The sequence below is a fragment of the Pristiophorus japonicus genome, chromosome 26, assembly GCF_044704955.1.
Source record: "Pristiophorus japonicus isolate sPriJap1 chromosome 26, sPriJap1.hap1, whole genome shotgun sequence".
Classification (NCBI taxonomy): domain Eukaryota; kingdom Metazoa; phylum Chordata; class Chondrichthyes; family Pristiophoridae; genus Pristiophorus; species Pristiophorus japonicus.
The window spans coordinates 3,704,650-3,846,892 of record NC_092002.1 but is presented as its reverse complement, the minus strand read 5'-3'; the positions used below and the strand labels follow the sequence as shown (position 1 = coordinate 3,846,892).

The 142,243-nt window shown below is 53.4% G+C and overlaps 3 protein-coding genes across 3 annotated transcripts; 2 read left to right on the top strand and 1 right to left on the bottom strand.

The window, feature by feature from the left end:
* Window positions 1-16,183: 16,183 nt before the first annotated feature.
* Window positions 16,184-56,184, bottom strand: spint2 (serine peptidase inhibitor, Kunitz type, 2). The gene is made up of 10 exons (XM_070867668.1): window positions 55,410-56,184; window positions 31,153-31,323; window positions 29,046-29,099; window positions 27,236-27,361; window positions 26,971-27,027; window positions 24,977-25,147; window positions 22,478-22,528; window positions 20,631-20,801; window positions 19,309-19,380; window positions 16,184-16,989 (listed from the first exon to the last, which is right to left on the bottom strand). Exons 1-10 carry the CDS (start codon window positions 55,810-55,812, stop codon window positions 16,826-16,828), a joined length of 1,440 nt encoding a protein of 479 aa, XP_070723769.1. The 5' UTR covers window positions 55,813-56,184; the 3' UTR covers window positions 16,184-16,825.
* An 18,915-nt stretch (window positions 56,185-75,099) lies between these two features.
* LOC139239059 (protein phosphatase 1 regulatory subunit 14A-like) lies at window positions 75,100-104,685 on the top strand. The gene is made up of 4 exons (XM_070867565.1): window positions 75,100-75,332; window positions 96,672-96,752; window positions 96,839-96,871; window positions 104,354-104,685. Exons 1-4 carry the CDS (start codon window positions 75,171-75,173, stop codon window positions 104,441-104,443), a joined length of 366 nt encoding a protein of 121 aa, XP_070723666.1. The 5' UTR covers window positions 75,100-75,170; the 3' UTR covers window positions 104,444-104,685.
* A 19,491-nt stretch (window positions 104,686-124,176) lies between these two features.
* LOC139239022 (protein phosphatase 1A-like) lies at window positions 124,177-134,645 on the top strand. Its single transcript, XM_070867523.1, has 5 exons — window positions 124,177-125,106; window positions 129,194-129,311; window positions 130,834-130,945; window positions 132,782-132,836; window positions 134,616-134,645. Exons 1-5 carry the CDS (start codon window positions 124,177-124,179, stop codon window positions 134,643-134,645), a joined length of 1,245 nt encoding a protein of 414 aa, XP_070723624.1.
* Window positions 134,646-142,243: the final 7,598 nt, after the last annotated feature.

Sequence of the window (142,243 nt, the reverse complement as noted above, 5' to 3'; positions counted from 1 at the left end):
ATCAAGAGAATCTGCTCCTCGTCCTGTTGAAGCACGTTGTACGGACAGTGCAGTCCCAGGAGTCGCTCAGTTGGACTGTTTCACCCCAGCTCCATGGATTCAAAGCCCGCCCGACTCCTTGTCCAAACCCAACAGTGCAGCAGCCTCCTACAACCAGAGCGTTGACACTTGTATTTGCCCCGAATGTTTACGTCAGACACGGTCAGCCCGCAGAACATTGTCACCGCTGGGGGGGGGTCAGAGACGTGGGGACCCCGTGTCACACCCAGCGCCTCCCACTGGCCAATTAGCAAAGTGCCCCGACTTACGGAGTCGCTGCAAACACTCAGACTGCGTTTTACCATCGATATTTTCCACAGCTTACCCCCCCACACACACACAGACTAAAGAAAGTCCTGTATTTCTGTAGCACCTTTCACATCACATGACCCCGCCCCCCACAGCCAGGGAAACAGCCCTTCGCCCCCCCTACCAAGCTCCAATATTTCCGTGACTAAGCAGCGAAAAGTGTTCAAGAAATGGTATCAGGGCACGAGATGGGGTTTGGAACATAGGAACAGGCCATTCGGCCCCTCGAGCCTGTTACACAGGAACAGGAGGCCATTCAGCCCCTCGAGCCTGTTACACAGGAACAGGAGGCCATTCAGCCCCTCGAGCCTGTTACACAGGAACAGGAGGAGGCCCATTCAGCCCCTCGAGCCTGTTACACAGGAACAGGAGGAGGCCCATTCAGCCCCTCGAGTCTGTTACACAGGAACAGGAGGAGACCATTCAGCCCCTCGAGCCTGTTACACAGGTACAGGAGGAGGCCCATTCAGCCCCTCGAGCCTGTTACACAGGAACAGGAGGAGGCCCATTCAGCCCATCGAGCCTCTTACACAGGAACAGGAGGAGGCCATTCAGCCCCTCGAGCCTGTTACACAGGAACAGGAGGAGGCCCATTCAGCCCCTCGAGCCTGTGACACAGGAACAGGAGGAGGCCATTCAGCCCCTTGAGCCTGTTACACAGGAACAGGAGGAGGCCATTCAGCCCCTCGAGCCTGTTACACAGGAACAGGAGGAGGCCCATTCAGCCCCTCGAGCCTGTTACACAGGAACAGGAGGAGGCCCATTCAGCCCCTCGAGCCTGTTACACAGGAACAGGAGGAGGCCCATTCAGCCCCTCGAGCCTGTTACACAGGAACAGGAGGAGGCCATTCAGCCCCTCGAGCCTGTTACACAGGAACAGGAGGAGGCCCATTCAGCCCCTCGAGCCTGTTACACAGGAACAGGAGGAGGCCATTCTTTCCCTCGAGCCTGTTACACAGGAACAGCAGGAGGCCCATTCAGCCCCTCGAGCCTGTTACACAGGAACAGGAGGAGGCCCATTCAGCCCCTCGAGCCTGTTACACAGGAACAGGAGGAGGCCCATTCAGCCCCTCGAGCCTGTTACACAGGAACAGGAGGAGGCCATTCAGCCCCTCGAGCCTGTTACACAGGAACAGGAGGAGGCCCATTCAGCCCCTCAAGCCTGTTACACAGGAACAGGAGGAGGCCCATTCAGCCCCTCGAGCCTGTTACACAGGAACAGGAGGAGGCCCATTCAGCCCCTCGAGCCTGTTACACAGGAACAGGAGGAGGCCATTCAGCCCCTCGAGCCTGTTACACAGGAACAGGAGGCCATTCAGCCCCTCGAGCCTGTTACACAGGAACAGGAGGCCATTCAGCCCCTTGAGCCTGTTACACAGGAACAGGAGGAGGCCATTCAGCCCCTCGAGCCTGTTACACAGGAACAGGAGGAGGCCATTCAGCCCCTCGAGCCTGTTACACAGGAACAGGAGGCCATTCAGCCCCCTCGAGTCTTATACACAGGAACAGGAGGAGGCCCATTCAGCCCCTCGAGCCTATTACACAGGAACAGGAGGAGGCCCATTCAGCCCCTCGAGCCTGTTACACAGGAACAGGAGGAGGCCCATTCAGCCCCTCGAGCCTGTTACACAGGAACAGGAGGAGGCCATTCAGCCCCTCGAGCCTGTTACACAGGAACAGGAGGAGGCCCATTCAGCCCCTCAAGCCTGTTACACAGGAACAGGAGGAGGCCATTCAGCCCCTCGAGCCTGTTACACAGGAACAGGAGGAGGCCCATTCAGCCCCTCGAGCCTGTTACACAGGAACAGGAGGAGGCCATTCAGCCGCTCGAGCCTGTTACAAAGGAACAGGAGGCCCATTCAGCCCCCTCGAGTCTTTTACACAGGAACAGGAGGAGGTCCATTCAGCCCCTCGAGCCTGTTACACAGGAACAGGAGGAGGCCCATTCAGCCCCTTGAGCCTGTTACACAGGAACAGGAGGCCCATTCAGCCCCTCGAGCCTGTTACACAGGAACAGGAGGAGGCCCATTCAGCCCCTCGAGCCTGTTACACAGGAACAGGAGGCCATTCAGCCCCTCGAGCCTGTTACACAGGAACAGGAGGCCATTCAGCCCCTTGAGCCTGTTACACAGGAACAGGAGGAGGCCATTCAGCCCCTCGAGCCTGTTACACAGGAACAGGAGGAGGCCATTCAGCCCCTCGAGCCTGTTACACAGGAACAGGAGGCCATTCAGCCCCCTCGAGTCTTATACACAGGAACAGGAGGAGGCCCATTCAGCCCCTCGAGCCTATTACACAGGAACAGGAGGAGGCCCATTCAGCCCCTCGAGCCTGTTACATTAGGAACAGGAGGAGGCCATTCAGCCCCTCGAGCCAGTTACATTCGGAACAGGAGAAGGCCATTCAGCCCCTTGAGCCTGTTACACAGGAACAGGAGGAGGCCCATTCAGCCCCTCGAGCCTGTCACACAGGAACAGGAGGAGGCCCATTCAGCCCCTCGAGCCTGTTACACAGGAACAGGAGGAGGCCCATTCAGCCCCTCGAACCTGTTGCACAGGAACAGGAGGAGGCCCATTCAGCCCCTCGAGCCTGTTACACAGGAACAGGAGGAGGCCCATTCAGCCCCTCGAGCCTGTTACACAGGAACAGGAGGAGGCCCATTCAGCCCCTCGAGCCTGTTACACAGGAACAGGAGGCCATTCAGCCCCCTCGAGCCTGTTACACAGGAACAGGAGGAGGCCCATTCAGCCCCTCGAGCCTGTTACACAGGAACAGCAGGAGGCCCATTCAGCCCCTCGAGCCTGTTACACAGGAACAGGAGGAGGCCCATTCAGCCCCTCGAGCCTATTACACAGGAACAGGAGGAGGCCCATTCAGCCCCTCGAGCCTGTTACACAGGAACAGGAGGAGGCCATTCAGTCCCTCGAGCCTGTTACACAAGAACAGGAGGAGGCCCATTCAGCCCCTCGAGCCTGTTACACAGGAACAGGAGGAGGCCCATTCAGCCCCTCGAGCCTGTTACACAGGAACAGGAGGAGGCCATTCAGCCGCTCGAGCCTGTTACACAGGAACAGGAGGCCCATTCAGCCCCTCGAGCCTGTTACACAGGAACAGGAGGAGGCCATTCAGCCCCTCGAGCCAGTTACATTCGGAACAGGAGAAGGCCATTCAGCCCCTCGAGCCTGTTACACAGGAACAGGAGGAGGCCCATTCAGCCCCTCGAACCTGTTGCACAGGAACAGGAGGAGGCCCATTCAGCCCCTCGAGCCTGTTACACAGGAACAGGAGGAGGCCCATTCAGCCCCTCGAGCCTGTTACACAGGAACAGGAGGAGGCCCATTCAGCCCCTCGAGCCTGTTACACAGGAACAGCAGGAGGCCATTCAGCCCCCTCGAGCCTGTTACACAGGAACAGGAGGAGGCCATTCAGCCCCTCGAGCCTGTTACACAGGAACAGGAGGAGGCCCATTCAGCCCCTCGAGCCTGTTACACAGGAACAGCAGGAGGCCCATTCAGCCCCTCGAGCCTGTTACACAAGAACAGGAGGAGGCCCATTCAGCCCCTCGAGCCTGTTACACAGGAACAGGAGGAGACCCATTCAGCCCCTCGAGCCTGTTACACAGGAACAGGAGGAGGCCATTCAGCCCCTCGAGCCGGTTACACAAGAACAGGAGGAGGCCCATTCAGCCCCTCGAGCCTGTTACACAGGAACAGGAGGAGGCCATTCAGCCGCTCGAGCCTGTTACACAGGAACAGGAGGCCCATTCAGCCCCTCGAGCCTATTACACAGGAACAGGAGGAGGCCCATTCAGCCCCTCGAGCCTGTTACATTAGGAACAGGAGGAGGCCATTCAGCCCCTCGAGCCGGTTACACAAGAACAGGAGGAGGCCCATTCAGCCCCTCGAGCCTGTTACACAGGAACAGGAGGAGGCCATTCAGCCGCTCGAGCCTGTTACACAGGAACAGGAGGCCCATTCAGCCCCTCGAGCCTATTACACAGGAACAGGAGGAGGCCATTCAGCCCCTCGAGCCTGTTACACAGGAACAGGAGGAGGCCCATTCAGCCCCTCGAACCTGTTACACAGGAACAGGAGGAGGCCCATTCAGCCCCTCGAGCCTGTTACACAGGAACAGGAGGCCATTCAGCCCCCTCGAGCCTGTTACACAGGAACAGGAGGAGGCCCATTCAGCCCCTCGAGCCTGTTACACAGGAACAGCAGGAGGCCATTCAGCCCCCTCGAGCCTGTTACACAGGAACAGGAGGAGGCCCATTCAGCCCCTCGAGCCTGTTACACAGGAACAGCAGGAGGCCCATTCAGCCCCTCGAGCCTGTTACACAGGAACAGGAGGAGGCCCATTCAGCCCCTCGAGTCTGTTACACAGGAACAGGAGGAGACCATTCAGCCCCTCGAGCCTGTTACACAGGTACAGGAGGAGGCCCATTCAGCCCCTCGAGCCTGTTACACAGGAACAGGAGGAGGCCCATTCAGCCCCTCGAGCCTGTTACACAGGAATAGGAGGAGGCCCATTCAGCCCATCGAGCCTCTTACACAGGAACAGGAGGAGGCCATTCAGCCCCTCGAGCCTGTTACACAGGAACAGGAGGAGGCCCATTCAGCCCCTCGAGCCTGTGACACAGGAACAGGAGGAGGCCATTCAGCCCCTTGAGCCTGTTACACAGGAACAGGAGGAGGCCATTCAGCCGCTCGAGCCTGTTACAAAGGAACAGGAGGCCCATTCAGCCCCCTCGAGTCTTTTACACAGGAACAGGAGGAGGTCCATTCAGCCCCTCGAGCCTGTTACACAGGAACAGGAGGAGGCCCATTCAGCCCCTTGAGACTGTTACACAGGAACAGGAGGCCCATTCAGCCCCTCGAGCCTGTTACACAGGAACAGGAGGAGGCCCATTCAGCCCCTCGAGCCTGTTACACAGGAACAGCAGGAGGCCCATTCAGCCCCTCGAGCCTGTTACACAGGAACAGGAGGAGGCCCATTCAGCCCCTCGAGCCTGTTACACAGGAACAGGAGGAGGCCCATTCAGCCCCTCGAGTCTGTTACACAGGAACAGGAGGAGGCCCATTCAGCCCCTCGAGCCTGTTACACAGGAACAGCAGGAGGCCCATTCAGCCCCTCGAGCCCGTTACACAGGAACAGGAGGAGGCCCATTCAGCCCCTCGAGTCTGTTACACAGGAACAGGAGGAGACCATTCAGCCCCTCGAGCCTGTTACACAGGTACAGGAGGAGGCCCATTCAGCCCCTCGAGCCTGTTACACAGGAACAGGAGGAGGCCCATTCAGCCCCTCGAGCCTGTTACACAGGAATAGGAGGAGGCCCATTCAGCCCATCGAGCCTCTTACACAGGAACAGGAGGAGGCCATTCAGCCCCTCGAGCCTGTTACACAGGAACAGGAGGAGGCCCATTCAGCCCCTCGAGCCTGTGACACAGGAACAGGAGGAGGCCATTCAGCCCCTTGAGCCTGTTACACAGGAACAGGAGGAGGCCATTCAGCCGCTCGAGCCTGTTACAAAGGAACAGGAGGCCCATTCAGCCCCCTCGAGTCTTTTACACAGGAACAGGAGGAGGTCCATTCAGCCCCTCGAGCCTGTTACACAGGAACAGGAGGAGGCCCATTCAGCCCCTTGAGACTGTTACACAGGAACAGGAGGCCCATTCAGCCCCTCGAGCCTGTTACACAGGAACAGGAGGAGGCCCATTCAGCCCCTCGAGCCTGTTACACAGGAACAGGAGGCCATTCAGCCCCTCGAGCCTGTTACACAGGAACAGGAGGCCATTCAGCCCCTTGAGCCTGTTACACAGGAACAGGAGGAGGCCATTCAGCCCCTCGAGCCTGTTACACAGGAACAGGAGGAGGCCATTCAGCCCCTCGAGCCTGTTACACAGGAACAGGAGGCCATTCAGCCCCCTCGAGTCTTATACACAGGAACAGGAGGAGGCCCATTCAGCCCCTCGAGCCTATTACACAGGAACAGGAGGAGGCCCATTCAGCCCCTCGAGCCTGTTACATTAGGAACAGGAGGAGGCCCATTCAGCCCCTCGAGCCTGTTACATTAGGAACAGGAGGAGGCCATTCAGCCCCTCGAGCCAGTTACATTCGGAACAGGAGAAGGCCATTCAGCCCCTCGAGCCTGTTACACAGGAACAGGAGGAGGCCCATTCAGCCCCTCGAGCCTGTTACACAGGAACAGGAGGAGGCCCATTCAGCCCCTCGAGCCTGTTACACAGGAACAGGAGGAGGCCCATTCAGCCCCTCGAACCTGTTGCACAGGAACAGGAGGAGGCCCATTCAGCCCCTCGAGCCTGTTACACAGGAACAGGAGGAGGCCCATTCAGCCCCTCGAGCCTGTTACACAGGAACAGGAGGAGGCCATTCAGCCGCTCGAGCCTGTTACACAGGAACAGGAGGCCCATTCAGCCCCTCGAGCCTGTTACACAGGAACAGGAGGAGGCCATTCAGCCCCTCGAGCCAGTTACATTCGGAACAGGAGAAGGCCATTCAGCCCCTCGAGCCTGTTACACAGGAACAGGAGGAGGCCCATTCAGCCCCTCGAACCTGTTGCACAGGAACAGGAGGAGGCCCATTCAGCCCCTCGAGCCTGTTACACAGGAACAGGAGGAGGCCCATTCAGCCCCTCGAGCCTGTTACACAGGAACAGGAAGAGGCCCATTCAGCCCCTCGAGCCTGTTACACAGGAACAGGAGGCCATTCAGCCCCCTCGAGCCTGTTACACAGGAACAGGAGGAGGCCTTTCAGCCCCTCGAGCCTGTTACACAGGAACAGGAGGAGGCCCATTCAGCCCCTCGAGCCTGTTACACAGGAACAGCAGGAGGCCCATTCAGCCCCTCGAGCCTGTTACACAAGAACAGGAGGAGGCCCATTCAGCCCCTCGAGCCTGTTACACAGGAACAGGAGGAGGCCCATTCAGCCCCTCGAGCCTGTTACACAGGAACAGGAGGAGGCCATTCAGCCCCTCGAGCCTGTTACACAAGAACAGGAGGAGGCCCATTCAGCCCCTCGAGCCTGTTACACAGGAACAGGAGGAGGCCATTCAGCCGCTCGAGCCTGTTACATTAGGAACAGGAGGAGGCCATTCAGCCCCTCGAGCCAGTTACATTCGGAACAGGAGAAGGCCATTCAGCCCCTCGAGCCTGTTACACAGCAACAGGAGGAGGCCCATTCAGCCCCTCGAGCCTGTAACACAGGAACAGGAGGAGGCCCATTCAGCCCCTCGAGCCTGTTACACAGGAACAGGAGGAGGCCCATTCAGCCCCTCGAGCCTGTTACACAGGAACAGGAGGAGGCCATTCAGCCCCTCGAGCCTGTTACACAAGAACAGGAGGAGGCCCATTCAGCCCCTCGAGCCTGTTACACAGGAACAGGAGGAGGCCCATTCAGCCCCTCGAGCCTGTTACACAGGAACAGGAGGAGGCCATTCAGCCGCTCGAGCCTGTTACACAGGAACAGGAGGAGGCCCATTCAGCCCCTCGAGCCTGTTACACAGGAACAGGAGGCCATTCAGCCCCTCGAGCCTGTTACACAGGAACAGGAGGCCATTCAGCCCCTTGAGCCTGTTACACAGGAACAGGAGGAGGCCATTCAGCCCCTCGAGCCTGTTACACAGGAACAGGAGGAGGCCATTCAGCCCCTCGAGCCTGTTACACAGGAACAGGAGGCCATTCAGCCCCCTCGAGTCTTATACACAGGAACAGGAGGAGGCCCATTCAGCCCCTCGAGCCTATTACACAGGAACAGGAGGAGGCCCATTCAGCCCCTCGAGCCTGTTACATTAGGAACAGGAGGAGGCCCATTCAGCCCCTCGAGCCTGTTACATTAGGAACAGGAGGAGGCCATTCAGCCCCTCGAGCCAGTTACATTCGGAACAGGAGAAGGCCATTCAGCCCCTCGAGCCTGTTACACAGGAACAGGAGGAGGCCCATTCAGCCCCTCGAGCCTGTTACACAGGAACAGGAGGAGGCCCATTCAGCCCCTCGAGCCTGTTACACAGGAACAGGAGGAGGCCCATTCAGCCCCTCGAACCTGTTGCACAGGAACAGGAGGAGGCCCATTCAGCCCCTCGAGCCTGTTACACAGGAACAGGAGGAGGCCCATTCAGCCCCTCGAGCCTGTTACACAGGAACAGGAGGAGGCCATTCAGCCGCTCGAGCCTGTTACACAGGAACAGGAGGCCCATTCAGCCCCTCGAGCCTGTTACACAGGAACAGGAGGAGGCCATTCAGCCCCTCGAGCCAGTTACATTCGGAACAGGAGAAGGCCATTCAGCCCCTCGAGCCTGTTACACAGGAACAGGAGGAGGCCCATTCAGCCCCTCGAACCTGTTGCACAGGAACAGGAGGAGGCCCATTCAGCCCCTCGAGCCTGTTACACAGGAACAGGAGGAGGCCCATTCAGCCCCTCGAGCCTGTTACACAGGAACAGGAAGAGGCCCATTCAGCCCCTCGAGCCTGTTACACAGGAACAGGAGGCCATTCAGCCCCCTCGAGCCTGTTACACATGAACAGGAGGAGGCCATTCAGCCCCTCGAGCCTGTTACACAGGAACAGGAGGAGGCCCATTCAGCCCCTCGAGCCTGTTACACAGGAACAGCAGGAGGCCCATTCAGCCCCTCGAGCCTGTTACACAAGAACAGGAGGAGGCCCATTCAGCCCCTCGAGCCTGTTACACAGGAACAGGAGGAGGCCCATTCAGCCCCTCGAGCCTGTAACACAGGAACAGGAGGAGGCCCATTCAGCCCCTCGAGCCTGTTACACAGGAACAGGAGGAGGCCCATTCAGCCCCTCGAGCCTGTTACACAGGAACAGGAGGAGGCCATTCAGCCCCTCGAGCCTGTTACACAAGAACAGGAGGAGGCCCATTCAGCCCCTCGAGCCTGTTACACAGGAACAGGAGGAGGCCCATTCAGCCCCTCGAGCCTGTTACACAGGAACAGGAGGAGGCCATTCAGCCGCTCGAGCCTGTTACACAGGAACAGGAGGCCCATTCAGCCCCCTCGAGTCTTTTACACAGGAACAGGAGGAGGTCCATTCAGCCCCTCGAGCCTGTTACACAGGAACAGGAGGAGGCCCATTCAGCCCCTTGAGCCTGTTACACAGGAACAGGAGGCCCATTCAGCCCCTCGAGCCTGTTACACAGGAACAGGAGGAGGCCCATTCAGCCCCTGGAGCCTGTTACACAGGAACAGGAGGCCATTCAGCCCCTCGAGCCTGTTACACAGGAACAGGAGGCCATTCAGCCCCTCGAGTCTTTTACACAGGAACAGGAGGAGGCCATTCAGCCCCTCGAGCCTATTACACAGGAACAGGAGAAGGCCCATTCAGCCCCTCGAGCCTGTTACATTAGGAACAGGAGGAGGCCCATTCAGCCCCTCGAGCCTGTTACATTAGGAACAGGAGGAGGCCATTCAGCCCCTCGAGCCAGTTACATTCGGAACAGGAGAAGGCCATTCAGCCCCTCGAGCCTGTTACACAGGAACAGGAGGAGGCCCATTCAGCCCCTCGAGCCTGTTACACAGGAACAGGAGGAGGCCCATTCAGCCCCTCGAGCCTGTTACACAGGAACAGGAGGAGGCCCATTCAGCCCCTCGAGCCTGTTACACAGGAACAGGAGGAGGCCCATTCAGCCCCTCGAGCCTGTTACACAGGAACAGGAGGAGGCCCATTCAGCCCCTTGAGCCTGTTACACAGGAACAGGAGGCCATTCTGGCCCCTCGAGCCTGTTACACAGGAACAGGAGGAGGCCCATTCAGCCCCTCGAGCCTGTTATACAGGAACAGGAGGAGGCCCATTCAGCCCCTCGAGCCTATTACACAGGAACAGGAGGGGGCCCATTCAGCCCCTCGAGCCTGTTACACAGGAACAGGAGGAGGCCATTCAGCCCCTCGAGCCTGTTACACAGGAACAGGAGGACATTCAGCCCCTTCAAGTCTTTTACATAGGAACAGGAGGAGGCCATTCAGCCGCTCGAGCCTGTTACACAGGAACAGGAGGCCCATTCAGCCCCCTCGAGTCTGTTACACAGGAACAGGAGGAGGCCCATTCAGCCCCTCGAGCCTGTTACACAGGAACAGGAGGAGGCCCATTCAGCCCCTCGAGCCTGTTCCACAGGAACAGGAGGAGGCCCATTCAGCCCCTCGAGCCTGTTACACAGGAACAGGAGGAGGCCCATTCAGCCCCTCGAGCCTGTTACACAGGAACAGGAGGAGGCCATTCAGCCCCTCGAGCCTGTTACACAGGAACAGGAGGAGGTCCATTCAGCCCCTCGAGCCTGTTACACAGGAACAGGAGGAGGCCCATTCAGCCCCTCGAGCCTGTTACACAGGAACAGGAGGAGGCCCATTCAGCCCCTCGAGCCTGTTACACAGGAACAGGAGGAGGTCCATTCAGCCCCTCGAGCCTGTTACACAGGAACAGGAGGAGGCCCATTCAGCCCCTCGAGGCTGTTCCGCCATTCAATGAGATCATGGCTGACCTGTATCTTAACTCCATCGGCCTTGGTTCCGTATCCCTTATTCCCCTTATCCAACAAAAATCTGTCAATCTCAGTTGGCCCCCGACCTCAACAACGTTTTGGGGGAAAGAGAGTTCCAGACTCCCACTGCCCTTTGTGTGAACCGGCCTGGCTCTCATGTCCCCACCAGCCCCCGGGGAAATAGATTGTGGATGAAATCCTTTAATCAGCTCCTGAACAGCTGACCAACGCGTCTTGCATTTCCGCCGGACCGACTGACCGGTCACCCGCGGATTCCTGGAGCTGGGCTGCCCCCCAGTGGCCCAACCCGGCCCTGCAGCTCTGAGAGAGAAAGAAAGACTTGCATTTATATAGCGCCTTTCACGGCAAAGCGCTTTACAGCCACTGAAGTACCGTTTGGAGTGTAGTCACTGTTGTAATGTGGGATTGCCCTCGGTGCGGTGACCTCGCTTATGGTGACGTCCAATCCAATCGCCTTGCTGCACAGGCCGAGCTTGGAGCGATACGCGTCACGCTGCTCCTCTGTAGGCCCCGACCTGCTGATGGTCCTCGCAAAATTATACTTAGCACAATTGCAAATGTCCAATTAACTAAAAATGTAAGTTATTTGTAGAAATAAACTCCAGGCAGGCAGTGCATCGCAGTCCCAGCAATCTTATAATATTTGTGTTTGGCAGCAAGTTAGTGAGGAAAAGTGGGGGAGGGGGGCAAATCTTATTGGGAAAAAAGAGATGTTTCCCAGTCAAGCCTCAGGTCTGACTCACTGCTGTGAACTTCCTTTTTTTATCCAGTCATGGGACAGAGCGAGTGTGCTCTGCCTCAGTACTGCCCCTCCGACTGTGCGGGGCTCCCTCAGCACTGCCCCTCCGACAGTGCGGGGCTCCCTCAGCACTGACCCTCCGACAGTGCGGGGCTCCCTCAGCACTGCCCCTCCGACAGTGCGGCGCTCCCTCAGCACTGCCCATCCGACAGTGCGGCGCTCCCTCAGCACTGCCCCTCCGACAGTGCGGCGCTCCCTCAGCACAGCCCCTCCGACAGTGCGGCACTCCCTCAGTACTGCCCCTCCGACAGTGCGGCGCTCCCTCAACACTGCCCCTCCGACAGTGCGACGCTCCCTCAACACTGCCCCTCCGACAGTGCAGGGTTCCCTCAGCACTGCCCCTCCGACAGTGCGGGGCTCCCTCAGTACTGCCCCTCCGACAGTGCGGCGCTCCCTCAGTACTGCCCCTCCGACAGTGCGGGGCTCCCTCAGCACTGCCCCTCCGACAGTGCGGGGCTCCCTCAGTACTGCCCCTCCGACAGTGCGGCGCTCCCTCAGTACTGCCCCTCCGACAGTGCGGCGCTCCCTCAGCACTACGGGGAATTGGAGAAATATTGCAAAGTGCCGCAGTACAGTGGGACCTGGGGGTACTTGTGCATGAAATACAAAAGGATAGTATGCAGGTACAGCAAGTGATCAGGAAGGCCAATGGTATCTTGGTCTTTATTGCAAAGGGGATGGAGTATAAAGGTAGGGAAGTCTTGCTCCAGTTATACAGGTTATTGGTGAGGCCACACCTGGAGTACTGCGTGCAGTTTTGGTTTCCATATTTACGAAAGGATATACTTGCTTTGGAGGCAGTTCAGAGAAGGTTCACTCGGTTGATTCCGGGGATGAGGGGGTTGACTTATGAGGAAAGGTTGAGGAGGTTGGGCCTCTGCTCATTGGAATTCAGAAGAATGAGAGGTGATCTTATCGAAACGTATCAGATTATGAGGGGGCTTGACAAGGTGGATGCAGAGAGGATGTTTCCACTGATGGGGGAGACTAGAACTAGGGGGCATGATCTTAGAATAAGGGGCCGCCCATTTAAAACTGAGACGAGGAGAAATTTCTTCTCTCAGAGGGTTGTAAATCTGTGGAATTCTCTGCCTCAGAGAGCTGTGGAAGCTGGGACATTGAATAAATTTAAGACAGAAATAGACAGTTTCTTAAACGATAAGGGGATAAGGGGTTATGGGGAGCGGGCGGGGAAGTGGAGCCGAGTCCATGATCGGATCAGCCATGATCGTATTAAATGGTGGAGCAGGCTCGAGGGGCTATATGGCCGACTCAAATTTCTTATGTTCTTATGTACTGCCCCTCCGACAGTGCAGCACTCCCTCGGTACTGCCCCTCCAACAGTGTGGCGCTCCCTCAGTACTGCCCCTCCGACAGTGCGGCGCTCCCTCAGTACTGCCCCTCCGACAGTGCGGCACTCCCTCAGTACTGCCCCTCCGACAGTGCGGCACTCCGTCAGTACTGCCCCTCCGACAGTGCGGCACTCCCTCAGTACTGCCCCTCCGACAGTGCGGCACTCCCTCAGCACTGCCCCTCCGACAGTACGGCGCTCCCTCAGCACTGCCCCTCCCTCAGTACTGCCCCTCCGACAGTGCGGCACTCCCTCAGTACTGCTTCTCCGACAGTGCGGCGCTCCCTCAGCACTGCCCCTCCGACAGTACGGCGCTCCCTCAGCACTGCCCCTCCGACAGTGCGGCGCTCCCTCAGTACTGCTCGAGTCTCTCGATTGGGACTTGTACCCACAACCTTCTGACGCAGAGGCGAGAGTGTTAGACACACATATGGGGGAGAAGGGAATAGAGGGTTATGCTGCTAGATTTAGATGAGGAAAGACGGGAGGGGGCTCGAGTGGAGCATAAACACCGGCATGGACAGGTTGGCCTGTTTTTGGGCCGTATATCCCATGTGTAATTTAAAACAAAACAAATCAAAAGTTCTAAACATATTTTATTATAAGTAAGTTGCACATTACAGAAAACAAAATCAAGTTTGAGATTCCCGATCACCTGAGTATTAACCCTACATGTTTAGAGTTTATTTAAGAATCACACACACCCCGCAGTGTAAGAATAGGTTGTCCAGTGACCCCCTCCAGTTCCTGTCCCGTACCCCCCCCTCCCGCGCCCCCCCCCATTTCCAGTTCTCGATCACCGTAACAGTTTAATCTCTGAAATGAGTCTTGGAGCAGCATTTCAAAGTCCCATTTCTTGAGCAATTGATTTGTGAGATTACCGACACCACGGAGAAGATACTCTCCAGATATAAAGTCTGGACACTCTTAGAAGATAGATAATAAAAAAAATCTGAGGTGCAATTCGCAACTGGTGGATCACTCACTGAAAGATTCAGACTCAGAGTCCACGAGGGCCATTTACAGCAAGCCAACCCCAGGGGCCTTGGGAACAGACCCAAACTATGTTGGGCAGGGGGAGGAGAGAGGGAGAGAGAGAGAGAGAGACAGACAGAGACAGAGAGGGAGACACCGAGGGAGAGACAGACGGGGAGTGCAGATCCCTGACCACAACCTTGTGTGATCCAGATTCAAGTCTGCAGCAAGAGCCAGATAGCTCTTTGATTCTTCATTATGTTGGATGGGGACAGTGACATTTAAACAAAAATTTCCTAAATTTTGCACCTGCATCCTGACACACACACAGACACACACACACACACACACACAGACACACACGGACATCCCCCTCCCCTTTTATAGGGGGCACTTGTAAATTATATGATTTTAATGCCCCCCAAAAAAAAAAATCACACACATGGACACAGACTCACACACACTATCACACCCAACACTCCTCTCTCTCTCTCTCTCTCTCTGGTCCGGGCTGGACACAGGATCACGGCTGGTCTACGAGCGGATGCCGATTGGCTGTTGGAAGCAGTATTGGATTACTGGCCAGTGGATCCCATGTGATGAAGAAGCAGAGAATGTACATCAGCAGGAGGGAGGGAGGGTGGGGGGCCCAGTGAGGAGGGAGGGAGGGAGGGAGGTATGGGGGAGGGGGCCCAGTGAGCAGGGAGGGAGGGTGGGGGGCCCAGTGAGGAGGGAGGGAGGGAGGGATGTATGGGGGAGGGGGCCCAGTGAGCAGGGAGGGAGGGTGGGGGGCCCAGTGAGGAGGGAGGGAGGGAGGGAGGGAGGTATGGGGGAGGGGGCCCAGTGAGCAGGGAGGGAGGGAGGGAGGTATGGGGGAGGGGGCCCAGTGAGCAGGGAGGGAGGGTGGGGGGCCCAGTGAGGAGGGAGGGAGGGAGGGAGGTATGGGGGAGGGGGCCCAGTGAGCAGGGAGGGAGGGAGGGAGGTATGGGGGAGGGGGCCCAGTGAGGAGGGAGGGAGGGTGGGGGGCCCAGTGAGGATTGGCGATGAGCCGAGCAGGAATCAGCGAATCAGTCAGTGACCCCACGTCGGGAGCACTGGGCGCTGCAGGCGGCTAATGGATAGATTCCGGCTTTGTTGCTGGCAAACCTCACCTTCACATATTCGACAGATTTTCGGAATGAAGTCAAGTTGTATTTTGACAAATATTGGGGTACCGCACCATGAGGCTGTGATCAGTGCGGGGACTGGGTCGGAGCGTGGAGTGGGGTGGAGGGGTTGGGCTGAAACCTTCCAGATACCGACAGGGCGAGTCCGGAGTGGACATCGCTCCCTGACCGGGTGGGGGGGGCGACATTCCCTGACCTGGCTCCCTCCCCCCTCCCCGTCAGATGGCCGAGAGTTTGAGGCACCTTCAGTTAGCCCCGCCCCCACCAGCGAGTTCAGAAAACAGGAGCAGCAACACACTCTCCCCGATCCCAGCCTCTCCCCCCCGATCTGGGTTTATTATTCAATCCGCTGCCTCCTCCCTCTTCACAGGGAAACCAAATACAATAACCAGGTCATGGATTTGAAGAGCGCCCCCCCCCCCCCCCAATTCGGGCAATTTATGCCCCACCCACATCATTGGAGCATTGGAGAAAGTTTCAACATGTCCCAGTGAGAGAACCATAAAAACTAAAAGGCTGGAAAGTCGGAGGGGGGTGGGGAGGGAGGGGAGTGGGGTCACACCCAGCAAATAAACCCTCAAACCATTGGGGCACAGCAGCCCAGGCTCTGACTGCTCGGAGATTTGGCCGGAATAATTGGGAGTTGATCCTGGGAACTATTAACAAGACCAGCCCGGGAGAATTCCTGCAATTCACAGACCACCCCACCCCACCCGACCCCCACAGATTAAAAGGAGCAATGGGCGACTGGCCACGTTCTCCATCTCCCCACTCCCACCTCCGGCACCTTGCAAACTCTCCGCCCCGCACAGCACCACAAACCCAAGCAGCGAGAGAGATTCCAGCCGGTTGTGTTGAATTGGAGGAAGGGTACACGCCCCCCCCCCGCCCCCAATCCCAGCAAAACTATGTACAGGAACGTTAGACAGAAGAGGAGTTCCCTCCAACAATGTGGTGCATCAGACCAAAGATTGCCCCCTGAGCAAAGATAATGTGTTCCCCCCATTCCCCCCCCCCCAACCAATCTAAGGATGAGTGCATCACAGTCCAAGGATAAGGGGTAAGCCATTTAGGTCCAAGATGAGGAGAAACTTCTTCACTCAGAGACTTGTGAACCTGTGGAATTCTCCACCACAGAGAGTTGTTGAGGCCAGTTCGTTAGATATATTCAAAAGGGAGTTAGATGAGGCCCTTACGGCTAAAGGGATCAAGGGGTATGGAGAGAAAGCAGGAAAGGGGTACTGAGGAGAATGATCAGCCATGATCTTATTGAATGGCGGTGCAGGCTCGAAGGGCCGAATGGCCTACTCCTGCACCTATTTTCTATATTTCTCCTTTCCCAGTCACAGAGTCGATCCCAAAGTTTTTCCCCCAAGCCCGCCAAATGCCTATTGAGAGGCAGGGGGGCGCGGCACGTTAAAATAGACCCTTCATCAAACAAAAAGATTTAAAATTAAAACAAAGTTAGAATGGAAACAAGATAAGAGTTGGCGGACAAAGGTCACGACCTCAGCAAAACCTTGCAGACTAAACAGAGAACCGTTCCCTCCCGCGCGCAGCAAAACTGAACACAGCACGCGAGAATAAAGTGGTAAAATTTGTGGGGGTTTTTTTTTTTGGAAGCGCACTCGAAAAATCACGGCCTGGAGCGAGCCGGAGTTACAGGTTCTCCACGGTATTGATGAGTGTCTCCTTGTCCTCCCGGGACTGGGTACGGTGATAGGAGACCACGTGGTCGGTCTTGGCCAGCTTGATGATGAAGTAAATGACGCCGGCCAACAAGATCAGGACGCAGATCGCCAGCAGAACCACCATGGAGATCGCTGTGGGGGAGAGAGAGAAAGAGGGTCACATCGAGACCATGGCCAGCCGCCCCCCATGCCAAAACCCGCCCGCCCGGCCATTCCACTAATTTAAAAAAAGGGACATTTTACGCAGAGGGTTGTGGGGGTCTGGAACTCGCTGCCTGGAAGAGTGGTGGATGCAGAAACCCTCACCACTTTTAAGAGATGTTTGGATGGGCACTTAAAGTACAGTAACCTGCAGGGTTACGGACTGAGAGCTGGTCATTGGGATTAGACTGGATGACCTTTTGTTGGACGGAGCAGATATAATGGTAAGTACTGCAGGGAATAGAATACGGCCAGGGTGATCTGGACTAGTGTCGATTGCCTGGATGGGTCGGAGAGGAATTTTCCCAGATTTTTTCTCCCTAAATTGGCCTGGGTTTTATCTGTTTTTTGCCTCTCCCAGGAGATCCCATGGCTCCGGTTGGGGTGGAGTGTAGAATGTTTCAGTGTAAGGGGTGTCGCAGTTGTGTGGGGCGGACTGGTTGGGCTGGGTGCTCTTTGCCTTTCCGCCATTGTTCACAGGTTTATATGTAACCTTCAGGGCTGCTGTCCGAGGGCCGTGCGGCTCTTTGTCGGCCGGTGAGGACACGATGGGCCGGAATGGCGGCCTCCTGCCCTGTAAATTTCAATGTTTTAGCTTCTCACCAACCACTCACTGTCAGATTGGGGATTAGGCGGGGGTGGGGGGGGCAGTGGGAAATTGCACAGCGCCCCGTTTGGGGGCGGTACCAGCCGCGAGGGGGGGGAGGGGGGCGCAGCGCCAGGCGACGGACGGTGCAGCACTGCCGTGTAGGCGGGGCCCCTCCCCTTTCATTAAAGGGGAGGGGGAGGTGGGGAGGGGAACACGCGACCATTGCCACACAAGCGGAGCACCAGCAGCAGGGTCGGGGCACCGAACCCGCCATCGGGCAGGCCGGCGGACACAACCGGTAACTCGGGCAACATTTTATTTACAATTCCACCGCCCCCGCGGGCCCTGAAGCGGTCGTTGGCATCGCCCCCATTCCCCCCCCCCGGTAGCCTCGTGGGGCGCTCAAGATTTTCGCTCCGGGTCGTTGCAGATGGTGACACGGCGCGGGGCGCGATGGGTTACCGTCGCCGCCGAACGCCCGCGGAATTTTGAGCGAGTCGTTAACGCGCCTTGCCCAGGCGGAAAATCGTTTGGCCTCCCCCTCCTCCCCTGGGGAGCAAAAATGCCCCGAATCTCTCGCCCTTGGAGTACCCCCCCCCTCCCTGCAAAATGCTGACCGTTATTCCTGCAGGAGACCACCCCTCCCAATTTACCCCCCCCTCCCTGAGATGGCACGCCGTGCCATAGGGAAAAGTAGACTGATGGGAATTCCTTTGAGAAACAATGGAATATTACCAAACTGCTCCCTACCTTGTACATAAAAATACACAAAGGATTGCTCCCTCACTCTCTGCAGCCCCTCCCTCTCTTATGTAAACTGTGACGACCATTTCCCTAATCCCCCAGAAATAGAGAGTCTAGAACCAGGGGTCACACAATCTCAGGATAAGGGGTCGGCCATTTAGGACTGAGATGAGGAGGAATTTCTTCACTCAGAGGGTGGTGAATCTTTGGAATTCTCTGCCCCAGAGGGCTGTGGAGACTCAGTCGTTGAGTATATTCAAGGCTGAGATTGATAGATTTTTTGAAATCAAGGGATATGGGGATCGGGCGGGAAAGTGGAGTTGAGGTCGATGATCAGCCGTGATCTTATTGAATGGCGGAGCAGGCTCGAGGGGCCGAATGGCCGACTCCTGCTCCCAATTCTTAGATGGGAACCCATTCTCTCTGGACTGTAGTCCAGTTTATAATTAATCACAATCACAGTCGTGTCACTGTCAGGAGACGGTGTGAAATGGCCACGAGATCCACCTTCAATCTGGATGACGGAAAATGTCACGCAGATATCGTGTTCCCATAAGTTGATGAGAACATGAAAAACCAGCGCTATTTACCCCATGGGGCCCAGTTTGGCATAATGCTGTTACTTATAATAAAAACATGTCATGAACTGGTCTCCACACTTTGGTGGACAATGAGGTAACTTCCCTCGACAGCAGTCCATTCATTACATTTATCTCCGACTAAATGCTCCATCTGGTAATAGACTAATAACCGCCAACGCAATATATTCTTATCCAATCACTCTCTCTCACGCAGCCTGGCTATCTCCCATGTTGTATATGATGAAGAGATCAGCCTCCATTTTAATCCCAAGCTACTTGAAAGGATTGCAGAGAGTTACGGGCACAAGATCCCATTGTGGAGGCGAGGCAGCTTACCCGAAGCATGGTGGCGGAGTTCGGGATGGTGCTGCTCATCATAGGTCCCATTATCGTCTTCCTTCTCATTACCTACAAAAGATAAAGGAGAAAGAAAGACTTGCATTTCTATAGCGCCTTTCACGACCACCGGACGTCCCAAAGCGCTTCACGGCCAACGAAGTACTTTTTTTTGGAAGTGTGGTCACTGTTGTATTGTGGGAAATGCGGCAGTCAATTTGCGCACAGCAAGCTCCCACAAACAGCAATGTGATAATGACCCAGATTGAGAGATAAATATTGGCCCCGGGACACCGAGGATAACTCCCCTGCTCTTCAGAATAGTGCTGTCGGAGGGGCAGTACTGAGGGAGCGCCGCACTGTCGGAGGGGCAGTACTGAGGGAGTGCCGCACTGTCGGAGGGCAGTGCCGAGGGAGTGCCGCACTGTCGGAGGGGCAGTACTGAGGGAGCGCCGCACTGTCGGAGGGCAGTGCCGAGGGAGTGCCGCACTGTCGGAGGGGCAGTACTGAGGGAGCGCTGCACTGTCGGAGGGGCAGTACTGAGGGAGCGCCGCACTGTCGGAGGGGCAGTACTGAGGGAGTGCCGCACTGTCGGAGGGGCAGTACTGAGGGAGCGCCGCACTGTCGGAGGGGCAGTACTGTGGGAGCGCCGCACTGTCGGAGGGGCAGTACTGAGGGAGCGCCGCACTGTCGGAGGGGCAGTACTGAGGGAGCGCTGCACTGTCGGAGGGGCAGTACTGAGGGAGCGCCGCACTGTCGGAGGGGCAGTACTGAGTGAGTGCCGCACTGTCGGAGGGCAGTGCCGAGGGAGCGCCGCACTGTCGGAGGGGTCATCAAACTGAGGCCCTGTCTGCTCTCAGGTGAACGCAAAAGATTATTCCTTAACCAACGCCACTAAACTAAAGAGAGATTATCTGGGTCAATTATCACGTTGCTGTGTGTGGGAGCTTGCTGTGCGCAAAGTGACTGCTGCGTTTCCCACAATACAACAGTGACTGTACTCCAAAAGTACTTCATTGGCTGTAAAGCGTCCCGAGGTGGTGAAATGCAAGTCCTTTCTTTATTAGGCCAGACCAGGTCAGGACGGCAGATCTCCTTCCTCGAAGGACAGCAATGAGCCGCTGGGGGCTTTTCAGACAGTCAGCAGCTTCCACAGTCAATACTTGCATCTCACAAATGAGCCGCTTCATTGATCGAAACAGGCCGTGGTGGGAATGGAGCTCGCTGGTTGGCCGGTCCGTTACCCGGACCACCAGGGCTCCCGGAGCCCACCCGCCCGGGAGGGAGGTGTTCCAATCGCCGCGGCCGACTCGCCCACTGACCTTTCCTTCCCGAGCATCTGGACAAACACTCGTCCTCGCTGTCGTAGTTGTTCTTGTTGCCGCTACAGCCTCCGTAGGTGAACACTTTGCAGAGCCGAGTGTCGGCATCGTAATGCCATCGCCGGAACGAGGCACGGCATTTACCAGTCAACGCGGGGGCGAAGCAGTAAGCTGTGAGCAACAACAACTGGTGTTTATATAGCGCCGTTAACGTAGTGAAATGTCCCAAGGCGCTTCACAGGAGCGTTATGTGATAAAACATTTGACACTGAGCCGCATTAGTAGAAATTAGGGCAGGTGACCAAAAGCGTGGTCAAAGAGATAGATTTTAAGGAACGTCTTGAAGGACAGGAGAGAGGTAGAGAGGTGGAGAGGTTTAGGGAGGGAGTTCCAGAGCTTGGGGCCCAGGCAACAGAAGGCACGGCCACCGATGGTGGAGCGATTATAATCAGGGATACTCAGGAGGGCAGAATTAGAGGAGCGCAGACATCTAGGAGGGTTCTGGGGCTGGAGGGGATTACAGAGATAGGGAGGGGCGAGGGCCATGGAGGGATTTGAAAACAAAGATGAGAATTTTGAAATCGAGGCGTTGCTTAACCGGGAACCAATGTAGGTCAGCAAGCACAGGGGGTGATGGGTGAGCGGGACTCGGTGCGAGTTAGGACATGGGGCAGCGAGCACAGGGGGTGATGGGTGAGCGGGACTTGGTGCGAGTTGGGACACGGGGCAGTGAGCACAGTGGGTGATGGGTGAGCGGGACTCGGTGCAAGTTAGGACATGAGTCAGTGAGCACAGGGGGTGATGGGTGAGCAGGACTCGGTGCGAGTTAGGACACGGGTCAGCGAGCACAGGGGGCGATGGGTGAGCGGGACTGGGTGTGAGTTAGGACACAGGGCAGTGAGCACAGGGGGTGATGGGTGAGCGGGACTCGGTGCAAGTTAGGACACGGGGGCAGCCGAGTTTTGGATCACCTCTAGTTTACATCGGGTAGAATGTGGGAGGCCAGGCAGGAGTGCGTTGGAATAGTCAAGTCTGGAGTTAAAGGCATGGACGAGGGTTTCAACAGTGGATGAGCTGAGGCAGGGGGCGGAAATGGGCAATGTAACAGAAATGGAAATAGACGGTCTGAGTTATACTGCGGCTATGTGGCCGGAAGCTCATTTCAGGGTCAAATATAACGCCGAGGTCTGAATAGCGGTTGTTACATAGCAATGTAGGGACAGGAGGAGGCCATTCAGCCCCTCGAGCCTGATCCCCGCCCTGTCCCATCCTCTATCCAATGAGATCAGTGCTGATCTGTGTCCTAACTCCATCCACCTGCTTTGGCTCCATATCCCTCATTGCAGTCACACATGCAGAAAAATCTCCTTAATGGGAACTGCATCGCAGCCCAGTCTCATGGACTGCGCGGAGGAGCAGAGTTTGGGGGAAGGGGGAGAGGAACCTGATCCCAGACCAAAATACATCCCTCTCGGTCAGAAGTCCACCGAGCGGCAAGAGGTCGGACACCGCAAGCCGGAGGCTCTGGGCGAGACAGCGTGCAAGGTCAGACATTTTCTTGGGGTGGGTCCCACGTCCCAGTTTCAGGAAAGAAAAAACGCATCAAGTATCCAAAAGGGAGATCAGCAGCATTGCTGCAGGCTGAGTACATCAGAAACATCGTGAGACGTCTCCAGAGACAAGAGGCGATAGGCAGGCCATCTGGTGACCTTGCAGCGCGCCCCCACCCCCCCCCTCCACACCAATCGCCCACCCCTCCCCCACGAAGTGTCCGCTGATCTCTGGGACCAGGGCCCCCAATGGAAAACCCGCATTGTAAATGTTGGTCACTACAGAGAGCGGCCTACCTTCATCATCGGCATTGTCCGGCTGGACCTTTCGTGGCTCTGGGGTGACCGCTGCAAAAAGATTAAACAGCCGCGTTAGACCAGTGAGCTGCACTCAGCTACAAATTGCATTTATATAGCACCTTTAACGTAGCGAGACGTCCCAAGGTGCTTCGCAGACGATTATCAGGCAACATTTGACACCGAGCCGCATAAGGAGATATTAGGACAGATGGTCAAAGAGACAGGTTTTCAGGAGCGCCCGACAGAAGAGAGATAGAGAGGTTTAGGGAGTTCCAGAGCTTGGGGCCCAGGCAACAGAAGGCACGGCCACCGATGGTGGAGCGATTATAATCAGGGATGCTCAGGAGGGCAGAATTAGAGGAGCGCAGACATCTCGGGGGGTTGTGAGGCTGGAGGAGGTTAGAGATAGGGAGGGGCGAGGGCCATGGAGGGATTTGAAAATAAGGATGAGAATTTTAAAATCGAGGTGTTGCCGGACCAGGAGCCAATGTAGGTCAGTGAGCACAGTGGGTGATGGGTGAGCAGGACTCGGTGCGAGTTAGGACACGGGCAGTGAGCACAGGGGGTGATGGGTGAGCGGGACTGAGTGCGAGTTAGGACACGGGTCAGCGAGCACAGGAGGTGATGGGTGAGCGGGACTCGGTGTGAGTTAGGACACAGGGGCAGTGAGCACAGGGGGTGATGGGTGAGCGGGACTCGGTGCAAGTTAGGACACGGGGTCAGTGAGCACAGGGGGTGATGGGTGAGTGGGACTCGGTGCGAGTTAGGACACGGGGTCAGTGAGCACAGGAGGTGATGGGTGAGTGGGACTCGGTGCGAGTTAGGACACGGGGGCAGTGAGCACAGGGGGTGATGGGTGAGTGGGACTCGGTGCGAGTTAGGACACGGGGTCAGTGAGCACAGGGGGTGATGGGTGAGTGGGACTCGGTGCGAGTTAGGACACGGGGCAGTGAGCACAGTGGGTGATGGGTGAGTGGGACTCGGTGTGAGTTAGGACACAGGGGCAGTGAGCACAGGGGGTGATGGGTGAGTGGGACTCGATGTGAGTTAGGACACGGGGTCAGCGAGCACAGGGGGTGATGGGTGAGCGGGACTGGGTGCGAGTTAGGACACGGGGTAGCGAGCACAGGGGGTGATGGGTGAGCGGGACTGGGTGCGAGTTAGGACACGGGGCAGTGAGCACAGAGGGTGATGGGTGAGTGGGACTCGGTGCGAGTTAGGACACGGGGCAGTGAGCACAGGGGGTGATGGGTGAGTGGGACTCGGTGCGAGTTAGGACACGGGGTCAGTGAGCACAGGGGGTGATGGGTGAGTGGGACTCGGTGCGAGTTAGGACACGGGGTCAGTGAGCACAGGGGGTGATGGGTGAGCGGGACTCGGTGCGAGTTAGGACACGGGGTCAGTGAGCACAGGGGGTGATGGGTGAGTGGGACTCGGTGCGAGTTAGGACACGGGGTCAGTGAGCACAGGGGGTGATGGGTGAGTGGGACTTGGTGCGAGTTAGGACACGGGGTCAGTGAGCACAGGGGGTGATGGGTGAGCGGGACTCGGTGCGAGTTAGGACACGGGGTCAGTGAGCACAGGGGGTGATGGGTGAGTGGGACTCGGTGCGAGTTAGGACACGGGGCAGTGAGCACAGGAGGTGATGGGTGAGCGGGACTTGGTGCGAGTTAGGACACGGGGCAGTGAGCACAGGGGGTGATGGGTGAGTGGGACTCGGTGCGAGTTAGGACACGGGGCAGTGAGCACAGGGGGTGATGGGTGAGTGGGACTGGGTGTGAGTTAGGACACGGGGCAGTGAGCACAGGGGGTGATGGGTGAGTGGGACTCGGTGCGAGTTAGGACACGGGGCAGTGAGCACAGGGGGTGATGGGTGAGTGGGATTTGGTGTGAGTTAGGACACGGGGCAGTGAGCACAGGGGGTGATGGGTGAGCGGGATTTGGTGCGAGTTAGGACACGGGGCAGTGAGCACAGGGGGTGATGGGTGAGTGGGACTCGGTGCGAGTTAGGACACGGGGTCAGCGAGCACAGAGGGTGATGGGTGAGCGGGACTGGGTGTGAGTTAGGACACGGGGCAGTGAGCACAGGGGGTGATGGGTGAGTGGGACTCGGTGCGAGTTAGGACACGGGTCAGCGAGCACAGGGGGTGATGGGTGAGCGGGACTGGGTGCGAGTTAGGACACGGGTCAGTGAGCACAGGGGGTGATAGGTGAGCGGGACTCGGTGCGAGTTACGAAGTGGGGCAGCCGGGTTTTGGATCAGCTCGAGTTTACGGAGCGTAGAATGTGGGAGGACGGAAAGGGGAGGTTTGGAATAGTCGGAGTCTGGACACTGGGGGGGGGGTTGGGGGGTTCTGCAGCCGATGAGCTGAGGGGGCGGGGGGTGTGGGGGGCGGAGACTGGCGACGGGACAGAGGTGGAAGTAAGCGGTATTGGTGACGGACGCATGTAAAAACGCGACCTCGCCCTCGCCCCCCGCCTGCAGGTCGGACTCACCCTTCTGCCCAGCACAGGCAGCTATACATTCGCCTTCGCTCTCGTAGTTGTTCTTGTTGCCCCGGCAACCTCCGTAAATGAACATGTTGCAGATTTGGGTCTTGGGGTCGAAGTACCAGCGGGGGAAGGCAGCCCGGCAGTTGCCCACCTTCTTGGGGGCGTTACAGCGCTCTGCGAGACACACGCAGCACGGCGTTAAAACAACCCGAACCTCACACCAACCTCCGTCTAGTCTCCTCCCAGTGGGAGCTGCACATCGGAGCAACACAGCCCACGGAACCGCCCGCCATTACTGACCCTCACTCAGCGGCTGGAACCGACAGCAAGCGTCAGCGAGTTTATGCTCGAACCGTATAAAACACTGGTTAGGCCACAGCTGGAGTACTGCGTGCAGCTCTGGTCACATTACAGGAAGGACGTGTTTGCACTGTCAGACGGGCAGTACTGAGGGAGCGCCGCACTGTCGGAGGGGCAGTGCTGAGGGAGTGCCGCACTGTCGGAGGGGCGGTACTGAGGGAGCGCCGCACTGTCGGAGGGGCAGTACTGAGGGAGCGCCGCACTGTCGGAGGGGCAGTGCTGAGGAAGTGCCGCACTGTCGGAGGGGCAGTGCTGAGGGAGTGCCGCACTGTCGGAGGGGCAGAGCTGAGGGAGCGCCGCACTGTCGGAGGGGCAGTGCTGAGGGAGCGCCGCACTGTCAGAGGGTCAGTACTGAGGGAGTGCCGCACTGTCAGAGGGGCAGTACTGAGGGAGTGCCGCACTGTCGGAGGGGCAGTACTGAGTGAGTGCCGCACTGTCGGAGGGGCAGTACTGAGGGAGTGCCGCACTGTCGGAGGGGCAGTACTGAGGGAGTGCCGCACTGTCGGAGGGGCAGTACTGAGGGAGTGCCGCACTGTCGGAGGGGCAGTACTGAGGGAGTGCCGCACTGTCGGAAGGTCAGTACTGAGGGAGTGCCGCACTGTCGGAGGGGCAGTACTGAGTGAGTGCCGCACTGTCGGAGGGGCAGTACTGAGTGAGTGCCGCACTGTCGGAGGGGCCCTCTGTCGGATGAGACGTTAAACCGAGGCCCTGTTTGCTCTCTCAGGTGGATGTAAAAGATCCCGGGGCACTATTTTGAAGAAGAGCAGGGGAGTTCTCCCCGGTGTCCTGGGGCCAATATTTATCCCTCAATCAACAAAACAAAAACAGATTATCTGGTCATTATCACATTGCTGTGTGTGGGAGCTTGCTGTGCGCAAATTGGCTGCCGCATTTCCCACATTACAACAGTGACTACACCCCAAAAGTACTTCATTGGCTGTAAAGCGCTTTGGGACACCCTGAGGTCGTGAAAGGCGCTATAGAAATGCAAGTCTCGAGTCTTTGTTTAACTTCAGGACTCCATTAGCTCAGCTCAGGACAGCTGGAGCCTCCGGGATGGGACAGTGCAATGCAGTCGAGCCTGCATCCCCACACACGGCCTTCCCAGAAGGTGGAGTCTGCTGCACAGATTAAGGATTTACCCAAAGTCTTAGTCAGGATTAATCTCTTCCTGAGGATTCTGCCATGGTTCGATCGCACTAATCGCCCGACACCCCGAAATAAGCAAATCAGCTCGTGTGGTAATTCCCCAACTTCACACACCCCCATGAGAGAGGGAGGGGGCAGGGAACGACGGAGGGGGGGGGGGGGGAAGGGGCAGGGAGCGAGGGAGGGAGGAGCAGGGAGGGAGGAGCAGGGAGCGAGGGAGCGAGGGAGGGGACAGGGAGCGAGGGAGGGGACAGGGAGCGAGGGAGGGAGGGAGGGGGCAGGGAGGGGAGGAGGGGCTGGAGAACCCCCTTCCTCGTAAACTGCACAAACAGTTTCCCCCACAGTATCTCTCCCTCTGGTCCATGCTTCCCGTTTAAAACCCAAGAAACAATTGGTGCGGCAGGATGCAATGCTGCCCGCCGGCCCCCCGACCCCTGACCCCCGCCCCGTGTACACTGCGACCCTGCCCCCCGACCCCCGCCCCTTACCGTTATCCGTGGCGGTGGGCGGCTCGTATTCAGTCAGCCGGGCGTAACTGGCACAGACTAGAAACAGAGAAACAATAAAGTCAGACCACTTTCTTTGGAGCAAAGCTTCACTTTGCCCGCAGGTATTACTGAAAACTGCATTCGCTGGACTCTGGGGCGGGGGTTGTGGGCACAAGTTATCGATGACCCACCCCCCCTGCCCCCAGGATCCCATCGCCCCGGGCGTGCGGAAGGCAGGCCGACACGATCTTGTTCCGTCACTCACCGGCACTGCAGTACTGCACGTCGGACTTATCGCGGCACTGGGCCGTCCCGTCACACATCAGGTCCAGGGGCACACAGCAGCCGTCGTCACACGTGAACTCCTCCGCAGAGCATTGACCCGAACAGCCTGCAACAAACGGAATGGGTCGGAAACGTTACACGGGGTGCTGCTGTAACCGTCAGTCAAACAAGTCACATCAGGCCAACAATAACCTGTACTTATATAGCGCCTTTAACGTAGTAAAATGTCCCAAGGCGCTTCACAGGAGGGATTATCAAACAAATTGTCACACCGAACCACACAAGGAGAAATTAGCACTGCTGACCAAAAGCTTCATCAAAGAGGTTGGTTTTAAGGAGCGCCTTGAAGGAGGAAAGAGAGGTGGAGAGGCGGCGAGGTTTAGGGAGGGAGTTCCAGAGCTTGGGGCCCAGGCAACAGGAGGCACGGCCACCGATGGTGGAGCGATTATAATCAGGGATGGTCAGGAGGGCAGAATTAGAGGAGCGCAGAGATCTCGGGGGGTTATGAGGTTGGAGGAGATTACAGAGATAGGGAGGGGGCGAGGGCCATGGAGAGATTTGTAAACAAGGATGAGAATTTTGAAATTGAGGCGTGACTGGGAGGGGAACGTGGAGGTGGTGGTGTTCCCATGGACCTGCTGCCCTTGTCCTTCTAGGGGGCAGAGGTCGCGGGTTTGGGAGGTGCTGCCGAAGAAGCCTTGGCGAGTTGCCGCGGTGCATCTTGTAGATGGTGCACACTGCAGCCAGGGGGCGCCGGTGGTGGAGGGAGTGAGTGTTGAAGATGGTGGGTAGCGTGTCGATCAAGTGGCTGCTTTGTCCTGGATGGTGTCGAGCTTCTCGAGTGTTGTTGGAGCTGCAACTCATCCAGGCAAGTGGGGAGTGTTCCATCACACTCCTGACTTGTGCCTTGTAGATGGTGGGAAGGCTTTGGGGAGTCAGGAGGTGAGACACTCGACACAGAATACCCAGCCTCTGACCCGCTCTTGTGGCCACAGTATTTATGTGGCTGGTCCGGTTAAGTTTCTGCTCAATGGTGACCCCCAGGATGTTGATGTTGGGGGATTCGGCGATGGGAATACCGTTGAATGTCAAGGGACGGTGGCTGGACTCTCGCTTGTTGGAGATAGTCATTGCCTGGCACTTGTGTGGTGTGAATGTTACTTGCCACTTATCAGCCCGAGCCTGAATGTTGTCCAGGTCTTGCTGTATGTGGGGCACGGACTGCTCCATTATCTGAGGGGTTGTGAATGGAACTGAACACTGTGCAGTCATCAGCGAACATCCCCACTTCTGACCTTCTGATGGAGGGAAGGTCATTGATGGAGCAACTGAAGATGGTTAGGCCTAGGACAATCATAAGAAGATAAGAAATAGGAGCAGGAGTAGGCCATACGGCCCCTCGAGCCTGCTCCGCCATTTAATAGCATGGCTGATCCAATCATGGACTCAGCTCCACTTCCCCGCCCGCTCCCCATAACCCCTTATCCCCTTATCGTTTAAGAAACTGTCTATTTCTGTCTTAAATTTATTCAATGTCCCAGCTTCCACAGCTCTCTGAGGCAGCGAATTCCACAGATTCACAACCCTCAGAGAAGAAATTTCTCCTCATCTCAGTTTTCAATGGGCGGCCCCTTCATGATTCTTTTTAAAAAAAAAATAAATAAATAATTTGGAAATCAGAATTGAAATTGTGGATCTGCTGCGGAGAGATTTGGATTCGCTTTCTCTGTCCGCAGCTGGTGAACTCCGTGACATTAGTTGCAAACATGGTCTCGAGTCCGTCACCTTACCTTTCACACCCATTACGCTCCTGCCCGATACTGGGACCGAGTTGTTGGAGGGTGCTTAAAAAAAAAAAAAGAATTTATCTGTATTAGGCTGTAGATATTGAGAGAATGTGCACATGTATTTTACATAACATCTTGTACAGATCATGCACGAATCTACAAACTGTGCTTGCTGAAGTTCGCTCACGCTTCAACAATTGCCGCGATAAGATTTCCTTCTGTCAGTGCTCACAAGTCTACGCGGCGGTCTGGAGCAGGTTTTTGAGTCTGACTCCCAACTATTAACAATACCCTGGTGTCGCCGTATTGACACAAACACACAGATTATAGGGCATCTCAAACCTGAAAAAGGACCGTGCATTTCTGTAGCGCCTGTCACCACCTCAGCACGGCCCAACGAGGTACTCTTTGAAGTGTAGTCAGTGTTGCACTCAGAGATTGGTTGCAGCACGGACGAAGGCCATTCGATCAGTCCCATGCCGAATGTAGCAAACACAGCAGATAATTAACAGATCCTACAAGCAGCAACGTGATAACGATCAGATAATTAGGGTCAGTGATCTTGGCTGAGGGATAAAGATTGGCCCCAGGACACCGGGGAGAACTCCGTAGCTACAGCAGCTCAGAACTGCACTGGGAGTGTCAGCCTAGATTGGAGTCCCTGGAGTGGGACTCGAACCCACAGCCTTCCGACTCGGGAACGAGAGTGCTGCCCACTGAGCCACGGCTGACACGATGCATCATACTGCCATCTGACAATCTGCTGACTGGGTTCCAGTCCCACTCCAGAGACTTCAGCACATAATCTCGGCTGACTCTCCCAATGCAGTGCTGAGGGAGTGCCACACTGTCGGAGGGGCAGTACTGAGGGAGTGCCACACTGTCGGAGGGGCGGAGCCAAGGGAGCAGTACTGAGGGAGAGCCACACTGTCGGAGGGGCAGTACTGAGGGAGAGCCACACTGTCGGAGGGGCAGTACTGAGGGAGAGCCACACTGTCAGAGGGGCGGTACTGAGGGAGAGCCGCACTGTCGGAGGGGCGGTACTGAGGGAGCGCCGCACTGTCGGAGGGGCAGTACTGAGGGAGAGCCATACTGTGCTGTTGGAGGGGCAGTACTGAGGGAGTGCCGCACTGTCGGAGGTGCCGTCTTTCAGATGAGACGTTAAACCGAGGCCTCGTCTGCTCTCTCAGGTGGATGTAAAAGATCCCACGGCATTAATCGAAGAAGAGCAGGGGAGTTCTCCCCAGTGTCCTGGGGTCAATATCTATCCCTCGATCAACATCACTAAAACAGATGATTTGGTCATTATCACATTGCCATTTACGGGAGCTTGCTGTGCGCAAATTGGCTGCCGCGTTTCCCACATTACAACAGTGGCCACACTTCAAAAGTACTTCATTGGCTGTAAAGCGCTTTGGGACATCCGGTGGTCGTGAAAGGCGCTATATAAATGCAAGTCTTGCTGATTACTATTCATCGAGGATCAATTCCTTCCGATCAGGTGGATTACCGGCTCAACCAATCAGCAACAGGATCCCAAACAAGGATTTAGCTAATCCAGCAGTGGCGCAGGATAGAATCATCGCAACTTACAGCGCAGAAGGCCATTCGGCCCATCGTGCTGGTGCTGGCTCTTCGAAAGAGCATTCCTCAAGCCCCACTCCTCCTGTTTTTCATCCCTAACCCCATCAATAGCTCCTCAACAACCTGTCCTGCTCCCTTTTCAAATCATTGATGGAGCTAGCTTCCACCACCTTTTCAGGCCGAGCGTTCCAGATCCAGACAACTCCGAGTGAGAAATGTTCTCCCCATCGCCCCTCGGTCTTTTGCCGACGGTTTTAAATCTTCGAGCTCCGGTTACTGACCCACTTGCCAGCAGGAATAGATTGACTCTTATCTACTTTAACAAACCCCATCATCCTGAAAACCTCGGTCATCGTTGGGTTGAACCAGAGATCTTCTTGTCCCTCATCTGTCGAGATAAACTCCCAGAGCCGAGAGGAACACCTCTTGGCCAATTAGACCAACGACCCACCAAAGCCCGACCCGACAGATCGGATTTCCCGCGTTCTCCCCCCCGCCCCCTCAACCCCACCCCGCCAGCACGAACCTGTAACTCCGTTGCAGTTCTTCCAACACTCGGCTTCACTCTGAAAGTTGTTCCCGTTAGCGAAGCAACCTCCATAAATGAACTCTTTGCAAGTCTTGCTGCTCACAGCATAGTACCACCTGGGGATGGATGCCCGACAGGGTCCCGTCTTCTCCGGACCCAAGCAGTTCACTGAAAATTCAAGGTTGGAACAAGTTATTGCCGGCCATGGTCAGCATCAGTCAACAAGGGCCACCTTTACTGAACATATCAAGACAGACTTGCATTTCTATAGCACCTTTCACAGCCACCGGACATCTCAAAGCTCTTTACAGCCAATGAAGGACTTTTTGGAGTGCGGTAACTGTTGTAATGAGGGAAACACTGCAGACAATTTGCGCACAGAAACAGCAATGTGATAACGACCAGATAAGTGTTGGTTCAGGGATAAATATGGTCGAGGGAAAACTCCCCTGCACTGTCAGAGTGGACATCAAACCAAGGCCCCATCTGCTCTCTCAGGTGGATGGAAAAGATCCCACGGCCACTATTTCGAAGAAGAGCAGAGGGAGTTCTCCCCGGTGTCCTGGGGCCAATATTTATCCTTCAACCAACAAGATTATCTGGGTCATTATCACATTGCTGTTTGTGGGAGCTTGCTGTGCGCAAATTGGCTGCTGCGTTTTCCACATTACAACAGTGACTGCACCCTAAAGCAGTATTTCATTGGCTGTAAAGCGCGTTGGGAGGCCCCGAGGTTGAGTTCTATCTTTAATGGAGATCAGCGTCAGGAGGCCAGGCTTGGTCCGCTCTCCCAAGACCCATACAGCAGTACCAAACTTTTATTCCTGCTCTGGCCAAAACTTTAACTAACCCATCAGTGCTAACCATTTTGTGAAATGTTTTAGACACTTGTATCAGGCCGCCTCCCAATCGATGCTTCAGCGAGAGCAAAACAGAGTCTTAGGATCAGGAGTCGGCCATTCGGCCCCTCAAGTCTGCTCCGCCATTCAATGAGATCATAGCTGATCTTCGACCTCAACTCCACTTTCCCGCCCGATCCCTCGATTCCCTTAGTGTCCAAAAATCTATCGATCTCAGCCTTGAATATACTCAACGACTGAGCCTCCCCAGCCCTCTGGGGCAGAGAATTCCAAAGATTCATCACCTAGATCGAGCAAAATAGCTTCTCTCTATCCACCCCAAACACCTTAAAATGATTTGAACCACCTTGATTAGATCTTCTGGAACAGCCCAATCATCATGCTGAACGCCCTCTCTCCCATCTCAGGCTGGGGCACCAGCAATCCGCCAATGCCTTGGCCCACTGCGTGACAGGTTGGTGGCCGATCGGTGCTGGTTTTATAAACACAGACTCGATGGGAAGCCAAGGGCGATCGCAGCCACCTTACATAATGCCAAGAAGCTTGCGGAACAGGTTCGTCCATCAGCCCCTCGCCCCCAGCGAGGGCGGAGTCAACAGGCCGAACCAGCCTTGGCAACCCGCCTCGAAGAACAAAGAAAACAACCTCGCAGTGACACTCCGCAATACATCATAGATTCACCAGCCAGCTCCCGGCTAGCCTGGCAGGTCGGTGGGAGGGAGGGGAGAGACAGGAGACAGAGATTTGCATTTCTACAGGGCATTTCACGACTTCAGGATGGCCCAAAGCACTTTACAGCCAATGAAGTACTTGGAATGTGGTCATTGCTGTAATGTGGGAATCGCACAGCAAGCTTCCACAAACAGCAATGTGATAATGACGAGAGAGCGAGAGCGCGACAGAGACAGAGAGAAGTGTTGGTTCATGGTTAAATATTGGCCCCAGGACACTGGGGAGAACTCCCCTGCTCTTCTTCGAAATAGGGCAGGGGCATCTTTTACATCCACTGGAGAGAGCGTCTCATCGGAAAGACGGCACCTCCAACAGTGCAGTGGTGTACTTCAGTGGGACTGTGACTCACACAAGCTATTTACTCGCAACAATTTGCATTTCTATAGCCCCTCAGAGAGCACGGCGCTCCCTCAGTACCGCCCCTCCGACAGTGCGGCGCTCCCTCAGTACCGCCCCTCCGACAGTGCGGCGCTCCCTCAGTACTGCCCCTCTGACAGTGCGGCGCTTCCTCAGTATTGCCCCTCCGACAGTGCGGCGCTCCCTCAGTACTGCCCCTCCGACAGTGCGGCACTCCCTCAGTACCGCCCCTCCGACAGTGCGGCACTCTCTCAGTACTGTCCCTCCGGACAGTGCGGTGCTCCCTCAGTACTGCCCCTCCGACAGTGCGGCGCTCCCTCAGTACTGCCCCTCCGACAGTGCGGCACTCCCTCAGTACTGCCCCTCCGACAGTGCGGCACTCTCTCAGTACTGCCCCTCCGACAGTGCGGCGCTCCCTCAGTACTGCCGCTCCGACAGTGCGGCGCTCCCTCAGTACTGCCCCTCCGACAGTGCGGCGCTCCCTCAGCACTGCACTGGGAATGTCGGCCTGGATTTTTGTGCTCAAGTCTCGAGTGGGACTCGAACCCACGACCTCCTGACTCAGTGGCGAGAGCGCGCTGCCCACTGAGCTGACACACTGAATATCCTGAGGTTACAACAATTTCACAAGCCTGGAAAGTGCTGACAAGTCTGCTCCTGGCATCAGATGCACGGAGTCAGCAGAGTGCGTTGAGCGGGAGGGAGGAGGTAAACTCGTTTCAACAGCAGATCACGGGACCCACAGAGGAACAAGTGACACAGAAGACAGGTCGTTATTTATTCCCGGGGAGTGGGCCTGGGCCCCAGGAGCAGTGAGGTGGTGGTCTGTGTGACTGCAGTCCGTGTGGCGACGTTACATCTGGGACTGCAGTCACACAGACGTGAGCCAGACTGCGAGGGCAGGTCTCTTCCCTGAAAAAGGACATTAAAAACCCAACTGGGTCACTGATGACAATCTGCCAACTGCATGGTCACTTGTTTTTGTTTAAAACCCAAGCAAATACAGGGATGTGGGATTAATGTTACGTGGAGAGGCGGGAGAGGCTGGGGTGATCTCCTTGGAGCAGAGAAGGTCGAGAGGAGATCTGATCGAGGTGTTCAAAATCACGAGGGCTTTTGATAGTTTCTCCTTATTTACTCTGTTTCCAGCGGCTGAAGGGTCGGGAACCAGAGGGCCGAGAGTTAAGGCGATCGGCAAAAGAATCAAAGGAAACTCGAGGAAAAACGTTTCTTTATAAACACGAGTGCCGAGGATCTGGAACCCGCTGCCCGAGAGGGTGGGGGAGGCAGACTCAATAGTGGTCTTCAAAAACAAAATTGGATAATTACTTGGAGAAAAAAAAAATGGCAGGGCTCTGGGGAAGGAGCGGGGGGGAGTGGGACTAATGGGATCGCTCTTCGATAGAGCTGCGCAGACTCGATGGGCCGAATGGCTGCTTTGTGTTCTGCACTATTCTAGCAGACGGTAGGATTTGAATTTACATTCTCCGATAATTAATCCTGACTTCTGGATTATTAATGGAATAGTGTAGCCAGGCCGTGCCTCCAGTTAGGAGTGACCTTGACTGTATGAGGTGAGATCGGTAGTCAACAGCACCAGAGTGGTAAAAATGGCCATAAATCAGAAAGCAATCGATGATGAACCTTGTACTTCAGTGGGACTGTGACTCACATAAGCTATTACTCACAACAATTTGCATTTATATAGCGCCGTTAACATTGTGAAATGCCCCAAGGCGCTTCACAGGAGCGACTATCAAAGAAAATTTGACACCGAGCCACACAAGGCAGGTGAGCAAAAGCTTTGTCAAAGAGGTAGGTTTTAAGGAGCGTCTTTAAAAAAAAAAAGGAGGGGGAGAGGTTTAGGGAGGGAGTTCCAGAGCTTGGGGCCCAGGCAGCTGAAGGCACGGCCATCGATGGTGGAGCGATTATAATCAGGGATGCTCAGGAGGGCAGAATTGGAAGAGCGCAGAGATCTTGGACAGTTGTAGGGCTGGAGGAGGGGTTACAGAGATAGGGAGGGGTGTAGGGGCTGGAGGAGGTTACAGAGATAGGGAGGGGTGTAGGGGCTGGAGGAGGTTACAGAGATAGGGAGGGGTTGTAGGGGCTGGAGGAGGTTACAGAGATAGGGAGGGGTTGTAGGGGCTGGAGGAGGTTACAGAGATAGGGAGGGGTGTAGGGGCTGGAGGAGGGGTTACAGAGATAGGGAGAGTTGTAGAGGCTGGAGGAGGTTACAGAGATAGGGAGAGTTGTAGAGGCTGGAGGAGGTTACAGAGATAGGGAGGGGTTGTAGGGGCTGGAGGAGGTTACAGAGATAGGGAGGGGTTGTAGGGGCTGGAGGAGGTTACAGAGATAGGGAGGGGTTGTAGGGGCTGGAGGAGGTTACAGAGATAGGGAGGGGTTGTAGGGGTTGGAGGAGGTTACAGAGATAGGGAGGGGTGTAGGACTGGAGGAGGTTACAGAGATAGGGAGGGGTGTAGGACTGGAGGCAACATCTGACTATTCACAACAGCCAATTACACAGTTGTTCTTTTTGAAAATCACTTCTGATTCTCCCCGGACTGATTCTATTGCAATCTGCCAACTTCAACTGTCTCCACTTCAGTCTGTTGGGCCTCCGCTATTCACACATTCCGTCTCTCTTAAAAGCCTTTAATTTCTATCATTACGCCTCTTCTTATTGTTTTGCTAAGCCATTTAATCGTCTCCCGAGTTCCCATTGAGGAGATTTATCAGGCTTGTGCTTCTCGGAGCTCCCTCCGTTTTAAATCCGTTGCCCGCCTGTAATCTCGAGTTCTGACGAAAGGCCCACAGCCAGAGCACGCAGCTGCCTTGCTGTCTGCACAGACCCGCACGCAGTCTCCCCATTCTTCCTTTGTAGCTCATAATGGCCCCCCTCTTTCCCCAAATCAGGAAATGCAACAAAATATTGAGGGGGCTGGGATATAGTGGATAGCAAGGGCCTATTTCCATTGGTGGAGTGGTCTATTACGAGGGGGCATAGTTTTAAGGTGGTTGAAACATAGAAACACAGAAAACAGGTGCAGGAGTAGGCCATTCGGCCCTTCGAGCCTGCACCGCCATTCAATATGATCATGGCTGATCATTCACCTCAGTACCCCATTCCTGCTTTCTCTCCATAACCCTTGATCCCTTTAGTCGTAAGGGCCACATCTAACTCCCTTTTGAATATATTTAGTGCATTGGCCTCAAAAACTTTGTGGTAGAGAATTCCACAGGTTCACCACTCTCTGGATGAAGAAGTTTCTCCTCATCTCGGTCCTAAATGGCTTACCCCTTTATCCTTAGACTGTGACCCCTGGTTCTGGACTTCCCCAACATCGGGAACATTCTTCCTACATCTAACCTGTCCAATCCCGTCAGAATTTTATATGTTTCGAAGAGATCCCCTCTCATTCTTCTAAATTCCAGTGAATACAGGCCCAGTCGATCCAGTCTTTCTTCATATGTCAGTCCCGCCATCCCGGGAATCAGTCTGGTGAACCTTCGCTGCACTCCCTCAATAGCAAGAATGTCCTTCCTCAGATTAGGAGACCAAAACTGTACACAATATTCAAGGTGTGGCCTCACCAAGACCCTGTACAACTGCAGTAAGACCTCCCTGCTCCTATACTCAAATCCTCTAGCTATGAAGGCCAACATACCATTTGCTTTCTTCACCGCCTGCTGTACCTGCATGACAACCTTCAGTGACTGATATAGTACCATGACACCCAGGTCTCGTTGCACCTCCCCTTTTCCTAATCTGTCACCATTCAGATAATATTCTGTCTTCCTGTTTTTGCCACCAAAGTGGATAACCTCACATTTATCTACATTATACTGCATCTGCCATGCATTTGCCCACTCACCTAACCTGTCCAAGTCACCATGCAGCCTCTTAGCATCCTCCTCACAGCTCACACTGCCACCCAGCTTAGTGTCATCTGCAAACTTGGGAGATATTACATTCAATTCCTTCGTCTAAATCATTAATGTATATTGTAAATAGCTCGGGTCCCAGCACTGAACCTTGCGGTACCCCACTAGTCACTGCCTGCCATTCTGAAAAGGACCCGTTTATCCCGACTCTTTGCTTCCTGTCTGCCAACCAGTTCTCTATCCACATCAGTACATTACCCCCAATACCATGGGCTTTCATTTTGTACACTAATCTCTTGTGTAGGACCTTGTCAAAAGCCTTTTGAAAGTCCAAATACACCACATCCATTGGTTCTCCCTTGTCCACTCTACTAGTTACATCCTCAAAAAATTCTAGAAGGTTTGTCAAGCATGATTTCCCTTTCATAAATCCATGCTGACTTGGACCGATCCTGTCACTGCTTTCCAAATGCGCTGCTATTTCATCTTTAATGATTGATTCCAACATTTTCCCCACTACCGATGTTAGGCTAACCGGTCTATAATTCCCTGTTTTCTCTCTCCCTGCTTTTTAAAAAAGTGATGTTACATTAGCTACCCTCCAACCCATAGGAACTGATCCAGAGTCGATAGAATGTTGGAAAATGATCACCAATGCATCCACTATTTCTAGGGCCACTTCAAGTACTCTGGGATGCAGACTATCAGGCCCCAGGGATTTATCGGCCTTCAGTCCCATCAGTTTCTCTAACACAATTTCCTGACTAAAAAGGATTTCCTTCAGTTCCTCCTTCTCGCTAGACCCTCGGTCCCCTCGTATTTCCAGAAGGCTATGTGTCTTCCTTACTGAAGACAGAACCAAAATATTTGTTCAATTGGTCTGCCATTTCTTTGTTCCCCATTATAAATTCACCTGAATCCAACTGCAAGGGACCTACATTTGTCTTCACTAATCTTTTTCTCTTCACAGATCTATAGAAGCTTTTGCAGTCAGTTTTTATGTTCCCTGCAAGCTTCCTCTCATACTCTATTTACCCCCCTCCTAATTAAACCCTTTGTCCTCCTTTGCTGGATTCTAAATTTCTCCCAGTCCTCAGGTTTGCTACTTTTTCTGGCTAATTTATATGCCTCTTCCTTGGATTTAACACTATCCCTAATTTCCCTTGTTAGCCACGGTTGAGCCACCTTCCCCGTTTTATTTTTACTCCAGACAGGGATGTACAATTGTTGAAGTTCATCCATGTGATCTTTAAATGTCTGCCATTGCCTATCCACCATCAACCCTTTAAGTATCACTCGCCAGTCTATTCTAGCCAATTCACGTCTCATACCATCAAAGTTACCTTTTCTTAAGTTGTGTGAGGCAGACACAACTGGGTGCTCTTTACCTTTCTGCCATTGTTCATTGTCCAGAGGTTTATATGTAACCTTCAAGGCTGCTGACCGAGGGCCGTGCGGCCCTTTGTCGGCCGGCGTGGACATGATGGGCCGAATGGCCTCCCTCTGTGATTCGATGTTCTGCAATGTCCATTTACCTGTACTTTGTGCATCAGTTTTCAAATGGTTTGTCTGCATTTCCAACTACACAACAGATTCCACCCGTCAGGTACAGATTCCGCTCGCTATTAGGGAACAGGAGAGTGAAACGGTCATCACGAAAAGTGCTCTGTGGGGCAGCAAATGTCAGTCCCACAGTGTGGAGGTCAGTTCACTTGCCAATTATAATCGCTCCAACATCGGCGACCGTGCCTTCAGCTGCTTGGGTCCCAAGCTCTGGAACTCCCTCCCTAAACCTCTCCGCCTCTCTCTCCTCCTTCAGGACACTTCTTAAAACCTACCTCTTTGATCCAGCTTTTGGTCGCCTGCCCCAATTTCTCCTTAGGTGGCTTAGCGCCTGTAATATACGCACTGGTGAAGCATGCTCACAGGCTTATAGAGCTGTTGCACCGTGAGTGGCTTAGCCAGTCACATGATGTCACTAGACTCAATTAAACCCCAGCCAGTTGGGTCTCAGTCATCCACGATGAGGTATGCAGTTGTGAGCCTGGTGGATGAACTGGTAATGTGTAGTGTGATTGCTAAACCTTTGTTAATAAGCCAACGAGTTCTTAATAGAAATGTGTTGCTATGAATTCTAAAGCAAAGAACCCTTGAAGCAAATACATTAGTGTTAAATGTTCTGTCTATAACACTCCTGTGAAACACCTTGGGATATTATTCACTATGTTAAAGGCACTATATAAATACAATACGAATTGTTGTTAATAGACCGAGCAAAGCATCGAACAGGGTAGGTTAGAACATTCCCTCTTCATACGAAGTACCCTTCAAAAGGAGGAGGTGAGTAGGAACTCCTCAATCCATGTGCTCCACTGAGTCTTAGGAACAGGAGGAGGCCATTCAGCCCCCCGAGCCTGTTCCACCATCAAGAAGATTATATCTGATCTGTCTCTCAACTCCATCCCCCTGCCCTGGTTCCATAATCTTCAACACCCTCACCCAACAAAAATCTATCCAACTCAGTTTTGAAATTTCAATTGGACTTTTGGGGGAAGAGTTTTCCCGATTCCCACTGCCCTGTGTGTGAAGAAGTGTTTCCTGGCATCACCCCTGAATGGCCTGACTCCAATTTTAAAGTTAGGCCCCCTTGTTCTGGACTCCCCCCACCAGAGAACATAAGAATTAGGAGCAGGAGTCGGCCATTCGGCCCCTCGAGCCTGCTCCGCCATTCAATGAGATCACGGCTGATCTTCGACCTCAACTCAACTTTCCCGCCCGATCCCTCGATTCCCTTAGGTGTCCAAAAATCTATCGATCTCAGCCTTGAATATACTCAACGACTGAGCCTCCACAGCCCTCTGAGGCAGAGAATTCCAAAGATTCACCACCCAAATGGAGGAAAATAGTTTCTCTCTGTCTAAACCAACAACACCTTTAATCATCTGAAACATCTCGATCAGATCCGGAACAGCCCAAGTCTGTGAATCATGTGCACGCCCTCTCTCCAAACTCTCACTGGGGCAGAGTCCATGGTTACAGAAAAAATGCTCTCACTTGCTTGAAGAGGAATATTAAAAATGTGGGAGAGAGCACCCCGAGAGAGAAAATGGATGGCTAAACACAGCATACAGCAAGTCTCAGTATTCGGACCTGAATTGCTCCAAGTGTCTTTCCCCTGGGCGCACCTGTGACAAGGATTGGTGGTTCAAACTCCCACCCACTGGGTGTCAGCCGTGGCTCAGTGGGCAGCACCCTCGCCTCTGAGTCACAAGGTCGTGGGTTCAAGTCCCACTTCAGAAACTTGAGCACAAAATCTAGGCTGACACTCCCAGTGCAGTGCCGAGGGAGCGCCGCACTGTCGGAGGGGCAGTACTGAGGGAGCGCCGCACTGTCGGAGGGGCAGTACTGAGGGAGCTCCGCACTGTCGGAGGGGCAGTACCGAGGGAGCGCCGCACTGTCGGAGGGGCAGTACCGAGGGAGCGCCGCACTGTCGGAGGGGCAGTACCGAGGGAGCGCCGCACTGTCGGAGGGGCAGTACCGAGGGAGCGCCGCACTGTCGGAGGGGCAGTACCGAGGGAGCGCCGCACTGTCGGAGGGGCAGTACCGAGGGAGCGCCGCACTGTCGGAGGGGCAGTACCGAGGGAGCGCCGCACTGTCGGAGGGGCAGTACCGAGGGAGCGCCGCACTGTCGGAGGGGCAGTACCGAGGGAGCGCCGCACTGTCGGAGGGGCAGTACCGAGGGAGCGCCGCACTGTCGGAGGGGCAGTACCGAGGGAGCGCCGCACTGTCGGAGGGGCAGTACCGAGGGAGCGCCGCACTGTCGGAGGGGCAGTACCGAGGGAGCGCCGCACTGTCGGAGGGGCAGTACCGAGGGAGCGCCGCACTGTCGGAGGGGAAGTACCGAGGGAGCGCCGCACTGTCGGAGGGGCAGTGCTGAGGGAGCGCCGCACTGTCGGAGGGGCAGTACTGAGGGAGCGCCGCACTGTCGGAGGGGCAGTACTGAGGGAGCTCCCGTGATGCGCTTTGGGATATTGTTTTACTAGGTTAAAAAGCATCGTGTAAGTACAAGATTTAGCTAATCCACAAATTACCAGGTATATTGAATTCAATGGCATGATGGGATTTGAACCGACCGTCTCCGGGAAGCGGATAATCACGACGACCGTACCCAGTGTGCGCATCACAGTCTTTGGTGGAAAAATAAAGGCAAAAGCCTCTCAGCATGCAGGGCACTTCAGGAGCTTCAAATCTGTGTTGGTATTTACGGCTGATTGCCACGTCAAAATAAACGTATGGGGTATTTTGCCCGACTGGTCCCCGCCGGTGTGTATAGGCCACAGCAGCCGAGACAGGCCGCTCCCTTCTCCCTCATGCATGCATCAACCCTCCCCCCACCCCCATCTGGTCACCATTGACCAGAAACTTAACTGGACCAGCCACATAAATACTGTGGCCACAAGAGCAGGTCAGAGGCTGGGTATTCTGTGGCAAGTGTCTCACCTCCTGACTCCCCAAAGCCTCTCCACCATCTACAAGCCACAAGTCAGGAGTGTGATGGAACACTCCCCACTTGCCTGGATGGTGCAGCTCCAACAACACTCGAGGAGCTCGACACCATCCAGGACAAAGCAGCCACTTGATCGGCTCCCTATCCACCACCTTCAACACTCACTCCCTCCACCACCGGCGCCCCCTGGCTGCAGTGTGTACCGTCTACAAGATGCACCGTGGCAACTGGCCAAGGCTTCTTCGGCAGCACCTCCCAAACCCGCGACCTCTACCCCCTAGAAGGACAAGGGCAGCAGGCCCATGGGAACACCACCACCTCCACGTTCCCCTCCCAGTCACACACCATCCCGACTTGGAAATATATCGGCCGTTCCTTCATCGTCACTGGGTCACAATCCTGGAACTCCCTCCCTAACAGCACTGTGGGAGCACCTTCACCACACGGACTGCAGCGGTTCAAGAAGGCGGCTCACCCCCACCTTCTCAAGGGGCAATTAGGGATGGGCAATAAATGCCGGTCTTGCCAGCGACGCCCACATCCCGGGAATGAATAAAAATAAATGCCTCAATGCTGCCAGCTTCAAGCACTCCATGTGGCAGCAAGTTCCACATTCTCGGCACTCTTGATGGAAAAGAATTCCTCCAAAATTCTTTCTCTGATCGTTTAGTGGCTGTAATGTCTGTACCCATGAGCATGCTCACAGGTTTGCGGAGCTGTTGAGTTGTGAGTGGCTTAGCCAGTCACATGATGTTCACAAGACTCAATAAAACCCCAGCCAGTTGGGTTCGGGGGATCCACGATGGGGCAGGTGGTTGTGAGGCAGGTGATGTGTAGTGTGATTGTTAAACCTTTGCTAATAAACCAACTAGTTCTTAATAGCAATGTGTTGCTGTGAATTAGAATCATAGAGATTTACAGCAGAGAAGGAGGCCATTCGGCCCATCTTGTCCACGCCGGCCGACCAAGAACTACCCAGCCTAATCCCACTTTCCAGCTCTGGGTCCGTAGCCCTGTAGGTTACGGTACTTCAGGTGCACATCCAGGTACTTTTTAAATGTGGTGAGGGTTTCTGCCTCTAGCCCCCTTTCCCCTCAATTCCCCTCTAAACCTCCTACCAATTAACTTTCAATCTGAAGCAAGAAGCCATGAAGTGGCCATGTTATATTTATGCCCAGTTGTTCTGGACGCAGCCACAAGTGGAACAGTTTTCCCGTGACAAGCCGCTTCATTATTTTGCAGACCTCGATCCGGGTTCCTCTCTGTGTGTTTAAGTTTGTCACCAGGGATCAGATTCCTGGAAGTTTCGTCACGTGACCTCCAATGGCCCCGCCCCCACTCTCCCGTCATTGGCTGCCCGACGCATCCACCCTTGCGGAGCCCCGCCTTCCCACACCGTGTGAGCAGAATGGTGGGCCGCACATTCGAATTAGAAGCAGGAGTCAGCCATTCTGCCCCTCGAGCCTGTTCCACCATTCAGGAAGATCCTGGCTGATCACCTACCTCAACTCCACTTTCCCACCCGATCCCCATATCCCTTGATATCAAAAAATCTAGCGATCTGTGCCTTGAATATACTCAACGACTGAGCCTCCACAGCCCTCTGGGGCAGAGAATTCCAAAGATTCACCACCCTCTGAGTGAAGAAATTCCTCCTCATCTCAGTCCTAAATGGCCGACCCCTTATCCTGAGACTGTGTGGCCCCTGGTTCTAGACTCCCCAGCCCCGGGGGGGAACATCCTCCCTGCATCTACCCTGTCAAGCCCTGTAAGAATTTTGTATGTTTCAATGAGATCACCTCTCATTCTTCTAAACTCCAGAGAATATCGGCCCAGTCTGCTCAATCTCTCCTCATAGGACAATCCCCCCATCCCAGGAATCAGTCTGGGGATCCTTCATTGCACTCCCTCAATGGCAAGTATATCCTTCCTTAGGCAAGGAGACCAGAACTGTACATTTCCACCTAGCTCTGTATCATTTTGGAGTTCGGGCTCACATGAAGACAGGGGTTGTAGTGGCATAGGTATTGGGGGTAAGAGAGGGGGGAAGAGAACAACCCACTTCTCATGAAGACGGTGCCCTTTTAAAGAGGCCACCATTGATGACGATTCTTTTACTTAAGCAGAGTCAGTGAAAGCCTTGATGAAAAAAAAACAAACAGGTGAGGCGTAATCCTTCCCAAACTACAGCCCTGTCATTTAGGGAGCTTAATCACCAACTGCTCAATTCACAAACCCGTTCAACTGGTTCACCATCACCGTCACATGTAATCATTAACTGCATGACTTCGAACTCAGATTCTCAGTGTCGGGAGGTCCATATATTGCCCACAGCACCGGTCCCTCCATTCCTCAACCAGGGCGGGCATCGTGTGCAAGGGCAACGTCACGTTAGGCAACGTAGGGAAGAGGCAGAATGGTCCGCCCACCAGGAAATGCCTGCCCAACCTACTGATCGCAGCAGACAATGTGCTACTGTTACACCGAGAGCATTCACACGCATTCCCCTCCTCCACTTTACTGACCTCTCTGGTGCACACAAGTGTTGGACATTTCCCCAACTACACTCCCAGAAACATACCAGGAGTTTTCCCATCAAGGTGGGGAAATTATTGCCAGGAATAAAGCTGGGATTATCCTCCTTACAACAGAGAGAGAGACACACACACAGAGAGACAGGCAGAGAGAGAGACATTTGCATTTATATAGCGTCTTTCACGACCACTGGACGTCCCAAAGCGCTTTACAGCCAATGAAGTACTTGGAGTGTAGTCACTGTTGTAATGTGGGAAGTGCGGCAGCCAATTTGCGCACAGCAAGCTCCCACACACAGCAACGTGATAATGACCAGATCATTTGCTTTTTAGTGATGTTGATTGAGGGATAAATATTGACAAGGACACCCCTGCTCTTCTTCGAAATAGTGGCCATGTGACCTTTTTACGTAAGAGAGCAGACAGGGCCTTTGTTTAACACCTCATCCGAAAGGCTGCCCCTCCGACAGTGCGGCGCTCCCTCAGGGCTGCACTGGGAGTGCCAGCCTGGATTTTTGTGCTCAGGTTGCTGGAGTGGGACTTGAACCCACAACTTTTTGTGACTCAGAGGCGAGGGTGCTGCCCACTGAGCCACGCGGCATATCAAGTGGAGAATTAAATGATGATGGGCTCTGCTAGAGTCGATGGGGAGAAACTGTTCCCAGGACAGAAGGGTCGGTAACCAGGAGGGACATGGATTTAAGGTGATTGGCAAAAGAGCCCGAGGGGGAGGTGAGAAGGTGGTTTTTACGCAGTGAGTTGTGATCTAGAATGTATTGCCTGAAAGTTCAATTGGAGCAGATTGAACAGTAACCTTCAAACACAGAGCCCAACCCAATGCACATCACATGATTTAACCTCCGAGAACACGGGGCCTCACCGTGTGCCAGAAGACAACAGATGCACATTAGGAAAATATGTGGGGCAGAGGAGGAGTTTAATAATAAAATCTTTGGTTTTATTACCTGAACGTCATCCGAGCCCTTTGTCATATTTGCCTTCAACACTCCGATCTAATCCTATCCATCTCGTTTCACATCCCCATCTCTACCCTCAGCGCTGTTTAACCATCATCCTTTTAGAAAACCCCTCTCCTGGTCCGGCACCGACTCAAATTTAACATTCTCACCCAAGTGCTCAAATCCCTCGCCCCTCCCTAGCTCTGATATCTCCTCCAGCCCCACCGAGATCTCTGCGCTCCTCCAATTCTGCCCTCTTGCCCATCCCCCGATTTCCATCGCTCTACCATCGGTGGCCGTGCCTTCAGCTGCCTGGGCCACAAGCTCTGGAACTCCCTCCCTAAACCTTTCCACCTCTCTCTCCTCCTTTAAGGATGAGGATTAAGGAGCATCTTAAAGTGAGTTGTGATCTAGCTCACTTTAAGATGCTCCTTAATCCTCATCCGTGCCTTGTTACCTCTAGACTTGACTATTCCAACGCACTCCTGGCTGGCCTCCCACATTCTACCCGATGTAAACTAGAGGTGATCCAAAACTCGGCTGCCCCCGTGTCCTAACTCGCACCGAGTCCCGCTCACCCATCACCCCCTGTGCTCACTGCCCCGTGTCCTAACTCGCACCGAGTCCCGCTCACCCATCACCCCCTGTGCTCACTGCCCCGTGTCCTAACTCGCACCAAGTCCCGCTCACCCATCACCCCCTGTGCTCACTGCCCCCGTGTCCTAACTCGCACCGAGTCCCGCTCACCCATCACCCCCTGTGCTCACTGCCCCGTGTCCTAACTCGCACCGAGTCCCGCTCACCCATCACCCCCTGTGCTCGCTGACCCGTGTCCTAACTCACACCGAGTCCCGCTCACCCATCACCCCCTGTGCTCACTGCCCTGTGTCCTAACTCGCACCGAGTCCCACTCACCCATCACCCCCTGTGCTCGCTGCCCCGTGTCCTAACTCGCACCGAGTCCCGCTCACCCATCACCCACTGTGCTCACTGCCCGTGTCCTAACTCGCACCGTGTCCCACTCACCCATCACCCCCTGTGCTCACTGACCGACATTGGCTCCCGGTTAAGCAACGCCTCGATTTCAAAATTCTCATCCTTGTTTTCAAATCCCTCCATGGCCCTCTCACCCCCCCAGAGATGTCTGTGCTCCTCAAATTCTGCCCTCCTGAACATCCCTCATTATAATCGCTCCACCATCGGTGGCCGTGCCTTCTGTTGCCTGGGCCCCAAGTCTGGAACTCTCTCCCTAAACCTTTCTGTCCCTCTCTCTCCTCTTTTAAGACGCTCCTTAAAACCGACCTCTTTGACCGAGCTTTTGGTCACCTGCCCTAATTTCTCCTTATGTGGCTCAGTGTCAAATTTTGTTTGATAGCGCTCCCGTGAAGCACCATGGGAGGTTTTACTATGTTGAAGGCGCTATATAAATGCAAGGCCCCAAAGTGCATCTAAATTGCGCAAACATAATTCGTGACAAACACAGCTTCCTCCACGTCAGAGAGACATTAAACCAGCTCTGGTATTTTGGGTAGCACTCTCGCCTCTGAGTCAGAATGTTGTGGGTTCAAGTCCCACTCCAGAGACTGGAGCACAAATAAATCCAGGCTGACACTCCCAGTGCAGTGCCGAGGGAGCGCCGCACTGCCGGAGGGACAGTGCCGAGGGAGCGACGCACTGCCGGAGGGGGCAGTGCCGAGGGAGCGCCGCACAGTCAGAGGGGGCAGTGCCAAGGGAGCCCCGCACTGCCGGAGGGGCAGTGCCGAGGGAGCCCCGCACTGCCGGGGGGGGGGGGGCAGTGCCGAGGGAGCCCCGCACTGCCGGGGGGGGCCATCTATCGGATAAGACATTAAAACGAGACCCCGTCTGCCCCCTCAGCTGAACATAAAAGATCCCACGGCACTATTTTGAAGAAGAGCAGGGGAGTTCTCCCCGGTGTCCTGGGGCCAATATTTATCCCTCAATCAACATCGCTAAAACAGATTATCTGGTCATTATCACATTGCTGTTTGTGGGAGCTTGCTGTGCACAAATTGGCTGCCTCGTTTCCCACATTACAACAGTGACTACACTCCAAAAGTACTTCATTGGCTGTAAAGCGATTTAAACATCCAGTGGTCGTGAAAGGCGCTATATAAATGCAAGTCTTTAACAGGTTGTTAAAAAAAAAATTTTCACTTCAAGTGTCAAATTCCCTGTTACCCTGCGAGATAGGAAAGATATTTTGGCCCACGTACAGGATAAACAGCAACAAGGACACCAGAGTAAGAATATCAGCAGGAGTCCGGCCAATACTCTGAGCCAAGAAAAGACAATACAGCGAGAGAGAGAGAGTTAGAAATCCAGTATTTCCAATCATTGTATGAAAATAGGCAGAAAATCTAGGCCACAGTTTCTACGGTGATCAACACTTTTTGATCCAAAAATATGCATCGGAACAGGAGGCCATTCGGCCCCTCGAGCCTGTTCCGCCATTCGATGAGATCACAGTTGATCTGCGAACCAACTCCATCTACTCACCTTTGCATCGGCGCCATTTAAGACGGAGCTGAGGAGGAATTTCTTCTCTCAGAGGGTCGTGAATCTTTGGAATTCTCTGCCCCAGAGAGCTGTGGAGGCCGGGTCAGTGAATAGATTCAAAGTGGAGATAGACAGAAGCTTGAACTATAGGGGGCAGGGGGGTGGGTTCAAGAGCTATGGAAATAGGCAGGAATTGAGCCCAAGATCAGATCAGCCATGATCTTATTGAGTGGCGGAGCAAGCTCGAGGGGCCGAATGGCCGACTCCTGCTCCTAATTCTTATGTTCTTATGTTCCTTCGTACCTTTGGTTAGCACAAAGCTATCAATCTCAGATTTAAAATTAACAATTGATCGAGCCTCAGTTGCCATTTGCGGAAGAGTTTTCCAAACCTCTACCACTGTGTGTGTAGAACCGTTTCCCCAATTTCACTCCTGAAAAGGTCTGGCTCTAATTTTTAGGCTATGCCCACCCCCCTAGTCCGAGACGCCCCAACCAGCAGAAAGAGTGTCTCTCGCTCTACCCCTATCTGTTCCCCTTAATATCCCGAAAACTTCGATCAGATCACCCCTCAACCTTCTAAATTCCAGGGATTACACTCCCAGTCTGTGTAACGGACAGTGAAACTGCGAGAAATAGCCCCAGGTGCATTTACGTCAATGAGTTCAGGACCCCTTTTCCAAAAGGTCTTGGGCACATTTCCCAGAGGGCTCAGCCCCCGATTCCATGGGCTGTGCTCGCGTTGACCCATTGAATGCGACAATTAATGAGCCAGTCATCCACATTGATGCCCATTAATTTTAGATACAAGCCCGACTTTTATCCCTGCAACATACTGATCCAAATAATATTACGCTCTACAGGAGGACGGAATATAGTGGCCAAACTAGTTCTGCTGGATTAAGTCTTCTCATCATTTGACGGCACAATAGAGATAGCACCAAACACTCCCTGTAGCACAATGATCTGTGTGATCGTTCCCCCCCCCCTCCGACTGCCAAAGTTCAGCTCATAAAGCAATCAATGCCACTCAGACAATTTACAGAAGCTCCCATGACAATGCGGACCTGTGTGAATTATTAACTATTTGCAGGTTAGCATCAAAGCGCCTTGCCAGAAATGTAAAGTTGATTCGGAGATTGGAATGGGTGACAGGGATAGCACACCCACCTCCTCTTCTCCCCCCCCCCCCACCCTGCCCTCCCCATTCCCCCCCCCCCCACCCTGCCCTCCTCTTCTCCCCCCCACACCCCCACCCTGCCCTCCTCTTCTCCCCACCCCCCCCACCCTGCCCTCCCCACCCTGCCCTCCCCACCCCCCCCACCCTGCCCTCCCCACCCCCCCACCCTGCCCTCCCCACCCACCCTGCCCTCCTCTTCTTCCCCCCCACCCTGCCCTCCCCACCCCGCCCTCCTCTTCTCCCCCCCACCCTGCCCTCCCCACCCCCCCACCCTGCCCTCCCCGCCCACCCTGCCCTCCTCTTCTTCCCCCCCACCCTGCCCTCCCCACCCCCCCCCACCCTGCCCTCCCCATCCCCCCCCCGCCCTCCCCACCCTGCCCTCCCCATTCCCCCCCCCCCACCCTACCCTCCTCTTCTCCCCCCCACCCTGCCCTCCCCACCCCCCCCACCCTGCCCTCCTCTTCTCCCCCCCCACCCTGCCCTCCCCACCCCCCCCCCACCCTGCCCTCCTCTTCTCCCCACCCTGCCCTCCCCATCCCCCCCACCCCCCCCTCCCCATCCCCCCCCCCACCCTGCCCTTCTCTTCTCCCCCCCACCCTGCCCTCCTCTTCTCCCCCCCACCCTGCCCTCCCCACCCCCCCCACCCTGCCCTTCTCTTCTCCCCCCCACCCTGCCCTCCCCACGCCCCCCCCACCCTGCCCCCCCACGCCCCCCACCCACCTCCTCTTCCCCCCCGCACCCTGCCCTCCTCTTCTCCCCCCCCACCCTGCCCTCCCCACCCCCCCCCACCCCCCAGTTCCTCCAGGCAATATCTTCAGTCTGCGGATAGAATAATGGTTACAAGGTGCAATGTCACAGACCAGGTAAGATGCCAGAGTTTGGTGCCAAATCTCGGAGGGGAATTATGTACATTTAATTGAATGCCCCTTTGACATAGAAACATAGAAACATAGAAACATAGAAACATAGAAACATAGAAACATAGAAACATAGAAACATAGAAAATAGGTGCAGGAGTAGGCCATTCGGCCCTTCTAGCCTGCACCGCCATTCAATGAGTTCATGGCTGAACATTCAACTTCAGTACCCCATTCCTGCTTTCTCGCCATACCCCTTGATCCCCCTAGTAGTAAGGACCTCATCTAACTCCTTTTTGAATATATTTAGTGAATTGGCCTCAACAACTTTCTGTGGTAGAGAATTCCACAGGTTCACCACTCTCTGGGTGAAGAAGTTCCTCCGCATCTCAGTCCTAAATGGCTTACCCCTTATCCTTAGACTGTGACCCCTGGTTCTGGACTTCCCCAACATTGGGAACATTCTTCCTGCATCTAACCTGTCTAACCCTGTCAGAATTTTAAATGTTTCTATGAGGTCCCCTCTCATTCTTCTGAACTCCAGTGAATACAAGCCCAGTTGATCCAGACAACAACAACTTGTGTTTATATAGCGCCTTTAACATAGTGCAATGTCCCAAGGCACTTCATAGGAGTATTATAATGAGATAAAACAATTGACACCGAGCCACATAAGGAGAAATTAGGGACAGGTGACCAAAAGCTTGGTCAAAGGAGGTAGGTTTTAAGGAGCGTCTTGAAGGAGGAAAGAGGGGTAGAGAGGCGGAGAGGTTTAGGGAGGGCGTTCCAGAGCTTGGGGCCCAGGCAACAGAAGGCACGGCCACCGATGGTGGGGAGATTATAATCAGGGATGCTCAGGAGGGCAAAATTAGAGGAGCGCAGAGATCTCGGGGGGTTGTGGGGCTGGAGGAGATTACAGAGATAGGGAGGGGCGAGGCTACGGAGGGATTTGAAAATAAGAGTGAGAATTTTGAAATCGAGGCGTTGCTTAACCGGGAGCCAATGTAGGTCAGCGAGCACAGGGGGTGATGGGTGAGCGGGACTCGGTGCGAGTTAGGTCACGGGACAGTGAGCACAGGGGGTGATGGGTGAGCGGGACTGGGTGCGAGTTAGGACATGCGGCAGTGAGCACAGGGGATGATGGGTGAGCGGGACTGGGTGCGAGTTAGGACATGGGGCAGTGAGCACAGGGGGTGATGGGTGAGCGGGACTGGGTGCGAGTTAGGACACGGGGCAGCGAGCACAGGGGGTGATGAGTGAGCGGGACTTGGTGCGAGTTAGGACACGGGGCAGTGAGCACAGGGGATGATGGGTGAGCGGGACTCAGTGTGAGTTAGGACACTGGACAGCCAAGTTTTGGATCAGCTCTAGTTTACGTCGGGTAGAATGTGGGAGGCCGGCCAGGAGTACGTTGGAATAGTCAAGTCTGGAGGTAACAAAGGCACGGATGAGGGCTTCAGCAGCGGATGAGCTGAGGCGGGGGTGGAGATGGGCAATGTTACGGAGATGGAAATAGGCGGTCTTAGTTATGCTGCGGATGTGGTTGGAAGCTCATTTGGCACCAGAGGTCCTTTATTGCTGCATCTTCTCCTTCAGAGAATGGTGGCAGATAGTCCGGAGAACTGGCATTCTCGGTCACAGTCTGGGGTGTGGCTGGACGGGAAATCCCACCCAAATGACATCTCGACTCGGGAGCTCTGTCCAAGGTCCTGCTCGCTCTGCCAACAGCTCGCGCTCCACAGTTAGAGACTAACCTCCATGTGGGACCGTCCAGGCTGCCAGAGTGAGCAAGAAGTGATGCGAGATCCGAGAAAGTTGTTTGGGGGGAAACACGAGGAGAAACAAAATATAGGAAAAGAAAATGCAGAAAGCAGTCACCCTGCATCCAATTTGTGCCAGACTCAGCCAAATGCAAAGACCCATGAAGGTGGTCAGCACTACAAGGCGATCACCAGGGTGATCTCCTGGATGGGTTGGAGTGGAATTTTCCCAGATGTTTTCTCCCTAAATTGGCCTGGGTCTTTATCTGGTTTTTGCCTCTCCCGGGAGATCACATGGCTCCGGTTGGGGTGGAGTGTAGAATGTTTCGGTGTAAGGGGTGTCACAGTTGTGTGAGGCGGACTGGTTGGGCTGGGTGCTCTTTGCCTTTCCGTCATTGTTCAGAGGTTTATATGTAACCTTCAGGGCTGCTGACCGAGGGCCGTGCGGCTCTTGGTCGCCCGGCAGGACACGATGGGCCAAGATGGCCTCCTTCTGCCCTGTAAATTTCTATGTTACTACAACCGTGATGACAGCAAAAGGTAAAAGCCACAGATGTCAAACCCGTCCGGTGTAGTCCCAACTTTTCTCTGCTATTTTTGCAGAGAACATTGCTGATCTTAAAATGTTGTGATAAAACATCACTACATAGGATTGTAGAGAGGAAGCCATTCAGCCCCTCGAGCCTGTCCCGCCATGCAATCAGATCTTAATTCCATCTACCCGCCTTGGTTCCGTAACCCTCAAAACTTTTACCCAATAAAATCAATCTATCTCACCTTTGAACATTTCACAATTGATCTAACCTCATAAACTTTTTGGGGGAAAGAGAGTTCCAGATTCCCACCGCCCTGTGTGTGAAGAAATGCTTCCTGACATCACCCTGAACGGCCTGGCTCTAATTTTAAGGTTCCGTCCCCTGGTTCTGGACCCGACCCGCGCCCCCCCCCTCCCCCACCACCCGAGGGAATAGTCTCTCTCTATCCACACTATCGAATCCTTTAAGTCATCTTAAACACCTCGATTAGATTCCCCCTTAACCTTCGACACTCGAGGGAATACAGACCCAGTCTCTGCAACCTGTCCTCGGGATTTAACCCTTTTAGCCCCATGTATTATTCTGGTGAATCCGCGCTACCCCTCCCTCCGAGGTCGAGATCTCCTTCCTGAGTTGCGGAGCCCAGGACCGAACTCAGTTACTCCAAATGGGGTCTATATAAAAACCATTTAACATAACTCCCAGCCCTTTCAAGATAAAGGTCAGCATTCCATTAGACACCTGGGAGTCCCTGGCCAGAGACCGCCCTAAGTGGAGGAAGTGCATCTGGGAGGGCGCTGAGCACCTCGAGTCTCGTCGCCGAGAGCGTGCAGAAACCAAGCGCAGGCAGCGGAAGGAGCGTGCGGCAAACCAATCCCACTCTCCCTTTCCTATCTGTCCCACCTGTGACAGGGACTGTGGTTCTCGTATCGGACTGTTCAGCCACCTAAGGACTCACTTTAAGAGTGAAAGCAAGTCTTCCTCGATTCCGAGGGACTGCCGATGATGATATAAACATTTGACCTAACTCCCAACCTTTTCAAGAAAAAGGCCAGCCTTCCATTAGCTTTCTAATTCTTTTTTGCACCAGTCCACATAGTTTTTAGCGATTTCGGTCCATAGACCCCGAAATCTCTCTGTTCCTCCACAGCTTGCAATACCTGGTCATTAACACAACCCTTGGATACAGCTTTCGTCCCCCAACGATAAACTGCTTCAATATATTTGAGAGGGTAATGGAAACCCTAGTCCAGAGTCAGAGCATCAGATACTGAGCTCCCTATAAAAGGTGCTGAACTGCCCCATGAACGAGGCAACTCTTTATCCATGGACTAGTTTTTAAATGTAGGTTTTTAAATTCCAAAATATCCAGCTATTGGGGAGGGGAGGGGAGGGATAGTGAGTAAAAATCAGTTATTATTTGGGACATCGTGGAAAGAAACGAGACAACAGGGCAGAAGCTGTTTATAAATGGACAGCTTCAGAAAGTATCGCACTGCAAACACTTCCCATAAATAACTCTCCGAAGATGTGCCTTTAATCGCAAATAATGCTCCAGACTTATATAATGTAACGTATGCACCCGTGATGTTCACAGCCTCAATAAAACCCCAGCCAGTTGGGTCTAGGTCATCCACGATGAGGTAAGCAGTTGTGAGCCTGGTGGATGAACTGGTAATGTGTCGTGTGATTGGTTTATTAACAAAGGTTTAACAACTAGTTCTTAATAGCAATGTGTTGCGATAAATTCTTAAGCAAAGAACCCATGAAGCAAATGCATTGCACATAAGAACCTTCTCGGCCGGACAGAACAGATCCCACGGCCACTATTTTGAAGAAGAGCAGGGGAGTTCTCCCCGGTGTCCTGGGGCCAATATTTATCCCTCAACCAACATCACTAAAACAGATTATCTGGTCATTATCACATTGCTGTGTGTGGGAGCTTGCTGTGCGCAAATTGGCTGCTGCGTTTCCCACATTACAACAGTGATACCCTTCAAAAAGTACTTCATTGGCTGTAAAGCGCCTTGAGATGTCCGGTGGTCATGAAAGGTGCTATAGAAATGCAAGTCTTTCTTTCTTAAAAGCAGCTGAGTTATTTGATTGCTAACCACTCGATTACAATTTTGCCAACATGCCATCACCTGGTTACCGGCACATGATGCCACTATGCCGGAAATGTGACCTCCTGTCCCCAACCAGAACACCTCCCAGCACACGATCCCAGGGAATCCATTTCCCTTTGAATGTCGCCTGTTACTAATTGACAGGTGCGTTACATCCTTTCCTGGTTCCAAACACCCCCTCGTCTTGTGAACACCCTCACGCCTATTCCTGCATCACCTCACATGGGAGGGAGACAGAGAAGCAAACACTCATTTAAAAATACACTTCGTGGCTTGCTTTAAACTCAGTTTGGAGAGGGTAAACTAATCCCTTCACCACCCCTCCCCCACCCTGGAAAATAACACAAACACTGTGTTCTACAGGGAGGTTCCCTGCTCACTCACACAAAACAAAATAGTTTACAAGCTGGTAAATATTGTGGAATAATTCTCTGCTCCTCTCCACACCCATCCCTCAAATCACCCCAAAGGGTAAATGGCAAGGTGAGCTTATATTAAATCACCTGAAGCTCGCTCCCAAGTCCAACTAACCAAGGTAAGGGCTTCACTCTAAATTAAATCCTGTACAAGACTATTGAGAGGGTTGATTGAATATACAGCAGGTTTGTTTAGACCTGCTGCACGCAAACAAGCTATTCTTCTCCCTCGAGAATGGGGAGAGTTTCACTGGAGAGAGGGACAGATTAAACAGGAGCAGGAGTCGGCCATTCGGCCCCTCGAGCCTGCTCCGCCATTCAATGAGATCACGGCTGATCTTCGACCTCAACTCCACTTTCCTGCCCGATCCCCATATCCCTTAATGTCCAAAAATCTATCAATCTCAGCCTTGAATATACTCAAGGACTGAGCCTCCACAGCCCTCTGGGGCAGAGAATTCCAAAGATTCACCACCCTCTGAGGGAAGAAATTCCTCCTCATTTCAGTCCTATATGGCCGACCCCTTATCCTGAGTCTGTGAGACCCCCTGGTTCTAGACTCCCCAGCCCGGGGGAAACACACCTCACTGTTTAAGATGGTTCCTTACCTGGTGTCTCCCGAGAGAATGGGCAGAGTTTCACTGGGAATAACAAAAGAATTAGGAGCAGGAGGAGGCCATTCGGCCCCTCGAGCCTGCTCCACCATTCAATGGGATCATGGCTGATCTTCAACCCCAACTCCATTTTCCTGCACCTTCCCATAATCCCCCCAAATCTCTCGATCTCAGCCTTGAATATACTCAATGACTGAACCTCCACAGCCCTCTGGGGCAGAGAATTCCTCAGATTCACCCCCCACCCTCTCTGAGTGAAGAAATTCCTCCTCATCTCAGTCCGAAATGGCCACAATTTCTACAGATAAACATTTTTGATCCAAAAATATACATAGGAACAGGAGACTGTGTGAGCCCTGGTTCTAGACTCCCCACAGCCAGGGGGAAAACATCCTCCCTGCATAAGATGATTCCTTACCTGGTGGAATAGCAGTGGGGTCGACGCTTTTGGGCAGCCTTACAGCCCTGGCGTTGGTCTCGTAGCCCAGGCGAGGGACGAAGATGCAGGCCGACTTCTGGCTAGCCAGGCAGCCGACGAGAAAGCAGTTCATCTTGCCCGGGAAGATGGGCTGGAGCAGAGCCAGGTTGCACCGGCTGACGGCGCAGCATTGGGACCGGCATAGCTGCGAGCTGTTGACCAAGGTGGCTCCCAGCAGCTCGGCGCCGCTTTGGAAGCTGTCCGGGTGGAGGGAGGTGTCCGAGGAGGTGTTGTAGGAAGCCGGGCAGTCGTCCAGGGGGTCCCGGGAACCGCAGCTAGCCGGGTCCAGGAGCATCAGAGCCAACAGGGCAGGCAAGAGATCGCAGCAACAAGCCAGCGCCATCGCAAACACACACACACACACACACACACACCTTCACCTGAAACTCACCCAAACCTCCTGAAACTCACTCAAACCTCCTGAAACTCACTCTGCCTCTGCACAGCTCGCCAGAAACTCCAATCGATTCGGGAGAGACAAAGTTTCTGAAATCAAACACAACTTTCCTGCCCCTCTCAAACTTTCTCCTTTGTCCGACTCGACTCGAGACGATCAACTTGTGTACAATCCCTACTTCCTTGTAACTGACGTCAGTGACAAATTACGATTCATTTCATTTCCCTCTTTGAATAATTTATGAATTCCCACCTTTTTTTAAAAAAAACTGCTTATCTATCTATCTATCTCCTCTCTCCTCTCTCCTCTCTCCTCCAATATATAATGTGGTTAGGAAATAAATGTTGAGTTGAGGGGGAGGTGTCTGATCATATTTCAGCAGCTCACGAAGCCTTGCATCACAATGTGAACTGACAGACTCTGTCTCTCTCTCAGCCTGGGGATGGATGGGCACGTTGCCTTTTACCATTTCAAAACATGTCATTTTTTAACTTTTCACGTTTACAGCATGGTCTGCTGGGGTTAGGCAGTGCTTGGGCGAGTCTCTAGGTAGATTAACGTTTAATATATATCATTAATAATTCAAATTATGAAGGATTCTAAAATAAAATAGTCACATTTGCCCACAGCTGGGGGGGGGGTTAGAGGTCCCACTGGTTCAATCACACTTGGAGTTTCCGATTAAATTCATCTTGCATCATCAGAGGCGTAAAATCTTCCATAACCCAGCACATTCGGGCCACGTAATCCAATCAATTTTTCATTTAAGCTCTGGAACTCCCTCTCTAAACCGCTCTGCCTCTCTCTTCTCCTTTAAGACGCTCCTTAAAACCGACCTCTTCCACCCAGCTTTTGGTCACTTGCGCCAATATCTCCTTATGTGGCTCGCGATGATAAATCGCTCCTGTGAAGCACCTTGGGACATTTTACTACATTAAAGGTCGCTATATAAATATAAGTTGTTGTTGTGAAAAGTATTCCTCGATGTGACTAACTGACCCCCGTCCGGACGGAATTCCTCATCGGCGCCAAACCCCGAAACCTCCCTCGGGGGCCGGCGCCTCACAACTTGAGCCTCCTCGGGGAAATCCCCTCCGTGCCTTTCAGTTCTGCGCGGAGGGGTTTCCTGTACGGGCTGCTCCTGCACACTCTCCACCTTGCCATCCTCGCCTGCCGTCCGGACACGTCATGGCGTACCATCTTGCCGTCCGGAGGAGGCGGGGGTCCCCGATGGAGGGCTCTCTACGCGGGAGTCCTCCCACTGTTTATCGGGGACTTGGCCTGGAGGGTGGTGCACGGAGCAGTGCCGTGCAATAAGTTTTTAAGTCGGTTCACGGGCTCCCAGGCCGCCTGTAATTTCTGCGGTCTGGAGGAGTCCGTGTTCCACGTTTTTACGGAGTGTGAGAGGTTGCAGCCCCTCTTCCAATATTCAAAGGGGCTGTTCCTCAAATTCTGGCTGCACTTCAGTCCCACTCTCCTGATCTTTGGGCACTCTGTGTGGAGGGGAGCGGGTAGGTCCGAAGGCCTCCTCGTAGGACTGCTCCTGGGCACGGCCAAGGGGGCCATCAGCCGGTCCAGGCAGCGGGCGGACTTAGGGGGTCGTTCAGCCCGAATGCCTGCCTCTCTTCCGCGGTTACATCCAGGCCAGGGTGTCCCTAGAGATGGAGCACGCGGTGTCCACCGGTACGCTCGCGGCCTTCCGCGATAGGTGGGCGCCGGAGGGACTGGAGTGCATCATCGCCCCCGGCAACCAAATTCTAATTTGCTTTAAGTTACTTTAAAAGTTTAATTTGAAATGTGTTGGTTCTGGTACCCTTGCCTAACAGGGCACTTGATTTAACATTATACTAAAATAGTTGTGACTAAAGAGTGTGTAGCCAGGGGAAGTTTGATTAATGCAGCAGTAACTGGGTTTATCAGCAAATATGGGCATTTTTAGTAAGCGTGCTGAGTAACATTCCCTTTCCGAAGCCATGCACTCCCAGGATCCCCGCAGCTCTACGTTACAGACACTATATAAATACCAGTTGTTGTTGTTCTCTGCTCAAGTCGGACTTGAACCCACAATACGCGAAAGGTCAGAGAGATGAGTGAGTCCATACAGCCTCACAGCCTCTGAGTGGCTCAGTGGGCAGCACCCTCGCCTCTGAGTCACAAGGTCGTGGGTTCAAGTCCCACTGCAGAGCCTTGAACAGTATTGGCACCGCGAGTGTCAGCCAGGATTCAGCTCGTGTATAGATGAACGAATGGGTAACGCAAATCCAGAAAATTACCTTTAATTAAATTGCAAGAGTGAAACACAGACACAGGTTCAAACCAGTCAAAGGTAAATTTAGGAAATCTTCACACACACGGTGACGTTGGATGGGGTACAGTGTGTGTGTGGGGGGGGAGAGGGGGGTACTGTGTGTGTGGGGAGGGAGAGGAGGGGTACAGTGTGTGTGGTGGGGAGAGGGGGGGTTACAGTGTGTGGGTGGGGGTGAGGTACGGTGTGTGTGTGGGGGTGGGGAGTTGGATGTGGTACAGTGTGTGCGAGGGTGGGGAGTTGGATGGGGTACAGTGTGTGTGAGGGGTGGTGAGTTAGATGGGGTACAGTGTGTGTGGGGGGGTGGGGAGTTAGATGGAGTACAGTGTGTGTGAGGGGGTGGGGAGTTGGATGGGGTACAGTGTGTGTGAGGGGGTGGGGAGTTGGATGGGGTACAGTGTGTGTGAGGGGGTGGGGAGTTGGATGGGGTACAGTGTGTGTGAGGGGGTGCAGTACAGTGTGTGTGAGGGGGTGGGGAGTTGGATGGGGTACAGTGTGTGTGAGGGGGTGGGGAGTTGGATGGGGTACAGTGTGTGTGAGGGGGTGCAGTACAGTGTGTGTGAGGGGGTGGGGAGTTGGATGGGGTACAGTGTGTGTGTGGGGGGGTGGGGAGTTGGATGGGGTACAGTGTGTGTGAGGGGGTGCAGTACAGTGTGTGTGAGGGGGTGGGGAGTGAGATGGGGTACAGTGTGTGTGTGGGGGGGTGGGGAGTTGGATGGGATACAGTGTGTGTGAGGGGTGGGGAGTTAGATGGGGTACAGTGTGTGTGAGGGGATGGGGAGTTAGATGGGATACAGTGTGTGTGAGGGGTGGGGAGTTAGATGGGGTACAGTGTGTGTGGGGGGGTGGGGAGTTAGATGGGGTACAGTGTGTGTGAGGGGGTGGGGAGTTAGATGGGGTACAGTGTGTGTGAGGGGGTGCAGTACAGTGTGTGTGAGGGGGTGGGGAGTTGGATGGGGTACAGTGTGTGTGAGGGGTGGGGAGTTAGATGGGATACAGTGTGTGTGAGGGGTGGGGAGTTAGATGGGGTACAGTGTGTGTGGGGGGGTGGGGAGTTAGATGGGGTACAGTGTGTGTGAGGGGGTGCAGTACAGTGTGTGTGAGGGGGTGGGGAGTTGGATGGGGTACAGTGTGTGTGGGGGGGTGGGGAGTTAGATGGGGTACAGTGTGTGTGAGGGGGTGCAGTACAGTGTGTGTGAGGGGGTGGGGAGTTGGATGGGGTACAGTGTGTGTGAGGGGTGGGGAGTTAGATGGGGTACAGTGTGTGTGGGGGGGTGGGGAGTTGGATGGGGTACAGTGTGTGAGGGGGTGGGGAGTTAGATGGGGTACAGTGTGTGTGAGGGGTGGGGAGTTAGATGGGGTACAGTGTGTGAGGGGGTGGGGAGTTAGATGGGGTACAGTGTGTGTGAGGGGTGGGGAGTTAGATGGGGTACAGTGTGTGTGGGGGGGTGGGGAGTTGGATGGGGTACAGAGTGTGTGTGTGAGGGGGTGGGGGGTACAGAGGGTGGGGAGGTGGGATGCAGGAGCATGACTGGGGCAACTGTTGTTTTACCTTTTTATAGATTTAAAAATATGTTGATTAAGAAGCAGAAATATATCATCTATGTTTCACTTCTGTGTCCAGTGTATTTTGATAATGAATTATAAACAGTAATTACAGAAGTTCCCAGAGGCAGGAGGGTCAGTAACCAGAGGGACACAGATTTAAGATAGCTGTAATTGGTAAACGAACCAGAGGGGGAGAGGAGGAGAATATTGTTACACAGCGAGTTGTTGTGATCTGAAAGGGCAGATTCAATAGTAACTTTCGGAAGTGAGTGGGATAAACATAGAAACATAGAAAATGGGTGCAGGAGTAGGCCATTCGGCCCTTCGAGCCTGCACCACCATTCAATAAGATCATGGCTGATCATTCCCTCAGTACCCCTTTCCTGCTTTCTCTCCATACCCCTTGATTCCTTTAGCCGTAAGGGCCATATCTAACTCCCTCTTGAATATATCCAATGAACTGGCATCAACAACTCTCTGCGGTTGGGAATTCCACAGGTTAACAACTCTGAGTGAAGAAGTTTCTCCTCATCTCAGTCCTAAATGGCTTACCCCTTATCCTTAGACTATGTCCCCTGGTTCTGGACATCCCCAACATCGGGAACATTCTTCCTGCATCTAACCTGTCCAGTTCCGTCAGAATTTTATATGTTTCTAGGAGATCCCCTCTCATCCTTCTAACTCCAGTGAATACAGGCCCAGTCAATCCAGTCTCTCCACATATGTCAGTCTGCCATCCTGGAATCAGTCTGGTGAACCTTCGCTGCACTCCCTCAATAGCAAGAACGTCCTTCCTCAGATTAGGAGACCAAAACTGAACACAATATTCAAGGTGTGGCCTCACCAAGGCCCTGTACAACTGCAGTAAGACCTCCCTGCTCCTATACTCAAATCCCCTCGCTGTGAAGGCCAACATACCATTTGCCTTCTTCACCACCTGCTGTACCTGCATGCCAACTTTCAATGACTGATGTATTATGACAGCCAGGTCTCGTTGCACCTCCCCTTTTCCTAATCTGCCGCCATTCAGATAATATTCTGTCTTCGTGTTTTTGCCACCAAAGTGGATAACCTCACATTTATCCACATTATACGGCATCTGCTACACGTTTGCCCACTCATCTAACCTGTCCAAGTCATCCAGCAGCCTTTTAGCATCCTCCTCACAGCTCACACTGCCACCCAGCTTAGTGTCATCTGCAAACTTGGAGATATTACACTTAATTCCTTCGTCCAAATCATTAATGTATATTGTAAATAGCTGCGTTCCCAGCACTGAGCCCTGCGGCACCCCACTAGTCACTGCCTGCCATTCTGAAAAGGATACTGGAAAAATAAATAATTGCAGGTGTGTGGGGAGCGAGTGGAGGGAGTGGGGAGTCACTGGATTGGTCGATCATAGAGCCAGCACGGAAACAATGGGCCAAATGGCCTCCCTCTGTGCTGTGACATTCTGAGTGCGATTCCAGCAGAGGGCAGCAGAGGCTCTGCTCAGCGACTGGGAGCTGTTATTGTGTCCAGCTTTGTGCTGACTGACAATGGAGCGATTGTTCACCGTGCTTTAATTGCCAGAGGCCCCTTTAACAGACAGCAACCCCCCGAGTCCAATCGAAGGAACTCGGCATCAGAAGGCACGGCCACCGATGGTGGAGCGATTATAATCAGGGATGCTCAGGAGGGCAGAATTAAAGGAGTGCAGACATCTCGGGGGGGTTGTGGGGCTGGGGGAGATTACAGAGATAGGGAGGGGCGAGGGCCATGGGGGGATTTGTAAACAAGATGAGAATTTTAAAATTGAGGCATTGCTTAACCGGGAGCCAATGTAGGTCAACGAGCACAGGGGGTGATGGGTGAGTGGGACTCGGTGTGAGTTAGGACACAGTCAGCGAGCACAGCGGGTGATGGGTGAGTGGGACTCGGTGTGAGTTAGGACACAGTCAGCGAGCACAGGGGGTGATGGGTGAGTGGGACTCGGTGTGAGTTAGGACACAGTCAGCGAGCACAGGGGGTGATGGGTGAGTGGGACTCGGTGTGAGTTAGGACACAGTCAGCGAGCACAGGGGGTGATGGGTGAGTGGGACTCGGTGTGAGTTAGGACACAGTCATGTACGAGGGTTTCAGCAGCAAATGAGCTGAGGCAGAGGCGGAGACGGGCGATGTTACGGAGGTGGAAATACGCGGTCTTAGTTATGCTGGGACTTGGTATGCTCCTCTAATTCTGCCCTCTTGAGCATCCCTGAATATAAAGGAATGGGGAAAGAGCCAGGGAGTGGGACAGAAGAAATTACTCTTTCGGAGCGATGGGTTGAATGGCCTCCTCTCGTCTCAGAGTCAGAAGGTTGTGGGTTCCAGGGTCCTGAGCACGAAATCTAGACTGACACTCCAGTGCAGTGCTGTGGGAGGGGCAGTACTGAGGGAGCGCCGCACTGTCGGAGGGGCAGTACTGAGGGAGCGCCGCACTGTCGGAGGGGCAGTACTGAGGGAGCGTCGCACTGTCAGAGAGGCAGTACTGAGGGAGCGCTGCACTGTCGGAGGGACAGTACTGAGTTAGCCCCACACTGTCGGAGGGGCAGTACTGAGGGAGCGCCGCACTGTCGGAGGGGCAGTACTGAGGGAGGTGCCGTCTTTCGGATGAGACGTTAAACGAGGCCCCGTCTGCTCTCTCAGCTGGATGTAAAAGATCCCAGGACACTATTTTGAAGAAGAGCAGGGGAGTTCTCCCCGGTGTCCTGGGGCCAATATTTATCCCTCAACCTAAAAATACCGTAATATTGCTAACGGTAATTCCTAGGCTAAAGGTCCTTCACTGATTACAGAAACAAATCCACTAAATCGAGTAATCCTCCCTCCCTCGCCCCGCCTCTGACTGAAATTATTGAGAGCAGGCCTCCCAATGCAAAAATAAACGCCCCTGTGCAGACGATGACTGGGCCTGCAGCCCGTTAAATGGAGACACGCGGCCCGAGTGGAAATTCTGGGAAACATTGCCCCTCAGTCTGTGCTGGATTCAACCCCACATCCCAGAGGGGAAAGACTGGTGTCTGACCCACTGTGTCCCCGAGTTACCCCCTCACACCCCCACTGTGTCCGAGTTATCCCCTCACACCCCCACTGTGTCCCCGAGTTACCCCCTCACACCCCCACTGTGTCCGAGTTATCCCCTCACACCCCCACTGTGTCCCCGAGTTACCCCCTCACACCCCCACTGTGTCCGAGTTATCCCCTCACACCCCCACTGTGTCCCCGAGTTATCCCCTCACACCCCCACTGTGTCCAAGTTATCCCCTCACACCCCCACTGTGTCCCCGAGTTATCCCCTCACACCCCCACTGTGTCCCCAAGTTACCCCCTCACACCCCCACTGTGTCCCCGAGTTACCCCCTCACACCCCCACTGTATCCGAGTTATCCCCTCACACCCCCACTGTGTCCCCGAGTTATCCCCTCACACCCCCACTGTGTCCCCAAGTTACCCCCTCACACCCCCACTGTGTCCCCGAGTTACCCCCTCACACCCCCACTGTGTCCCCGAGTTATCCCCTCACATCCCCACTGTGTCCCCAAGTTACCCCCTCACACCCCCACTGTGTCCCCGAGTTACCCCCTCACACCCCCACTATGTCCCCGAGTTATCCCCTCACACCCCCACTGTGTCTGAGTTATCACCTCACACCCCCACTGTGTCCCCGAGTTACCCCCTCACACCCCCACTGTGTCCCCAAGTTACACCCTCACACCCCCACTGTGTCCCCGAGTTATCCCCTCACACCCCCACTGTGTCCCCGAGTTATCCCCTCACACCCCCACTGTGTCCCCGAGTTACCCCCTCACACCCCCACTGTGTCCGAGTTATCCCCTCACACCCCCACTGTGTCCCCGAGTTATCCCCTCACACCCCCACTGTGTCCGAGTTATCCCCTCACACCCCCACTGTGTCCCCGAGTTATCCCCTCACACCCCCACTGTGTCTGAGTTATCCCCTCACACCCCACTGTGTCCTCGAGTGTCATGTATGCACTGTGAGCATGCTCACGGGTTTGTAGAGCTGTTGCATTGTGAGTGGCTTAGCCAGTCACATGATGTTTACAAGACTCAATAAAACCCCGGCCAGTTGGTTTCGGGGGATCCACGATGGGGCAGGTGGTTGTGAGTCTGGTGGATGAACCGGTTATGTGTAGTATGATTGTTAAACTTTTCGCTAATAAACCAACTAGTTCTTAATAGCAATGTGTTGCAGTGAATTCTTAAGCAAAGAACCCATGAAGCAAATACATTACAGTGAATGGCTCTCACACACACACTCACACTCACAACCACACCCTCCCCCCAACGTGTTCCCAAGTTACCCCCTCACACACTCACTCACTCACCCTCCCCTCACTGTCACCGAGTTACCCCCTCACACCTCCTCACACTACCCCCACAGTGTCACCGAGTTACCCCCTCACCCTGCCCCCGCGGGGCGAGGTCCCCAGTGACGGGGCAGCAGAATGATTGGGGAAATGAGCCCCACTCCCGGCCCACGTTGCTCAGCAACACCGCGGGCGAGGGGCTGCCTGACACCACACTGTGGGCCGTATCCCGCTGCGTGGGACCTTTGGGCAGGTTGGAGAGCTCCGGCGATGTCTCAGGCTCATCGACCATTGAAGGCCAAAGCCTCTCTGCCAATCGGGGAGCGATTGGGGTTTTCCTGTTAAGGCGAGGAAGGGAGCTGGGACGACCCGCGTGGGACTGTTTACAGCCCAATACTGGGCTGATTGAGGTTAGACCCAGGCACGACCGACAGTGCGAGTGTGGAATGGTTGAACACCATCCCCGGTAACCGTGGGATAAGGCGAGTGTAACACACAGCAACAATAGGGAGCACTATACAAAAGGCAGACTTGCATTTATATAGCGCCTTTCACAGCCTCAGGATGTCACAAAGCGCTTTACAGCCAATGAAGTACTTTTGGAGTGTAGTCACTGTTGTAATGTGGGAAATGCAGCAGCCAATTTGCGCACAGCAAGCTCCCACAAACAGCAATGTGATAATGACCAGATAATCTGTTTTAATGATGTTGATTGAGGGATAAATATTGGTCCCAGGACACCGGGGAGAACTCCCCTGCTCTTCTTCGAAATAGTGCCATGGGATCTTTTACATCCACCTGAGAGAGCAGACCGGGCCTCGGTTTAACATCTTATCCCGAAAGACGGTCCCTCCGACAGTGCGGCGCTCCCTCAGTACTACCCCTCCGACAGTGCGGCACTCCCTCAATACTGCCCCTCCAACAGTGCAGCGCTCCCTCAGTACTGCCCCTCCAACAGTGCAGTGCTCCCTCAGTACTGTCCCTCCGACAGTGTGGTGCTCCCTCAGTACTGCCCCTCCGACAGTGCGGCGCTCCCTCAGTACTACCCCTCCGACAGTGCGGCGCTCCCTCAGGTACTGCCCCTCCGGCAGCGTGGTGCTCCCTCAGTACTGCCCCTCCGACAGTGCGGCGCTCCCTCAGTACTACCCCTCTGACAGTGCGGCGCTCCTTCAGTACTGCCCCTCCCACAGTGCAGCGCTCCCTCAGTACTACCTCTCCGACAGTGTGTCGCTCCCTCAGTACTGCCTCTCCTGTCATGTATGTAGACCATGTATACTAACTGTATAGTCACATAAGGTGTGCCACCAGAGGTGGGAGACCTGAGGGTCATCTGTATAGGTGTGCAGGGCCCAGTGTAAAAGGCTGCCCACCATGCTTGTGCCTCACTCTGGAGTTACAATAAATGGGACTAAGGTCACAACAGCTCAAGTACAATACCAGACCTCGTGGAGTCATTCATAAGACTATTAAAGACATAACAACTGGCGACGAGATTACGAACTTTCACGCAAAAATAACTAACGTTGGTGCATTAGAAAAGTTCTCAGAGGGTGAAGATTGGGAAGCCTTTATGGAGCAGCTCGATCAATATTTTGTTGCAAATGACCCAGGAGGCAATGATCCGGCCATGCTGGCAGATAAACGCAGAGCTATCCTGTTGACCAGTTATGGGCCCGGGGTCTACGGCCTCAGGGACTTGCTTGCATCAGAGACAACAACGACCAAGTCATACGAGGAGCTGAAAGTGCTAATTCGGGACCAACTCAAACCGAAGGAGAGCATCCTCACGGTCAGGCATCGATTTTATACAGACCGTCGCCCCGAGGGCCAGGAAATCGCGAAGTATGCTGCCCACCTCAGGAGGCTGGCAGGACCGTGTGAATTCAGCGCATCTCTCGCCGATGCCTTGCGGGACATCTTCGTGATTGGCATCAGTCATGGGGACCTTCTTCCCAGGTTAATCTCTGCCGAAACCACTGTCACTCTGCAGAAGGCCATCAGCACCAGCCAGGTGTTCCTGACCTCACGCTGCGGCTCCAAGCAGATAATGACTCACTCTCAGGACTCAAACCCGGCAAGTACTGTGAATAGAATGGTGCCTTTCACAGGCAGAACCGTTGAACGTGAATCTGCCCAGGGCAGAGGGTACAGGCCCCACCGAGTCCTTTAACTCAGAGTCCGCCGAGGGGTGCAAATGTAAGTCGAGTAGCACCATGCTGGTGTTGCGGAGGTAATCGCAGGGCTCATCAGTGTCGGTTCAGAGGCTGTGTGCAAAGGCTGCAGCACAAAGGGCCACCTCCAGCGAATGTGCAAAAGTGCTGTGACTCACCACGTGGAAGAGGAGTCAGCAGATGGCTGTGAATCCAGCACGGATTACGAGGAGATGGCTAGAGAGGCAGCTCAGTCCCAGGACGAGGTGTATGGAGTATATACCTGCACCACAGATTGTCCTCCAGTGATAATGGAAGTCGAGATAAATGGTGTTCCAGTCTTCATGGAAGTGGACACGGGGGGGCGAGTCAGTCAGTAATGAGCCAGGAAGCCTTTGAGAGGCTATGGAATGATCAAACTTGCATGTAACGGGCCATTAGCATGATCTCTGTGTGGGGGGGAGAATGGAGTATTCATGGACTCTCAACCAGAAACCACAGGGACCTCCACTGGCAACAAATCTCACTACCAACCCACCCAAACTAGAAGTGACCCTCCAATGGTCAACCAGAAAGAGCAAAGCCCAGGTCACCGTCAATGTACGAGTCAATTTGCATTAAAGACTTGGAGGGGGGGAAGTGATGTCATGTATGTAGACCATGTATACTAACTGTATAGTCACATAAGGTGTGCCACCAGAGGGCACTGCGGTGGGAGACCTGAGGGTCACCTGCATAGGTGTGCAGGACCCAGTATAAAAGGCTGCCCACCATGCTGGTGCCTCACTCTGGAGTTACAATAAATGGGACTAAGGTCACAACAGCTCAAGTACAATACCAGACCTCGTGGAGTCATTCATAATAGTATTAAAGACATAACGCCTCCGACAGTGCGGCACTCCCTCAGTACTGCCCCTCTGACAGTGCGGCACTCCCTCAGTACTGCCCCTCTGACAGTGCAGCACTCCCTCAGTACTGCCCCTCTGACAGTGCGGCACTCACTCAGTACTTCCCCATCGACAGTGCGGCACTCCCTCAGCACTGCCCCTCCGACAGTGCAGCACCCCCCTCAGTACTGCCCCTCCAACAGTGCGGCGCTCCCTCAGTACTGCCCCTCCGACAGTGCGGGGCTCCCTCAGTACTGCCCCTCCGACAGTGCGGCACTCCCTCAGTACTGCCCCTCCGACAGTGCGGCACTCCCTCAGTACTGCCCCTCCGACAGTGCGGCGCTCCCTCAGTACTGCCCCTCCGACAGTGCGGGGCTCCCTCAGCACTGCACTGCGAGTGTCGGCCTAGATTATCTGCTTCAAGTTTGTGCTTCTCTCAACCGACACCTAAAAACAGATTATCTGGGTCATTATCGCATTGCTGTGTGTGGGAGCTTGCTGTGCGCAAATTGGCTGCTGTGTTTCCTACATTAGAACAGTGACTACACTCAAAAGGTACTTTGGCTGTAAAGCGCTTTGGCGCATCCAGTGGTTGTGAAAGGCGGTATATAAATGCAAGTCTTTCTTTCAACCAAATACACCCTGAGATCGGGAATTAGTTGTGAGAAACCCTCAATCAAGAACCCTTGGTGATGTCCGGGATCAGGGGAGTGTGTGGAGGCAGGTAATCGGAAATTCAGGACCCAATATGGTCCTAACTCCCCCATCACCCCCTGCGCTCGATGTCCTACATTGGCTGCCGGTTAAGTAACGCCTCGAGTTCAAAATTCTCATCCTGGTTTACAAATCCCTCCATGGCCCTCGCCCCCTCCCTATCTCTGTAACCTCCTCCAGCTCCACAACCCCCCGAGATGTCTGCGCTCCTCTAATTCTGCCCTCCTGAGTATCCCTGATTACAATCGCTCCACCATCGGTGGCCGTGCCTTCTGCTGCCTGGGCCCCAAGCTCTGGAACTCCCTCACTCAACCTCTCCAGCTCTCTCTCCTCTTTTAAAACACTCCTTAAAACCTACCTGTGTGACGCAGCTTTTGTTCATCGACACTAATCTCTCCTTATGTGGCTCGGGGTCAAATTTTGTTTGATAATCACTCCCGTGAAGCGCCTTGGGACATTTTACTACATTAAAGACGCTATATAAATGACGGGCATTCTTGGCCTAAATATGTGCTCGAGTCTCTGGAGTGGGAATTGAACCCACGACTCAGGGGCGAGACTGCTCCCAATGAGCACGGCTGACAAGATCCATTCTCTTTTCCCACTACACTAGACTGTGTTATTACACAGCGCCCAGGGGAGGCGAGGGGCCCAGGGGCAGCACGGGCCCAGCCCACACTGTGCGATATGTGGGCGCACTGGGTCCGTGCAGCAGAGCTGGTCTCCAGTCGTCCTGGTTAACCCTTGCCCCTGGACCAAGACCTCGCTCTGTCAAGCCCCGTGTGGTGGCTGGTGTGCAACGGTCACCCCACGTTAAAACAATCCACCCACAGGCATCTTCCACCCTTCAGGATGTAGTTCAGGATCCGGAATATTCTTCATTGAAACACCTGTGAACTCATCCCTTTTTGGTGTGGAAACAAGTCATCCTCGCTTCGAGGGACTGTCTCTGATGATGATACATTATCAAACTGAGCCCAGTGCTGGTCTCGGCTGATGTCCGGTCTGGATCTGGAATTATTATTTAGTGTGTACCGGCCGGATAACAACCGAGGCCGGGAATCCCAGCCCCGGGGGGAGCGCTAACGTCAATTGTGGCAGCCCACCCAAGCTCAGACTGCTTACACAGTGCACTGCACAGAAGCAGGATATTTCAAGCACTGTGCCCATCAGTGAGATAAACAGACCCATTGTGATGTGGGACCCACACATTGTGTCCGCTCAATCTTATCTCAGCTCCCGAGCCGCCAATTAGTGAGGAACAATGGGTGATTTTGTTACTTATTTATTCGCTCTCGAGATGTGGGTGTCTCTGGCAAGGCCGGCATTTACTGCCCATCCCTAATCGCCCTCGAGAAGGCCTTCGTTAACCACTTTGTCGCAGCGGTTTGGTATGACCGAGTGTCGCGCTGGGCCAGTTCAGGGGGCAGTTAAGAGTCAACCACTGTCTGTCCCACCTGTGGCTCTCGTATTGGACTGTTCAGCCACCTCAGGACTCATTTTTCGAGTGGAAGCAAGTCTTCCTCGATTCCGAGGGACTGCCTATGATAATGATGACATTGCTGAGGGTCTGGAGTCACATATCGGCCAGACCAGGTAAGGGCGGCAGATTTCCTTCCCTAAAGGACATCAGTGAACCCGATGGGTTTTTACGACAATCCGGTGGTTTCATGGTCACCATTACCGACACTGGCTTTTTAATTCCCGATTTATTGAATGAACTGAATTTAAATTCCCCAGCTGCCGTGGTGGGATTTGAACTCGGATCTCCAGATTATTAGCCCAGGCCTCGGGATTGCTGGTCTAGTGACATTTTCTGTATTTCCTTCGGTTCCACTGCTCAGGGAGTGCAGTCACAGTCTGCGCTGGTCTGCATGGTTTTATGTTTGAAGAAAAATGACCTGCAGAGAGCGCGGGTGAATGTAAAACTGCTCGACACCTCGTCACCAGCAGAGACCGCCCTCAAGCTAAAAACCCAGTGTCAGAATCCTGTGACAGACTGACATTGTGCAAGTAACATTGTAATAAGATACTTTTTATTATTTCGCTAACAAAGGGCAAACAGTTTAAGCAAAGTCGAGATCATATTGAAGTCCGCTGCTGGAACCCTCATCCATGCCTTTGTTACCTTCAGACTTGACTATTCTCCTCATCATCATCATCATAGGCAGTCCCTCGGAATCGAGGAAGATTTGCTTCCACTCATGAAGTGAGTTCTCAGGTGGCTGAACAGTCCAATTCGAGAGCCACAGTCCCTGTCACAGGTGGGACAGACCGTGGTTGAGGGAAGGGGAGGGTGAGACTGGTTTGCCGCACGCTCCTTCCGCTGCCTGCGCTTGGTTTCTGCACGCTCTCGGCGACGAGACTCGAGGTGCTCAGTACCCTCTCGGATGCACTTCCTCCACTTAGGGCGAACTGGTCTTTGGCCCAGGGACTCCCAGGTGTCGGTGGGGATGTTGCACTTTATCAGGGAGGCTTTGAGGGTGGTCCCTTGTAACGTTTCCTCTGCCCACCTGGGGCTCGTTTGCCGTGAAGGAGTTCCGAGTAGAGCGCTTGCTTTGGGAGTCTCGTGTCTGGCATGCGGACAATGTGGCCCTGCCCAGCGGAGCTGGTCGAGTGTGGTCAGTGCTTCGATGCTGGGGATGTTGGCCTGATCGAGGACGCTGATGTTCGTGCGTCTGTCCTCCCAGGGGATTTGTAGGATCTTGCGAAGACATTATTGGTGGTACTTCTCCAGCAACTTGAGGTGTCTGCTGTACATGGTCCATGTCTCTCAGCCATACAGAGGGCGGGTATCACTACAGCCCTGTATTCCAACGCACTCCTGGCTGGCCTCCCACATCCTACCCTACGTAAACTAGCGGTGATCCAAAACTCGGCTGCCCCGTGTCCCAGCTCACCGAGTCCCACTCACCCATCACCCCCTGTGCTCGCTGACCCGTGTCCTAACTCGCACCGAGTCCCGCTCCCCCATCACCCCCTGTGCTCGCTGACCCGTGTCCTAACTCGCACCGAGTCCCGCTCCCCCATCACCCCCTGTGCTCGCTGACCCGTGTCCTAACTCGCACCGAGTCCCGCTCACCCATCACCCACTGTGCTCGCTGACCCGTGTCCTAACTCGCACCGAGTCCCGCTCACCCATCACCCCCTGTGCTCGCTGACCCGTGTCCTAACTCGCACCGAGTCCCGCTCACCCATCACCCCCTGTGCTCGCTGACCTACATTGGCTCCCGGTTAAGCAATGCTTCTATTTCAAAATGCTCATCCTTATTTTCAAATCTCTCCGTGGCCCTCGCCCCTCCCTATCTCTGTAATCTCCTCCAGCTCCACAACCCCCCGAGATGTCTGCGCTCCTCTAATTCTGCCCTCCTGACCATCTCTGATTATAATCGCTCCACCATCGGTGGCTGTGCCTTCTGTTGCCTGGGCCCCAAGCTCTGGAATTCCCTCCCTAAACCTCTCCGCCTCTCTACCTCTCTCCTCCTTCAAGATGCTCCTTAAAACCGACCTCTTTGACCAGGCTTTCCTGCCCTAATTTCTACTTATGAGGCTCGGTGTCAAATGTTTTATCTCATAAAATTCCTGTGAAGTGCCTTGTGATGTTTCACTGCGTTAAAGGTGCTATGTAGATGCAGTTGTTGTTGTATGCCCCCGTTTCAGTACTTTATCAGCTGCAAAGCTCTCTGGGATGGCATGCGGCCACGAAAGGCGCTATATAAATGCACCTTATTTTTTTGCGTGGGAAGAGAGGGAAAATCCAGAGGTAACGTTTCGAAAGAAGAAGAGAGCTTGCATTTATATAGCGCCTTTCTCATCCTTGGCTAAACCGAGAGGTTTAGGGAGGGAGTTCCAGAGCTTGGGGCCCGGGCAACAGAAGGCACGGCCACCGATGGTTGAGCGACTTTAATCAGGGATGCTCAAGAGGACAGAATTAGAGGAGCGCAGATATCTCGGCGGGGGGGGGGGTTGAGGGGCTGGAGGAGATTACAGAGATAGGGAGGGACGAGGGCCATGGAGGGATTTGTAAACAAGGATGGAGAATTTAGAAATCGAGGCGTTACTTATCCGGGAGCCAATGTCGGTCAGCGAGCATTGGGGGTGATATCCTAATCGATAGGTGGCTCGGTGTTAAATTCTGTTTAATAACCCGGCTGGGATGTTTTACGATGTTAAAATTGCTGCTGCCCTGCTCCAGGTGGATGTGATTTCATCCAATGCTGACTCTTATATCAGGCAATTACATATTTGAAGTTAAGCATCTATGCCCTTTTAAAGGGGCACAACCAATTAAATCTGTAACTTAAAAACTTTAAAGGAAACTTAACAAATTAAATTAAAATACTATTTTCATCCAACACTGACTCTTTTAAATGTTGGCAATTGCCAATTTAAAGTCAGCCATGTGACCCTTTTTAAAGGGACACCACCAATAAAGATTGTAATTTTTTTTTAAAACAACATTTTAAAGCAACCTTAACAAATTTAACTAAAATAATCTTTCCAGGTTGTGATAACACACTCCCCATCCCTGCAGTGTGGTCTTCATTGGTACCGTATTTCGGACGAGACGTTAAACCGAGGCGCTGTCTGCTCTGTCAGGCGGATGCATGACACCAACGTTCCCTGTAACTTTGTTTGGCAGGTGCGTGGTTTTCAGTGAAGAGCCGGCTATGAGGGGTGGGGGCGACGTCCCTGGAGGGCTGTGTGACTACGCAGGTTACACGGGACATTGCACGGCACGATTCAAAATTCTCCCCGGTATACAGGGGCCAATATTTATCCCTTAACCAACATCACTAAAAAACAGATGATCTGGGTCATTATCACATTACTGTGTGTGGGAGCTTGCTGTGCGCAAATTGGCGTTTTCCACATTACAACAGGGACTCCACACCAAAATCAAAGCACATGGTATTGGGGGTAATGTATTGACGTGGATAGAGAACTGGTTTGCAGACAGGAAGCAAAGTCGGAATAAACGGGTCCTTTTCAGAATGGCAGGCAGTGACTAGTGGGGTGCCGCAGGGTTCAATGCTGGGACCCCAGCTATTTACAATGTACATCAATGATTTGGATGAAGGAATTGGATGTAATATCTCCAAGTTTGCAGATGACACTAAGCTGGGTGGCGGTGTGAGCTGTGAGGAGGATGCTAAGAGGCTGCAGGGTGACTGGGACAGGTTAGGTGAGTGGGCAAATGCATGGCAGATGCCGTATAATGTGGATAAATGTGAGGTTATCCACTTTTGGGGCAAAAACAGGAAGACAGAATATTATCTGAATGGTGACAGATTGGGAAAAGGGGAGGTGCAACGAGACCTGGGTGTCATGATATATCAGTCATTGAAGGTTGGCCATGCAGGTACAGCAGGCGGTGAAGAAGGCAAATGGCATGTTGGCCTTCATAGCTAGAGGTTTTGAGTATAGGAGCAGGGAGGTCTTACTGCAGTTGTACAGGGCCTTGGTGAGGCCACACCTGGAATATTGTGTTCAGTTTTGGTCTCCTAATCTGAGGAAGGACGTTCTTGCTATTGAGAGAGTACAGCGAAGGTTCACCAGACTGATTCCCGGGATGGCAGGACTGACATATGGGGAGAGACTGGATCGACTGGGCTTGTATCCACTGGAGTTTAGAAGAATGAGAGGGGATCTCATAGAAATATATAAAATTCTGATGGGATTGGACAGGTTAGAGGCAGGAAGAATGTTCCCATTGCTGGGGAGTTCCAGAACCAGGGGTCACAGTCTAAGGATAAGGGGTAAGCCATTTAGGACCAAAATGAGAAGAAACTTCTTCACTCAGAGAGTTGTGAACCTGTGGAATTTTCTACCGCAGAAAGTTGTTGAGGCCAGTTCGTTAGATATATTCAAAAGGGAGTTAGATATGGCCCTTACGGCTAAAGGGATCAAGGGGTATGGAGAGAAAGCAGGAAAGGGGTACTGAGGTGAATGATCAGCCATGATCTTATTGAATGGTGGTGCAGGCTCGAAGGGCCAAATGGCCTACTCCTGCACCTATTTTCTATGTTTCGATGTAAAAAGTACTTCGTTGGCTGCAAAGTGCTTTGAGACATCCGGTGGTCGTGAAAGGCGCTATAGAAATGCAAGCCTTTCTTTCTTTCAGTGCATTCATCCATCGCTGACTCTTATATTTTAGGGTAATTGACAATTTAAAGTCAACCCTGTGCCCCCTTGTTAAAGGAGCAAGGGGCGGTCGGGTCGTTCAGCCCCAACCCCCCTCTTGGAGTGGAGTCCCTGTTGTAATGTGGGAAACGCCAATTTGCGCACAGCAAGCTCCCACACACAGTAACGTGATAATGACCCAGATCATCTGTTTTTTAGTGACTGCCTGCCTCTCCTCCGCGGTTACATCCGAGCCAGGGTGTCCCTGGAGATGGAGCACGCGGTGTCCACCGGTATGCTCGCGGCCTTCCGCGAGAGGTGGGCGCCGGAGGGACTGGAGCGCATCATCACCCCCGGCAACCACATTTTAATTTGATTTCATATGTTTTAAAGTTTAATTTGTTTTAATTGCCGGTTTTAGTGCCCCCATCCCTTTTATAGGGGGCACTTGTAATAATTTATGATTTTAAAGCCCCCAAAAAAACACAAAAAAAAACTACAAAAAAAAAACAAAATACATTTTTTTAAAAAGGGCAGTTGAAAAGTGTCTGGAGTGTCCCCCAGATCGGGGGGCACTTAAACTAATGTTTATTTTTGTCCCCAAAAGAGTTGTGAGCTCGAAGCTGATTGAGCAGTTGTAAGATGATACAAAAGAAATGTATTAGGCACTCGTTTGCAAAAGCACAACCAAGAATGTAAATTAAACCCAGATTAAAGGAAGACTGAACAAATTAAACTAAAATCTTGTTGCTAGTTGTCATAACGCAGTCCAGCGCCTGCACCCAACACTAACTCTCTCTTTGACCTGAGCACAGACAGACTCTGGAGGCGAGGGACGGTGTGAGTGTCCCTTTAAGAGTGAGGGTGGGTGGGGCGCTAGGACCCTGCAGGGCGGTGTGTGTGTTCCTTTAAGAATGAGGATGGGCGGGGCGCTAGGACCCTGCGGAGTGGTGTGTATGTCCCTTTAAGAGTGAGGGTGGGTGGGGCGCTAGAGCCCTGCGGCGTGGTGTGAGTGTCCCTTTAAGAGTGAGACTGGGCGGGGCGGTGTGAGTGTCCCTTTAAGAGTGAGACTGGGCGGGGCGGTGTGAGTGTCCCTTTAAGAGTGAGACTGGGCGGGGCGGTGTGAGTGTCCCTTTAAGTACGAGGCTAAGCGTGGCGCTAGGACCCTGCGGGAACCGGGGACCGGCGCAGTGAGCAGCGGCCGGTTGGCGGAGTTGCGGCGGAGGATGGCGGCGCAGCGGGCGGGCAGGAAGTGTCCGGGGCCGGGGCCACCCGTGGGCCGGAGGCAGGCTCGGGTGACGGTCCGCTATGACCGCGGGGAGCTGCGGCGGAGGCTGGAGCTGGAGAGCTGGACCGAGGAGCGTCTGAGGGGGCTGTACACCGGGCAGGTAATCCGGAGTGTGTTACTCCCGGAGTGTCCCGCTCCTGGAGTGTCCCAGTGTGTGTGTGTGTGTGTGTGTGTACTCCCGGAGTGTCCCGGTCCCAGAGTGTGTGTGTACTCCCGGAGTGTCCCGGTCCCAATGTGTGTGTGTACTCCCGGAGTGTCCCGGTCCCAATGTGTGTGTGTACTCCCGGAGTGTCCCGGTCCCAATGTGTGTGTGTACTCCCGGAGTGTCCCGGTCCCAATGTGTGTGTGTACTCCCGGAGTGTGTGTACTCCCGGCGTGTCCCGGTCCCAGTGTCTGTGTGTACTCCCGGAGTGTCCCGGTCCCAATGTGTGTGTGTGTACTCCCGGAGTGTCCCGGTCCCAATGTGTGTGTGTACTCCCGGAGTGTCCCGGTCCCAATGTGTGTGTGTACTCCCGGAGTGTGTGTACTCCCGGAGTGTCCCGGTCCCAGTGTGTGTGTGTGTACTCCCGGAGTGTCCCGGTCCCAGTGTGTGTGTGTGTACTCCCGGAGTGTCCCGGTCCCAGTGTGTGTGTGTGTACTCCCGGAGTGTCCCGGTCCCAGTGTGTGTGTGTGTACTCCCGGAGTGTCCCGGTCCCAGAGTGTCCCAGTGTGTGTGTGTGTGCTCCCAGAGTGTCCCGGTCCCAGAGTGTCCCAGTGTGTGTGTGTGTGTGTGTGTGTGTGCTCCCAGAGTATCCCGGTCCCAGAGTGTCCCAGTGTGTGTGTGTGTGCTCCCAGAGTGTCCCGGTCCCAGAGTGTCCCAGTGTGTGTGTGTGTGTGTGCTCCGAGTGTCCCAGTGTGTGTGTGTGTGCTCCCGGAGTGTCCCGGTCCCAGAGTGTCCCAGTGTGTGTGTGTGTGTGTACTCCCGGAGTGTCCCAGTCCCGGAGTGTGTATGTGTGCTCCCGGAGTGTCCCAGTCCCGGAGTGTCCCAGTCCCAGAGTGTGTGTGTGGGTACTCCCGGAGTGTCCCGGAGCTGGATATAGGAGTGAGTGCGGCGGCTTATTCCGGGCAGGCGGGTCTGCACCAAGTGTTGCTCACTCCCGGAGTGTGCGAACCCTGTGTGTCTCAGTCCCACTCCAGGAGTCGGACACCGGACTGACTTCAGGTCTATCCCACTCCCGGAGTGTGGCAGTCCCGGAGTACCCAGTCCCAGGGCTAGACCGAGGAGTGAGTGAGGGGGCTGTACACCGGCCGCTGGGTCTTGACCCGGAGTAACCACTCCGAGTGCTGAACCAGGTCTATCCCAGTCCCGGAGTGTGTGAACCCGGAGCAGCCGGGTCCCGAGGGCCTCCCACTCCCGGAGCAGTTATCTCCAGGAGCGTGTCCCGAGTGTGCTGGGACTCTCAGTCTACCGCGTGTGCTCCAATCCCTGACAGAAAGACTTGCATTTCTATAGCGCCTTTCGCCTCTACCAGACGTTCCAAAGCGTTTTACAGCCAATGAAGTACTTTTGGAGTGTAGTCACTGTTGTAATGTGGGAAATGCGGCAGCCAATTTCTGCACAGCAAGCTCCCACACACAGCAATGTGATAATGACCAGATAATCTGTTTTAGTGATTGGGGAATAAATATTGGTCCCAGGACACCGGGGAGAACTTCCCCTGCTCCTCTTTGAAATAGTGCCACGGAATCTTTTACATCCACCTGAGTAGATGGGGCCTCGGTTTAATGTCTCATCTGAAAGACTGCCCCTCCGACAGTGTGGCACCCCCGCCCCGGGCGTGTTCAATCTCTGAAGTAAACTCTCTGCCTTCTGACTGGGGGTGAGGCTGATGCCAAGATTGTATAATGTCCGAGTGATCTGGTAATGCCGGCTCTGGTTCCACAGCTCGGCACGGAACGGGTTAGGTTGGACCTCGGTTCCCTGTTTGCTCTGAGACTTGGCGTGGCCCTTTCCCAGTGTGGGGTGCCAACCAGCATCATTACACTCGCCCCTGTCTCTGGCTGAACATGGAGAGCAGAGATGTTTCATCAAATAAGGTTATTGTTGCTGTGAGGCTGATCAGTGACACGCAGATACAGCTCAGTAGTTCACTGAGCGAGTTGTTAGTAACCCTTGCAACAAGGACAATGTGCACTGGGAATCTGTAGCCATTATGTGGTGCCCTGCCACTGATTCTCGTGGGCAGGGTTTTTGGGACGAGGCTGTTGGTGGCACTGGAAATGCCCCAAATCATTTTTTTTAATTTAAAAAGTGTGCTTTTTCTTAAAACTAAAGTGTGCCTTGAAGAATTTAACCACCTGCCACGTTGTGCCACTCCGACCCAAATCTCGGCGCCTCCAGGTTGGCGATGTGGTTGGGATTGTGGACGTCAAAGTGCCTTCTCCCTGTTGTCTCCAGCCAGTAGCTTCTCTCAGGGCGGGAGAGGGGGAGGGAGAGGGGGAGGGGGAGGGGGAGGGGGAGACGAGGGGAGGGAGAATGGAAAGAAAGAAAGGTAGGTTTTGGTCACGAATTATTAATCTCTAGAAGCCAATTGTTGGGGGACTTGATGGCACATCGGTGCAGACATTGACCTTTCATCCCTCGGTTCAAATGGCATGTCCCCTCTCTCGGTTGACTGATTGTCATAACAGCATCTTGCATTTATGTAGTGCCTTTAACATTGTAAAATATGCCACAGTTGCTTCACAGGAGCATTATGCGACTTAAATTGACAGCGCGCCCGCAAAAAGAGCTATTTGAACAGGCAACCAAAAGCTTGGTTAAAGTGGCAGATTTTAAGGAGAGTTTTAAACGTGGGGCGAGAGGGATGGAGAGGGATGGAGAGGTTTAGGGAGGGAATTCCAGAGCTTGGGGCCCAGGCAACTGAAGGCACGGCCACCAATGGTGGAGCGATGAAAATCGGGGAATGCACAAGAGGGCAGAACTGGAGGAGCACAGAGATTTCGGGGTTGTAGGGCTGGAGGAGGTTAGAGATAGGGAGTGGTGTAGGGCTGGAGGGGGTTACAGAGATAGGGAAGGGTGTCGGGACTGGAGGAGGTTAGAGATAGGGAGTGGTGTAGGGCTGGAGGGGGTTACAGATGGGGAGGGGTTTAGAGGCTGGAGGAGGTTAGAGATGGGAAGGGGTGTCGGGGCTGGAGGAGGTTACAGATGGGGAGGGGTGTAGGGGCTGGAGGAGGTTACAGATGGGGAGTGGTGTAGGGCTGGAGGAGGTTACAGATGGGGAGGGGTGTCGGGGCTGGAGGGGGTTAGAGAGATAGGGAGGGGTGTAGGGGTGGGAGGAGATTAGTGATTGGGAGGGGCGAGGAGCCAATGGAGATATTTGAAAACGAGGTTGAGAACACAATGGGAAGGACGCTGACTATTAAACGATGTCACGGGGCCATGCTAGAATGTGTGTGTAGGCGTTTGCTGCGGGTGACATCAGGCTTAAGTGTGGGGCCCCCCGTGACGGAATACCCTGCTGCCGCTCAGTTCTTTCCCATGAAGGTTAGCTTTCTGGGTGAGGATTCGGTGGGCGGGAAACACCCCTACTGCGCACCAGCGTGAGGAAATTGCTCCCGGCGAGGAAGATGGGGACGATCTTTGCACAACCCAAGCCTTGGGCAACTGAAACTGAAGGCTAACTCATGCTGGGCCACTGACTTTCGGGTTTTCAATCTCTCTCATTTTCTTGTGACGTGATGTGGTGCTGAGTAATTGAGTTAACAATTTACCATATGTACATTCGACTGTGGAAGGCCTCGTAGCTGAGCCTGATTGTATTTGCCTGATATAAGTGCGCTGTCACCCCACTGGTGGCCTCCACCATTGGTGGCCGTGCCTTCAGCTGCCTGGGCCCCAAGCTCTGGAACTCCCTCCCTAAACCTCTGTGCGCCTCTACCCCTCTTTCCTCCTTCAAGACACTCCTTAAAACCGACCTCTTTGACTAAACCTGCATTAATTTCTCCCTATGCGGCTCGGTGTCAAATTTTTTGTCTCCTAACACTCCTGTGAAGTGCCTTGCGATGTTTCACTGTGTTAAAGGCGATATATAAATGCAGGTGGTTGTTGTCAGATATCATGTTCCCACAGTCATTATCTAAGGTCATGAGGAATAAAAGCCCATTGCTGGGAATATTGATTCCGGCAGGGAGACTGAGTTTTCGAATCACTCAACGTATCGATTTCCGCATTTGCTGTCTGGCGGACTGACTCCGGAAGCAATAGAGATGAAAGCAGTCAATTACCATGCTGTCTCACATCTTCATCATGGGCAATTCCTCGGAATTGCAGAAGACTTGCTTCCACTCTCAAAATGAGTCCTTGGGTGGCTGAACAGTCCAATACGAGAGCCACAGTCTCTGTCACAGGTAGGACAGACAGTGGTTGAAGGAAGGGGAGGGTGGGACTGGTTTGCCGCACGCTCCTTCCGCTGCCTGCGCTTGGTTTCTGCACGCTCTCGGCGACGAGACTCGAGGTGCTCAGCGCCCTCCCGGATGCACTTCCTCCACTTAGGGCGGTCTTTGGCCAGAGACTCCCAGGTGTCGGTGGGGATGTTGCACTTTAACAGGGAGGCTTTGAGGCTGTCCCCTGTAGCGTTTCCTCTACCCACCTTGGGCTCGTTTGCCGTGTCGGAGTTCCGAGTAGAGCGCTTGCTTTGGGAGTCTCTTGTCTGGCATGCAGATAATGTGGCCCGCCCAGCGGAGCTGATCGAGTGTGGTCAGTGCTTCAATGCCGGGGATGTTGGCCTGGTCGAGGACGCTAACGTTGGTGCGTCTGTCCTCCCGGGGGATTTGCAGGATCTTGCGGAGACATCGTTGGTGGTATTTCTCCAGTGACTTGAGGTGTCTGCTGTACATGGTCCATGTCTGGATGTCTTGCGAAGCTTTCGATAACTGGCTTGCGATGGGAAGATGCTGCAACGAGTTTTGGCTTTGACTGCATCCCGAGCAGGGCTGACACACTGTCCCAGGTCTGGCACGGGCCCACTGCAGGGTGGAGTCGGTGGCTGAGCCCCGATCAAGGATCGCGCACATACAGTTCCGCCGCCTGGCTGCTGGCTGAATTGTAAGGTCAATGGGCAGCTGGGTGAGGCAGTCAGTGTTATCAAAGAAAAAATAATAGGACACTCAGAAATGTAGAGGGACAAAGGGACCTTGGAGTGCAGGTCCACAGATCCCTGAAGGTAGCAGGCCAGGGAGATACGCTGGTTACGAAGGCATACGGAATACTTGTATTCTATGCCTCGACTAATAAAGGCAAGAGCAGGGGGGGTTATGCTTGAACTGTATACAACACTGGTTAGACCACAGCTGGAGTACTGCGTGCAGTTCTGGTCACCACGTTTACAGGAAAGATGTGATTGCACGAGAGAGGGTACAGAGGAGATTTATCAGGATGTTGCCTGGACTGGAGGCTTTTAGCTATGAGGAAAAATTGGATAGGCTGGGGTTGTTTTCTTTGGAACAGAGGAGGCTGAGGGGAGACCTTTATTGAGGTGTATAAAATTGAGTGGATTAGATAGGTCCTTCCTATTCACTCTATTTCTCTTGGCAGAGGGGTCAACAACTAGGGGGCATAGATTTAAAATAATTGGGGGGCGGTTTAGAGGGGAAATTTCTTTACCCAGAGGGTGGTGGGCGTCTGGAACTCACGGCCTGAAAGGGCAGTAGAGGTAGAAACCCTCACCACATTTAAAAAGTACCTGGATGTGCACCTGAAGTGCTATAACCTACAGGGCTACGGACCCAGAGCTGGAAAGTGGGATTAGGCTGGGTAGCTCTTGGTCGGCCGGTGTGGACATGATGGGCCGAATGGCCTCCTTCCGTGCTGTAAATTTCTGTGGTTCTATGAAAGGAAGCCTTGCATTTATACAGCCCCTTTCACACCCTCGGGATGTTCCAATTCTATGTTCTCGAGAGCTGTATAGAACCTCCCCAAACCTCTCTACCCCTCTCTCCTCCTTTAAGACGCTCCTTAAAACTGACCTCTTTGAACATGCTTTTGGTCACCTGCGCTAATTTCTCCTTGTGCGGCTTGGTGTCAGAAGTTTTAATCGCATAACACTCCTGTGAAGCACCTTGGGATGTTTCACTGCATTAAAGGCGCTCTCTAAATACCAGTTGTTGACCACAGGAATCGGATGTTGAGTAAACCTGGGTGGGAGAATTGTGAAGGGAGGGGCAAGTGACTTTAGCATGGTCTACCCCCCCCCCACCCAATGTGTGCAAGATTATAAGGGTGTAACGTAATGTTTGGAATGTTCTGTATACTGATCGCTTGGCTCTTGGTCTGTTTGTTCAGACCCCTTGCTCCTTGTACTGTGCTGCCAGAGAGGCCATCTGTTGTTTAAATAACATCAAGCGCAAAGGAAATGATCTAGTGGCTGTAAACAGATGCTGCACTCCATATTCTGACGAGGGGTCATTGACCTGAAACGTTGACTCCGCTTCTTCTCCAGATACTGCCCGACCTGCTGAGATCGCCAGCGGTTTCTGTTTTTATTGCAGATTCCAACCTCCGCAGCATTTTGCTGTTGTGTTGTGCGTTACGTGTCCCCGTGGGCCGCTTGCTCCGGAGTCCGAAAGTTGGGCTTTCGAGCGGAGCTGGCCTGAGGGAGGGCGGCCATGTTGGAGGTGCCACCCTTCGGTTCAAAGGTTGAACTGAGCCCCCCGTAAGATTTAGGGTCACCAGTCACATGCAGATCACTAAAGGGTCTTCGAAGTCATAAGGCATTTTATTAAGGGAGTGATAGTTCAAGTATAGTCAAACACAAAACCCAATCAGGATAGGCATACGACCATGACAAGTAGCTGGTACTAGTCCCGATTGGACAGACGGCTGGTGGTACGGACAGTTTTTATCTTCACCGTCTGTCCTGAAACACCACCTGAATCTTTCTTTTCTACTCCTTTTTAGGGGTGGGCCTGGTGTAGGATATGGACAGGACTATTTAACCAATGACGTGTTGAGTTCTTTGTCTCAACTCTTGGGTGAGATCCTCCTCTTCACATCCTCCCAAGGTTGGAGTCAGACAGGCTGTTCTTGGCCTTACAATGCCGTTATCAGTTATTTATGTTCACGCTGTTCCAGTCGCTTTAGCTATTGTACCATGGAGTGCATCTTCAATTCCAACACCAGTCTGAAGAGACTTTTTGATCTCGTTATTTCTTCCAATTCACGATTTCTTACAAACCCATCAGACTCTTCGCAAGATAGGTACACGTGAGGCAGGTTTCTCCATTCCTCACCCAAACTTACACTTCCTCCCTCGTGGCATTCAATTGTTTCTTCAATTCTTTGAGGAGTCTCTCCTTCAATACCCGACTGGAGAGTCTGTTCCACTTGTTAATTCCTGAGATGAAGGGGTTGTCTTATGAGGAAAGGTTGAGCAGGTTGGGCCTGTACTCATTGGGGTTTAGAAGAATGAGAGTTGATCTTATTGAAAGGTATAAGATTCTGAGGGGGCTCGACAGGGTAGATGCAGAGAGGATGTTTCCCCTCGTGGGGGAATTTAGAGCTCGGGGGCATAGTCTCAGAATAAGGGGCCGCCCATTTAAAACTGATGAGGAGGAATTTCTTCTGAGGGTGGTGAATCTGTGGAATTCTCTGCCCCAGAGAGCTGTGGAGACTGGGTCATTGAATATATTTAAGGTGGAGATAGACAGATTTTTGAGCGATAAGGGAGTGAAGGGTTATGGGGAGCGGGCGGGGAAGTGGAGCTGAGTCCATGGTCAGATCAGCCATGATCTTATTGAATGGCGGAGCAGGCTCGAGGGGCCGAATGGCCGACTCCTGCTCCTAATTCTTATATTTTTATTGTGTGCGAATGTTGTGACATTAGTTCTAAATTTGCATTTTGCTATTTTGAACCTGTCTAAAGTCCTACACTCATTTAGTTTCCAGGTTCTGCTTCCCTTAACCGACACCTAAAAACAGATGATCTGGTCATTATCACATTGCTGTTTGTGGGAGCTTGCTGTGCACAAATTGGCTGCTGCATTTCCTACATTATAACAGTGACTACACTCCAAAAGTACTTCATTGGCTGTAAAGTGCTTTGTGACATCCTGAGGCTATGAAAGGCGCTATATAAATGCAAGTCTGCCTTTTGTATAGTGCTCCCTATTGTTGCTGTGTGTTACACTCGCCGTATCCCACGGTTACCGGGGATGGTGTTCAACCATTCCACACTCGCACTGTCGGTCGTGCCTGGGTCTAACCTCAATCAGCCCAGTATTGGGCTGTAAACAGTCCCACGCGGGTCGTCCCAGCTCCCTTCCTCGCCTTAACAGGAAAACCCCAATCGCTCCCCGATTGGCAGAGAGGCTTTGGCCTTCAATGGTCGATGAGCCTGAGACATCGCCGGAGCTCTCCAACCTGCCCAAAGGTCCCACGCAGCGGGATACGGCCCACAGGAAGCCCCTCGCCCGCGGTGTTGCTGAGCAACGTGGGCCGGGAGTGGGGCTCATTTCCCCAATCATTCTGCTGCCCCGTCACTGGGGACCTTGCCCCGTGGGGGCAGGGTGAGGGGGTGACACTGTGGGGTGAGGGTGAGTCTTTGTGTGTGAGGGGATAACTCTGGGACATTGGGTGTGTGAGGGGATAACGTGGGGACACAGTGGGTCAGACACCAATCTTTCCCCTCTGGGATGTGGGGTCGCATCCAGCACAGACTGAGGGGCAATTTCCCCTGAATTTCTTCTCCAGCCTAAGATTTACTGTTAGCAATATTACAGTACAGAAGTGGAAGACTTGCATCTATATAACACCTTTCACGACCACCGGATGTCTCAAAGCGCTTTACAGCCAATGAAGTACTTTTGGAGTGTAGTCACTGTTGTAATGTGGGAAATTCAGCAGCCAATTTGTGCACAGCAAGCTCCCACAAACAGCAATGTGATAATGACCCAGATAATCTGTTTTTAGGTTGAGGCATAGATATTGGCCCCAGGACACTGGGGAGAACTCCCCTGCTCTTCTAAATTGTGCCGTGGGATCTTTTACATCCACCCGAGAGCAGATGGGGCCTCATCCGAAAGACGGCCCCTCCGACGGTGCGGTACGGCGCTCCCTCAGTCCTGCCCCGGAGTGTCGGCCTAGATTTATTTGCTCAAGTCTGAGTCTCTGGAGTGGGACTTGAACCCACAGCCTTCTGACTCAGACAAGAGGAGGCCATTCAGCCCATCTTGAGCATCCCTGATTATAATCGCTCCACCATCGGTGGCCGTGCCTTCTGTTGTCTGGGCCCCAAGCTCTGGAACTCCCTCCCTAAACCTCTCCGCCTCTCTGCCTCTCTCCTCCTTCAAGACGCTCCTTAAAACCGACCTCTTTGACCGAGCTTCCTGCCCTAATTTCTCCTTATGTGGCTCGGTGTAAAATGTTTATCTCCTAACACGCCTTGGGATGTTTCATTGTTAAAGGTGCTATATAAATACAAGTTGTTGTTGTTGTAGTAGTTAAAGTAAACCAATTGTCAGGGACAGTTCTGACGGCACGTTGGTGTTTGCTAATATCACCAACAATAATTTCTTGTCTGCTATTACAACAACAACTTGCCTCAATCAAAGTAAAACGTCACATTGTGCTTCTCCGGAGCGATTATCAAACAAAATTTGACACCGAGTCACAGAAGGAGATATTGGGACAGGGGACCAAAGCTTGGTCAGAGAGAGAGGTTTTAAGGAACATCTTGAAGGAGGAGAGAGAGGCGGAGAGGTTTAGGGAGGGAGTTCCAGAGCTTGGGGCCCAGGCAGCTGAAGGCACGGCCACCGATGGTGGAGCGATGGGAATCGGCCATGGGCACGAGACCAGAATTAAAGAAGCGCAGAGATCTTGGAGGGGTGTAGGGGCTGGAGGAGGTTAAAGATAGGGAGGGGTGTAGGGGCTGGAGAAGGTTACAGGGATAGGGAGGGGTGTAGAGGCTGGAGGGGGTTACAGAGATAGGGAGGGGTGTAGAGGCTGGAGGGGGTTACAGAGATAGGGAGGGGGTTACAGAGATAGGGAGGGGCGTAGGGGCTGGAGGAGGTTAGAGATGGGGAGGGGTGTATGGCTGGGGGAGGGTGTTACAGAGATGGGGAGGGGTGTAGGGGCTGGAGGGGGTTACAGAGATGGGGAGGGGTGTATGGCTGGAGGGGGTTAGAGATAGGGAGGGGTGTAGGGGCTGGAGGAGGTTGGAGATAGGGAGGGGTGTATGGCTGGAGGAGGTTAGAGATGGGGAGGGGTGTACGGGTGGGAGGGGGTTACAGAGATGGGGAGGGGTGTAGGGGCTGGAGGGGGTTACAGAGATGGGGAGGGGTGTACGGCTGGAAGGGGTTAGAGATAGGGAGGGGTGTACGGCTGGAGGAGGTTAGAGATGGGGAGGGGTGTAGGGTGGGAGGGGGTTACAGAGATGGGGAGGGGTGTAGGGGCTGGAGGGGGTTACAGAGATGGGGAGGGGTGTACGGTTGGAAGAGGTTAGAGATAGGGAGGGGTGTAGGGGCTGGAGGAGGTTAGAGATAGGGAGGGGTGTACGGCTGGAGGAGGTTACAGAGATGGGGAGGGGTGTACGGCTGGAAGGGGTTAGAGATAGGGAGGGGTGTAGGGGCTAGAGGGGGTTAGAGATAGGGAGGGGTGTAGGGGCTGGAGGAGGTTAGAGATAGGGAGGGGTGTAGGGGCTAGAGGGGGTTACAGAGATGGGGAGGGGTGTAGGGGTGGGAGGGGGTTACAGAGATGGGGAGGGGTGTAGGGGCTAGAGGGGGTTACAGAGATGGGGAGGGGTGTAGGGGTGGAAGGGGTTAGAGAGATAGGGAGGGGTGTAGGGGCTGGAGGGGAGGATGCGGGCCATGGAGAAATAAAAGATGTGAATTGTAAAATCGAAGCACTGCTGGACCAGGGTCCAATGTAGGTCGGGGGGCGATGAGTGAGCGGGACTCGGTGCATCTATTAGAGGACATTTGTTCTCCTACTGGCATGCTGTGTTTATCGATTGTCGGAGACGGAATAATGTATGAGGGCTGGAGCCGGGGGGGGGGGGGGCTGTCTCCTTGGAGCCAGCTGTTATTCGAGCCAATGACACGGGCTGAATACATTGCGGCTACTCTGTCTCCGCAGAAATGCTTCCTCTCTTCGCTTGACCGCTGTCTGTGTGCTGGGCTGAGGGTTACGGATGATGCCGGTCTGGGCTGTTAGGCCCCCCCCCCACTCCTCCCCCTCCATGGGCACTGAAGTGATGTCTTTAAAATCAGAACAAAGGGCAGGATGACACATGGGCGGGAGTTGAGGCGTTGCAATTGTTCTGTGGGGGAGTGGTCCACGTGATTTGTGGTCCTAATCTCTTGGCAGTCCCGATAATTGAAGAACAATGGCCTAATTTTGAGTGCAGCTGGCTGGAACTGATAACGTGATTAAATTTTAACTTCCGACGCTAACCCAGTGGTTTAAATTGTCACAAACCCCAGCTCAAGCCATCGTGCAAAAGAACTCGCCCACTCGTCTTCAAAAAAGTAGTCTTGGAATCTTTGACATCCACCTGAGCGGGCAGACTGGGCCCTTGGTTTAATGTCTCGTCCGAAAGACGGCCCCTCTGGTGGTGCGGTGTCCCTCGGGGCGGCCCCAGGAGTGTCGGCCTGGGATTTGTGCTCCAGTCTCTCAACCCTCGACCTTGTGACTCCGAGTGGCTATATAAATGCAAGACTTTCTTTCTATTGACGTGTCGGCGCAGCCCCCGGTAAATGAGGGAGCCGGGGACAGAGGTTGGAGGTGAGCCGCACTCTCTCGGATCCCTCACCGTTAGACTAAAAGTCACCTACGTCCGAAGCCATAATCCCGAGGAAAGGCAATGTCCCACTCTCCCGATGGCTCCCTGGACAGCCAGGTGTGGCCTTGTGCCGTTAGACCAAGGAGTCAAATGGAGATTTGGAGTATGCCCATGCTGAGTTATTAAATGAGTTCTGCGATGTGGGCGTCGCTGGCAAGGCCGGCATTTATTGCCCCTTGAGAAGGTGGTGGTGAGCCGCCTTCTTGAACCGCTGCAGTCCGTGTGGTGAAGGTGCTCCCACAGTGCTGTTAGGGAGGGAGTTCCAGGATTGGGACCCAGCGACGATGAAGGAACGGCCGATATATTTCCCAGTCGGGATGGTGTGTGACTGGGAGGGGAACGTGGAGGGGGTGGTGTTCCCATGGACCTGCTGCCCTTGTCCTTCTAGGGGGCAGAGGTCGCGGGTTTGGGAGGTGCTGCCGAAGAAGCCTTGGCGAGTTGCTGCAGTGCATCTTGTAGATGGTACACACTGCAGATCAGCAAGGCCTGAAGGGTTAAATTATGAGGACGGGTTGCATGGACTGGCCCTGCATTCCTTCGAGTTTAGATTAAGGGGGGATCTGATCGAGGTATTTAAGATGATTAAAAATTGATGGGGTGGATCGAGAGAAACTATTTCCTCGGGTGGGGGGAGACCAGAACAAGGGGGCGTCACCTTAAAATTCAAGCCAGGCTGTTCAGGGGTGATGTCAAGAACCATTTCTTCACACACACACACACACACACACACACACACATGTGGGAATCCCATGGAGGCCGGGAGGGGTTCAGTTGAAATTTTCAAGACTGACGTTGATGGAATTTTATTGTGCAAGGCTATTGAAGATTATGGAACCAAGGCAGGCGGAGGTTAAGCTGCAGATTATCCGCGATCTAACAGCTTGCCAGAGCAGGCTCGAGGAGTTGAATGGCCCCCTCCTGTTCCTTAGTCCCTCGCTGGGGGAGTAGTTGAAGGACTATAATTGTCCTGTGCCGGGATTCCCTGCTCCGTATGATTCAGGTATTTTATGACTTGACTTGAACCCTCGATCAGATTAAGCTCCGTATAATTGTGGGCCAGTCCATATAGTGAATTGCCCGTCGCAATGGGGCGGTACCTTCCTCTTATAGAGGGTGGTCTGTGTGCAGTTCCCAGAAGTAGCAACACTACGTGACAGAAACCGGCACCAAATTGTCAACAGCAAAGTTCCCGTCAACTTTGTTTTTTAAAAAAAAAAAATTTAAAATACTGGGTTCTTGGCCGGTAAACAATCCTTGCGACACAAGCGGCCTCAGGATCCATCTCTGAGCTGCCCTGCAGAGAGTTGCCCCATTGTGCATCTACTGGATCAGAGTGTCTCCCGGCCAAACATTAAAGACACACTAGCTCGTATGTTGGCTTCCAGCGAGGGAGAAGGCTGCCTCTGCTTCCCGCCCATTGCTGGGCTCCAGAATCCTGAACAAATCTAGAAATCCTGTTTAATAACCGTGTCAGCCGTGGCTCAGTGGGCAGCACCCCTGCCTCCTGAGTCACGAGGTTGTGGGTTCAAGTCCCACTCCAGAGACTTGAGTGCCAGCATAATCCAAGCTGGCAATCCAAGCTGGCACTCCCAGTGCGGGGCCCGGGGAGCCCCCCCACCCCGGGCTGTCGGAGGGGCGGGGCCGGGGGGAGCCCCGGGCTGTCGGAGGGGCGGGGCCAGGGGGGACCCCCGGGCTGTCGGCGGGGCGGGGCCTGGGGAGCCTCACCCCCTGGGCTGTCGGAGGGGCGGGGCCAGGGGAGCCCCCCGGGCTGTCGGAGGGGCGGGGCCGTGGGAGCCCTGGGCTGTCGGAGGGGCGGTGCTGTCTTTGTTAACTTTGTGAATCTTTGTAATTCTCTACCCCAGAGAGCTGTGGAGGCTGAGTCATTGAGTATATTCAAGGCTGAGATTGATACTGGGGGAATCGAGGGATATGGGGATTGGGCAGGAAAGTGGAGTTGAGCTCGAAGATCAGCCATGATCATCTTAAATGGCGGAGCAGGCTCGAGGGGCCGAATGGCCGACTCCTGCTCCTAATTCTTGTGTTCTTGTGTAAATGTGAACCTTTTCTATATCTGCGGTGAGAGGCACCAGCCTGACGTTAGTCTGTCCTATAAAACCGAGCTCCATTTTCCCCGAATGCAACCTTGTTCAAGAGCAATCGATATTCAAGATCAAATCTGGGATCATTTAAGCTGAAGTCATTCAGGGTGTGCCCCCACTCGTGGCTCCTGGTTCCAATCTTCCTCCCGCCCACCAGATAAAGTCCCATCTGTTTAAACTTGGATTGCACGCTGGCTCCAGTATATGTGTGCGTTGAAGCAGGAACATAGAGTGCAGATGAATTCATATTTTTGTCTAATTTTTTTTTAATCCAACCTCTACGCCAGTAACAGTTGACACCTCTGCTGGCTATTCATTCCGGGGGGGGGGGGGGGGATGGGGATGGGGGATGGGGGATGGGGGATGTGAGTGGTGTTCCAGCTGAGCCTAAACTCTCCTGTCATCCTGGTGTTGCAAGTAGGAAGCCAGCCAATAGTCCATCGGTCTTTATTAGTGTTTTGAGCCAAGGCACTCATATCATGTGCGGTCGGAAACACATCGAGATCTGGAGGATTTGTGCCCCCAATACAAAACTGGGCACGGTCCAAATTACAGGGCCAGTTAGGGAAACTGGGAACAGTTCTGGAAATTTATGGAGAACCTTAGAAGGCTGATTTAACTGCAGTACTTATATGCTGTATTGAAAATTTCTGCTTGGGGTTTAAGTGTGATTTTTGGCACCTAAACCTTCCAGCACGAAAATGATTCAGAACCATCCCAGGTTTGCGTGTTGAGTCAGCCGAGACCACTTAGGATGGCCTTAGGAGAGCTTACACGGTATTTACAGCCCGTTGGGCCCACCGCTGTGCCGGGGTTTATGCTCCACACCAGCCCCCTCTCCATCTCACCCCATCCCCATATCCCTCTATTCCTTTCTCCCCCATGTGTTTATCCAGCTTCCCCTTAAATGCATCATATAAAGGAGTATGGTAGCGTAGTGGTTATGTCACTGGGCTAGTAACCCAGAGGTCTGGACTAATGATCCAGAGACATGAGTTCAATCCCACCACCGGCAGCTGGGGAATTTTAAATTTTGTTACATAAATCTGGAATGAAAAGCCAGTGTCAGTAATGGTGACCCTGAAACTATCGGATTGTCGTAAAAACCGATCGGGTTCACTGACGTCCCTTTAGGGAAGGACATCTGCTGCCCTTACCCGGTCTGGCCTATAGGTGACTCCAGACCCACAGCAATGTGATTGATCATTAACTGCTCTGAAATGGCCCAGCGAGACTTATTGTACCAAACTGCAGCGACAAAGTCAGCGCTGGGAGCACCTTCACCACACGGACTGCAGCGGTTCAAGAAGGAGCTCACCACCACCTTCTCAAGCGGCAATTAGGGATGGGCAATAAATGCCGGCCTTGCCAGCGACGCCCACATCCCATGAATTACTTAAAAAGGAAGACAGGTAATTTTTTTTTCTCTAAAAGATGTTCCTTTAAAGCCTCTCTCTTTGACCAAGCTCCTAATATCTCTTTATGTGGCTGTGTTGAATTTAATTTGCTAATCGCTCCTATGAAGTGCAAAGGCGCTATATAATTGCAAGTTGTTCTCATTGCTCTCAAAGCCATCTCACTTTCATATATATTTTATACATCTTGAATTGATTATCGTATAACTGGAATAGAGTAAAGAAAATCTGTAAACTGTTTGAGCCTTTATAATATTGGAAAGCCAATTGTCTCATCTGTTCTTCATTAACCCAAGTTCTAGTTAGTCCCACATCACTTGTGCCCGGGGGAAAACTGAACTACATTCTATCATCTGTATGTTTGTCGAATTTTAAGACATGAAAAGAGAAGATTGGATCATTGATGTTCGAATGTTAAAATGGTGTAACGCATTTAATCTCCTCTACTGATCAGACAACATTTGACTGAGCTACAGGAGGAGACATAAGCTTGGTCAAAGATGTAGGTTTTAAGGGACCTCATAAAGGAGGTAGAGAAGTGGAGAGGTTTAGGGAGGGAGTTCCAGAGCTTGGGGCCCAGGCAGCTGAAGGCACGGCCACCGATGGTGGAGCGATGGAAATCAGGGAATGGGCAAGAGGGCAGAATTGGAGGAGCGCCGAGATCTTGGCGGGGGGTCTGGAGAAGATTAGAGAGATAGGGAGGCAAGGCCATGGAGGGATTTGAAAATGCAGATGAGAATTTGACATTTGACAGGTTACCAAACCAGGAGCCAATGTAGGTCAGCGAGCACAGGGGAGATGGGTGAACGGGACTGGGTGAGAGTATTGAATGGTCGGGTCAGTTATAGATTAGGGTACTGATTAGCACTCTGGTGAGGTCAGTTAAGCAACTAGGCAGCATTCTGACTCTGGTATTGAGTGCGATGTGGATACTTGCCATTAACAGCGCGACGTCTGAAATGTGGCGTGTTCACAGACTATCTTTTAGATGGGATTATGGGATGGCTCATTTGAATACCATTCCCATTTAAAACTAAGCAATCGTTCGAGCAGAACTCCGTGACTTGCACTGCCTGAACTCTTGTTGTTACCCAGTCCTGGAGCAGTACAAGGGTGGAAGAGTTAACATGGGATATACGGCACAGAAACAGGCCATTGGGCCCAACCAGTCCATGCTGGTGTTTATGCTCCACTCGAGCCGCCTCCTGTCTTTCCTCATCTAACTCGATCAGCGCAACCCTCTATTCCCTTCTCCCTAATGTGCTTATCTAGCCTCCCCTTAAATGCATCGATACTATTCATTTCAACCAGTGGAGTGGGGGGGCGTTTAAATTTGAGTTTAATTCCAAGTCTAAAGCATCTCCGTTATCAAGATAGGCTGAAAGAGTTGGGACTCTCAATACCTTAGGACTGAGATGAGGAGAAACGACTTCACTCAAAGGGTGGTGAATCTTTGGAATTCTCTGCCCCAGAGGGCTGTGGAGACTCAGTTGGAGTATATTCAAGGCTGAGATCGATAGATTTTTGGATATTAAGGGAATCGAGGGATATGGGGATCGGGCGGGAAAGTGGAGTTGAGGTCGAAGATCAGCCGTGATCTCATTGAATGGCGGAGCAGGTTCAAGGGGCCGAATGGCCGACTCCTGCTCCTGCTCCTAATTCGTTCTTGGAGCAGCGTAGACTTGGGGTGCAACAAAAATATATTCCAGTGAAAAAGAAGGGCGGTAAGAGAAGGGATAACCAGCTGTGGATAACCAAGGAAATAAGGGAGAGTATCAAATTACAGCGTATAAGGTGGCCAAGGTTAGTGGGAAACTAAAAGATAGGGAAAATTTTAAACAGCAAAGAATGGCTAAAAAAGCAATAAAGAAAGGAAAGATAGATTACGAAGGTAAACTTGCGCAAAACATAAAAACAGATAGTAAAAGCTTTTACAGATATATAAAATGGAAAAGAGTGACTAAAGTAAATGTTGGTCCCTTAGAAGATGAGAAGGGGGATTTAACAATGGGAAATGTGGAAATGGCTGAGACTTTAAACAATTATTTTGCTTTGGTCTTCACAGTGGAAGACCCAAAAACCATGCCAAAAATTGCTGGTCATAGGAATGTGGGAAGGGAGGACCTTGAGACAATCACTATCACTAGGGAGGTAGTGCTGGACAGGCTAATGGGACACAAGGTAGACAAGTCCCCTGGTCCTGATGAAATGCATCCCAGGGTATTAAAAGAGATGGCGGAAGTTATAGCAGATGCATTTGTTATAATCTACCAAAATTCTCTGGACTCTGGGGAGGTACCAGTGGATTGGAAAGCAGCTAATGTAACGCCTCTGTTTAAAAAAAAAAGAGACAGACAAAAGGCAGGTAACTATAGGCCGGTTAGTTTAACATCTGTAGTGGGGAAAATGCTTGAAGCTATCATTAAGGAAGAAATAGCGGGACATCTAGATAGGAATAGTGCAATCAAGCAGACGCAGCATGGATTTATGAAGGGGAAATCACATTTAACTAATTTACTGGAATTCTTTGAGGATATAACGAGTATGGTGGATAGAGGTGTACTGATGGATGTGGTGTATTTAGATTTCCAAAAGGCATTCGATAAGGTGTCACACAAAAGGTTACTGCAGAAGATAAAGGTACGCGGAGTCGGAGGAAATGTATCCGCATGGATAGAGAATTGGCTGGCTAATAGAAAGCAGAGAGAGTCGGGATAAATGGGTCCTTTTCGGGTTGGAAATCGGTGGTTAGTGGTGTCCACAGGGATCAGTGCTGGGACCACAACTGTTTACAATATACATAGATGACCTGGAAGAGGGGACAGTGTAGTGTAACAAAATTTGCAGATGACACAGATTAGTGGGAAAGCGGGTTGTGTAGAGGACACAGGCTGCAAAGAGATTTAGATAGGTTAAGCGAATGGGCTAAGGTTTGGCAGATGGAATACAATGTCGGAAGTGTGAGGTCATCCACCTTGGGGGTGGGGGGGGGGGGGAGAAACAGTAAAAGGGAATATTATTTGAATGGGGAGAAATTACAACATGCTGCGGTGCAGAGGGACCTGGGGGTCCTTGTGCATGAAACTCTTTGAGTCTACCTATAAAACATAAAACATTAAACCGTGCCACCCGACCTGGATGACACACCAGACATTTACAAGGCCCTTTTTTTTTTTTTTTTTTTTGGCACTAAAATCATCTTTTTTCCCCAGTGCCCCCTATAAAAGGGAAGGGGACACTTAAAAACACCGGCAATTAAAACAAATTAAACTTTAAAACGTAAAATCAAATAAAAATTTGGTTGCCGGGCGTGATGTACTCCAGTCCCTCCAGTGCCCACCTCTCGCGGAAGGCCGCGAGCGTACCGGTGGACACCGCGTGCTCCATCTCCAAGGACACCCTGGACCGGATGTAAGAGCGGAAGAGAGGCAGGCAGTCAGGTTGAACGACCCCCTCGACCGCCCGCTGCCTGGACCGGCTGATGGCACCCTTGGCCGTGCCCAGGAGCAGTCCTACGAGGAGGCCTTCGGACCTGCCCGCTCCCCTCCGCACAGGGTGCCCAAAGATCAGGAGAGTGGGACTGAAGTGCAGCCAGAATTTCAGGAGCAGCCCCTTCAAATAATGGAACAGGGGCTGCAACCTCATGCACTCAATAAAAACATGGAACACCGGCTTAAAAATTTGTTGCACGGCACTGCTCCGTGCACCACCCTCCAGGCCAAGTCCCCGATGAATAGTGGGAGGACCCCTGCGTAGAGTGCCCTCCATCGGGGACCCCCGCCTCCTCCGGACGGTAAGATGGTACGCCATGGCGTGTCCGGACGGCCGGCGAGGATGGCAAAGTTGAGAGTGTGCAGGAGTAGCCCGTACAAGAAACCCCTCCGCGCGGAACTGAAAGGCACGGAGGGGATTTCCCCGAGGCGGCTCAAGTTGTGAGGTGCCGGCCCCCGAGGGAGGTTCCGGGGTTTGTCGCCGATGAGGAATTCCGTCCGGACGGGGGTCAGTTCGGACGGGATCTCCCCACGTGCTTGAGCCTTCTCGATGCACCTAACGGAGTCAGGGCCCAGAGCTGTTTTTAGCGACTCGATGGCATCGGCCGCGTGGCGGACGTTGGCAGAATTTAGGCGCCGCGCCAGCGTGTCTGGCGCCATCCAGCCCGCTCCTCCGCCATCGAGCAGGTCCCTGACCCTGGTCACCTCACCAGCCACAGCCCTCTCTTCCGACCGCCACATAAAACCTCGGTCGTGGAGGTACGGATTCCCGAGCAGCGGCTCCTGCAGGACAGCCGGCGGAGAGCTGCGCTTGGTGGAGACTTTGTTCCAGACCCTGATGAGGTCCCTGTAAAAGACAGGCAGCTCCCGGAGGGCGGTCCTGACACCCCCCAAGTTCACAAACAGGAGCTGCGTGTCGTAGTTGAGGTCGCGCTGCTGGCGGAAGAAATACGTCGCCAGAGCACACCACCTAGGAGGGGGCTCGACGTAAAGGTATCTCTGCAGGGTCTGAAGACGGAAAGTCACGAGCTGGGCGCTGACTCACACCAACGACTGACCGCCCTCCTCAAGCGGGAGACTCAAGACCGCAGCAGAGACCCAGTGCTTCCTGTTGTTCCAGAAGTCCACCAGCTTCTTCTGTATCTTGGCGACAAACGCAGGGGGAGGGGTCAAAGTGACCAGCCGGTACCACAACATTGCGGCCACCAGCTGGTTTATGACTAGCGCTCGACCCCTGTAGGACAGCACTCGGAGCAGTCCTGTCCAGCGCCCTAGGCGAGCGGCGACCTTGGCCTCCAGCTCCTGCCAGTTCGCCGGCCAAGCTCCCTCGTCGGGGCTAAGGTAGACTCCCAGATAGAGGAGATGGGTCGTGCTCCAGGCAAAAGGCCTGAGCTCCTCCGGCAGGGAGTCCACCCGCCACTGACCCACCAGGAGTCCGGAACATTTCTCCCAGTTGATCCTGGCGGAGGACGCGGCCGAGTAAATCTCCTGGCACTCACGCATGAATCCCAAAAAGTTAGTTTGCAGGTGCAGCAGGTAATCAGGAAGGCGAATGGAATGTTGGCCTTCATTGCGAGAGGGATGGCGTACAAAAGCAGGGAGGTCCTGCTGCAACTGTACAGGGTATTGGTGAGGCCGCACCTGGAGTACTGCGTGCAGTTTTGGTCACCTTAAAGAACGATATACTGGCTTTGGAGGGGGTACAGAGACGATTCACTAGGCTGATTCCGGAGATGAGGGGGTTACCTTATGATGATAGATTGAGTAGACTGGGTCTTTACTCGTTGGAGTTCAGAAGGATGAGGGGTGATCTTATAGAAACATTTAAAATAATGAAAGGGATAGACAAGATAGAGGCAGAGAGGTTGTTTCCACTGGTCAGGGAGACTAGAACTAGGGGGCACAGCCTCGAAATACTGGGGAGCCAATTTAAAACCGAGTTGAGAAGGAATTTCTTCTCCCAGAGGGTTGTGAATCTGTGGAATTCTCTGCCCAGGGAAGCAGTTGAGGCTAGCTCATTGAATGTATTCAAATCACAGATGGATAGATTTTTAACCAATAAGGGAATTAAGGGTTACGGGGAGCGGGCGGGTAAGTGGAGCTGAGTCCACGGCCAGATCAGACATGATCTTATTGAATGGCGGAGCAGGCTCGAGGGGCTAGATGGCCCACTCCTGTTCCTAATTCTTGTGTTCTTGTAATGAAGGGAATAGATGGTGTTCCAGCTGACTGTTTATTTCAATTAAATAGGTTCGGCAGGGCCAGGGGGCACAATGTTAAGTTGTTTGGGGCTAGATCGAGGTTAGATGTCAGGAGGTGGGTCTTTTCCCAGAGAATAGCAGAACCCTGGAACAAGCTGCTGTTTCGTGTGGTGGACGCAGACTCCCTGAACTCCCTCAAGCGAGAGCTGGGTTTGTTTCTGGCTGCGTTGGAGATTGCCCCTTACAGAGGGGGAGGTACTGCAGGGAATCCAAGGAGATCGCGTGGTTTGGGGTGGAGAGTGTCTATGTTGTGATACACACGGTATCAGGATTGTGTGGGACAGGCTGGATGGACCAAATGGTCTTCACCTGTCCCTCATTGTTCGTATGTTGATCATTTCTCTCTCTGCTCTGCAGGAGGACCAGATGCCCGAGGAGGTGAATATTGATGACCTGTTGGATCTGCAGACTGATGAGGAACGTGGAAGTAAATTGCAGGTCTGTCACTCGATCGGTCGCTCCTGGAGAAAATATTACATCCACCAATTGATTGAATCTCTAAAATGCAACTCTTTCTTTTACAGAGCCTGTTTGCGTCTTGCAGCCAAAACACGGATGTAAGTATTTCCGTGTCTTTCTCGAATGTGATATTTCCATTTGCGGCCTCGGATTTTTGGTTGGGGCACTTTGTCTGCTTTGGGTGCCTCACCTTGTTCTACCTGTGATGGAGCAAGGACCTCTGCTCATATATTAAATAGATGCCAAACTATGGGGGCAGTTCCTGGTCACGCAGCTGAATGCGTGAGCAGAATTATTTTATAGCTTTCACGTTGGTCCTCGACAACAACATTGTTGCTGGTACGAGGTACCTTGGGGTCATATTTGACCCTGAAATTAGCCACATAGCCGCAGCATAACTCAGACCGCCTATTTCCACCTCCGTAACATCGCCAGTCTCCGCCCCCTGCTTCAGCTCATCCGCTGCTGAAACCCTCATCCGCGCCCTTGTTACCTCCATACGTGACTATTCCAGCGCACTTCTGGCCGGCCTCCCACATTCTACCCGACGTAAACTAGAGGCAACCCAAAACTCTGCTGTCCCCGTGTCCTAACTCGGCTGCATCAAGTCCCGCTCACCCATCACCCCCCCCCCGCCCCCCCCCGTGCTCGCTGACCTACATTGGCTCCCGGTTATTATCATTATCATCATCATCATCATCATAGGCACTCCCTCAAAATCGAGGAAAGTGAGTTCTCTGGTGGCTGAACAGTCCGATACGAGAGCCGCAGACATTGGTCGAGGGAAGGGGTGGGCGGGGCTGGTTTGCCGCACGCTCCTTCCGCTGCCTGCGCCTGACCTCTTCACGCTCGCGGCGTTGAGACTCGAAGAGCTCCTGGTTAAGCACCACCTTGACGTCAAAAGTACGGAAAGGATGCAAGGTCCACTTATGGGAGGAATAACAGCTGAGCCTACAGGTATCTACAACAGACCTGAATTTGTAAGAAGCAGCCAAACTTTTATTTACTTTTTTTTTAAATTTCTGGTTGCATTTGTCCCTGAATTTTCATCAGTGCAGAAACCATAGGAAATCAGATTGCACCTTGTACTGCTTCCGGTCTGGTTCTGATCTTGGCAAATGGTGTCAATCCAGTTCTGACCATGATGCACAGCCCATTATCTAATTGTACAATAGTGGGACCCAGGGACCCAGCAATGGACCCCTTGTGATCTGAAACCTGTGGTACATACATACACTCCAGACCATGTCCAATCTTTTCGCAAGCAGTCCACAAAAACACCTGATTTCACATTTCCCTGTGGGCTGTGTGAATGAGCCTGGTGTCCTCGGGTAGACCTGCTCCTCCCTGAGGCTGTGATGAAAAGTCCGTTAATGTGATTCCCAAACCGAGGCAATGAGCCTTACCTTCCCTTCCCAATGTGGCAAGGCCTGAACCGTCAAGGTGTCTGTCATATGCCCATCCAGAGTCCCTCGGGGTGCTAGGGATATCTCCCGAGTTGGGGGGAGTGGGCGGGGAAGTGGACTCGAGTCCTTGATCGGGTCAGCCATGATGGTATTGCATAGCGGAGCTGGTTCGAGGGGCCGAATGGCCGACTCTGGCTCCTATTATGTTAGGAGTGTGCTCTATCAATCTCTAGCTGCAGCTTCTTCCTGCCCTTTGCTCCAGTTGGTTTCTTTCGAGCTTCTGAGTGAGTTTAAGAGTGATGCAAATGTGCAACTCGCTGCCACGGAGGGGTTGAGGCGAATAGTATCGAGGCATTTAAGGGGAAGCTGGATAAACACATGAGGGAGAAAGGAATAGAAGGATATGGTGATGGGGTGAGATGGAGAGGGGTGGGAGGGGGCTGGTGTGGAGCATAAACCCCGGCACGGAGCGGTGGGACATAAACCCCGGCACGGAGCGGTGGGACATAAACCCCGGCACGGAGCGGTGGGCCCAGTGACCTGTTTGTGTTGTACATTCCATGTAATATTATCCAGTCACTGATTGCGGAGACTGTAACTTCAGGGTTCGTGGTTTGTTTCCGTATACCTCAATGACATTGCGATATAACTGCCGTGTAACCCTGGTTTGGCGGGGGGGTGGGGGGGGAGAAACGCAAGATGGTCGCAGTTGTCCAGTGTGAGTCTGTCAGCCCCCCTGGGAGCTACCCCAGTACAAAGCTCGGGTCAATAGATAGCTATGTTGCTGACTCTAATCCCGAGAGCCCCTGATTTGGTTTGGCTCACCACATCTCCCCAGTGTTGCTGTCGAGGTGCAGCAGGGTAAACGACTGATTCAATCAGGACTCATCCCTCCGGCCTGTGATTTCCCATCTGAATACATCCTACAACAATCCCACACCTTAGCAGAACTTCCATATTCCCCTGTACCTTAGAATGCCGTTCGCATCATATCACCATTAAACAAGTTTTGACAAGGTCCCACATGAGATTGGTGTGCAAAATCGAAGCACATGGTATTGGGGGTAATGTATTGACGTGGACAGAGAACTGGTTGGCGGACAGGAAGCAGAGAGTCGGGATAAATGGGTCCTTTTTAGAATGGCAGGCAGTGACTAGTGGAGTGCCGCAGGGTTTCAGTGCTGGGACCCCAGCTATTTACAATATACATTAATGATTTTAGATGAAGGAATTAAGTGTAATATCTCCAAGTTTGCAGATGACACTAAGCTGGGTGGTGGTGTGAGCTGTGAGGAGGCTGCAGGGTGACTTGGACAGGTTAGGTGAGTGGGCAAATACATGGCAGATGCAGTATAATGTGGATAAATGTGAGGTTATCCACTTTGGGGGCAAAAACGTGAAGACAGAATATTATCTGAATGGTGGCAGATTGGGAAAAGGGGAGGTGCAACGAGACCTGGGTGTCATTGAAAGTTGGCATGCAGGTACAGCAGGCGGTGAAGAAGGCAAATGGCATGTTGGCCTTCATAGCTAGGGGATTTGAGTATAGGAGCAGGAAGGTCTTACTGCAGTTGTACAGGGCCTTGGTGAGGCTTCACCTGGAATATTGTGTTCAGTTTTGGTCTCCTAATCTGAGGAAGGACGTTCTTGCTTATTGAGGGAGTGCAGCGAAGATTCACCAGACTGATTCCCGGGATGGCAGGACTGACATGTGGAGAGAGACTGGATCAACTGGGCTTTATACATTGGCGTTTAGAAGGATGAGAGGGGATCTCATAGAAACGTACAAGATTCTGACGGGACGGGTTAGATGCGGGTAGATTGTTCCCGATGTTGGGGAAGTCCAGAACCAAGGGACACAGTCTTAGGCTTAAGGGGTAGGCCGTTTAGGACTGATGAGGAGAAACTTCTTCACTCGGGTATTCCCTGCCGCAGAAAATTGTTGATGCCAGTTCATTGGATATATTCAAGAGGGAGTTAGATACGGCTAAGGGGGTCAAGGGGTACTGAGGGAATGATCAGCCATGATCTTATTGAATGGTGGTGCAGGCTCGAAGGGCCAAATGGCCTACTCCTGCACCTATTTTCTATATTTCTATGTTTAATGATCTAATCTAATGTCATCCGAAAGACAGCCCCTCCGACAGTGCGGCGCTCCCTCAGTATGGCCCCTCCGACAGTGCGGCGCTCCCTCAGTCTCAGAATAAGTTCTCTCTGGATAGCTGGTCTCCAAGCAGGCTCCCAGATCCTGGGTGTCCAGACCCTGACAGACTAGGCTTTCGAGGTGCAGTACTGCCTCCTTCCACTCCTGGAGATGGGGACTTGGGGTCATTAAGGCAAAACTCAACGTTGAGAGGGAGATCTGGCCCCCTTATCCCTCTCCTTTCTGACAGCAATTATCTCGCCACGGCTGAAATCTTTCACCTCGACCGACCGATGAGGAACCTGGGACCTTTGTGTCAGTGCCACATTGGGGGGTGGGGGAGTTGCTCAGACCGGTTGTGGTGATGATGCAAAATGTAGAAGAAAAATGACTTGCATTTCTACAGTACCTTTCACAATCTCGGGATGTCCCAAAGCGATTTACAGTCAATGACGATCTTTTGGAGTGTAGTCACTGTTGTAATGTAGGAAACACGGCAGCCAAATTGCAAGCAGTAAGCTCCCACAAACAGCAATTTGATTCATGAGCAGATCTGTTTGTGATGTTAATTGTGGGATAAATATTGGCCCCAGGGCGTCATGGGAAAACGTCATTACTCTTCATTGAATAGTGGCACGGGATCATTGGCATCATCCCCACGGGGCATCGGTTTAACGTCTCATCCAAAAGACAGCCCCTCCGGCAGTGCGGCGCTCCCTCAGCCCTGCCCCGGGAGCGTTCGCCTAGATTTGTGCTCAAGTCTCTGGAGTAGAACATGAACCCACGACCTTCTGACACGGGGAGAGTGATTCACAGCTGATGCGGGAAGCATGGTGTCCTAATCTAACTAAGTTTAGAAGCTGGTTTTGTGATATTCCAACTATGATTGATGACTTCTTATCGTATTGATGTTCTGGGAAAGACTTGTTAAATTAAATCCCACTTGACATCTCTCCATGACTTCTTTTTCATGTGAAGTGCGTTGTTTAATTATGCTTATTTTCGAACTGGTTTTATGAGGTTATGAGATGGGCATTTGTTGATATCGTTGGAATATCCTTGCCTGGAAATCATTCTCGAGTGCCTCGAGGCACAAAGCCCTATATGGTTAGCCAAAGCTCAAAGGAACTTTTGTCCCTTTTTGGAAGCAAGAGTCATGAGTAGAAAACTCCCAACCCACTTCCTGGAGTTCGGGGCTCGCTCATGGCTGAAAGTTTATCCAGGATAGAATAGTTGGACCCGGAAACCTGGCCCATCGCCCGTTTTTTAACCTGGGGGTGTGCAACCCATTGTAGCTCCTCCTGCACTGGCTGAGATACCTAACCTGGCACAGACTCTGCTTTGTACTGTCGACCTTGCAGGTTCAGCTGTTCACGCACTGAAGGGTGGACCGGATGGGAAGCGAGGGACTTGTTGCAGAGTAAAACGTCCCAACGTGCTTCACAGGAGCGATTATCAGACAAAATTTGACCTCGAGCCACAGGAGATATTCGGGCAGGTGACCGAAAGCTTGGTCAAAGAGCTTGGTTTTAAGCAGCGGCTTGGAGAACGGTGTGGTTTAGGGAGGGAGTTCCAGAGCTCGGACTAGCCAGCTATAGGCACGGCCGCCAATGGTGGAGGGATAAAAATGCGGTATGCGCACGGGGCCAGAATTGGAGGATCGCGGCCTTGTGATGTCTAACCCTGGGAGTGCTTCTTGCCGACACTGGATGGCAAAGCGATTCTAGTCTTTAGTGCTGATATCCCTTGGTGAGGTCAAAAACACACTGGCCCTCCTGTCGGCCTCGTATTAACTCCGACTGACTAGTGTCCCAGAATTGTTCCCCACCTTGCTGCATTCGCGGACCTCCGCAAAGCAGCCTGTGGAGAACTGCCGTGGTCCCTTAGCCCCTGGCCCAGGAATGGGGGAGACAATAACCAGGGTTCCTGCTCCCCAAACACTACAATGTGGATGTCTGAGGAAGGCAGGATTGGGATTGGTCAAAAAATCTGCCAAAATTCATGCTCTCGCCTTGGATATGAAGAACGCCCACTCTGGTTGAGAGTCAGCACCTCCAGGAAATGAACAGACTTGCATTCAAATAGCGCCTGTCACAACCGCAGGGCTTCCCAATGCACTTTACAACCGATGAAGAACAGAGTGCAGTCACTGTTGGAATGTAGGAAACGCGGCAGACAGTTTGCGCACAGCAAGCTCCCACAAAGATCAATGTGATAATGACCAGATGATCTGTTTTTTTTAGTGATGTTGATTTGAGGGTTAAATATTGGGCAGAACACCAAGGAGAAGTCTTCGAAATAGTGCTGTGGGATCTTCTACGTCTACCTGAGAGCAGAAGGGACCCCGGTTTAACGGCTCCTTCGCCGGTGCGGTGCTCCCTCAGCGTGCCCCCCCCCCCCGGGAGTGTCGGCCTAGATTTATGTACTCATGTCCCTGGAGTGGGACTGAACCCACGACCTTCTGCTGGGTGCGGGAGCTGGGACTGTAAACACTGGTACAGTCTGAGTAACACATGGAAACTGAATGTTGGTCGCCATGTGATTGGTTTAATCTCCACAAACAACTGGCTGCTGGTGTGTAAACAAAGCGCGTACACTGTGTGTTAGTGATCCGTGTGTGCCTTGCCCCCTGACCCCTGCCCCTTGCACCTTCCCTCGCCCCAAAACCCCAAACCAGTGAAGGATCTCCCATCGCAGAACTCCAGCCTACCCACAGACCTGAGCCGAGACCGAGTGTTTGTTGGAGCGGGTGCACTGTCTCTCGTAATGATTCCTGCTGTTTCAGTGCTCGTCGAACAAATGTTTTCCCCCTAAGCTGTGCGGCCCCGCAGGGATCGGAGGTGGGGTGGGGTGGGGAGGGGGTTCCTACAGAGGCCGCTTACCAGCTGTAACGCTGGAAAAGACACCGTGCAGCAAATTTAAAGGGACCGCTCACCTACAATATAAACTAGAGGGAACATTGGATCACAGTACATTCAGGCAAACAGAACGACTGGATCAGGCATCACTTTATTCACATCCGCTCTCCCTTTAGGCCCCCTAGAGCCTACACCAAGGTTTGCTTTAGACGCTCAAGAGTTTAATTCCCATTTTTGGCTATTTCTAATGTAGCGGTTAATGTGTTTGTGTTAAATTCCTGTCCGCAATATTCTAACACGCAAGCATGAACCGGAGCTCCAAATATAGCACATGGGGCAAGTGCTGTCCCTCCTGCAGTGGCACACTGATACTCTACTGTGCCACCATTGCATGCCAGAGACTTGAGCCCATAATCTCGGCCGACACTGTCGGAGGGGCGGTGCTGAGGGAGCGCCGCGCTGTCGGAGGGGCAGTGCTGAGGCAAATTGGTTGCTGCGTTTCCCACATTACAGCAGTTTTAAAAAGTACTTTGGGTGGTCCTGAGGTAGGGAAAGGTGCTATTTAAATGCAAATCATTGTTTTCAAAGTTATTCATTGTGTGAGGTGTTTGTGAGATGCTTTAATGACTGGGTAAGGCGCTATATAAATGCCGTTATTTTTGTCGTGCTACCCTGTGTTACCACAGCTGCCTTGTGCAATTTATTTTTAAAAATGGATGAGCAGGTTGGGCCTGTACCCATTGGAGTTTAAAAGAATGAGAGGGGATCTTATTGAAAGGTGTAAGATTCTGAGGGGGCTGGACAGGGTGGATGCAGAGAAGATGTTTCCCCTCGTGGGGGAATCTAGAACTAGGGGGCATAGTTTCAGAATAAGGGGCCGCCCATTTAAAACTGAGATGAGGAGGAATTTCTTCTGAGGGTCATAAATCTGTGGAATTCTCTGCCCCAGAGAGCTGTGGAGGCTGGGTCATTGAATATATTTAAGGTGGAGATAGATTTTTGAGCGATGAGTGAGTGAAGGGTTATGGGGAGCGGGTGGGAAGTGGAGCTGAGTCCATGATCAGATCAGTCATGATCTTATTGAATGGCGGAGCAGGCTCGAGGGGCCAAATGGCCGACTCCTGCTCCTATTTCTTATGTCCTTGTGTAATATTATGTGTTCCTTTTTTTTAGGAATTCATCAGCGAGCTGCTGACTAAGTTGCAGGGCCTGCACAAGGTGCTTGTGCCGAAGCCAGGATCGGTGGAACCGGTGAGACAGTAGGACACTGGCGGTGGGCAGATGCCTCATGGTGGTGGGGACACACACCAGGCCGACAGGCTCCACTCTGGGAACATTGTTTTAAACATTCTTTCAACGTTATTGGAGCGTGGGAGGAACTGAGACACACTTGGTTCGATCGCCCTGTGCCATTCCACAATAAGCTTTAACGGAAATTATTTTCCATATTTTGCCAAATATATAAATGTTTTTTTCCACTGTGTTTCATTGTTTACATTAAAGATTTCCACTGACTCGGGGATTTCTTTGCTTTGAGTGTGGTCAACAATAACCTGCATTTATATAGCACCTTAACGTTGTGAAACATCCCAAAGTGCTTCACAGGAGTGTTGCGAGAGAAAGAATTTGACACCGAGCTGCATAAGGAGAAATTAGCGCAGGTGACCAAAAGCTTGGTCAAAGAGGTTGGTTTTCAGGAGCGTCTTAAAGGAGGAAAGAGAGGCGGAGAGGTTTAGGGAGGGAGTTCCAGAGCTTGGGGGCCCAGGCAACAGAAGGCACGGCCACCGATGGTGGAGCGATTGTACTGAGTGGCTGCAGGGAATTCTGGGGGAACAGCCAGAGGCCGTGGTCCATATCGGGACCGATGACATGGGTAGGAAGAGGGATGAGGTCCTGCAGGCAGAGTTTAGGGAGCTAGGAGAGAGATTAAAAAGCAGGACCTCCAAGGTAGTAATCTCCAGATTACTCCCAGTGCCATGAGCTAGTGAGTACAAGAATAGGAAGATGGAGCAGATGAATGTGCGGCTGGAGATGGTGCAGGTGGGAGGGCTTTAGATTCCTGAGGCATTGGGACCGTTTCTGGGGAGGTGGGACCTGTACAAGCCGGACGGGTTGCACCTCAATGGAGCCGGGACCAATATCCTCGCGGGGATTGCTAGTGCTGTTGGGGAGGGTTTAAACTAACTTGGCAGGGGGATGGAACCTGAGAGTTGATTCAGTAGGGAGAGGAGAAAAGTGAAAATTAGAAAGCAAAGATAAAGAAAGTGAGTTTGAAGGAGAGGAAATATAGGTTTAAAAAAAAAAACTTAAAGGCACTTTGTCTAAATGCACGTAGCATTTGTAACAAAATAGATGAGTTAGACAACATAAATTGAGATGACATGGGTATGATCTGATAGCCATTAGAGATGTGGTTGCAAGGTGACCAGGACTGGAAATTAAATATGGGGTATTGGACAATTTGGAAGGACACAAAGAAAGGAAAAGGAGGTGGGGTAGCTCTGTTGATAAAGGATGGAATCACTGCAATAGTAAGAAATGATATTGGCTCAAAGGATCAGGGTGTTGAAACAGTTTGGGTGGAGATCAGGAACAATAAGGGGAAAAAGTCACTGGTGGGCGTAGTCTATAGGCCTCCTAACAGTAGCAACTCTGTTGGTGGGAACATAAGCCAGTAAATAGTGGGGGCTTGTAAAAAGAAACAGCAAGGTAATTTTAACCTCCATGTTAATTGGACAAATCAAATTGGTCAGGGTAGCCTTGAGGAAGAGTTCATAGAGTGCGTAAGGGACAGGTTCCTTGAGCAGTATGTAATGGAACCAACCAGGAGGCAGGCTATCTTAGATCTGATCCTGTGTAATGAGACAGGATTAATAAACAATCTCCTAGTCAAGGATCCCCTTGAATGACTGATCATTGCATGATTGAGTTTCAAATTCAGATGGTGGGTGAGAAAGTTGGATCTCTAACCAGCATACTAAGCTTAAATAGAGGAGACTATGAAGGTATGAGCGCAGAGTTGGGTAAAGTGGACTGGGAAAATAGATTAAAATGTGGGACGGTTGATGAACAGTGGTGTACCTTTTAAGGAGATATTTCACAGCTCTCAAGAAAAATATATTCCAGTGAGGAGGAAAGGGTGTAAGAGAAAAGATAGCCGTCCGTGGCTAACTAAAGAAATAAAGGACGGTCTCCGATTTTAAAAACAAGGGCGTACAAAGTGGCCAAAACTAGTGGGGGTATGGAAGATTAGGAAGCTTTTAAAAGCCAGCAAAGAATGACTAAAAAAAAAAATGATTAAGAAAGGGAAGATAGATTATGAAAGTAAACTAGCACAAAATATAAAAACAGAGTAAGAGTTTCTATAGGTATATAAAAAGGAAAAGAGTGGCTAAAGTAAATGTTGGTCCCTTAGAGGACAAGACCGGGGAATTAGTGATGGGGAACATGGAGATGGCAGAACCTCGAACCAAGTATTTTGTGTCAGTTTTGACAGTAGAAGACACTAACAATATTCCAACAGTGGATAGTCAAGGGGCTATTGGGGGTAGGAACTTAAAACAATCACAATCACTAAGGAGGTGGTATTCAGTAAGATAATGGGACTAAAGGCAGATAAATCCCCTGGACCTGATGGCTTGCATCCTAGGGTCTTAAGAGAAGTAGCGGCAGGGATAGTGGATGCATTGGTTGTAATTTACCAAAATTCCCTGGATTCTGGGGAGGTCCCAGCAGATTGGAAAACTGCAAATGTGCAAATGTAACGCCCCTATTTAAAAAAAAAAAAGGAGGCAGAAAAAAACAGGAAACTATAGACCAGTTAGCCTAACATCTATGGTTGGGAAAATGTTGGAGTCCATTGTTAAAGAAGCAGTAGCAGGACATTTGGAAAAGCAAAATTTGGTCAGGCAAAGTTAGCATGGATTTAGGAAGGGGAAGTCATGTTTGACAAATTTGCTGGAATTCTTTGAGGATGTAATGAACAGGGTGGATAAAGGGGAACCAGTAGATGTGATGTATTTGGACTTCCAGAAGGCATTTGACACAAAAAGTTACTGCACAAGATAAACGTTCACGGGGTTGGGGGTAATATATTAGCATGGATAGAGGATTGGCTGACAAACAGAAAATAGAGAGTCGGGATAAATGGTTCATTCTCTGGTTGGCAATCAGTAATGAGTTGGGTGCTGCAGGGATCAGTGCTGGGACCCCAACTATTTACAATTTATATTAACAACTTCAAAGAGGGGAACATAACCAAGTTTGCTGATGATACAAAGATGGAAGGAAGGGCAATGGGTGAGGAGGACATAAAGAGGATGCAGGAGGACGTAGACAGGCTCAGTGAGTGGCAAGAACTTGGCAAATGGAGTATAATTTTGGAAAGTGTGAGGTCATGCACTTTGGCAGAAAAAAATCAAAGAGCAAGTTATTATTTAAATGGGGAAAGATTGCAAAGTGCTGCAGTACAGTGGGACCTGGGGACACTTGTGCATGAAACACAAAAGGATAGTATGCAGGTACAGCAAATGATCAGGAAGGCCAATGGAATCATGGCCCTTATTGCAAAGGGGATGGAGTATAAAAGCAGGGAAGTCTTGCTACAGTTATACAGGGTATTGGTGAGGCCACACCTGGAATACTGCGTGCAGTTCTGGTCTCCATATTTACGAAAGGATATACTTGCTTTGGAGGCAGTTCAGAGAAGGTTCACTCGGTTGATTCCGGGGATGAGGGGGTTGACTTATGAGGAAAGGTTGAGTAGGTTGGGCCTCTACTCATTGGAATTCAGAAGAATGAGAGGTGATCTTATTGAAACGTATAAGATTATGAGGGGGCTTGACAAGGTGGATGCAGAGAGGATGTTTCCACTGATAGGGGAGACTAGAACTAGAGGGTATGATCTTAGAATAAGGGGCCGCCCATTTAAAACTGAGATGAGGAGAAATTTCTTCTCAGAGGGTTGTGAATCTGTGGAATTCGCTGCCTCAGAGAGCTGTGGAAGCTGGGACATTAAATAAATTTAAGATAGAAATAGACTGTTTCTTAAACGATAAGGGGTTATGGGGAGCGGGCGGGGAAGTGGAGCTGAGTCAATGATCGGATCAGCCATAATCTTATTAAATGGCGGAGCAGTCTCGAGGGACCGTATGGCCTACTCCTGCTCCTATTTCTTATGTTCTTATGTTCTTGTAATCAGGGATGCTCAGGAGGGCAGAATTAGAGGAGCGCAGACATCTCGGGGCGGGGGGCTGGAGGGGAGTAGAGAGAGAGGGAGGGGCTCTTTAGACTGGGCCAAACATGAGTCACTCGAGGTGCACCACACTGTGGAATGCACACCAAGGCAGGACTCGGATCCAATCACATCCGTGGGGCGGGGGGTGTTCGTTGAGATACTAAATCAGCCCTGGGCAGAAAGGGAGAAAGACAGACTTGCATTTATATAGCGCCTTTCATGACCAATGGATGTCCCAAAGCGCTTTACAACAAATGAAGCACTTTTGGAGTGTAATCACTGTTGTAATGTGGGAAACGCAGCAGCCAATTTGCGCACAGCAAGCTCCCACACACAACAATGTGATAATGACCGATTACCTGTTTTTAGTGATGATGCTTGAGGGATAAATATTGGCCCCAGGACACCGGGGAGAACTCCCCTGCTGTTCTTCGAAATAGTGCCATGGGATATTTTACATCCACCTGAGAGAGCAGACGGGGCCTCGGTTTAATGTCTCATCCGAAAGATGGCACCTCCAACAGTGTGGCGCTCCCTCAGTACTGCCCCTCCGACAGTGCAGCGCTCCCACAGTACTGCCCCTCCGACAGTGCGACACTCCCTCAGTACTGCCCCTCCGACAGTGCGACACTCCCTCAATACTGCCCCTCCGACAGTGCGACACTCCCTCAATACTGCCCCTCCGACAGTGCAGCGCTCCCTCAGTACTGCCCCTCTGACAGTGCGATGCTCTCTCAGTACTGCCCCTCCGACAGTGCGGCACTCCCTCAGTACTGCCCCTCCGACAGTGCGGCGCTCCCTCAGTACTGCCCCTCCGACAGTGCAGCGCTCCCTCAGTACTGCCCCTCCGACAGTGCGATGCTCTCTCAGTACTGCCCCTCTGACTGTGTGGCACTCCCTGGGATTTGGAGGGAAGGGAGCGGGAGGCTGTGGGCAGGGGCACAGGAGTGGTGATGACCTTCCTGGTCACATTTCCGCTTTGCTGTGTTTCAGAGAATCTTGACTCTTGGAGTTTAATCCCAGGCTTTTTCACAGGCAGCGGTTTGGATCCAAGTGCAAACCCGAGATATTCACATCTCCACAAACCACTGTTTCCTCCTTGCTGTTCTCAGTTTGTGCTGCCAGTTTCCCCCTGATGACTTCATGTCTATAAATATAACATTTACTCCCATGCTTTAATGCGATCATTTATTGAAAATTGATCAGAAAGACTTGCATTTCTATAGCACCTTTCACCACCACTGGATGCCCCAAAGCGCTTTACAGCCAATGAAGTACTTTTAGAGTGTGGTCACTGTTGTAATGTGGGAAATGCAGCAGACAGTTTGCGCACAGCAAGCTCCCACACACAGCAATGTGATAATGACCAGATAATCTGTTTTTAGTGATGTTGATTGTGGGATAAATATTGGCCCCAGGACACCGGGGAGAACTCCCCTGCTCTTCTTCAAAATAGTGCCATGGGATCTTTTACATCCGTCTGAGAGAGCACACGGGGCCTCGGTTTAACGTCTCATCCGAAAGACGGCACCTCCGACAGGGCGGCACTCCCTCAGTACTGCCCCTCCAACTGTGCGGCGCTCCCTCAGTACTGCCCCTCCTACAGTGCGGCGCGCCCTCAGTACTGCTCCTCCGACAGTGCAGCACTCCCTCAGCACTGCCCCTCCGACAGTGCAGCGCTCCCTCAGTACTGCCCCTCCGACAGTGCGGCGCTCCCTCAGTACTGCCCCTCCGACAGTGCGACGCTCCCTCAGCACAGCCCCTCCGACAGTGCAGCACTCCCTCAGTACTGCCCCTCCGACAGTGCGACGCTCCCTCAGCACTGCCCCTCCGACAGTGCAGCACTCCCTCAGTACTGCCCCTCCGACAGTGCAGCGCTCCCTCGGTATTGCCCCTCCGACAGTGCGGCACTCCTTCAGTACTGCCCCTCCGACAGTGCAGCACTCCCTCAGTATTGCCCCTCCGACAGTGCAGCGCTCCCTCAGTACTGCCCCTCCGACAGTGCGGCACTCCCTCAGTACTGCCCCTCCAACAGTGGGGCGCTCCCTCAGCACTGCCCCTCCGACAGTGCAGCGCTCCCTCAGTACTGCCCCTCCGACAGTGCGGCGCTCCCTCAGTACTGCCCCTCCGACAGTGTGGCACTCCCTCAGCACTGCCCCTCCGACAGTGCGGCGTTCCCTCAGCACTGCCCCTCCGACAGTGCGGCGTTCCCTCAGCACTGCCCCTACGACAGTGCGACGCTCCCTCAGTACTGACCCTCCCTATCTCTGTAATCGCCTCCAGCCCCACAACCCTCCGAGATCTCTGCCCTCCTCCAATTCGGCCTCTTGCCCATCCCCCGATTTACATCGCTCCACCATTGGTGGCCGTGCCTTCTGTTGCCTGAGCCCCAAGCTCTGGAATTCCCTCCCTAAACCTCTCCGCCTCTCTCTCTCCTCATTCAAGATGCTCCTTAAAATCTACCTTTTTGACCAAGCTTTTGGTACTGCCCCAATATCTCCTGATAGAAACATAGAAACATAAAAAATAGGTGCAGGAGCAGGCCATTCGGCCCTTCGAGTCTGCACCGCCATTCAATAAGATCATGGCTGATCATTCCCTCAGTACCCCTTTCCTGCTTTCTCTCCATACCCCTTGATCCCTTTAGCCGTAAGGGCCATATCTAACTCCCTCTTGAATATATCCAATGAACTGGCATCAACAACTCTCTGCGGCAGGGAATTCCAGAGGTCAACAACTCTCTGAGTGAAGAAGTTTCTCCTCATCTCAGTCCTAAATGGCTTACCCCTTATCCTTAAACTGTGACCCCTGGTTCTGGACTTCCCCAGTATCGGGAACATTCTTCCCGCACCTAACCTGTCCAGTCCCGTCAGAATCTAATATGTTCCTATGAGATCCCCTCTCATCCTTCTAAACGCCAGTGAATAAAGGCCCAGTTGATCCAGTCTCTCCTCATATGACAGCCCAGCCATCCCTGGAATCAGTCTGGTGAACCTTCAATAGCAAGAACATCCTTCCTCAGACTGGGAGACCAAAACCGAACACACTACTCCAGGTGAGGCCTCACCAAGGCCCTGTGCAGCTGCAGCAAGTATGTGGCTTGGTGTCAAATTTCTTTGATAATCACTCGTGTGAAGTGCTTGGGACGTTAACGGCGCTATATAAACACAGAGAAACATAGAAATTTACAGCGCAGAAGGAGGCCATTCTGGCCCATCGTGTCCACGCCGGCCGACAAAGAGCCACACGGCCCTCGGTCAGCAGCCCTGAAGGTTACATATAAACCTATCAACAATGAACAATGGCAGAAAGGCAAGAGAGCACCCAGCCCAACCAGTCCGCCTCACACAACTGCGACATCCCTTACACTGAAACATTCTACACTCCTCCCCAACCGGAGCCATGTGATCTCCCGGGAGAGGCAAAAACCAGATAAAAACCCAGGCCAATCGGGCTGTTGGGAGATTTAGACTCCTGGAGGGATGGGCTTCGATTGGCCGTGTGACCTTGTCTGTCCCTTTTGCCGTGTTGTGTGCCTAACTAGAGTTAGCGACACAGCTTCTGATCATTCGATTGGTGACGTTTTCCGATACCCCTGTACCCCTGCAGTTGTCCGAGAGTTGCGACTTCTGGCTACGTAGCTTTTGATCCAAGATGGTTAGGCCACAAGAGCTTAAGTTAATTAAATCCTTAACCCCGCTCTCTAAGTGTTTCAGATCGCAAGGGACTGGACTGTCGGTAGCTCTGGTTTATCGATGAGCGGCTCTCCATTACCGATAATTATCTTCCGCGTCGGCTGAGATAGCCTGGCCTGATGGAACACACTGCGGCTCACAGTGTGATTGAGGGGACAACCTCCCCACAACAGGTAGGGAGTTAGGTCTCCTGTCCATTTATTATTGATTGAGGGTCTGGCCCAGAGCAGGATCCCAGCGTGCGAGTGAAGGTCGCGAAACGGGATTGTAGAAGTGAATCCAAGCTCATTATCCCCTTGCGGTGACCGAACAGGTTCAAATATCGAGGACACGGGTTAGAAATGAGGAAGTCGGAGATCAGGAGGAAATTGGGATGGAACTTTTCAACCCAAAAGGTTTGTGGAACTAATTACCAGAGAGAGTGCGATCAGCAGGAACAGTCAGCACAAGGTCATCAAATGCAGCTCGGGAGGGAGACGGGATTGAGGGAATATAGGGTGGGGGAGGGGGAGGTGGTCCATCTATTAACGGGTTGGGTCCAATGACTTTGTTCCAGTTTCTAAAATGCTTCAAGGTTAGACGTGATAACGAGAAGGGAGTTATTCCAGGGTTATTCGACAGTTCTCAGATGGAGCTGGATTGATATTAGTTGAGAGGGGATATCACATAAGAACATAAGAATTAGGAGCAGGAGCAGGCCATTCGGCCCCTCGAGCCTGCTCCGCCATTCAATGAGATCACGGCTGATCTTCGACCTCAACACTTTCCTGCACTGTTCCCATATCCCCCGATTCCATTAATATCCAAAAATCTATCGATCTGTGTCTTGAATATACTCAGCGACTGAGCCTCCCCAGCCCTCTGGGGCAGAGAATTCCAAAGATTCACCACCCTCTGAATGAAGAAGTTTCTCCTCATCTCAGTCCTAAATGGCCGACCCCTTATCCTGAGACTGTGACCCCTGGTTCTAGACTCCGCAGCCCGGAGGGAAACATCCTCCCTGCATCTACACGGTCAAGCCCTGTAAGAATGTTGTATGTTTCAATGAGATCACCTCTCATTCTTCTAAACTCCATAGAGTATATCGGCCCAGTCTACTCAATCTCTCCTCATAGGACAATCCCCCCATCCCAGGAATCAATCTGGTGAACCTTCGCTGCACTCCCTCAATGGCAAGTATATCCTTCCTTAGGTAAGGAGACCAAAACTGTGCACACCAAGGCCCTATATAATTGCAGTAAGACATATTTACTTATATTCAAATCCTCTTGTAATAAAGGCCAATGTACCATTTGCTTTCTTAATGGCTTGCTGTACTTGCATGTTAACTGATATTAGTAAGATTATTTTTAAGGAACACCCCCTAAGTACTGCATGGGGAATGTCAGCCTAGATTATGTGCTCAGATTTCTAGAGGGAGACTTGAACCCATGTCTTACTCAGAGGCAAGAATGCTACCCACCGAGCCAAACCTGACATCTATAGGTGGTAGGGGACCAATGGGTATTGGGGAATCTGGGGAACGGAGCCTGTGTCTGTATAGTGACCCATTGTGAAGTGTGTGGGAGACCCATATCTCTCCAGGCGAACAACAACTTGAATTTATATAGCGCCTTTAACATAGTAAAACGTCCCAAGGCGCTTCTCAGGACCATTGTCAGACAAAATTTGACATCAAGCCACATAAGGAGACATTAGGACAGGTGACCAAAAGCTTTGTCAAGGAGGTAGGTTTTAAGGTTTAACTTAAAAGAGGAGAGAGAGACGGAGAGGTTTAGGGAGGGAGTTCCAGAGCTTGGGGCACAGGCAACAGAAGGCACGGCCACCGATGGTGGAGCGATTATAATCGGAGAGGCGCAAGAGGGCAGAATTAGAGGAGCGCAGAGATCTCGGGGGGGATTGTGGGGCTGGAGGAGATTACAGAGATAGGGAGAGGCGAGGGCCATGGAGGGATTTGAAAACGAGGATGAGAATTTTGAAATCGAGGCATTGCTTAACTGGGAGCCAATGTAGGTCAGCGAGCACAGGGGGTGATGGGTGAGTGGGACTCGGTGCGCGCTAGGACACGGGGCAGCGAGCACAGGGGGTGATGGGTGAGCGGGACTGGGTGCGAGTTAGGACACGGGGCAGCGAGCACAGCGGGTGATGGGTGAGCGGGACTGGGTGCGAGTTAGGACACGGGGCAGCCGAGTTTTGGATCACCTCTAGTTTACGGCGGGCAGAATGTGAGAGGCCAGCCAGGAGTGCGTTGGAATAGTCAAGTCTAGAAACACAGTGGTGCTTGGAGAAATACTCTGTGATAATACTTATCCCTGTCGTTAGATTTCTGCTTAAGGCCCCGAGCAGGGTAATTTTCTTCGAGGTCAGAATAACAGAGAATGTTTGTCATCAACAAAACCATTAGGGAAAATTGTTAACAGATTTTGTTTGCTGAGATTGAATTGTGGCTCATTAATCGTTGTACCTCGAGTGTGTTTACTGCAGACAAGACAAGCAAGTATGAGTTACACTCACTCAACAAAACCGTCGCCCCTCAACACGACTGAGAGGAAATTTGGCCTTTCAAATGTGCAATGGTTCAACAGCACAGTCACCCTATAATTTGTTTTTCAGTTTGTGGAATCTGTGCTGAATTAACCGATTGTTGTTGAAAGTTGTGGGTTCAAGTCCCACTCAGGGACTAGAGCACATAAACCAGACTGACACTCCCAGTGCAGTGCTGAGGGAATGCCGCACTGTCGGAGGGGCAGTACTGAGGGAGTGCCGCACTGTCGGAGGAGCAGTACTGAGGGAGTGCCGCACTGTCGGAGGGGCAGTACTGAGGGAGCTGCACTGTCGGAGGGGCAGTACTGAGGGAGTGCCGCACTGTCGGAGGGGCAGTACTGAGGGAGCTGCACTGTCGGAGGGGCAGTACTGAGGGAGCGCCGTACTGTCGGAGGGGCAGTACTGAGGGAGCGCCGCACTGTCGGAGGGGCAGTACTGAGGGAGTTGCACTGTCGGAGGGGCAGTACTGAGGGAGCTGCACTGTCGGAGGGGCAGTACTGAGGGAGCGCCGCACTGTCGGAGGGGCAGTACTGATGGAGTGCTGCACTGTCGGAGGGGCAGTACTGAGGGAGCGCCGCACTGTCGGAGGGGCAGTACTGAGGGAGCGCCGCACTGTCGGAGGGGCAGTACTGAGGGAACACCGCACTGTCGGAGGGGCAGTACTGAGGGAGTGCCGCACTGTCGGAGAGGCAGTACTGAGGGAACACCGCACTGTCGGAGGGGCAGTGCTGAGGGAGCGTCGCACTGTCGGAGGGGCAGTACTGAGGCAGCACCGCACTGTCGGAGGGGCAGTACTGAGGCAGCACCGCACTGTCGGAGGGGCAGTACTGAGGGAGCGCCGCACTATTGGAGGGGCAATGCTGAGGGAACACCGCACTGTCGGAGGGACAGTACTGAGGGAGTGCCGCACTGTCGGAGGGGCAATGCTGAGGGAACACCGCACTGTCGGAGGGACAGTACTGAGGGAGTGCCGCACTGTCGGAGGGGCAGTACTGAGGGAACACGGCACTGTCGGAGGGGCAGTACTGAGGGAGTGCCGCACTGTCGGAGGTGCAGTGCTGAGGGAACACGGCACTGTCGGAGGGGCAGTACTGAGGGAGCGCCGCACTGTCGGAGGGGCAATGCTGAGGGAACACGGCACTGTCGGAGGGGCAGTGCTGAGGGAGCGCCGCACTGTCGGAGGGGCCACCTTTCGGATGAGACATTAAACCGAGGCCCCGTCTGCTCTCTCAGACGGATGTAAAAGATCCCATGGCACTATTTCGAAGAAGAGCAGGGCAGTTCTCCCCGGTGTCCTGGGGCCAATATTTATCCCTCAAACAACATAGCAAAAACAGATTATCTGGTCATTATCACATTGCTGTATGTGGGAGCTTGCTGTGCGCAAATTGGCTGCCGCGTTTCCCAGATTACAACAGTGACTACACTCCAAAAAGTACTTCATTGGCTGTAAAGCGCTTTGAGACGTGCTGTGCAAAAGACAGTATTGTGAGCAGGGTGATTTTTGAGATGGGCTGGAGCTAGGGTCAGTTTGTCAGTGGAGTGCGGGGCAGGAACACAAAGCTCCTCGGAGATCGATGTCCTCCCAAAGCTGAGCAGCCAGTCAGAGCCCCAGTCCTGTGTCTCATCACACAGATCCTCTCCTCCAGTGTACACTGTCACGCACACTGCTGGCCACACATGAATGGAAAAATACTTTCATAACACAATACCAAAAATGGTGAAGTTGTTTGAATACGATACGTGTCAGCCTACATTAACCCCACAAACTCCATCAATGTTTTGAAAACTCGGTAATCTCCGACTCATTTTCTGAAGATATTACTGCCACAACACAAACCTGTTCGCCTTCGATGTTTAACAATACACGTGACGAAGGCGTGCTTTATTGTTGTGTGTGTTTTCAACCCAAATGACTTCAGTTGAGTCGCAAATGAGTTAATCAATTAATACTTAAAGCCATGGCTCAGTGGGCAGCACTCTCGCTTGTGGGTTCGAGTCCCACTCCAGAAAATCGAGCACATAAATCTCCCTCAGTACTACCCCTCTGACAGTGCGGCGCTCCCTCAGTACTACCCCTCTGACAGTGCGGCACTCCCTCAGTACTACACTGGGAGAGTCGGCCTGGATTTTGTGCTCAAGTCCCTGGAGTGGGATTTGAACCCACGACCTTCTGACTCCAGCAGCGAGGATTGAATGACCCTCGAATACTGCGGAGGTAGGCTGTAGATTTGAGCGTTGGTCGAGCTGGAAATAATACAGCTCTCAGGGCAGCTGGAGTATAATCTGACCCTTCAGACCCTTTAATTGAAGAATATTTTTAACCATGTTTGCTACCCTCATTAGCCTTTGTGCTGTTAGAAATTATTTTGGACTTATTTCAGAGAATTCCTCCACTCCTCCCAAAACTTCTCTGTCTCCTATTTCCTTGAAGTCTTTGTACAGTCTCTTTCTCTTTCCCAATTCTATTTAATTGCCCTATCCATCATCTTGTGGACCTCTTATTAGCTGCGTGTAAGTTTTCTTGCTGTATATTTATCCTGCGTGGGCAACATTATAAGTTGGTGTTTATTTGCCCTGAACGATTGTTCCTGCTAATTTCTCTTAGCCTTTCCCTCATATCTTTGAAGTTTGAAAAGAAAGTTTTATATATAATAATTGGTCCCCGTCCTCGCTGATAATAATGTATTTTAATGTAACTGCATTTCGGTCACTGCTCCCCACAGGCATCCCCACGAGATTACAGATGGTTACTCAATAAAACCAGATAAACTTAAAGTAAAAGAGCTTTGTTTTGCAAAGTGCCGCATTCTGTCAAACCATCTCAGAATATAATGGTCAATACAGTCGGCCACTCCGCACCAGATTTAATTCCGCCGTGACTCAGTGAGCAGCACTCTCGCCTCCAAGTCAGAAGGTTGTGGGTTCAAGTCCCACTCTAGAGACTTCAGCACAAAATCTACGCTGACACTCGCAGTGCAGTGCTGAGGGAGTATTGCACTGTCGGAGGGGCAGTACTGAGGGAGCGCTGCACTGTCGGAGGGTCAGTACTGAGGGAGTATTGCACTGTCGGAGGGGCAGTACTGAGGGAGCGCCGCACTGTCGGAGGGTCAGTACTGAGGGAGTATTGCACTGTCGGAGGGGCAGTACTGAGGGAGCGCCGCACTGTCGGAGGGGCAGTATTGAGGGAGCGCCGCACTGTCGGAGGGGCAGTACTGAGGGAGAGTCGCACTGTCGGAGGGTCAGTACTGAGGGAGTATTGCACTGTCGGAGGGGCAGTACTGAGGGAGCGCCGCACTGTCGGAAGGGCAGTACTGAGGGAGCGCCGCACTGTCAGAGGGGCAGTGCTGAGGGAGTGCCGCACTGTCAGAGGGGCAGTACTGAGGGAGTGCCGCACTGTCAGAGGGGCAGTACTGAGGGAGTGCCACACTGTCAGAGGGGCAGTACTGAGGGAGTGCCGCACTGTCAGAGGGGCAGTACTGAGGGAGTGCCACACTGTCAGAGGGGCAGTACTGAGGGAGTGCCGCACTGTCAGAGGGGCAGTACTGAGGGAGTGCCACACTGTCAGAGGGGCAGTACTGAGGGAGTGCCGCACTGTCAGAGGGGCCATCTTTCAGATGTGATGTTAAACCGAGGGTGGTTGTAAAAAATCACATGATTTGCAGGGGAGTTCTCCCCGGTGTCCTGGGGCCAATATTTATCCCTCAATCAACATCACTAAAACAGATTATCTGGGTCATTATCACATTGCTGTGTGTGGGAGCTTGCTGTGCGCAAATTGGCTGCCGTGTTTCCCACATTACAACAGTGACCACACTCCAAAAGTACTTCATTGGCTGTAAAGCGCTTACAGACATCATGAGGTTGTGAAAGGCGCTATAGAAATGCAAGTTTTTCCTTTCGATAGCCCCGAATGCGGGGGGGGGGGGGCAGGGGGCAGGAAGGATGTGCACTGCCCCCACTGGAGGGGTGCCACCCGCCATATTGGAAATGCAAAATACACCTTGGCGCAGTGCCGAGGCCGTAAGCTGGCATCCGGACCTTTGTGCTGGCACCGGGGCCAATCACCTGACTGAGTCCCTCACTGCAGGATTGTCCGGAGCGCTGATAGACCAGGGAGCTGGGGTGGTTCTCCTGGAGCAGAGAAGGTTGAGAGGAGATTTGATCGAGGTGTTCAAAATCATGAGGGGCGTGGACAGAGTAGATTGAGAGAGAAACTGTTCCCATTGGTGGAAGGGTCGGGAACCAGAGGACACAGATTTAAGGTGATTGGCAGAACCAAAGGTCACTGTAATGTATTTGCTTCCTGGGTCCTTTGCTTAAGAATCCATAGCAACACATTGCTATTAAGATCTAGTTGATTTATTAGCAAAGGTTTAACAATCACACGACACATTACCGGTTCATCCACCAGGCTCACAACCACCTGCCCCATCGGGGATCCCCCGAACCCAACTGGCCGGGGTTTTATTGAGTCTTGTGAACGTCACGTGACTGGCTAAGCCACTTACAACCCATCAGCTCCACAAACCCGTGAGCATGCTCACAGAGGCATATGTTACAGCAACGCAAGAAAAAACGTTTTTAACGCAGCGAATGGTTAGGATCTGGAATGCGCTGCCTGAGAGGGCGGTGGAGGCAGACTCAATCGCGGCTTTCAAAAGGGAGTTGGATAAGTAGCTGAAGGAAAATAAAATTGCAGGACTACGGGACAAGGGCGGGGGGAGTGGGACTGGCTGAGGTGCTCCTGCAGGGAGCTGGCAACGGGCTCGACGGGCCGAATGGCCTCCTTCTGTGTTGTAGCCGGGGACAGCGCAGGAAAGTGGAGTTAAGGTCGAAGATCAGCCGTGATCTCATTGAATGGCGGAGCGGGCTCGAGGGGCCGAATGGCCGACTCCTGCTCCTAATTCTTATGTTCTTATAGAATATATCTTTTGATTCCCTTAGTATCCAAAAATCTATCACAGAATATACTCAATGACTGAGCCTCCACAGCCCTCTGGGGTAGAGAATTCCAAAGATTCACCTCCCTCTGAGTGAAGAAGTTTCTCCTCATCTCAGTCCTAAATGGCCGACCCCTTATCCTGAGACTGTGAGCCCTGGTTCTAGACTCCCCAGCCCCGGGGGGAAACACCCTCCCTGCATCTACCCTGTCAAGCCCTGTAAGAATTTTGTATGTTTCAATGAGATCACCTCTCATTCTTCTAAACTCTAGAGAATATCGGCCCAGTCTACTCAATCTCTCCTCATAGGACAATCCCCCCATCCCAGGAATCAGTCTGGTGAGCCTTCGCTGCACTCCCTCAATTTCAAGTATATCCTTCCTTAGGTAAGGAGACCAAAACTGTACGCAATAACCATTCTATGATTCTAACATGTCGGGCGTACATCGCCCTAGTCTTGTATCCCTCACAGGAGACGGGCCGCTGTCCCTTGGAGAGCACAACGGCTAAATCGTTGTCTCATCTCAATGAATAATTCATCCCCCGCAGCTGATGTCTCTCGCCTGACAGGTTCTGTATCGGTGGCCACGAGGGACTGGGTCTGAGCTGTGTCAGCCTGCTCCCGGCTCGCATGTCACAGATGTGCTGTCTTTCAAACTGAAACAAAAGGAAAGAGCTGGACAATAGCTGATTGAACAATCAAAGCTCGCCTCTCCTGCCTTCTGCTCAGTGTGTTGTCAATTGCGCGACAGATTATAACCAAGTTGCCTCATCCGACAAATCCTAAACTTTCAGCTATGAAGATACCGAGGGCTCAATACTGCAGAAAGATAACGAGCAGAATAGATAAGGGGGAGAACCAGTGGATGTGGGGTATTTGGATTTTCAGAAAGAAGTCGATAAGGCGCCACACAAGAAGTCACAATTGAACATCAGCTTTCCATATCCATATTTCATTCCCAAATCCGTCAATCCTCCAACAAAAAAAATCAAAACTGTTGGACGCTGCTCTTTCACCTGCGTTTATTGTACATTGGCCTGCGTGTATTCAGTATATTGGCCTGCATTTATTCAGTATATTGGCCTGTGTTCATTCAGTATATTGGCCTGTGTTTATTGTATATTGGTCTGCGTTTATTCAGTATATTGGCCTGCGTTTATTCAGTGTATTGGCCTGTGTTCATTCAGTATATTGGCATGTGTTCATTCAGTATATTGGCCTGCGTTTATTCAGTATATTGGCCTGTGTTTATTCAGTATATTGGCCTGCGTTTATTCAGTATATTGGCCTGTGTTTATTCAGTATATTCAGTGTATTGGCCTGCGTTTATTCAGTATATTGGCCTGTGTTCATTCAGTATATTGGCCTGCGTTTATTCAGTATTTGGCTGTGTTCATTCAGTATATTGGCCTGTGTTTATTCAGTATATTGGCCTGTGTTTATTCAGTATATTCAGTATATTGGGCTGCGTTTATTCAATATATTGGCCTGTGTTCATTCAGTATAATGGCCTGCGTTTATTCAGTATATTGGTTGTGTTCATTCAGTATATTGGCCTGTGTTTATTCAGTATATTGGCCTTTGTTCATTCAGTATATTGGCCTGTGTTTATTCAGTATATTGGCCTGTGTTTATTCAGTATATTCAGTATATTGGCCTGTGTTTATTCAGTATATTGGCCTGTGTTCATTCAGTATATTGGCCTGCGTTTATTCAGTATTTGGCTGTGTTCATTCAGTATATTGGCCTGTGTTTATTCAGTATATTGGCCTGTGTTTATTCAGTATATTCAGTATATTGGCCTGTGTTTATTCAGTATATTGGCCTGTGTTCATTCAGTATATTGCCCTGTGTTCATTCAGTATATTGGCCTGCGTTTATTCAGTATATTGGCCTGTGTTTATTCGGTATATTCAGTGTATTGGCCTGCGTTTATTCAGTATATTGGCCTGTGTTCATTCAGTATATTGGCCTGCGTTTATTCAGTATTTGGCTGTGTTCATTCAGTATATTGGCCTGTGTTTATTCAGTATATTGGCCTGTGTTTATTCAGTATATTCAGTATATTGGCCTGCGTTTATTCAGTATATTGGCCTGTGTTCATTCAGTATAATGGCCTGCGTTTATTCAGTATATTGGTTGTGTTCATTCAGTATATTGGCCTGTGTTTATTCAGTATATTGGCCTGTGTTTATTCAGTATATTGGCCTGTGTTCATTCAGTATATTGGCCTGAGTTTATTCAGTATATTGGCTGTGTTTATTCAGTATATTGGCCTGTGTTTATTCAGTATATTGGCCTGTATTTCCATTGGTTCCCGCTACACCCAATAGGCTGAAAATTAATCGCAAATGGAAACAATTGTTCTGCTTTTTTGGTAAATAATAACGGCACATTTTACTTCCACCTGGCTCAGGAGGATGTAACTCAGGAACCCACGCAACCCACTTCTCTACAGCCCCGTTTCTGTTCATAGGCTGCCTCCCTCCATCCATCTCCCTGTCGGTCTCTCTCTCCCCTCCCTAATCTGTCTGAGTGTGGTGTTCGATGATTGTGTGTGTGTCTCTTTCTCCCTGTGTGTGTATCTCCCTGTCTTACATAAGAACATAAGAAATAGGGGCAGGAGTCGGCCATTCGGCCCCTCGAGCCTGCTCCGCCATTTAATAAGATCATGGCTGATCTGATCTTGGACTCAGCTCCACTTCCCTGCCCACTCCACATAACCTTTCACTCCCTTATCGTTCAAAAATCTGTCTAAAACTTGAATATATTCAATGACCCAGCCTCCACAGCTCTCTGGGGCAGAGAATTCCACAGATTCACGACCCTCTGAGAGAAGAAATTCCTCCTCATCTCCGTTTTAAATGGGCGACCCCTTATTCTGAGACTATGCCCCCTAGCTCTAGATTCCTCCACGAGGGGAAACATCCTCTCTGCATCCACCCTGTCCAGCCCCCTCAGAATCTTATACCTTTCAATAAGATCCCCTCTCATTCTTCTAAACTCCAATGAGTTCAGTCCAACCTGCTCAACCTTTCCTCATACGTCAACCACTTCATAAGTCTTAGCCTTTCTATCTCAGTCTCACTGTCTCCCTCTCCCATCTGTGTCTGTACCTCTCTCTGTGTGTCTCTGTCTCTCTCTGTGACCAGCTGTATTTCCTTGGCGGTATACAGAGTTTCTGTAAAATGCACAAGTTTCTGTTGCTATGAGCGTGCCTGTACACAGAGATATCCTGACAGTAGTCACAATATCGCCCTCCCCTCATCTCAGGGGGAACAGGGGAGTATCCGTGTCGATTCCGTTGTTCCGCCTCCCACCTTTTCCGACTGCACGACGACACAATTAAAAAGTCCTTTGGCTGTTAATGCAGCTCAGTGGAATAAAGTTAAACCGCACATCAAAACTTAGACTTAAAATCATCTCAACTTCCCCTTTTCAACCTAGCTCTCTCGCGCCTTCCTGTGGCTACATCAGGAACAGCAGGATTCTGAAAGTCTTGCATTTATATAGCCCCTTACACGACCACCCGGCGTCCCAAAGCGCTTTACAGCCAATGAAGAACTTTTTGGAGTGTAGTCACTGTTGTAATGTGGGAAACGCGGCAGCCAATTTGCGCACAGCAAGCTCCCACACACAGCAATGTGATAATGACCCAGGTCATCTGTTTTTGTTATGTTGGTTGAGGGATAAATATTGGCCCCAGGACACTGGGGAGAACTCCCCTGCTCTTCTTCAAAATAGTGCCATGGGATCTTTTACATCCACCTGAGAGAGCACACGGGGCCTCGGTTTAATGTCTCATCCGACAGACGGCACCTCCGACAGTGCAGCGCTCCCTCAGTACTGCCCCTCCGACATTATAGCACTCCCTCAGTACTGCCCCTCCGACAGTGCAGCGCTCCCTCAGCACTGCCCCTCCGACAGTGCAGCGCTCCCTCAGTACTGCCCCTCCGACAGTGCGGCGCTCCCTCAGCACTGCCCCTCCGACAGTGCGGCGCTCCCTCAGCACTGCCCCTCCGACAGTGCGGCACTCCCTCAGCACTGCCCCTCCGACAGTGCGGCGCTCCCTCAGTACTGCCCCTCCGACAGTGCGGCGCTCCCTCAGCACTGCACTTGGAGTGTCAGCCTGGATTTTCCAATCTAACGGGGCCACACTGAGAGGAGATTGGGAGCGCACGTGTCGCAGTGAGTAGCTGCCTCCAGTGTTTTTGACTTGGCGATTAGGTCGTTAAACTAGTAGAAGTGAGCAAAGTCACTTAGCCCCGCATTAGGCGAGATCGGATTAACTGGAGGGGGATTAGGGGGCTAAAAGTAGCTGAATGTGGCGATTGCGTAAGCAGCGAGAGTGGACCTGCTGAGAGTCAGGACTCCGGCGGACTATCTCCTGCCTGATGCACGCTTGCTCCGACACCTCCCGTGTTCCTTGGGAGAAAGTTCGGGCAGAGGAGGGGGGTCTGCGGAAGCCGGGGGCGGGGGGGAAGGGGGTCTGCGGAAGCCGGGGGCGGGGGGGAACAATGAGGAAGTGGGGTGGGGGTTCAAGGAGGACCAGCGAGATCTCCGACAGGGTGGCGCTGATGCCTCAGGTGGCGGGCTTCATACGGCAGGTAGTCAAGGAGACCGAGCGCATGGTCAGCCACTTCTTCAAGGGGGGTGGGGAGGCAGAGGAGACCCCCACCCACCTGGAGAGTCCGGTGACGGCCATGGAGCGGGGTCACGGAAGCGGCAACGGGGTGCGGTATGGTTTTGGCGCCATGCAGGGCTGGCGGGTGGAGATGGAGGACGCCCACACCATCGTGCCCAGCCTGCTGGGCGTGGGCCTGGAGCGCTGGGCCTTCTTCGCCGTCTTCGACGGGCACGCGGGCTCGAAGGTCGCCCGCTACTGCGCGCAGCACCTGCTGGGCCAAGTGACGAGCAACGCCGACTTCGCGCGCGGCGGCGGCGGCGGGGAGGTGTCGGTGGAGGCGGTGAAAGGCGGGATCCGCACGGGCTTCCTGCAGATCGACAGCCACATGCACAAGCAGTGGGCCGGTGCCGGGGCTGACCGCAGCGGTTCCACCGTGGTGGCCATCATGCTGTCCCCCGACCGTATCTACTTCATCAACTGCGGGGACTCACGGGCCGTGCTGTCGCGGGGCGGGCGGGCCTGCTTCTACACCGAGGACCACAAGCCCTTCCTGCCGTGCGAGCAGGAGCGCATCCAGCGCGCGGGCGGCACCGTCACCCTGCAACGGGTCAACGGCTCGCTGGCCGTCTCCCGCGCGCTCGGCGACTTCAGCTTCAAGGGGGCCGAGTGGCGGGACCAGACTGAGCAGCTGGTTTCCCCCGAGCCCGAGGTGTTCGAGATCCCCCGCTCGGCCGATGATCAGTTCGTCATCCTGGCCTGCGACGGCGTCTGGGACACCATCAGCAACGAGGACCTGTGCCGATTTGTGCGCTCGCGGCTGCAGCTCACCACCGACCTGGAGGAGGTCTGCAGCCAGGTGGTCCACCTGTGTCTGTACAAGGTACACGCGCACTCCCCTCGGGGGTCCCACAGCACCGCGTCCCCCGCCTCGGGGGTCCCACAGCACCGCGTCCCTGCCTCAGGGGTCCCACACCATTTCATCCCCACCTCGGGGGGTCCCACACCACTGCATCCCCACCTCGGGGGGTCCCACAGTGCAGCGTCCCCGCCTCGGGGGTCCCACAGCGCCCTGTCCCTGCCTCGGGGGTCCCACACCACTGCACCCCCACCTGGGGGGGTCCCACAGTGCAGCGTCCCCGCCCCGCCTCGGGGGTCCCACACCGCGCACACCCCTCGGGGATCCCACAGCGCCACATCCCTGCCTCGGGGGTCCCACACCACCCAGTCGCCGCCTCGGGGGTCCCACACCGCGCCCCGTCCCTGCCTCGGGGGTCCCACAGCACTGCGTCCCTCGGTGGTCCCACAGCACCACGTCCCCGCCTCGGGTGCCCACAGCCCCTCACAGCCAATGAATCACTTTATCAAAGGCTGTCACGGTTGCAATGTGGGAAACGTGGCAGCTATTCTGTGCACAGCAAGCTCCCACACACGGCAATGTGATAATGAGAAGATCATCGGTTTTAATGATGTTGATTGAAGGATAAATATTGGCCCCAGGACACCGGGGAGAACTCCCCTGCTCTTCTTCAAAATAGTGTCGTTGGATCTGTTATTCTATATATAAACCCCCCCCCACCAGCCCCTGGAACCCTTCGGTAAGATTCAAGCCTGTAACTCATTCCAGGGTATGTGTTATTCTATATATAACGCCCCCAAAACCCCTCGATTAGATCCAAATCTCAGCTGCCCGTGTCCTAACTCGCACCGAGTCCCACTCACCCATCACCCCCTGTGCTTGCTGCCCCGTGTCCTAACTCACACCCAGTCCCGCTCACCCATCACCCCCTGTGCTCACTGCCCCGTGTCCTAACTCGCACCGAATCCCGCTCACCCATCACCCCCTGTGCTCGCTGACCCGTGTCCTAACTCGCACCGAGTCCCGTTCACCCATCACCCCCTGTGCCCGCTGCCCCGTGTCCTAACTCGCACCGAGTCCCGCTCACCCATCACCCCCTGTGCCCGCTGACCTACATTGGCTCCCCGTTAAGCAACGCCTCGATTTCAAAATTCTCATCCTTGTTTACAAATCCCTCCATGGCCCTCGCCCCTCCCTATCTCTGTAATCTCCTCCAGCCCCACAACCTCCCGAGATATCTGCGCTCCTCTAAATCTGCCCTCCTGAGCGCCTGAAATAATCGCCATGATGACCCATTACAGAGATTATAATCGCTCCACCATCGATGGCCGTGCCTTCTGTTGCCTGGGCCCCAAGCTCTGGAACTTCCTGCCTAAACCTCTCCGCCTCTCTCTCTCCTCCTTCAAGATGCTCCTTAAAACCGACCTCTTTGACCAAGCTTTTGGTCACCTGCCCTAATTGCTCCTTCTGCAGCTCGGTGTCAAATGTATTTGTTTTGGTTTATAACCCTCCTGTGACCCCACCTTGGGAGGTGTTACTATGTTAAAGGCGCTATATAAATACCAGTTGTTGTTGTACTCCCACGGGTGGCTGCCCTGAGTTGGGAAAGGGATATATATTCCTGAGTCAGTGTCCATGTCTGGTTCCATGGGCTGCGCTAAAATTGCTGGTGAATAATCAGCGGTTAATTAAATATCTATGTCAGAAACGAATGTGCAACAGTCCTGGGATTGAGCGCCTGAAATAATCGTCATGACGACCCATTACAGAGATTAATGTCAGGCTGACTGTACTTAGCAACAGATCACAGCCCAGAATAACCAGAGGCTACCACCCTCAACAAAACACATTCCCGGCAACGTGATTATCAGCCCTGCTTCCTTCCACTGAGGCAGATAATCTCACACAGGTCTGCACACATGGCTAGCTGCACCTGATCACTGCCCAGTGACCCCTGGGTTAGAGAGAGAGGGGAAATCAGCCAGGGTTCCTGCTCCTGATCACTGTCCAGTGACCCCTGGGTTAGAGAGAGAGGGGAAATCAGCCGGGGTTCCTGCTCCTGATCACATCCCAGTGACCCCTGGGTTAGAGAGAGGGGGAAATCAGCCAGGGTTCCTGCTCCTGATCACTGCCCAGTGACCCCTGGGTTAGAGAGAGGGGAAATCAGCCAGGGTTCTTGCTCCTGATCACTGCTCAGTGGCCCCTGGGTTAGAGAGAGGGGAAATCAGCCAGGGTTCCTGCTCCTGATCACTGCCCAGTAACCCCTGGGTTAGAGAGAGAGGGGAAATCAGCCAGGGTTCCTGCTCCTGATCACTGTCCAGTGACCCCTGGGTTAGAGAGAGAGGGGAAATCAGCCAGGGTTCCTGCTCCCGATCACTGCCCAGTGACCCCGGGGTTAGAGAGAGAGGGGAAATCAGCCGGGGTTCCTGCTCCCGATCACGGCCCAGTGACCCCTGGGTTAGAGAGAGGGGAAATCAGCCAGGGTTCCTGCTCCTGATCACTGCCCAGTGACCCCTGGGTTAGAGAGAGGGGAAATCAGCCAGGGTTCCCGCTCTTGATCACTGCCCAGTGACTCCTGGGTTAGAGAGAGGGGGAAATCAGCCAGGGTTCCTGCTCCTGATCACTGCCCAGTGACTCCTGGGTTAGAGAGAGGGGGAAATCAGCCAGGGTTCCTGCTCCTGATCACTGCCCAGTGACCCCTGGGTTAGAGAGAGGGGAAATCAGCCAGGGTTCCTGCTCCTGATCACTGCCCAGTGACCCCAGGGTTAGAGAGAGAGGGGAAATCAGCCAGGGTTCCTGCTCCTGATCACTGCCCAGTGACCCCTGGGTTAGAGAGAGGGGAAATCAGCCAGGGTTCCTGCTCCTGATCACTGCCCAGTGACCCCTGGGTTAGAGAGAGGGGAAATCAGCCAGGGTTCCCGCTCTTGATCACTGCCCAGTGACTCCTGGGTTAGAGAGAGGGGGAAATCAGCCAGGGTTCCTGCTCCTGATCACTGCCCAGTGACTCCTGGGTTAGAGAGAGGGGGAAATCAGCCAGGGTTCCTGCTCCTGATCACTGCCCAGTGACCCCTGGGTTAGAGAGAGGGGAAATCAGCCAGGGTTCCTGCTCCTGATCACTGCCCAGTGACCCCTGGGTTAGAGAGAGGGGAAATCAGCCAGGGTTCCTGCTCCTGATCACTGCCCAGTGACCCCTGGGTTAGAGAGAGGGGAAATCAGCCAGGGTTCCTGCTCCCGATCACCGCCCAATGACCCCTGGGATAGAGAGAGGGGGAAATCAGCCAGGATTCCTGCTCCTGATCACTCTTCACCTATGCGAATAATCACAGATGAGGAAGACCATTCAACTCATTTTAGCTCATCCAGCATCCAACTGGATCTTGCCTGATTCCAGGGATTCTATCCAGGAATCCCTTTCCAATGTCTGAGGGAGATCAGTCCTGAATTTGCCATTTACTAGTTTGAAGTGTGTCCATAGGAGCAGGAGGAGGCCATTCAGCTCCTCGAGCCTATCCCGCCATTCAATCAGATCACGGCTGATCTGTACCTTAACTCCATCTACCTGCCTTGGCTCCGTAACCCTCGTTACCCAACAATAACCCATCAATCTCAGTTTTGAACCTTTTCCAATTGACCCCCGGCCTCGACAGCCATTTTTTGGGGGGGAGAGTTCCAGATTCCCACTGCCCTGTGTGTGGAGAAACGCTCCTGACATCACCCCTGAGCGGCCTGCCTCTAATTTTAAGGTGACACCCCCTTGCTCTGGATTCTCCCCACCCGAGAGAATCGTTTCTCTATCTGCCCCATTGAATGCTTTAATCATCTACAACATCTCGATTAGATCGCCCCCTTAATCTTCGACTCTCGAGGGAATACAGGCCCCGTCTCGGCAACCTGTCCTCATCATTTAACCCCTTTAGCCCTGGGATCAGTCTGGGGAATCTGTCCCGCTCACCTCCGAGGCGGGTAGATGGGGTTCAGATACAGATCTAACGGAATGGCGGAACAGGCTCGAGGGGTGGACAGTCTCCTCCTGTTCCTCAGGGCCGGCTGTGCGTTGTGTGATGTTACAGACCCCAGTCTCTGGCAGTGTTGTTTATCCCCCATTAAACAGGGAAGTCGGGATAACATGAGCATCATCCTCATCTGCTTCCCGGATGCACCCAGAGTGTCGGAGGAGGCGATTCGCAGAGAGGCCGAGCTAGACACGTACATCGAGCAAATAGTGACGGGTGGGTAAGACCCTCATCAACACCCCACCCCCCCCCCACACACACACACACACCCTCCCCCACACCCTCCCCCCACACATACTCTCCCCCCAACACCCTCCCCCACACACACCCTCCACCCATCCCCCACCCCTCCCCCACACATACCCTCCCCCACACACCCTCCCCTCCCCCACACACACCCTCCCCCACACACACTCCCCCACACACACCCCTCACACATACCCTCCCCCACAACCTCCCCCCCCACACCCTCCCCTCCCCCACACATACCCCCTCCCCCCACACCCTCCCCCACACACACCCTCCCACACACACACTCCCCCACACACACCCCTCACACATACCCTCCCCCACAACCTCCCTCCCCCACAACCTCCCCCCCCACACCCTCCCCTCCCCCACACATACCCCCTCCCCCCACACCCTCCCCCACACACACCCTCCCACACACACACTCCCCCACACACACCCCTCACACATACCCTCCCCCACAACCTCCCCCCCACACCCTCCCCCCACACACCCTCCCCCACACACACCCTCCCCCACACACCCTCCCCCACACATACCCTCCCCCACAACCTCCCCCCTACACATACCCTCCCCCACACATACCCTCCCCCACACACACCCTCCCCCCAACCTCCTCCCCTCCCCCACACACCCTCCCACACACCCTCCCCCACACACTCCCCTCCCCCACACACACCCTCCCCCCAACCCCCTCCCCTCCCCCACTGCCCTTCCCCACACACATCCTCCCACCCCACACCCTCCCCCCCCACACCCTCCCCTCCCCCGCACACACCCTCCCACACATACCCTCCCCCACACCCTCCCCTCCCCCACACATACCCTCCCCCCACACACTCCCCTCCCCCACACCTTTCCCTCCCCCCCCACACCCTCCCCTCCCCCACACATACACTCTCCCCCCAACCCCCACCCCTCCCCCACTCCCCCCCTCCCCCCCAAACCCTCACCCCAATTCCCCCCCCCCACACGAATCCCCCCCCTCCACACGTCCCCCAACCTCCGCCCCTCCCCAACCCAAGTGATTGTGAAGAAGTGATCGCTTGATCTGAAAATGAAACATTTTAACCTTCTCTGCTCTAAGTAGAACAACCCCAGTTTCTCCAGTCTCTCCACGTGACTGAAGTCCCTCATCCCTGGGACCGTTCAGGTCAATCTCCCTCTGCACCCTCTCCAAGGCCTTGGCTTCCTTCCTGAAATGCGGTGCCCAGAATGGGACACAATTCTCCAGCTGATGCCCAACCAGTGTTGTATAAAGGTTCTGCGTCAATTCCTTGCTTCTGTGCTCTGTGCCTCTATTGAGAAAGCCCAGGATCGCTTGTGCTTTCTAAACCATTTGCGTTGTCACCCTCACGACGTTGTGCATGGGCCCCGGGTCTCTCTGGTCCTGCACCCATTTAGAATTGTGCCTCTTGCTGTGGGTCTGGCTGTACTCGGTCTCCTCTGTAATCCCCTGCCTGACACCAAGTCTCCAACCCTCTTGCAGAAAGCTTCAATCATCAGCTGGAGGAAGGTGAATCCAATCTCTTCTACGTGATGCAAGAGCTATCGTTGGGTCAAATTCCCAACCTACCACCAGGCGGAGGCCTGGCCAGCAAGTGAGTCACACACACCCCACGCACACACCGGGGGGTGGGGGGGGGGGAGCGAGACTGGGGAGCCACCCTGGGTCACACACACCCCACGCACACACCGGGGGGTGATGGGGGGGAGCGAGACCGGGGAGCCACCCTGGGTCACACACACCCCACGCACACACCGGGGGCTGGGGGGGGGTGGGGAGCGAGACTGGGGAGCCACCCTGGGTCACACACACCCCACGCACACACCGGGGGCTGGGGGGGGGGTGGGGAGCGAGACTGGGGAGCCACCCTGGGTCACACACACCCCACGCACACACCGGGGGCTGGGGGGGGGGTGGGGAGTGAGACTGGGGAGCCACCCTGGGTCACACACACCCCACGCACACACCAGGGGGTGATGGGGGGGGAGCGAGACTGGGGAGCCACCCTGGGTCACACACACCCCCACGCACACACCGGGGGGTGGGGGGGGGTGGGGAGCGAGACTGGGGAGCCACCCTGGGTCACACACACCCCACGCACACACCAGGGGGTGGGGGGGGGGGAGCGAGACTGGGGAGCCACCCTGGGTCACACACACCCCACGCACACACCGGGGGCTGGGGGGGGGGTGGGGAGCGAGACTGGGGAGCCACCCTGGGTCCTTTTCACCCAATTCACACATGGTAGCTGGAGCTGGCCCTGGGGTTAGAAAAAGGAAAAAATCAGAGAGAGAGAAAGAAAGAGAGAAAGAAAAAAAAGAAAGAAAGTGTTATATATGCAAGCACTCTAGTAATGACTCCACGAGGCAGGGTACTCGTCGCCAGTTGTTCTATATGCAAGCTCTCAAGTAATGATTCCACGAGGCAGGGTACTCGTCGCCAGTTGTTATATATGCCAGCTCTCGAGTAATGACTCCACGAGGCAGGGTATTGTACTTGAACTGTTGTGACCTTAGTCCATTTATTGTAGCTCCCTGAGTGAGGACATAATGAGGTGAGCTCCCTTTTATACCTGGTTACCTGCAGTGTGCAGGTGACCCTTAGGTCTCCACCAGTAGCACCCTCTGGTGGTACAGGTATGGTGTATACAGTGTGAAGGTACATTCAGTGGTCTAGTGTTACAGTACGTCCATTGTACATCCACAATAGAAAGAAAGAAAGAAAGAAAGAAAGAAGAAAAAACAAAGTTAGGAAGGTAGGGCCATAACGCACCTCCCATTCCATTAAAGGGGAGTGTCACTACGCTCTCTGCAGGCCTTTTGGTGGCCGCCCCTGGGCCATAATCGACCGGGCCAGCAGCCGGCACCCAAAGCAGAGCTCGGCGCTGCACGAAGGCCGCCATTGTCGGGCCAACGCAAGAGTCAGACAGCAAATAAAGATGGCCGCCTGGGGGGCGCTAAGGGCCTCCCCTTTAAGGGGCGCATCGGCAGCAGATGTCCGACAGCTTCGCGACCCGCCGGGGCAATTTCCCCCGCGGGACACAAAGGGGTCGGCACTCACTCCGATGACGGCATCGCCGGTTGTGCGCCGGCCCGGAACGGCCAATCACGGGGCGCGGCGCTGCCGGGAAAGCACCCCCCCCAAACCCCCGGGGCAATTTCCCGGGAGGTGGTAGTGCGCCCCTCCCCTGGGCGAAAACGCCATTGCGTCCCGTTACCGCCCCTCGGAGGCGCTAATGGGGCTATAAAATGGGGCAATTTCAACCCATTATTATCCAACAAAGCCCCCCCACCCTCCCTCCCCCCGCAGTGAGAGTCAGCACTTCCAGAAGAGAAAGGGAAATGGCAGTAAATGAAGAGGTGTGTGAGATGTTTTTATTGAGCTGTGTTTCTGGGCGGGTCATGACTCACTTGCCTTTATTCTGCCCCAGGAGGGACCTCATCATCAACATTTACAAGAGGCTGAAGGAGGAATACAAGACAGCGGTGAGTGGGAGGAGAATCGGTGTGCTTGCTCACGGACACAGGCGGCATCTGGTGACGGTCCAGTCTAGGATTGGTGTCGGAGAATTTGTCACTTGCCCATGTGGGGGAGAGGTGGGGCAGAAAGCCATTGTTAGTCCAGATGTTACAAGTGTTTGGTTTGATGAGAGAGCTCAGAGGGAAGCAATGCTGTTCCCTATCGGTGTTCTCCAGCCCCACAACCCCCCCTCCCGAGATCTCTGCCCTCCTCCAATTCTGCCCTCTTGCGCATCCCCCGATTTTCATCGCTCCACCATCGGTGTCCGTGCCTTCAGCTGCCTGGGCCTCAAGCTCCGGAATTCCCTCCCTAAACCTCTCCGCCTCTCTCCCTTCCTTTAAAACACTCGTTAAAACCGGCCTCTTTGACTAAGCTTTTGGTCACCTGTCCTAATAGCGCATTATGTGGCTTGCTGTGTCAGGTTTACGTTCCTGTGAAGCACCTTGGGATGTTTTACTAGGTTAGGACGCTATATGAATGCAGGTTCTAGTTGTTGTGACTGCATTACCCCAGATTAGTGGTGAATATTACATTGCACTCTCAATGTGGGTGTTGCAAAGGGTGGAGGGCTTCGAAGGGTCCGGAGGTGAGCCATTCGTTGCTGAATAGCCGGCCTGGTGTGACTGGCCAGTGGTAATCGCTAGCACGATGAGGCTGAGAGACTAGACGATGGCCAGGGGCAAGTTACCGAGCTTGCTCTCGTTTGAGATGGTCTTTACCCGGCACTTGTGGGTTTTTTAATTTATTCGTCCCTGGGATGTGGGCGTCGCTGGCAAGGCCGGCATTTATTGCCCATCCCGAATTGCCCCTTGAGAAGGTGGTGGTGAGCCGCCTTCTTGAACCGCTGCAGTCCGTGTGGTGAAGGTGCTCCCACACAGTGCTGAGAGGGAGGGAGTTCCAGGATTGTGTCCCAGCGACGATGAAGGAACGGCCGATATATTCCCAAGTCAGGATGGTGTGTGACTGGGAGGGGAACGTGGAGGTGGTGGTGTTCCCATGGACCTGCTGCCCTTGTCCTTCTAGGGGGCAGAGGTCGCGGGTTTGGGAGGTGCTGCCGAAGAAGCCTTGGCGAGTTGCTGCAGTGCATCTTGTAGACGGTGCACACTGCAGCCAGGGGGCGCCGGTGGTGGAGGGAGTGAGTGTTGAAGGTGGTGGGGAGCGTGTCGATCAAGTGGCTGCTTTGTCCTGGATGGTGTCGAGCTTCTCGAGTGTTGTTGGAGCTGCAACTCATCCAGGCAAGTGGGGAGTGTTCCATCACACTCCTGACTTGTGCCTTGTAGATGGTGGAGAGGCTTTGGGGAGTCGGGAGGTGAGACACTCGACACAGAATACCCAGCCTCTGACCCGCTCTTGTGGCCACAGTATTTATGTGGCTGGTCCAGTTAAGTTTCTGGTCAATGGTGACCCCCAGGATGTTGATGGTGAGGGATTCGGCAATGGTAATACCGTTGGATGTCAAGGGACGGTAGTTATAGACTCTCGCTTGTTGGCGATGGTCATTGCCTGGCACTTGTGTGGTGTGAATGTTACTTGCCACTTATCAGCCCGAGTCTGACTGTTGTCCAGGTCTTGCTGCATGTGGGCACGGACTGCTCCATTATCTGAGGGGTTGTGAACTCTATCGCACAAAACGTGGAGTTGTGAATCAAGCTGAACGTTTTAATTTTAAGCTGAGGCGTGTCTCTTAGTACGCCGGGCGACTTTAAAGAGCCGAATCTCAATTATTTCTCCCTTTTTTATTGCAGAATTCCAGAGATTCAGATGAAAGCCGTTAGCCACCGCCTCCGAGGATACAACATTCCTGATCAATACTTCCAGATTCATTTAAACGGAAGGCTGGATTGATCCAGGAGTTATGACTAGTCAGAACATTCGTGTAATTGTACTGTACCTTTAAACCTCGGCCCCTCGAGCCCCCCCCACCCGTGTGTGTAACTCAGGATATGGGCCTTCGATCGGTTGTTTCTATCTCTGGGGCTCGCTGACCCGTCCCAGGAAGCTCTGGCCTGTTGCGGGCAAACGGGAGGGTTTGGAATTACGGCCCCTCCCCGGGCTGATGCCTCCGGGGAGGGGCAGCATTTTGACCAATAAGGGAGCGGTCTGAATCTCAGCGAATGGCGGAATGGGCTCGAGGGGCTGAACGGCCTCCTCCTGTTCCTAACGTCCCTTTGCCAAACTTGGAGCCCGGGAATTTGAAAGAAGCTGAAGTGAGCAATGTTTCAGGATGTGGAGGAGGGGTGAGGGGTGAGGGGTGGGGGGGGGGGGGGCGAGGGGGAGGGACGGGGGGGGGGAATGGGGGAAGGGAGCAGAAGGGGGGGGAGGGAAGGGGGGGAAATGGGAGAAGGGATGGGGTAGGGGGTGGGGAGGGGACGTGAGGGGAGGGGAGGGGAGGGGGTAAGGGAGATGGAGAGGGGGGGAAGGGGGAGGGAAGAGGGGGAGGGGGGAGAGGAGGGGGTGTGGGGGAGGGGAGCGAGAAGGGGAGGAGGGGGAGGGATGGGGATGGTGAGAGGGGTGGTGGGGGGGTGGGAAGAGGGGGGAAGGGCAGGGGATGTGGAGGAAGGGGCGGGGCTGATGGGGGAGGGATGGGGGGAAGGGGGTGTTGGACGAGGGAAGGGGGAGAGAAGGGGTGGGAGGTGGAACCACCGTTCTGTGTATGGAAACGCTCCCATTTTGTGTGAGGGAGTATTTTATACGTTGTTTCTCTGCGCGGGGATTTTGTTGATTATTCGATGCGAGGATCTCTCATGTTCCTTGCATTTGCAGCAACTTCCATCTTGTGAGTGTCACCTTGCTTCTGGTGCGGAATCACATCGATGATCGGATCAGCCATGATCTTATTGAATGGCGGAGCAGGCTCGAGGGGCCCTCTTGCCTACTCCTGCTCCTAATTCTTATGTTCTTATGACTCCTCACGTCGCTGTGTAGTCGTAGAGAATCACAGAATGATACGGCAGGGAAGGCCATTGGGCCCATCGAGCCTGTGCCGGCTCTGTGACAGAGCAATCCAATCAGCCCCACTCCCCGCTCTTTCCCCACAGCCCCGCAAATGTTTCCCCTTCCAGTATTTATCCAATTCCCGGTTTGAAAGTTACTATTGAATCTGCTCCCACCGCCCTTTCAGGCAGCGCGTTCCCGATCACAACAACTCGCTGCGTAAACACATTCTCCTCGTCTCCCCCTCTGCAGATCACCTTAAATCTGTGTCCCTCTGGTTACCGAGCCTCCTGGAAACACTTTCTCATTATTCACTCGGTCAAAACCCCCTCATGATTTGGAACACCTCGATCAAATCTCCCCTCAACCTTCTCTGCTCCGATCTCTCCGGGTTACTGAAGTCCCTCATCCCTGGAACTATTCCAGCAAATCCTTCCAAAAGTGGGGTGCCCAGAATTGGACACATTCCACCAGCTGGGGCCAAGCAATGATCATATACTGGGGGAGGGGGAGTTACGGGGGGGGGAATGGGAAGGGGGGAGGGGGAACGGAGGGGGAGTGGGGGGGCATGGGAAAGGGGAGGGGTGAGGGGGATGGGTGGGAGGAGCAGGAGGAGGAGGCAGTTGGGACTGTGATTGGGGGAGGGGTGTGGGGACTGTGATTGGGGGGGGGGTGGCACTAATTGGCGGGGGGGGTGGGGGCACTAATTGGGGGAGGGGTGGGGAGCTGTGATTGGGGGAGGGGTGGGGGGTGTGTGATTGGGGGAGGGGTGTGGGGACTGTGATTGGGGGGGGGGTGGGGGCTGTGATTGGGGGAGGGCTGGGGGCTGTGATTGGGGAAGGGGTGGGGGGTGTAGTGATTGGGGGAGGGGTGTGGGGACTGTGATTGGGGGAGGGTCGATACAGGAAAACAGTGAAAGTTGGGCACTTTGAAATATCTATTTGTATATATATGAGGGGCCTGGATAGAGTGGATAGGAAGGACCTGTTTCCCTGACAGAGGGGTCAATAACCAGAGGTTATAGATTTAAAGTAATTGGGGGGAGGTTTAGAGGGGATTTGAGGGGAAATGTTTTCACCCAGAGGGTGGTGGGGGTCTGGAACTCACGGCCTGAAAGGGTGGTAGAGGCAGAAACCCCATCACATTTAAACAGTACCTGGATGTGCACCTGAAGTGCCGTAACCTACAGGGCTACGGACCCAGAGCTGGAAAGTGGGATTAGGCTGGGTAACTCTTGGTCGGCCGGTGCGGACACGATGGGCCGAATGGCCTCCTTCCGTGCTGTAAATTTCTCTGGTTCTATGAAGTGTTTTGCATTTTGGACAAGATGTTTGTATTAAACTGATGCCGATAATGTTACAGTCAGTGTCTGCTTCCTGTAGCCGGCTGTACTAATGGAGGGCGTTTAACCGGGACACCGGCCCCAGGCGGGTCGCAGGCCGAGAAACACAGACTGGAAGTTTGGTCAGAGGGACGTGTGGAGAGAGTTAGGGAAATGAAACGGTGGAGGGGGTCAGAGAGGGGAAAGCGGTCGGGGAGGGAGCTCAGGGAGATGGAGAGGGGAGGGGGAAGGAGGTTCAGGGAAGAGGCTCAGGGAGGGGGACGGGATTCGGGGAGAGGGGAGGGGGTTCGGGGAGGGGGAGGGGATTCAGGGAGAGGGGAGGGGGTTCGGGGAGGGGGAGGGGGTTCAGGGAGAGGGTTCGGGAAGGGGGACGGGGTTCGGGGAGGGGTCTCAGGGAGGGGGATGGAGGTTTATGGAGTGGATTCAGGGAGAGGGAGGGGGATGGGGTTTGGGGAGGGGGACGGGATTCTGGGAGCGGAGGGGGTTCAGGGAGGGGGAAGGGGGTTCGGGGACAGGGAAGGGGGTTCAGGGAGGAGAAGGGGATTCAGGGAGAAGGTTCAGGGCGGGGAAGGGGGGGTCGGGGAGGGGAAGAGGTTTTGGGAATGGAGAAGGGATTCGGGGAGGGGGACGGGACTCGGGGAGCAGAAGGGGGTTCAGGGAGAAGGGGTTTGGGGAGGGGGACAGGGTTTGGGGAGGATACCTGCAGATTGTGGGGTACAGTTGCTGATGACGCTTCCTGTCATTGGCCAGACCCCGAGTAGACTGACACCCCTCACCTGCTCAACCCAAGAGCACCGAGATTATTGGTCTAACACCACGAGAGCCAATCCCTTCATAATAACGCTAGTTAATTATTAGTTATTCATTGACTAGCTAAACAAATCGCTGACCCCTGCTCCCGTTGTACACTGAGTGCTGTTACTGTAGCTGAAGTTGTCTTCCATCATTGGATACCTCGAGTGGTTGAGTTAAATTCTGGGAAGGGTAGGGTGGGCCTCTTCCACTATGTTTCTGATGAACAGGCAGCGGTGGGAGGTCCGGGCGGTAAAGCGTTGGGTGAAGACCCCCATCCTGCCCCCAGAGCCCAGCGCGGCTGATCTGTGACCTTTCCCCTCGGACCCCGGCCTCCCGCTCACTGCTGAGGGTCAGGGGAGGGGGAAAGGGGTGCCGTGACGGGAGGGATACGGTTCAGCCAAACGGACAAAGTGGACTCTGGCCCCCCCCCCCCCCCCCCCCAGGGAATGACCAGACCCCGATGGGCCAACACCCACCTGCACTCTCAGCTCCGCGGGAAACTGCTTCAAACAGAGTCGGGTACACCCGGCATTAAACTGGTGCTCGGACTGTCCCTGCACAGTCCAGGCCGCCACCCTCTCTCCGCACAGTCATTCCTTCTCTTCCTCATCATAGAATGATACAGCAGGGGAGGAGGCCATTGGGCCCACTGAGCCTGTGCCGGCTCTGTGACAGAGCGATCCAATCAGTCCCACTCCCCCCCCCGCTCTTTCCCCACAGCCCAGCAAATGTTTCCCCTTCCAGTATTTATCCAATTCCGTGTTTGAAAGTCACTATTGAATCTGCTCCCACCGCCCTTTCAGGCAGCGCGTTCCCGATCACAACTCGCTGCGTAAACACATTCTCCCCATCTCCCCCTCTGGTTCCATCGCCGATTATCGTCAATCTGTGTCCCTCGGTTTACCGACCCTCCTGCCCCCGAGAACAGTTTCTCCCGATCTACTCTATCAAAACCCTTCATCATTTTGAACAGCTCTATTTAATCTCCTCTTAACCTTCTCTGCTCCAAGGAGAACAACCCCAGCTTCTCCAGTCTATCCACGTGACTGAAGTCCCTCTTCCCCGGGACCATTCTGGCCAATCTCCCTCAGCCCCCTCTCCAAGGCCTCAACAGCCTTCCTAAAATGCGGTGCCCAGAATTGGACACAATACTCCCGCTGGGGGCCAACCAGCGATGGTACAAGCAGGTGAGTAATATTATTTTTGTGTAAGCGAGCTGCTCTTTACTCATGTGATGGAGTGCGATGAAGTCCACGGGCACTGGTGCAGGAACAGGAGCGAGGTGCAGTATCTGTGATCGGCCACCAGGCAGTGCTGTCTGCACAGCGACTGACCCAACGCACTCCCTCTCCCAGCACGACATTCCCAGGCTCCACTTACACACGCTTCCGTTAGCTGCATCAACATTCTCTGCTGCACAGCCTTTAATGCGGGTTCCTGTTACTGATGGCAACTTGACTCAAAGTGCAGCATTTAACAGAGGCTGTCAATGGATAAAAAAAAAGCCTTGTATTTATTTTGCGCCTTTCACAACTTCAAGCGCTTTACAGCCAATGAAGTACTTCCGAAGTGTGGTCACTGTTGTAAATGTAGGAACCGCGGCAACCAATTTACACAGCAAGCTCCCACACACAGCAATGTGATAATGACCAGATAATCTGTTTTTGTTTATGTTGATTGAGGGATAAATATTGGCCCCAGGACACCGGGGAGAACTCCCCCGCTCTTCTTCGAAATAGTGCCATGGGATCATTTATATCCACCTGAGAGGGCAGACGGGGCCTCAGTTTAACGTCTCATCCGAAATACGGCACCTCTGACAGCGCGACGCTCCCTCAGTACTGCCCCTCTGACAGCGCGACGCTCCCTCAGTACTGCCCCTCCAACAGTGCGACGCGCCCTCAGTATTGCCCCTCCAACAGTGCAGCACTCCCTCAGTACTGCCCCTCCGACAGTGCAGCACTCCCTCAGTACTGCTCCTCCGACAGTGCGGCGCTCCCTCAGTATTGCCCCTCCAACAGTGCAGCACTCCCTCAGTGCTGCCCCTCCGACAGTGCAGCACTCCCTCAGTACTGCCCCTCCGACAGTTCAGTACTGCCCCTCAGTACTGTCCCTCCGACACTGCAGCGCTCCCTCAGTACTGCCCCACTGCCAGTGCAGCACTCCCTCAGTACTGCCCCTCCGACTGTGCAGCACTCCCTCAGTACTGCCCCTCCGACAGTGCAGCACTCCCTCAGTACTGCCCCTCCAACAGTGCGGCACTCCCTCAGTACTGCCTCTCCGACAATGCGGGGCTCCCTCAGTACTGCACTCGAGTGCCAACCTAGATTTATGTTATCACATCTCTGGAGTGGGACTTGAACCCACAACCTCCTGATTCAGAGGCGAGAGCACTGCCCATTGAGCCACAGCCGACATAAGCTGAGAGGAGGAGGAGACGCCTTTCATCAGACAGGAATGTCTCCGGGCTCTTTGGTGTTCTCAGGGTTATCAAACATGCCGCTTAAGAGTCACTCCCTGTGCAGAGCAGCAGGGTGCAGGCGCGATCCCTGGTCTGTGCTGCGCTCTGTGTGGAGCAGCCCTTATAGCCTCCTGGGCTGTTGAGGAGCCAAACCCGTCAGGTTTCCGACCCCTGTACCCTATCATTAACTCGTGGTGGGAAGTGCAGATGAGTATGTGATGCTTCTGCAATCGAATAGCTGACAACGCTTGAGTGGCGCGCTGGAGACTTGCTGACGGTTTGAGTGTCGACACCTTCAGGCAACGACAGCATGGAATAAAAGGCAAAAGGATTTGGATTTCTCCAGCTCCTTTCCCCGTGTCCCAAGGCGCTTTACAGCCAATGAAATCAGTTTGAAGTGTGGTCACTGTTGTAACAGGAAAACGCGGCAGCCAATTTGCCCACAGGGATTGGGGAGTGAGGTGGAGAGTGAGATTAGACTTTAAAAAAATGTATTCATGGGATGTGGGCGTCGCTGACAAGGCCGGCATTTATTGCCCATCCCGAATTGCCCCTTGAGAAGGTGGTGGTGAGCCGCCTTCTTGAACCGCTGCAGTCCGTGTGGTGAAGGTGCTCCCACAGTGCTGTTAGGGAGGGAGTTCCAGGATTGGGACCCAGCGGCGATGAAGGAACGGCCGATATATTTCCAAGTCAGGATGGTGTGTGACTGGGAGGGGAACGTGGAGGTGGTGGTGTTCCCATGGACCTGCTGCCCTTGTCCTTCTAGGGGGCAGAGGTCGCAGGTTTGGGAGGTGCTGCCGAAGAAGCCTTGGCCAGTTGCTGCAGTGCATCTTGTAGACGGTACACACTGCAGCCAGGGGGCGCCGGTGGTGGAGGGAGTGAGTGTTGAAGGTGGTGGGTAGCATGTCGATCAAGTGGCTGCTTTGTCCTGGATGGTGTCGAGCTTCTCGAGTGTTGTTGGAGCTGCAACTCATCCAGGCAAGTGGAGAGTGTTCCATCACACTCCTGACTTGTGGCTTGTAGATGGTGGGAAGGCTTTGGGGAGTCAGGAGGTGAGACACTCGACACAGAATACCCAGCCTCTGACCTGCTCTTGGTGCCACAGTATTTATGTGGCTGGTCCAGTTAAGTTTCTGGTCAATGGTGACCCCCAGGATGTTGATGGTGGGGGATTCGGCAATGGTAATGCCGTTGAATTTCAAGGGGCGGTGGCTGGACTCTCGCTTGTTGGAGATGGTCATTGCCTGGCACTTGTGTGGCGCGGATGATAAAATGCAACATCCCCACCGACACCTGGGAGTCCCTAGCCAAAGACTGTCCTAAGTGGAGGAAGTGCATCCGGGAGGGCGCTGAGTACCTCGAGTCTCGTCGCCGAGAGCGTGCAGAAACCAAGCGCAGGCAGCGGAAGGAGCGTGCGGCAAACCAGTCCCACCCTCCCCTTCCCTCAACCACTGTCTGTCCCACCTGTGACAGAGACTGTGGTTCCCGTATTGGGCTGTTCAGTCACCTGAGAACTCACTTTTAGAGTGGAAGCAAGTCTTCCTCAATTCCGAGGGACTGCCTGTGATGATGGCACGAATGTTACCTGCAACTTATCAGCCCGAGCCTGAATGTTGTCCAGGTCTTGCTGCATGTGGGGCACGGACTGCTCCATTATCTGAGGAGTTGTGAATGGAACTGAACACTGTGCGGTCATCAGCGAATATCCCCACTTCTGACCTGGGTGTGTTATTGAAGGGTATGGGGACCGGGGGGGCGGGGAGAGGGGGATTAGACTGGGTGACCCATGGTTAAACGGCCTGTGTTCTGAGTTTCCATCCAAGCTGCACAAACCTTACCCA

Bases quoted from the DNA above. Each gene is read 5' to 3' on its own strand.
- spint2 (XM_070867668.1), bottom strand. From the start codon at position 55,812: ATGGCGCTGGCTTGTTGCTGCGATCTCTTGCCTGCCCTGTTGGCTCTG. The intron at 20,802-22,477 runs GTAGGCCGCTCT...TGTTGCTCACAG, and splicing joins GGACAATGCCGATGATGAAG to CTTACTGCTTCGCCCCCGCG. The intron at 16,990-19,308 runs GTAAGCTGCCTC...TCTCCCCCACAG, and splicing joins ACTCCGCCACCATGCTTCGG to CGATCTCCATGGTGGTTCTG.
- LOC139239059 (XM_070867565.1), top strand. From the start codon at position 75,171: ATGGCGGCGCAGCGGGCGGGCAGGAAGTGTCCGGGGCCGGGGCCACCC. The intron at 75,333-96,671 runs GTAATCCGGAGT...TCTGCTCTGCAG, and splicing joins GGGGGCTGTACACCGGGCAG to GAGGACCAGATGCCCGAGGA. The intron at 96,753-96,838 runs GTCTGTCACTCG...TTTCTTTTACAG, and splicing joins AACGTGGAAGTAAATTGCAG to AGCCTGTTTGCGTCTTGCAG.
- LOC139239022 (XM_070867523.1), top strand. From the start codon at position 124,177: ATGCCTCAGGTGGCGGGCTTCATACGGCAGGTAGTCAAGGAGACCGAG. The intron at 125,107-129,193 runs GTACACGCGCAC...CCCATTAAACAG, and splicing joins TCCACCTGTGTCTGTACAAG to GGAAGTCGGGATAACATGAG. The intron at 132,837-134,615 runs GTGAGTGGGAGG...TTTTTATTGCAG, and splicing joins AGGAGGAATACAAGACAGCG to AATTCCAGAGATTCAGATGA.